The 121,896-nt window shown below is 45.9% G+C and overlaps 1 protein-coding gene across 1 annotated transcript; it reads left to right on the forward strand.

The window, feature by feature from the left end:
- The first annotated feature begins 24,153 nt into the window (after nucleotides 1–24,153).
- LOC1277225 (uncharacterized) lies at nucleotides 24,154–119,269 on the forward strand. The gene is made up of 6 exons (XM_061641568.1): nucleotides 24,154–25,443; nucleotides 71,149–71,773; nucleotides 107,860–108,069; nucleotides 108,324–108,553; nucleotides 113,205–114,739; nucleotides 114,858–119,269. Exons 1-6 carry the CDS (start codon nucleotides 25,366–25,368, stop codon nucleotides 115,072–115,074), a joined length of 2,895 nt encoding a protein of 964 aa, XP_061497552.1. The 5' UTR covers nucleotides 24,154–25,365; the 3' UTR covers nucleotides 115,075–119,269.
- Nucleotides 119,270–121,896: the final 2,627 nt, after the last annotated feature.

A 121,896-nucleotide genomic window follows, 5' to 3' on the forward strand; every position in this document is an offset into this window, starting at 1 on the left:
ATTAGCTGCCATGAAATTGAGTTAACCCCTTTTTTCGGCAATATCGGCTGTACTGCTGGCTGTTCCCTTTGAAGTAGGCAAAGAGTGGAAATTCGATTGAAACGCATAATTAACTTTACGCGAGGGAGCAGCTCCGTGGGTCGGGAAAGTGTTTTCAAGCGGTTTGTTTTAAGGCAAAAGACGGCACACGGGTGAAGATTATTCGGAAGAAAATGACATTTATCATGCATATCGCTTCTGCTTGTGGAAATTTGATTAATAGATGCGAAATTGGAGCGATGCTCGCATCCAAGATAAATCATAACTTATTTTACACAGTTCACACACTGATTAATCTAACAGTCAAAGATCGGACTTTCGGTCGATTGTTGACGCACCGTTTCTAATCCTGCCGGAAAGTGCGCGCTCTTCCGCAAAGAGTCTCACACAGCGTCGATTATTAATGGACTCTAAAGTCCCTTGTCATTGGTACGCTCAAGTATGATTGCCTTTTTTATTCACGCAACTACACTTCCTCCCGGTTTGGCCTGCTCGACCTCTTCGCAGCGCTGATCCTGTCCGCGCGTGCTTTGTTCTGCATCCAACTGCTCTAGCCTGGACTGGAGCTCAAGCGAGTGTCCTCGCGGCGTCCACAATCCACCGAGCGGGCGAAGGATTAAAATTGTTTACATAATTTTAACAACCATCAAACCAAAGCGGACCATCCACTTCGCGTCCTAGTCTTTGCGTTCCCTTCGCATTCATCATCGTCCACGCCGGGTGGAACCCGTCTTAAGAAGAAACCATTTCTTTGTACCACGCGCTGAACCGTCTCAAATGCACCCAACCTCATTACCCTGCTGATCCTTGTAACCATCCTTACCACGCTGGCCATTGTTCTGCCAACCGTCTAACGCGTTGGACTAGCACAAGGAAACGATGATACTCGGTCGGCTTTATGAATTGTGTGAATCAATAATTCAAATGATTTTGCAATGCCCCCGATGATGGCCGGGAAAGAGCGCCGCCTCCACCACGGTATCGTAGCGCCTCTGTGGAAGTGAACCGAAACCTTGGCATTCACAATAAGCTACTTTGGCGCAAAACCTGGTGACAAGGGCGCACGCACGGCTGAAACGCAGCCAGGGTTTGGGAAAATTATGAGAAAAGTTCCATTCAACAGTGATAAGACGAGGATAATAAGGCTGGAGCTACCATTCGACATCGACTCTCAACATTTGCATTACTGTATAAGAGCGGCATTTGTGGAAGGGAGAGTATTTTTGTAGAGAAAAATAATTAATACCTTTTAAATGCGGCTTTTACTCCTGCTTCCTATGCCAATTTTCAAAACGTTTTGGAGCGTTTAAAAAATCATCAAAAATGTTACAATACCTCATCGTTTTGTTTAGTATGTATCGAACTTAATGCACGGCTTTTTATTGTAGATTTGGCTCAACAAGTCGTTTAGCTGTCCAATTTATCTTTTTACTCATTGAGGTGCAGCACTCAAACTTGCAGCAAGGTGATATTTCGTTCTTATTTGTTTCTGGTAAAAAATATTGAAGCCCAACTGACTTGTCATAGATTATGCCGTATTATACAACAAAGTTTGGTTCATTTTTGGATAGAACAGCTCCAATTCTTCCTCTTTACTACCAAGTGTTTTGTTTTGTACGATTCCTACATCTAAAGTGCTGCAAACTGTGTCAATAAGAGTAACCCATAGCGTAAGAAAACGAAAGAGTTTGATCTCTGATAAAGCAACACCGCACTACACAGCAGCTCGATTGATCGGCAAACAGATCGGATCAAGTGTTGTTGTTTTAATAAATCAAAGAAAATCATGAGCATGCGATTGCTTCTCTTTCCGTGCCGCGCACTGATTGCCTTTGCAGTACGCACCCGCTGTACTTGAGCCCGTTTCGCACCCTGTTCCGCTGTAAGCAATGGTCTAATTTTAAAAATCGACAACGCCTTACTATCCTACCTGTTCAGTACGGAGTGACGCTAGCAAACAATCTGTCAAGTATCCCAGGCAGCGCGTGTCCAGCGCCGTCCCCCACCAGCCGACAAGTGTCTGTGAAAAAACGCTGACCACGATCGCGCTTATCGCTTATTCGAGAGCTACGCCACATTTTTACCGCCACAAGCTCTACCGTTGAAAGGGACGGGGAAGAGGGGGGGGGGGGAGGAGGGTTGGAATTAAAAGCGATAGATAATGCAGTTATCACTGGCTGCAAGAGATTACAATTATTCTTCCAATTGCGAATTGAAGCTCGAGTCGATTAAAGGCCGCAACGATAACACGTCAGCAATCAATCAATGACAGCGTAAGGTAATCCAATGACACAATTCATGCGTAGAAAGAACTTATTTTGTGTACATGAACAACGTACACAAACATATAGTTTTGTAAGATTCAATGGTTAATATACGATTTTAGGCGAGTTTTTTATGGACAGAAGCATCTGTTTCATCGTTAGTTTGCCTAATCCTAGAACCTAGAAGCCTGATTAGTGACTGTGTCGTATATTTTTTGATTGAGAACGTGACCAAATATCAAAGACCATCTTGCCTCTAATGACTACCACGCTTGAAACGAAAAGAGGCCAGAAAAATGGCTCTAAATAATGAAAAAAAATCGTCAAGAACAAACCAAACCTCCTACCATGGCACGAGCCTACAGCGGGCAATGGATTAATCCGGGCTTAAGTGAGCATGAAAAGAAAAATTAAGATTCGCCCACCTTACCTACCCTCTTCGATCGTCTTACGTGTGTCACCAAGCGCCAGTTAATAAAGGGACGGAGAGAGCCGCGAAGCAAAAAAAAAGCAAGGCAAACCCGGCCCAATCTCAGGAGTTCAATTAAAAATTTCTGATCTTATTCATTAAAAAATATCCTTTTCCCGTTCGTGCTCTTATCGGCCGTGCGTGTCGTCGCGGGGCTGTGTATCAAAAGATGGGATAATGTTATTTTTTCCCCTCTTCGCCCCACCGTTGTACGTGTTTGATACGGTAAAGATGTTCTTTTTTAAAAAGAAGACAGGATTCGTATTAAAAAAAAGGAAAAATCTGTCCACAACCAAACGTTAAACAAAGCGAGCTCTTCTTTTCCTCTTCCGCTCGCAGGATTGCTCTAGTTTGAACAGTTTAAGAGGACATTAATTTCCGCTGGAGCAGAATTCGGTTGAGAGGTGAAATCACCATTTCGGGTGGCGAAGCAGATGGGCCGAAATTAACCGTGCTGGCGTGAGGTGGAAACCGTAGCGGTTTTGGTTGTATGAAAAAAAAGCGTTCTAAAAACTCTTAGGTCAGCTGAACAGAGGAAAATTGAGGTAAAAAAAGTTTAAAGAAAAAAAAACACAATAAACCTTTAAAAAGAATATTACGGAAACCTCACCGATGACACCGAACGTGGGAAGTTAAAGAATAAATATCACATTTTCTTAATTTTTACAGCGCACCGTATCGATGGTACAGTCCCCTCTTTCACCCGGTGCCTTACCGCACCTTTTATGAGCGTGAAAAGCGTTCTTTTTATGTTCCATTCTTTCTTTTTTATCCTTTCTTTGTTCTGTTCACAATTTTAGGGCTAAAATTGCATTGATTATTTTTATTTGCTTTTCTCTGTCTAAGTATACTTTTTCTCTATCAGGTGTTTTGTCTGCAATTTACATATATTTCTAGATAGCGATATAGAAAAACTATATTACTTAAGAAAGCCTGTAAAGTATATAATTAGCCGAGCTGCCCAAAACCTATAAATTTAAATTCAAGTAAAATTTTAAATAGAAAATTGTTTTTGGAGCGCTGTTTCAAATGATCTTAGCTTCCAAAACTATAACATACAAGATAAATCCTTTATTCTATTAACCTCGTCCAGAATAGCACAATATAAACAGGTAATTCAAACATCAGCGGCTCGTAACTCATCTTGTATATTTCGTTTCAACCTTTTGGTGCAATCTCTCACTGAAACAAAAACAAAAAGCACAAACCCCAAACCGCAGGAGAAAGCGAAGAAAAAAATAACGAAACGCTTTGCTAAACTCATTAAAATAAATATGATATCTAATCCAACCATTCAGCATCGGGAGAAAAGTGAGTGTAAGGTTTTAATTCCTTTTCCCCTTTTACTCGCTTTGTTTTTGTACACTAGCAACACCCAAAACAATCGCTCTTTCAGTGCTTTCATGCTAAATAAGGATTCTGCTCGCACAAAACCGCCCAGTCCGCTCCGTTCTTGTGGATGAGTTTTGCATTGAAGCAAATGAAAAAAAAAGTATGACCCGCTTTATACCACTTCTAACCTCCAGCACAAAATAAAAACCTCCGCTGGAAAAGAAAGACAAGCGAGGTAGCGACGTCATGGTATGAGTTTTCCGCTGCAATAAAGTGTAAACCCTTTTTCGTTTTGAAGGCTTCCCTTTTTTTTTGTTCAAGGTTTGACCTCGCCAGTTGACTGATGGACGAACGTTGCGTGATGCGGTTTCAAGGAAACAATTTATTTCTGCGTCTGCTATTTTTTCTTTTAATTCCTCCCACTAAACATTCCTGATGGGTTTCATTGTTTCAGTCTCAGTTCAGCACGGGACTGTGCACAAGTGCATTGTTGTTTTAAAACCCAAAGCTTTCCAACTTTATCCTATCCTTTCCGGGGCTGAAGCGGTCCATTTTCTTACCCGTGTTGCTGGTCGGAGTGTTTATTCGTCCATTTATTTTGGAATTTATTTTTAATGCTTCTTAAATTAGGTTTTGTTTCGTAAATAGCGACGCTTCATCATGGTATTTGCTTTTGCTAACTATCGTTGCAAAGTAAATCATTGTCTTAGCTCATCTTGGACGATGGATTTTTATGATGAAGTGTTTTATTTTTGCTGTTTACAATTCAACGTAAATTACAGCTTTTTGGCGTTCATTAATCATTTGCACACTTCAATTCGTTTTCGTTCACAAAACCTAATATTTGATTTGTCTTAAATTTGGATTAAACACATAAACTAGAAGTCATTTAGATTCACAGCTTGCCTATGAAACTATTAACAGCTATGCACTTACTCAGAATATGTTTCATATAGTGGACATTGACAAGCTACAAAGAAAGAACATTTCTGAATGTTTTAACTTGCTTGGACATCCCGATTAAAAACACAAAAAACACTTAATATTTTGCTGAAAATAACATGTTTCTATGACAAAATATGAGTTCTTAGTTTACATCGATATTAAGCATACTTTAATTAAGATCGAAATTTTTCCATTCCCATTTTTCTCCATTCAACCAATCTGTACCACGACTAATGATAAGCTTGGACATAACATCTTCCTCAAATCCTATCATAATGTTTGTCTTTTATGCGCCCAGTGACTAAGAAGAAAAAAAAAACGACGCCTATCCGCATAACACGTAAAGTCCCCTTGTTTCCAATTTGTCAACCACACCAAGCACCACCGTGCAGCCTATTTTCCACCAGCTTGGCATGGTGGTCTTTTTCCTGTTTTTCCCTCTGTTCATCCCATTTCCCTCCGCACCGCGAAAGGGAAGCGGAAGGTAGGGCGCACAACAAAAAAAAAACCCCAGCAACACACCACATCCACAACGCTAAGCCCGATAACAAGCATAATATAGCTATAAATTATACATCATAAAGTCATCTGTCATATATCCGGTGAGTTATTTGCTGCCGGGATGCTCCTTAGCCTCTTATATCGTATTCATTGCCATTTTCCTTGGCGATTTTTCCCTGAGAACGTAGCCAGAGACTGAAGACACTGCTCCAATTCCTCGAGGATGATGTCCGTTTTCTGCTCGCGGTTCGCTTTTTGTTGCCTGCTACGTGTAGGATTGTTGTTTTCTTTTTTATTTCTTTTTCTACGAAAGACATGTTCGGAGCAGCTTCCAGTGCTTAAGACGCTGGGCTGTGTCCTCTGGCTGGCTTCAATGCTTCCCACTGGCTCGACGGACAATCAGCTCAGCTCAGATCAACTCGACGACCCGGTTATTTATCGTTTGCTAATAGAAAATAAATCGAAAGATAAAAAATAAATACCAAACTCACTTACCACGTGGCTTCCTATCTTGATCGACGAAATGTGACATCGCTTCTTAGCCCCGCTGCCCAGCGGACGCGACCGGTGGGCAAATAAGATTGTTTCCAAAAATACGGACAAATAATGGGTGTACAAGCAAAGGGGGCCAGTGTCCAGCAGCCGGCTTCTTTCGGCTCAGTATCCACTTGTACTGGTTCATATGCGCGGGGGATCATGCCTGTAGAAGAAAATAGACGGTACCACCATCACGGTTCATGCCAATGGTTCATGCTACCTTTTTTGATTCTTTTTTTTCTTGTTCTGCTCTTCTGCCCTGCTGGGATATTAGTTCCACTTTTCATCGTTTCTGTAACGGTTGCAATTTTGTTTATCGTCATACGAACTGGACAGGGCGGGAAGCAATTGGCCATCCGATGATCGGATAAAGACAGCACGGTAAGGTCCGCTAGGTTCATTCTTGTAAGCCGATTTGCTTAAACTGACCCGTGCATGGGAAGGAAAAGCGAAAGACATTTTAAGTGGACAAGGGTTTAGGAATAAGAGGGAAAAACACGTTTAAAGACCGAGTGTTTCTTTTTAGCATGGTGGGTAAGTGTGTTCGGGTTGAGATACCGACAATGCATTTAATTTTTGTTTCAAATGGACCTCTTATAGAACTAACATTTTGTACATTAATTTACGTAAATATTTTACGGTAGGCAATATCAAAGGAATTAAAATAACGCAGTTGATATTTTAACTAAAATTTTAGCTTAACTCAACGTCCTTCACAATCATCTCTCCTAACTGCTGTTCGCAATTCTCTGATCTCTGATGGAATATAGAAAACGGAAATCCAACGCCTTAACTACACACTCGTCAATTGAACAGTCTGAAGTGCTTCTAAATATTTGTCCAACTGTCCAGACTACCAAAAAAGGGCTACCGTGCTGAGCAACCGAAACGATGCATGAAATTCGACTAACGGGGGATCAAGTTTACCCATCACCACGGATCGTTTTGAGCCCTTACAAATTGGAGTTTCCTCACCAAGAGCAACGCACAAAAAATCTCCTACCATAGCTTTAATCACCCTTATTGAAAGTCAAACTCAACCTCCGGACCACCTCCAGGTCAAAACACATCCTTGCGTCGAAGTGCAAGGTAAATCCCACCGACGTCCACTCGACTTGCCGGTAGCACTCCGGTCCGGGAAACCAAAACAAACACCGTCCTCCGTCCGGCAGGTAGCGTAAACATAAACGCTCATCGCTTCGTTTACGGATTTAGGATCGTTTTCTGGATGTCCGATCAACGCTGGATGCATTTTTGACACTCGCTCGCATGAGGCTGGGCCTGATCCCACAAGCCTTCCGGAGAGTCAATCTGTACAAATACAGATACCAGCGCGAGTGTCTGTTTGTTTGTGGAAGCTAATGACGCACGGTAGCCCAACTTCGTACGGGCTCCCAGCGGACACTTCCCGCGTGAAGTGCATTCCTTCCGTTGGCTGTTGGTTGTCCGCTTCTTCCTTTGGCTGCTCGGCATATGAATAGGTTCCCCAAACGGCTTTTAAAGTTTAAAAGTAATTTGAAACGGAACAAACAAGCTGCGTTTTGGGGCGTTACCTTTAGGGTCGCTTACTGGCAAGAGTTTTCTGACCGATCGTTGATGGAAGCAAACCCGTTTATGAGAATTACAATGAACCAATATTGATCAGCTAATTGGGTGTTGCTTTTATTCCTTGCAGTCAAAGAGACCCTTATGAGATCTGCAGCAGAAGAGCAGGAAAGGCGTTTTGCAGCTGCACTAAAAACTTTTTAAAGTTATATCTAATGGAAAAGTTTAGTGCAATAAGCAAAATACATCTTAAACATTGATGGAAAATAGAAAAAAGAAAAATCACATGAAACGCTTCAGACACTAGTACTTCATGTACTTAAACGCATGAAAAACGTATTAAAAACATCACCATAAGGAAGCAGTTTTCAAATGAGCTATGTCCTGGAAGGATTATCCTATTATTTTAGATTCTTAACCACGGATAGTCATCGTGTTTAATGTATAGATTAGATAGACTTTAAACGATAATAGATCTTTGATTAATGCATAAGAGGAAGAAGCAATACTGTGCAAAGCTGAATTGCTCAGAAATGACAGTTCATTAGCCAAAGGATAGTTAAACTTAACCTCAGGAAACGGATTAAAAAAGAGATCGCGTGAAATTAAACGAGATTTATTGTTTTTATTCTCATAGATTACCATCGCCATTCAATATGTTTGGCTTCATGGCAGGACGCAAAACATAATGATAATCACTCACATTTTTATGTTTCACTTGATCAAACTTATTCGACCTTCCGAGCATTTCTGAGATCCCACGAATTCGTATAAATTATTCACAAACACGCTTATAAACATAGTTGTATATGTGAAGTCCTTGGCTTGACTTCAGATGCAACATAACATTACTTTCTCAACCTCTGAAATATATTTCCTCGAAATCTTTATTACCACAACACAACCATCGATTCCAATCACACACCCAACCGTTACCTGTGTCCAATGAAGCGATTCCATTTACGATACAGTGCTTCTTCAGAAGTTGCGTCAGGCAGGGCAATCGTCTCTTTTGGAATTGTCTCTCCTCCCCCATCGTAGTACCTCTATCAACCTCTATCAAGTGTTCGATTGTATTTAATCACTCTATCTCGACCATTGAACAGGAACCGGCCCGCCAAAAGAATGCGCCCTCTCAAGCAAACCGCAACACACAACAGCTCGTCGATCCAGCGCTGGAAAACGGTTGGGTAGGGAGAGAGGAGGGGTTATGTCCATCAAAAAGGATAAAAGCGTGCCGCTTTACGCTTTTCATTATCTTCCCTCCGACTCTCTACACTCCACCCCTCCGACCCGCTTAGTACATGACAAACCGGAACCAAGGTTTCTGCTGCACTTTTGCTAACAACCTGCTGGAAAAAGGGTAGGGCATGAGGAGGGTCAAAGAAAAAAGCCAACAACAATAATACGACACCCAGCCCGTGGTGCGTTTTAAGTTTGCGGTTGTGTTGTGGAAAATTTTGATTAATTTCTAAAACATGTTCGACTCTCCAGTGGAATGGGCGTTTTAGCTATGAGCATGGAGCAGCATGGTGACAAGATAAGATTTACAAGGGATGATAAGTGTTGGTGATTTGATTTTCGTTTTAATTTAGCCAAACACCTTATCGCAATCCTCTGTTTTTTGGGTGAGAAGCTAGTGAGACAGCAAGCAGAAGGTGAGGCGAATGGCCTCGTTTGTCTTATCGATTGTCTGGGATCAAAGACGACTGTTTTTGAGTAGGTTTTAGTGTCTTGCTCAATTGGTTTTGAGCACAAATATGAAGCCAGCTGTAGTAGAAGGATATTTAGAAACCAAAAAGCAACTTTAAGTACAAGCAACTTTAGATAAACACGCGTCAAACGATTGCTAAAATAATGAAATGCTTGCAAAAATCCCCCACCGAGTCATCAATAGTTGCAATAGCTCTCGGATGTTTCAAAAAACAAACATACCTTCCATAAGTACATGGAAAACACACCGCAAACGGAATCGAGTTGAAACTAGTAAATGGATCACTTAACACGATAAGCAGTGCGCCATCGTGACGCAGATAGGGCCTGGCGATGCGCCTCGTCAAAAACACTTTGCCGTCCCCAAAAAGCCGCCGTTTGTGATTTCTCGTCAAGTGATAATGTTAACACGCAGCCCCAAACCCTTGCTCCGTTCATTCATTCTTCACCCCTGTGTTCGCCCTGCTGAGACCGTCACTCGTGTTTTGTTGTTTTAGTTTTTTTCTCCCCTCTTATTCGATCTACAGAAACAGTTACTAATTTCTATTACCCCTTTCCAGCCCCGTCTAACTACTGTAGCAGTTCCGTTAAAATCGCACCTTGCTTAGTAAACCACTTAAAGAGGAAAAACAAAGCGGCAAAAGGAAAACAACAGCTAGATAAAAGTAGCAGATCACTATCGGGGTTGAATTCCTACCTTTTGGCAGGCGGCACGGAGTGTCTATTTTCTGTGTGAAGCTCTATCAACATCGTCTTTTATCAGTACAACGGACTGCGAAGTAGATATCTCTGCTGCGTAAGTAGATTGAGCTCGTGTGGGAACCTATCGTCGGTCGAAAACGATCCTAAAGAATCACTTTTCAGCTAACCTTGCACTAAACGATCAGATGAAAGGCGCAGCGTACTAAGAATACGTCTTTTTGAAGATGAAACTCATGCATAATCACACAAATAAGTTTTTTTTTTAATTTCATCTGCTTGAATCCAAACGACAATCAAGCTTTTTCAAACTATCTAAATTTTGATGCTCGGGACTGACCTTCCTACTAAGGATACTAATGTTAGACACCTCAAACTTGCATGTATTTTCTGACATTGAGGATTCCTGAACTGTTACTTAGACTAGTTATCGGAACAATATCTCCACGTGTCGCTGAGGACACACTTTAAATATGCTCCTACAAAAAATCAGGCCATTTTCTTGAAAATCGAAGTCGAAAAAGGCATGAGATCTATGAGTTCCATTGAGAGGCAAAACATGTCATTTCCTTAGCAAAATGACCAGGTAACTTACCAATGTTTACCAATATGGTACTGAAAATGAATTACGAGAATTAGTAGTCATTAGACATAAACCTGCGTTGGTATTTCATGTGCGTATTAAATAACCTAAGTATAGAACATCAGTTCCTAAAAATTAAAAATTTTGCAAATGTTTGATGATTTTTATAGGCGGTACTTCAGAACGCAGTTTAAATAACTGTCCAAAAGCCTCAAAGATAGCACCTAAGCAAATTAGCATACGAAATATTAGGTTTTTTTTTAAAGTAACCACAAAAAAAAAATACATCGCCTTTATCAACAAAGTACAGTAGAAGTGATACGTTGAAGCCTTAATTTATTTCTTGTGATTTGATCTTTTTTGAAGAGTGATTTTATTTTGAAAAAGAGACGTGTATCCTTAAAACTGAAATAAGAATAAGTATTATTCGCCATTCAAGGTTCAACGTCTAAGAAAACCTTTTTGTATTCTATTACAAAATTTCTCTATCGAAATTAACATGAGCTGAGGTTTCATCATCCAACGCCATGAGGATCTGCACCGATTTAAACAACATTTGCAACATTATTTCTCATATAAAATTTACTGACGTCTTTGCAAAGCCATCGACGCCACAAACCTGAAGCAACCTCTTCATCGCAACTTGAGCTAAAAATATGCCCAGCTCCAGGACACCCGCCGATGAGCGGGCAGACGGCTCTGCATGCCAACGACTTCAATACAAACATCATTCAGTGCGGGAGGCATATGAACGGTCCCTATTCTAAGGATGCAGCACCGGGGCATGGGGTCTATTTCGGGTCACCGCTGAACCCAATTCGTACCAATGTGCGAACGCTGGTTGTCCTTCAACTTGTGTATCGGGATGTCACAAACGCAAAGGACACCGTTTGCCCTCCGTGCCGGAGGTAAATCGATATTGCGGACGCAATTCAAAGGACACAACATCAGCATCACACCGTCCATTTGTCCATCAGCTCGGAAAATCAATAATACAGACACTACCAAACGTCGTTGAATGGGTCTTACTTTAATGGCAAACAGCCTGATTTGAGGGCTGCTGGTTTCGGTGCGCGCGATCCTGCAAGACCGTTTCACCGTTTGTGCCAGTTCATTGGCTGTTGCAACCCTCCAACCAAGATCGAAGTTCGAACAGCAAACGGCGTAGTGTTTGGCTGGGTCGGGTCGAGCAACGATTTATCCCGGCAGATCGGGGCGAGCTTCGGGATCGGGAAAATCTAACCCAAAAGCAAATTCCAATCGGGTTTTGCACCAGAATTCAGGGCGGTGCCTAAAAACGCTCCAGCGCCTTTTCTTCGCGCCTCTAACTCCAAATGGTGTAGGGGAGGGGGGGCGTAGAGGGGTTAAGGGTGAGCGTAAGGGTGTGTGTGTGTGGGTGGCACTCGACTCGAATACGGCAAATGCTGCTATGTGCCACGTGCCCACGTTCCGTTCCGTGTGTTGGTATTTTTCGGTCATTTCCCCAGACCAAATCCGCGCATGCTCCCCGGGACCGGGCGAAGGAACAGGCATGCCTTAGCAGCGCAACCCGAAGACAAGGAGATATGCAAGCAGATAAACGGGCTAGCAAGAGATGATAGCGTTCGAGGCAGCTCAGCACTGGGTTTGTCTCTTATGTACTACCGGGTCCTCTATGTTCCAGCCCGTCAACGGTAGCGATGAATCTACAGGAGCAGCGTGGAGACAGAGAGTGAAAGAAAAAAAATGAACTGTGTTCCGTTTTTATTTTCCACGTCTTACAGCTCCATCCGCAGGGGCTTATGCTTTCCCAGCCCGAGTTTCGTACTTCCATTACCTATTCCGTGGCGCGCATTTTCTCTTTTCGCTTCAATTTCTCATCTACACGATCCGGGTGTGGATCATTCTTTCTCCTTCGCGTGTGCTTATAAACGTCCCCGATCGAGCTGCTCGCTCATTATGTACACTCGTAAACCTCCTCACACCGAAAAGGAGGAACAACGTTAAACATAAGGATGGCTTTATGAAGAAACAACGAAAAAAAATCTCCCCTTCTATCCTTCCAACTCATTGGAGAAGCGAACGAACGAAAAAACAGACAGCTCGACGGGCAGCTTCAAATGCAGTCGTTTTTTCGTTGCAAGCGAAAGCCCTTTCTTTTCCTTTCTCTCTGTTTCTGTCTCATTTTCGCTTTCAGGGGATGCTTTTACTCTTTCGATATTCTTTCGGATTTTTTTTTTTTGTTGCTTTTATTCTTATGCTGCTCGCTAAAACATAAATGCTGCAGCATGGCTTACGGGCTGATGGAAACCACCCACCGCGCACGGGACGGGCGCGGGAAATAAAACAGAATGGCCGCTTTTACCGAAAGCGATTGCTGGCGACTTTGTGCGACAAGGTCCTTTGGCTTGGGTTTTTGCTCTATCCTTCATTGGCAGCTCTGGGGGATTTTTTCACCCGCCCGCTCTGCTCTTGTTCCAGCTTCCAGTGGAACAAGAAAAAAACACTCACACACTACAAACACCCCTACATAGTAGGAAAATGGAAGTAATTTTTCTCCGAGTTTTCCACATTTCGCACACTGCACTGCCTCATTTCGCAGCACGGTTCGTGCAGAGACTCCACCCTAAATCGGGCTCCACTCTAAGCACACTTTTATTCTTTGTAATCTTTCACGGTAAAGCTCTTTGATGGGGCATTTCCTAAAAACGCAACCATTTTTATGTCACTCTCAATCTTTCTTTCCTTTTTCCTGTGTGTGTGTATGTGTGTCTCATTTTTCTTGATGGTGAAGAGTAAGAACGTCTTTTACAGTAGCTTTGTGTGATTCGATATTAACCTTTTTTTATGATATATTCCAGTGGGCTGTGGCCTTTTCTAGAAAGACTGAAAGAAGCTGTTGCCAACGATGTCATTCTTTCTGTCCACTCGTGTTGAAAAGAGCTCAATATTTTGATAGACTTAAACAGTAAATGGATCCTGTTATTGGATCTTTATTAATGGATGACACTGTAGGAATAATCAAACTTAGTTTGTTAAATTTTTGTTTATCATAGTCAATGTCCACTCGTGTTGGAAAGAGCTCAATATTTTGATAGACTTAAACAGTAAATGGATCCTGTTATTGGATCTTTATTAATGGATGACACTGTAGGAATAATCAAACTTAGTTTGTTAAATTTTTGTTTATCATAGTCAATGTCCACTCGTGTTGGAAAGAGCTCAATATTTTGATAGACTTAAACAGTAAATGGATCCTGTTATTGGATCTTTATTAATGGATGACACTGTAGGAATAATCAAACTTAGTTTGTTAAATTTTTGTTTATCATAGTCAAACCAGATTCTACATTTTAATCATGTATGATCAAAAACTTTATTCAAATGAACATTTTACTAAACTTTACGTTTTTTGTTTGTCTTGAAACAAGACCTTGATCATAAAATGTAATACATATAAGATTTAAAAAAAAACAACATTCTCCGTCTTTCACTAGAACTGTATGATTTTTAAACTAACATTATTTGAAGGTAGACTATTTTCACACTATAATACCTGCAAAAACGTAAATTGAAACCATTATGAAAATAATATAAAAAAAAACTATAAGAAAAAAACATAGTTCCATCAACTGATATAGCTTTCATTGTACCTTATGTTAAGCTATTTTTCATTATACTTATATTACCAGATTGCTAAAGAGCCAGGAAATGCACGATTGAATCATGTGACATTCATGGTTTGAATCCACGTATAGATCAAGCTACTCTCTCAAAATACGAAATCCAATCGCACACTGTGGATTGCGTGTCATCATGTCGTAATACTTAGCAACATACACCCGTCATAATCTCAGATCTCGAATAGGTCGAGCGCTTAAAATACGTAGAAGTGACTATCTTGCGCCGGTTTCGTGGTACAGTCGTCAACTCGTATGACTTAATACCATTCCCGTCATAGGTTCAAGACCCGAATACACCGTGCTCCCATACGTAGGGCTGACTATCCTAAGATGGGTAATCAATCAATAAGCCACTGAAAGCCAACTCCACTATTGGGACAAAGCAGCCTTTGACCGACAACGGTTTTTGTGCCAAAGAAGAAGAAAACTATCTTGCGGTCTATCAGTAAGTCAAAGTCGTGTAGTTCTATAAAATACGAATTAATTTCTCTACCAGCTTCAGACTCATGACAACATATGATTATCAGACATCTGTCATTGTTCATTTGTACAAATTACGATGGTTGAGGCTAGCAATTTCCTTTCAGAACGTCAACTTCGCTTACCAGTTCATGGTTTACTTGTAACTTAAACAAAGAATATTCATACAGTAAAGGAGATCTCTTGCCAATCAATTTAAAGCACTCACAATGTACAAAACATGCGTAATTTGTATCTATAATTTACATAAATTTGTTTGACATGTACGCCTTGATTGGAATAGATTATTCTGCTTTTTCAAAAATTGGTTAGTGAGATGCAACACTATACGATATCAACTCTGAAAAAAACAATACAATGAAACATTTTCTCAACAGCATACTTCAATCAATCAATACTGACGTGTATACGTGTGGTTTTCAGTTAGTTTCTTTTTTTTTTATTCAAAACTATTCAAAGCAAACATCCGTTTGTAACATGGTTAGCTAGAAGCGAACGGAAAACCAAACAATGTCCGTCTTAGTGAGGCAATATCCATCGTTGTAGACGTAAGCTTATGCCACAGCAAATGTGTCTCCCGAGCAGATAAGAAGATCCGCCGTGATTTACTTTACCTCCAATCAATTGGGGTTTCGATTGCTTTGATAAGAACGCAGATTGCTTTCAGCGAAGTGGCCAGCTACAAATCCGACACAAAACGGTGTTACGAAACGTGCGATCCCCCTGGTCCCGTTTGAATCTGTATGTTTGACAATCGATTTGTTTAGTTTTCGGTACTTTCTGAAGGTGTCATTCACGCACATTCTACCCCTTAGGTGCTACGGTCGGTGACGCAATTGCGAAGACCATGGTCGTCCCATGGGCGATCGTACAAAAATTAAGTTTCGGTCTAATGTTGACTTGAAGGCGCTTCAGCCCTCATTCGGCTGGTACGTGTTCGTTGTTAATGTGTCGTTTAGCACACGATGATGATAAAGATGCGCGACCGTCCGCACCGTCCCCGCCCCATACGGATATACCACCGGGCTGGGAACATGGATTGACAATTAAACTTATTGAAAAATCGACCACACCCCGTTATTGGATTGAGGCTCTTGGAGGTGCCGCGATTCTACCCGGATGGAACGTGGCAGTGGCAGAGGTACGACAAGACACTTTCCGTCTTTGCTGTACACTCTCTCGCTCTTTCGCTCTCTATTGCTCCACCGCTACTACGCGTCACGTTTCAAAGCCTGCGTCCCGATGGATGATAACAGCTAACAACTCACTTACGCCGCAATACTCCGCTCGGATGTGCTTAGGAATAGGCGACCCGAAAGGCGACGGAAAGGTGTCAAACCGCCCGACACCCGAGCATCAAGATAGACGCACAAGACACTGCCCAGCTTATCAGGACTCATCGCGGTGCCAGGTCACCCGGTATCGGGACATACAGTGCCACTTTTCAAAATTGGTATACCATACCAGGGTAAGTTGCATGTAAGTTGTTATGTTGTTGTTGTTGTTATTTTCTGTTCTTTTTCCTTTAACTTATTTCAACAATTTGGACGATAATCGGCAATTGTGTTGAAAGTTGAAACGACATTAATGTTTGCACACAAGACGATGAATAAGATCTTAGCTGAGCTTCGACAGCCATGCAAAGAAGTTTGTATACATCCAACACGCTTATCCATTGCGGCTTTGTCAACAATCCATGATCCATCGTCGCATAAGGCTCTTATCGGTACGGGAATTGCCTATTCCGATTGCGCCACTTGTTTGCATACATCGTGGCTAGCACCGAGAAGGGTGTGGTAAGCGATGTTTTTAAAAAACGGCACACAAGCCGTGCACGTGACCGTGCAACCAGACATTCCGAGAAATAGCGTCTCGCCGTGAAGCGTTAAGCCAAGTTCGATGATATTCGATGAGAATTCCATCTAAAAACAATCAGTTTCACGGCGAGTATTTTCACACTATGTATGGGCGCGTGAACATTTTGACATTTCATCGAATGTCAACGCCACAGGACAGCCTCAGGATGACAGCTGATTTTGGCATTTTTTCTCGCTTCACGGCGTGAAATTGTATCGATATGTCTGGTTGCACGGTGACGTTTCGTTTCGGCCAACGATTATACAGGGGGAAACACGCGGATGCTTAGTAGCGGCTTGGAATGGCATCAAACCACCATGGGAATTCCTAACTTATTATTTTTTATCACAAAAAACGGCAGACCGTTGTACTTTAGATAACATCTTAATGCAGCACAAAATGTGCAATATCACAAAATTTAAACTTGTCCAGCGTTATTTCCCATGACGCGGTCGGACCTGAGCTCAACAACAACTGTTGTATTGTTCAATCCAGACATTTTGTTAGGGATAATCTGCGCATATAAGGAAGAAAAAGTCCGCTTATTCTACACATGCATGATATTTCATTTGGCCCTAAAACAAATACTGGGCTACTCTAAATAAAGTCCCAAGGTTGCAACATGTGAATGCACTTTCAGTGTCACTGAAATCAACAGTGTATTACGAATCGTTACAACAACTGAACATTTTCGGGGGTTTTTTACTCTGGATTGTGAAAAATTATAAAGTATTCGCTAAGCAACGTCTTAGGTTAATTCAGCATTTTAGCTAATCCTTTTGAATTGAGACTGGCACAAGAAACTAGTTCGTAAACTCAAAATCGTTTCTCATGTACCCATTTTTTTCGCTGTAAGAGCATTCAGCGCATCCTCATCACAATAACACACCTTTACTGACCAATAGATCATTCAAATTCCTGTCCCTAGCCAGCACACGCAAACCACCAAATCAATTGGACCACCCGTTAATGTGATTAAGTTTTCAATGGACTGAGCCTTGATTAAGCGCACATCAATCACTTGCACGCCGGCCTCCCCCAGGGCAATACGTAACCAACCCACCTGAAGCTCATGCGGACAGCTCATGGCAATTGCAGCTCGATAGCTTGCTCGTGATACCACGAAAAATCCGCACGACGCTGTTTGTTGTTACAGTGCACACACAGTGATACAAACACACACACAACGGTACAAAACCCTCCGGGGATGAGGTACCCGATAAGACGCCCTCCACCCGACTGATAACGATTATTGGATGAGGAGCTCATCGTCACTCTAATTTGTAATGGGGCAGCTTCAGCCCGATTGCAGCCTGAAGGTGCTGATTGAATTAACATACGACGCGAGGTAACCGATGGTCCAGATAAGCAGATAGCACACAGCGTGTTGCTCGGCTCCCCAATCTTGACAGTAAGCCCGGCAGTGGCGGTGATTGGGTGATTCCATGACTTAACTACCTGGCCTCGATACAATTGAACCCGTTGCTAATTAAACCATCGATTTACATACCCTCTCCCGTACCCGCCTGGGTGTATGTGAAGAAAAAGGGGTTTCATTTTTAATGCAGATTAGATTAGAAGCCACAACTCCACATTCATTCCGATCAACTCAGACGATCGATCGATTGGTTCGATGAAGCAATATACAGCACGTAACACTATGCTGAAATATCTGTCTGCCGCGGAGCGGACAAATATTTGCTGAACTGATAGTCCACATATCGAAAGGTAAAACCATCCAAACACATCGGCCGGTGTTGATCCATCGCCCCATGGAACGGCGATAGACAACCCCACACGATCAATCAGACCGATGACGTTGGTGGCTGGGGATTGGGACCGTATTTCAGAGGATTACACAAACACAAAAAAGCTCGTTGTTATTTTTTCTAGATGAACACTTTTGACAGCATAGCCACACTCGTCTTCTCTGCCCAAGAACAGCTTACCTTGCGCAGCGCTTCCTACCGTCCAATGATAAAGAGACGCCCCGGGCTGCTTCTTATCGATGACAACTTCTTGTAATAGCTGTTAAATGCCTACTTTCCATCCCCAGCTTCGCCCATCATTGCATCTTCGCAAAGGTTGTCAGAGACTCTATCTATATTACATCTTCCTCCTCGTCCGAGAGCAGTGGAAAAGAATTGTCCAATCGTTCCCCTACCGTCTTTACAGTGCTAGCTAAATCACTCTCCACCAAGGCCCTTTTTTGCCACCACTCATGAAAGGGCCGTTTCAGACCGTTTCTACACTCGCCGAGCACGGTCCCCTTCTTTTCCACACAGGTTAATGGGAAATGATTTGAAAGACCGGAACCCCTTTCCAGCGAAGGATTTTTCATCGTCAAAGGAAACGGCTATGGTATGGGCATCACCTTCACTACGTTGCGGGTACGTTTGGGGATTTCGATGACGTGACATGGCCTTATGCTTTATGATGTGATTGCTCATTTGGAAAAATGGTACGGGTGGCTGTGACGGTTGCAGCACCTTCGGATGGTGCTATTGATTAGGTTGGTTTTGGTGTAGTTGCAAAGAATCCCGCAATCGATGGAATTACTGCTGCAGGGAATCGACGCTTTATCAGGATCGAAAAGTTTCAAACAAAAACTTCAGTTGTATCTAGCAGGCAGATATTAAAGCTAGATGATTTATTTATGTGCTGAGCCAGTCACCCTTTCATAAATTATGCTAGGTTCCTTCAAATTGGAATTTAAGAACTCTTTAGATATTTAGTACATGAAGGTCTTAATTTGGTCTTGTGTTTTATATTGCACGACAGCTATTTGAAGTTAAGCTTTTATCTTATTTCTACAGTAAAGAGCATAACTTGAATATCCAAGTAAATGTTTTTTGTTTATAATCAAATTAAACATAACTTAAAATATTAGACGCTACACCGTTCAGGTTTTCCAGTTCTATTTCTCGTCATACGCTTTTGATTGTTCCATAAATACATTCACAAAACTATCGGAGCAAATTTTAATTGACAGCTTGCAGAACCATCCCCCGGCCAAATCTTTAAACTTATAGATCTTGAAAATTTTTAATAGACATTGCCATTCTGTTCAAACTTTCCCCATTAAGAAAGCGTTGGGAGCGTTTGAAGTTTCCGTGCAGTGCTGCCCCAAACACCCCTGTCGCATCTGCTTTGCACGGGCAAGTGGCAACTATTTTTAATGGATCTTCGGTGCCAATTAGTCCGGATTGCTTTTCTGTATCGAGACATTTGCAAGACGTTCTTGAAGCACATAGAGGTATGGCAAAACTTTATGCTGCACAAAAGAAATCCCTCGTCAGATGGTAAGAGACCAGCTCTAGCAGAACATACTTTGTAACAATTTTCTTAACTACTGCCACTACTACTTGCTACTTAAAACCATTCCCGCACCACCTGCACGACCAACGGAACGCTAACAGTGAACAGGGAGAAATGGGGCTATCGTTCGGACGATCCTGTCGTCCCGGCCGGCTATCATCAAGCTCAGTAGCATCAGCATCATCACCACAGTGATCATTTTCGGTGTAATTTTAATTGAGACAAATACCGTCCATATATCACGCGTTTGTGAGAATTGCGCTCGCTACATCTCTCCCACCACTGAAAGGTCGGGAATTTGTAACTCCGCCGGAGGAAAAGTTTATCGGAAACATTCACGCACTAGACGGCATGGGCGAGTTTCTTGCAACAATTTTCCCACCCGAAAAGATCCTTTAAAACTTGCACCTAGCGCAGGCGAAGCCTATTTCGTTCGTAATGTTTTCTGCCTATTTCTACCAGTAGCAGCGGGAGCACCTGTCTTTCAGCGTGGTACGACTTTTCGTGTAGATGAAGCTGTTTGTACCAACCGGTACCAACGGCTTTCACGCAGTTTTTGCCTTCTGTTTGGACCACGTGTCGGTATCAGTGGATGGTCGGCTTTTGAATGGGTGGGAGTTATTCCCGCCCATAAAGTGTGTTTTTAGTTGAAGGTGTATTTGCTTCCATTTTTGAACAGTTTAATGATGTGGTCTTAGCAAATGGGAAAAATATCGGATACAATAGCCTGTGGGCTACCGATTGACTAAGATCTACTTTTCATTTTAGTTTGTTGGACAGTTGGCACATGGAGTATGTATAGCTTATTTATGTATAGTTATTTTAAACAATGTTACATTCAAAGAAAATCTTTGATATATAAAGCAATATTAGCTGTACGTTAGTTATTTACTAATTTCATCATGAGATTTTGCTTTTGAGTTTTCTGGATTCTATGTTCTTTATTTTATTTCATTAGGCTGCTGAATGTTTATTACACGAACAAATATTGTATTTGTTACCTTCTCACGATTTAGAGACTGATGTTGACTTCAGATTTTGGGATCAAGAATGTTCAGTTCAAAATTGTTTAGCAAACCTTATTCAAAACACACAAAAACTCAATATTCATTCATCATGTTTAAGTAGGGCTATTTCAAGCTTTAACTTTCCTCACAATCTCTTGCGAAGCTTCAGTCACTTCCAGGTTGATACATTTTATACGAACCATCCATAAAAGCGCTGAACTAAAAATCTAATTCTCAGCCGTATAGTTTCCGCCTGTGCTCTGGAAAAGTTGTATCTACCGATCGAGCTCGCTTTTAACAAGCTACCCGCTACACGTGCCACCGTTTTTCTCGATTCATTAGATGAGATCCCAGGGCGTAGGTCACATGGCTCAGTTGCAGTGGCACTGAAGAACCTCAACCGAGCGGCAGCCGTCTGGCACATTAAAGAAGATATGAAAATTTACAATGTCATTATATGCGCTGATATAAAACTTTGATTGTAAATAATTAAATTTTATCCTGCTCTGAATTAGATCGCAACCGTACCACCGAGGCCACTGAGAACGTCGTTGCTTGCAGGAATCGGAGCGTGAGGATGGTTTCTCATACCGCCCAGGAGTTCGGAAGGTAGTAAAGAGGATGTAGGTGCTGTGGTTGAAAAGACCTTTATCCTTTTTGCAAAGCGGTTTGTCGTTCGGAGCCTATGGCATGGTATGACACAGCAACGGGCAGGTGCTTGTAAGTAGTTTTGCTCGTGCATTGAATTTCTTCATACAAAGTGTGGTAATTTTTCGATGGAGCAACGATGACGCAACTATTTGATGCATTTTTTTTTTAATTGCATGGTAATAAGAAAACAAAATAAAGCATTAAAGTTCTTCAACTTGATTATCTAATTGTGAGAGACCCTCATATAAATAATAATTAGATGTTAATATTTTCGTAATTAGATGTATTGATTCAGTTTTCATTATAAAAACAAATTTTGTAAACCAATATTACAAATGTAGTATCACTTAACATATGTTTAATTTCCTTATACATTTTTTTTGGATTTAACAGATGTAAAATAACAATGATATTAGTTACTAGCTTCAGGATAAAAGAATATCAATCACTGTAAATATCATTCCATGAACTGTTCATAACAAATAGGCATTAATTTAAATGTTAACCGTGTAGTTTGTATTATTACTAAAAAAAATATATATGCATTGAACGCATTAATAGCATAGCAACCTCCACAATCATCGACAAAAAAACACATAAAAAAAAAAATATGTACTTGTCCGGATCACCCGAGCAAGCAAAATACATGTAAAACCATTATAAAGAAACGAAACATAGGTACCAGGAATTCTATGTTCTGCTGAAGGGCTCAACTTTGAATGCGAGATAAAAAAAAGGCGGTTTATCAAACCAAGGACACCCACTACTGCCAGATCCTCCGAAGATATTGCGAATAACAGCTTAGCCAAGAAAGCGAACGAAGTCAACCAATTGGGGAGCTGGCAGAGTGAGACAATCGGGATAGCGCCAAGTCTGAGCGGTTCCACCGGAAGAACGCAGCGTATTATCCACGTTGCATTACATGGGGCATCTTTGGGATGCTGCTGAGTCCAGATTCTCTCTTACGTGAACGTAGCTGAGAGGGAGAGCGCATTCGCGAGACCTTCCCAGGAAATAAAAGATAAAGAAGGTGTGTAAACAGAACGGAAAGTCCTGGTAAGTTGAACCAAGAAAGAACTCCCGTACACTTGCTAATGAATGCCTTCAAAGCCAACATTTTTAGATTGCTTTCCATTGCTTTCAATAACAAAAAATAGATCTGAAAGCAGATTCAATATCATAATATTTATAAAGAGGGAAATCATGTCCATATTTCATGCTTATAATTGTATTTTTCTCTCAAAAGTCCTGTGCTAATAACAGTTGCCGACGACCCCTGTAGTGGATAACGAATCGTATGCATGAATGCACCAAGTTCACTCACGCACACTGGCATAGCGCGTTAAACACGCCCACTTTTTCGCTGAGCACATGCGTCAAAACAATATCGCTGTGTGCGTGAGTTCCGCCAAGAAATGCATGTGCCAGCGATGTGCAGTAGAAATGTGCAAATATGCCAAATTATTAAGAACGAATTAACAGGCAAAAGGGAGTAATGAGATGGAGCAAGAAAGGAGTTTACAGCAACTAAGAATCGTATATATAATTTGGTATATTAGATACTAAACCTGATCTTTTTACAATGAAAGCTCACGTTGAAAAAGATTGAAAAAGATAATAAAATAACACTTTATATAATTGTGCCAAATTCAATAGAATCGAGTAAAATCTATTGAATCATTGCCTTATGTTCTACATTCGACCAAACAAACGTAATTTTCCAAAAACCAGTTGTACTAGCTATTACACATTTTAATCACCAACATGGCGCCTGTATTGTTAACAATTTAACAATAACAAATGGCACCGATTATCCTTGCGATTGGAGATCTGCATCCGAAGCGGCATTCAAATTTTTGTCGTGAATTCTCGGTAAAGCGCGCCAACATTTGTCCTTGTCTTCTGCACCGTCTGTCTCGCTCCTGACGACATGTCAAATTGTAGACAGCCACGAAGATATGCGAACTGACTAAACCGGCTTCGTGAGATTATATTCCGTAAATACAGTGACAGACTGAAGAAAATCATCTTGAAGAATATATAGCTATTGAATGCATTCCATTTATTACCACCAAATTTAAGCGCCAAAAATTATTTAAATGTTTTATTTCAATATACTTCATCAGTTTAACATCAATGTTTTGTTTTGAATAGCGAATTTTTAGTCTATTTTCATTTCAAAAGACATTTTATCGGCTTCTACTACTTTTTTATAGTGATTTATTTTTTTTAATATTAAATTAGACAAATTTAAGGCTCGTTTTTGGTATACTTCTTACAACGAAGATTAACAATCTCACGTTTTGAGATAGATTTTTTTTTTTTTGAGATCATAGTTTTCAGAGCAGCATCAACAACTGTCCAGCACTGTTTTTAATCCAACGAAGCCAGTTCGGTTTTGCTGCATCGTGTTCCCTCGCTTGCCGGGCCTGCGCAAGAACGAGCACACACTATGCCGACACAGCGGGCCGACTCACTCACTCCAGCACGTTCTAGCGAGCCCTGCATGCGTGAAATCTTCCGGATCCGGCAACACCGTGCGGGTTGAGCGTACTTTTTTTTAGTCCCTTGTTTTTCCCGGACCAGAGTGGGTCGTTGCGCGATTCTGCTCCGTGTATTCTGTCGTCGCACGACTCGGTCAACGGTGCAAGCACGCACGATGCGTGCATAAGATTTGAATGTGAACGTTCACGAATCCGTAAGGTCGGTTTTTTTGAAATTGTGATCGAAATAATAGTGATTTGCTAGTTTTGTGCGTGAATGTACGAGAAGCATACAATTTAGCGGGTAAAAGCAGTGCATGAGTAATCACGATCAATCATGCAATAACGGTAAGATAAGGAAAATGGACGAAGATATTTGATACAAGTGCTGTTACAAAGTGCTACCGCTGGAAGATCACCGTGCTCGAACAAAGTGTCATTTGTGATAGTGTGATCCAGGATCTTGCGATCGTAAAACTAACTGCCATTTTGATCATCCCTAGAGCAAAAGGTGCACCGGGGGGTGACGATTGCATTCCACCCCCTACCGGTACAGTGAGAGCGAGTGAGTGAGTGTGTGTGAGTGGGAAATCGAACCGAAATAAGGGTTCCCGACACGATACGGGAAGAAGCTGATCCGATTGCCGGAAAGGCGCACAAATCGGTAGCTTCCGGAACGGGGTGGCCCGATTATGTGAAAGTCTCCCCCTCAACAGGCTCTCCATATCCTTCCCCAGTCGTTCTATCGAAAGGTCCCCCTTCCCCCTCACCCTCCCGGACACGATCAAGGAATCGGGAAGCTCACCTCTTCATCGGTTCGGCACAGTCGCCTCGGTTAGCATTTAATCCTTAGCCGTCGAGTCGAACGCAACGCGCAACCGAAGTCGGTCGTGGGAGGTTTTGAGTCAGCGTGTGCCAGGCGATAAGTTTTCCACCATCGACAATGTTACGGACCACCTGTGCCCAGGTGTGATGATTTTTGGGGAAGTTTTCGAGAATTTTAAACCAGTGCCTGCCAAGCGGGATACAGGGCACGGTGTGTGCAGTGTGAATAAACAGTGCGAGTGGAGTCCGTGAGTGGAAACAGTGCATTAAGATCAGCGGTCAGTATCGGTAGTTTCAAATCTGTGTGATGACATTAGTGGTTGAGGCGAGAAAGCAGCAGCCTGGAAAACATTGACTAAGCCCCGACTCTACGATCGAGGGTCAGTGCAGTGTGAGTGTGATCAGTGGCAGCAGAACACGGCAACACCGGCAAGGCTCAGCAAACGGCGTGGTGCATGTTGTTTAGCATGGATTTTCAGAGTGCAATGGAAACCTTCGCTGAAGCTTGGGTCGCCGCCAGCACTGGAGAACAGGTGAGTTGCGGCGTGGTTAATTAGGGGAAGACACCTAAAACCGGAACCGGCTGGGAGGCTCAAGGACGAGGTGATCCTTTTTTTCATTCTTCCATCTCATCGGTGTACCTGTACAAGGTCTTTCCAAGATTGCCTACAAACATTAGCTCAGTCGAATGGGACAGAAAAGCTAACATCGAAAGATCATCCCATTTTGGGTAGGTGACCTTATGTTCGGATGGTAATGAGGCTTCGGAGTACTTGACTTTTTGCAGCTTCTGAGCTTGGGCCGGTGAGCAAAATGCAAGATCCTTAGATGCTTATCTTTTAATCTTGTTAATCCTGGACTTCGGCCGTGATCTTTTGCTCTGTGTGTGTGTCGAGTGTCGGCGGTGGGATAAGCTGCAATTTTATGCATAAGTGGTACGGTAAAACAATGAGATATTTGGTGCTGAACGGAGGATTAGGGAAGTCGGTAGGAAAACATGACACTTGGTGCTGGATTGAAACTTTGACTTCTGGAATGTGAACCTAAATAGACACATCCAAGATCGCCTATGTTTGTTATCGCTTCGTCATGACAGCAGATGACGTTTTTTTGGCTCTTGTTTTTTGGAGAATTGAACGTTTATCACCCAAAGCAAAAATTCAGTCATCGCTTCAACAACAAACTTTCGGGAACCTCCAAGCATGATTCCATGCCAATTCGGCTTAATCTGCAGAGGTTTGAGTTGTGATAAAGAAGAAAACAAAACAAAACAAACCCCCGAACCAAACTCAAACCAGCCCGTCCAGATCAGATTAGCACTTCCGCTCTTGAGAACTACCGCAAAGACCATTTGAGACCCGTCCTCACTCGCATTCACCCCCAGGGCCCGGCGCCTACAACGGGCCTATGCTGCCCGTTATCAAGCGCAACTTTCTCCTACCCGCTATCGGATTCCCGTTCGGAAGCGCTATGCTAAGGATATGTATGTGACCCCGGCAGTGAGAGTAGCGTGTAGTGATAGTGGTTGGCACCAGACGTCGTTTTGGCGGGGACCCTTGCTATCGGCGAACCCGCGCGCGCGCCGATGCTTTCGAGGGCATTATTCATCGGATGCGTCTCGTCTGTCGGAAGCGTCTTCCTATGACTGACCTTCGTTTGCTGGCCTTAGTATGGAATGCGATAAACGATACATACGAGACAAAAAAACGAAACGAACGTTTCCAGAATGGCATTGTCAGGGTTGATGATTCAACGAGTGTAGTCTGACACTAGTTCTACGAAAAATGAAACTTGATTGCAAGCTTACCCTTGTGGCGGTGCCTCGGTTTGCATCACCACTGGTGAAGAAATCTTCCTCATTAGCTAACAATCGATTAATTGTCATAAATCGAATTAATGCTTCCGTCTTTCCCTAATCCCAGTGGACTCCCTAGGCCAACTGAAGATCTCAGCACGGTTGGCAGGTCAGCTTAAGCTGCAGAGATACATAAAAATAGGGAAGTAATCCGTAAGTCGGCCAAGAACGTTTGGGAATGTTTTAATCCAGTTTTATTCCCGCATTGCAAGCGATGTGGCTGCGTGTGGAGTGAACTTTGTGTTTACACCGATGATCTTGCAGCCAAGCTAACCACGGGGTGGCTGGAAGTGAGAGCAACTCCAACAAATAAAAAAAAAACGCCGGCAGCATTCGTTCGACCAAACAAAGACGCTTGGATTATAATCCGTCTTTCGGGGCTCGAATCATCCCCGTTTTCGTAACGGAACGCACGGATGTCCGGAGCTGGATAAACGGGGACGGATTTTTCGACGTCACCGCCAGCCGGAAGAAGCTACCGGCGGGTCGATCGTGGTTCGATCGTGCGTGTCGCGTTAATCGAGATTAATGAACCTTCCACCAATATCCCGGGCAGACGACTTAAGACGATGATTTATGGGGCACAGCGCAGAGCAGAGCAGAGTCCCGGACGAGCTCGATCCTTGTTCGTGTCGGTGATGTGAAACGCAAACAATTTTTGCGTCCTGTGTATGTACACACCGCTCCGGGTCAGGACACTTTTGTTAAGCGGGAAGGTCCTGCCTTTTGGGCTTAGTTGCGGTGTTTGTTATTCCGTCTCTAATTCGTCCCAATTCCTTTCTCCGATGCCTGCTTATCGTGCCTCATACCTCCGCAGGATATGGTTTTCCATTCCAAGGGGTTCCCGAAACGCTATGTTTACACTGATCGTTTTTATCTTGCTGCCATATCCCTGCAGCCTTCGATCCTTGCCGACCGAAGTCGGCGGCAGGGGAACCCGGGCGAACAAGGTGGCAAAGGACGACACCTTTTTCGGATAGAGGGCACGTAACGAATTACGATTTTATTGCACCCGAAAATGAAATGGAACAAAGCAAAAAACATAACACCACTCGTTCGCTCAGTCGTTCCTGCGTAAAGGAATTGTTTTTATCGCTCCGTACGTTTTGCAAGGACTTTCGTTTCGCACCTTTTTTCGGTGTCTTTGTTTTGCATGGATTGCTGTAGCGCTCACCGTTGCAGGCACACCTTAAAGGATCCTGAATGCTCCTAATCCAAAGCAGGCTTGATGCTGTGCGAACGGTTGTGAATGCAGTTCTATCTGTTGCGGAGCCATATAAGACATCCTGTTCGGGGAGGTGCATCGCGTTTTAGGATGCGCTCGTGATCTTTAACTCTCACTCCCTCTGTTTTTATGCCGTTTTTTCCCCATTCACACTTACCAACGAGAAAGATGTGTAAATATATCTCTTCTGCTTTTGTGTTTCTAACCCGTTGTCCTGTTGTAAAAATGGGGTTGCCGTTTTTTTCTACTCTTCCCAAAAACTAAAGACATAAAGGGGTTTTATTTTCATTATTTCCATCTTCCATTTAGCAGCACACTCGCTATTCAACTGCAAACCGGCAGTAGAGGTAAATCTCCCGCAAGGTTCAGTGCACTTTCTATTGATCGTATCGTGTAGATAGGATACGATGGTTTGAAAAATGATCCTCTAATTGATGCTGAAATTATGTATTTTGTAGAGATTTTTGTGACCTGTTTTGTACCTCATTGAATTGTGTAGGCGAATGAGTGGTTGAAAACGAAAAAAAAAGATTAACTGCTGAACTTTTGTGTTGTAATGTTAAATTTAATTTTGTTTAGTATTTAGAAGTAATGATTACAATTTTATAAAATATTGAATACTCTATTAGAACGATTTTTATTAGCTATCACAGTTTTAATCATAATAACAATGCTCAGTAATATATGGAACAACAAAAAAAAACAGTGTGAATAATTTAAAAATAAACCTATGGAATAAACAGGTTGATCTTTATTTGCTTAATTTGCACCAAGTTTTCTCTTAATATTGTTTCAACGGAAATGGTTTAATAGACGCATATTGTTTACTATGTTTTTTGATATACACTATTTAAACTTAGCAAAAAGTTTAAACAAAATACAAGAAAATGTGTTGGACATAATCCATTTAGAACCTTTTCAGTTGATCCTTAACCTTGATATCATAAGAGCATTACATCCCATAATCCTGCTTGCTAATCGTTGGAAGATTATGTCCTATCGATATCATGTCACCTCGCCCGGCGACACATATCACACACGTTATACGGTACCCCATCCTAAAAAAAACCAATCAATTCAACGTTGGCAGGGAAAATGCCCCAAGAACGTGACATCAATTACCCCACAATGTGCGCCACCAGCAGGAAAAAGCGCAAGTGAAAGTCTGGGCAGCGGATAGCAGATTTGTAGTAAATAAAAACGCACTTACTAACATCGTTGACCCGCATTAGCATGTCACACGCGTGTAGGGAGGCGACCGGAGGAAGGCTAAAGGTCGCACCGTGAGGTTACCGCGTGCGTGATGTAATCCGTTTCTCCTCCTCCTCCCAAGCGCGCGAGGGAAAACACTCGAAATCAGTGTGGCACCTCCAAAGCGCAATGCAAGCTGATCCTTCTTTTATTTTCCCAACCCCGCGGCCACAAATCTTAAGAGGATCGCTCACGGTGGTGCTGCGCTAAACAGCGGGCCACTTGATCCTTACCCGCACCACCACCACGTCACGTCGAATTGATTTACGTGACCAGCGCGCGTATCAATTTTCATTCCGTTGTCAGTGAAGAAAGACGGTCCCAAAAACACACACACACACACACACCTACTACTAGCTAGTTTTACTTTTCCTCTAGTGTCTAGCTCTTTGGTTTTGCCAGAATGAACGATTTCTGCCTTCCTGCTTCTCGCGCGTTTGTGGTTGATTCTTGGCCAAGCTGGGCTAGAATTACGAAAACCCTCGGGCGCTGACTCATTTCTCACTCATCTGACTCGCACTAATCCGGCCGGCCGGCTCGTTGCTTGCCGCGCTCGGTAAGTTCGACTGACCCCGGGATTAAGATCGTAAAATTGCGCGCCTCCCCGCGTCCTACGTGGCCCGATGGTTAATCACTTTTGATATTTTTATGTGGCATTTAACATTCGTTTGCACCCTGTTGCACAGCGCGGACAAATCGGAATGCAATCAATTGTCGGGATGGTCGTTTACATATTCTTTCTCTTTAGACACACTCACTCTCTCTCTCTCTTTTCACTGCTCTGGAGTAGCTGTTCGAAAGAAAAAATACACACACCTCAAAGCCGATGCTTGCCCAGATAAGCCGACTGGCTGAGGGGGTTTAGCAGTAGGGCGGAAGAATTCTCCACAAGCTGATTGTGAGACAATGCGGTAGGGAGGCAACAGGGAGAGCGTTGGGTTTTGCAAGATGGAGTGTGATGTATTTTTCACACGTAAATCGTTGCCTCGGTGGCTTAACTCCGTCCGCCCCAGACAGCGGCACTCGAGTGCGCGAACGTGCGCGCCTTTAATCTTCCCTCTAATCCTTTTCCTCACGCCGACGGATCAGCTCACTCACTGTTACATCGCCTTCGAGAGACTCAGCTCACCTTGGTAGTGTGTCCAGCTCTACAGTTTGACTGTGCCAGTGTTTGTGTATGTATGTGTGAGTGTACAGGCGGCTTAACTGTCAAGAGATTTGATCTGCACGGTACGGATTGTTGGCGCGCATTAAGCGACTCCGGTGCGGTCTCCGTTCTTAACACACTGGCCGATTCGTGGCGCGCCATCTGGTACGCTCTGACCTCCGCCCGAAAGGGTGGACCACTGGTGGACTTAAAACCGCCGCATCAAGGGCACAGAAAACAAAAGCTCACTGGCCAACAGTGCAAATTGGCATATGAAGAGCGTTTTTGCTCGTGTGCCGTGCTTTGTCTACTGTTTCTTGCAAATCGCGTATGATTTAGAGAGCAAATCATTGCATCAAAAGATTACTGGACGTATTTACGGCTGCTTCCGAACATGTTTCCTCCAGCAACAAATGCTTGGAACGGTTTTTTTTCTGTTTTAAACCAAGATTGAAATGCATTTTTTTTTGTCTCAACAAGAAAATATAATTCTTCAACGCTTCACCCACGACACGGTAGCCACAAGCGGACGTAAAGATAGCGAGTAAATCTGGCCTGCCGGTGGGTTATGGTGTGGTGGCGGTTTTTTTTTATAATCCTCCACACACTCACTGGCAAGCTTGCTGGACCACCACCGGATCGGGTCGGGTGGTTTGGGATTGGAAGCTTGCCGCGTCGAGGTGAAGATTATTGAATATCTTATTCATTGCCGTTGAAGGAACCGGAACATATGGACACGGTTTGTGACTGTTTGCCGATCCCTCCTCCCACCACTGGAGAATAAAACACAAGATCCCCTCACACACACAGACACACACACACACACACTAACATACGTCTACATGTGTGATAAATTATGCAAAGCAAAAGCAAATGGGGTTCTTGATTTGCTGCCCCCACAACGCCGTAATGAGAAAGGGCGCGCGCGCGAGCGCTTGGCCACCTCACCCTGTACACCTTGGGCGGCCTTGGGACCCATCTTCTTCGCACCTGAAGCTGGTAGTGGTGGTTTGCCGGTGAGGTGAAAAATTAAACCCGGCTGCCGGCTGTGTCGGCTGTGTGAGTGCGCGCTGTAATTACAACGCCCAAGCCAATGAGCGGGTGGGGGGGCGCTTTAATGATGAATGAAATGCATACAGCGATTAGAGGTGCAATCCCGTCCCGGCACAGTGCGAAGAGTAGTAAATTTATGCACCGATTTGGCCTGTACTCGCCACTATGAAATGGCACATGTTTTCTTTTGTATGTGTATGTGTGGTGCTGCCATTATAAGAAGAGAGTGGTGGTAAGGCTTTAGAATTATTGTATTATTAAATTAGCTTGTGCGAGCGTTCCAGTTTGATGTTAAAAAAATGTCACTTGCTTCCAAGCCGTGGTTCACACTGTACACGCACAAATCACAACTATTCACAAATTCCCAAGGACGGTACGAGACATGCCGGTAGCGATACGCCTTGCCGGCTCAAAAGTCCACTGCCGGCACTGGCACTGTTTATTTCAATCGGCCAAAGCTATAGCTCACTCACTGAAAATAAATATAATCCCCGGATTAAGGCATCGAGGTGGCGTGGCGGTTCAGTTCGAGCGGTACGCCGCGTTCCGTTTCGCTTCTTCCCGCACGACCGCTTCACCGTTTGAGGTTGGAATGTTTCTTAGACCCCCCCTCCCCCCTCCCTCCGCCACCTTTTGAGGTTTACTATGTGAAGACACCTTTCGCCTCCAGAAGGTCCTGTGCTACCCTGTCTCTTTTTGAGGAAGTGTAAAGCAGAATAAAAACATTAAAGTAAGCAAACGTAACTTCAAATCCTCCCCTGCGCACGATAGCGCACATCGGTTTAGCTTTTAGTGGGGATGGAATGGGGAGGTTGAAAAGATCGAAATTGTGTCACATTGGGGGTGAAAATAACAACAGCAAGCTTCCCCATTCTTACTCACTCCTCGTTTAAATCCGGCTGTGGTTGTATGTGTACGATGAACGTTACGTTTCTCGTACGAACACGCTGGACATTGAGGTCGCAAGTCATACTCCAAGGGTCGGTCCAAGTAATTAGTGGTACATACCGTTTTACCTGATCCGCTCGTGTCATACTTACCCCCCCCCCTCTCCACTCTCAATCAGCCAGTTTTGGTCCTTCGAGCCGGATCGGAGTCCACTGGAGTGATTTGTGGAGCCGTCACCTACCGGCTGCGATACAGATTTGCTGGAGAAATCTTCCTTAAGGTAACCAGTGGAGTGCGATTTATCCGCTCCACTGTGTCGTGCTCCACCATCCACCATCTAGCTTACTCGCGCAGATGCACCAACCAGCAACCAGGCAAAGATGAGGAAATAAATAATATACGAAATAAATTAATTATTTAAATCCGATTGGATTATTTTAATTTATTGTATGATTAATATATGTGGGATTAAAATTTTCACGGTTTGCCGGTTTGCGTTCCCCATGGTCTTGGCGCTGTGTGACACACACACACACACACACACATAAGGAAGGTTGGGTAGTGTGCGGGAGCGGTTGAAGTCTTAACTTTTATCCGGCATGGGCCCTCCGGGACAGAAAAAGGCCGGCAGTCGCGACATTACGCGCGCGCTTACAGTTGTTCGCGCTACTTGCTTACCCTTGTGTGTGTGTGTTTTTGCGTGTGCGTGCTCGAGTTGCGACACTTTCTTACGATTGCACGCAAGGTTTCTTCACCCTACCACAGGAACCCAGTGGGGACACACACATAAAGGAACCTCACACGCGAAAAGGGAACGCCAGTGCGGGCAGATTATCCGTCCGTCAACATTAGTCTTGGCAGGAAACTGTAGGGCGGGCGGAGAAGACTCGAAGCGGGAAGTAAGCAAACGGGATAAGATTATTTCCTTACCTCCCCCCATACACATAAGAAATACTGAGTTTTGAGCGAATTATTTATAGGACAAGTCGCAAGCGAAAACTTTAGAACGCTCTCGGCAGGATTAAAACTCGCTCAATCATACTAATCGTACGCAAAATAAAAACGAGGGTTTGTAGAGTTTTGAAGTTGTTTGATGTGCGCAATTGCCGTACTTAGTAGTACAGTGACATGCTATGTACCTATCGCTCGTTGGATTGTAACAAACAGTGAGCATCTATTAGGTACTTGATTTACAAAAAAACTGGAACCAAAACAACATCCAAACTCTTACTAGACTAGACGTTGTTGTTAGTGCCAAGTGCCAACGAAACTCTGGAAGAATTATGATGCTCTGCTTTAATCCAAGATTATTCAAAACACACCGGCCCCGTTTCTCATCGCGCGCGCGCGTTCGGTTGTGTGTTGCTGTTGGATTAATTTCGGCTCCAACTTTGCAGCCTGCTCGTGAAGAAAACAACCACCCAACACACACAAACAAAAACTCGATCTTCGTAAAATAAAAATCCCCACAAACACGCACACACGCTAGAAACGGCGGCGATCGCCCTACCGAGCCCCCGCCCGTCGAGCTCATTCGCACAGGTCGGCGGATTTGGGGTGATTAGTGAAAACGCTAAATCTTTTGACGGATTTTCATACATTAACTGGTCCCAAAACACGGGCTGCGCGTTGTTCGTGCCCGTACCCTGCTAATACCTTCGCTATCTCCGTTTCTCGTACTGTCTCGCTCTCTCGGCTACGTTTCATCTTAAAATGCACGCGTAAAGTAAAGCCGGAATGTGACCATAACAACATCGTTTCGTATCCTTCCGTTTCGCGTTTCGTTTCGCAAGCACGTTCAATAAAAAAAAGACACACATAACTTAAAACACACAAAACGCACCAAATCTCGAAACAGGCACACACACACACACACACACACCACTGACTCATCTGTGCCCGATCGTTTCGCGAATTTGTGCGTGAAGATGTTACAGATTAAATGTGCGGCACTCTGATTTTGTAGCAAATGCTTTCTCGCTCCGCAAGATGCGCCAACCAGAAGGGAGCAGAGAAACAAACTGGACACGATCGTGTCTTTCGAACCTAGCTGGGGGTTGGCTAATATTTATTACGATATTAAATACCTCCATCAAACTGGCCCGGTAGAGCAAACGGGAGAATGGGGACGAAGAGGAGAAGGAAAAACGCACATGTACAAAGCAGGGAGCGAATAAATACAGCTTCGCGAGATTATAACGTGCGCTCGAGGAACTCCGCGACTCCGCGCCGTGCACCTTTATGTCCAGCGGTGAGCTACTGTGGTTGTCTCCGGGCGTGTTAGGTTCGCTTCTTTTCTTTTTGCGCTCAAAGGAAATCGGTAATATATGCGATCGGATCAAGCCTCCGACCTCGCCACACTCGCCACAACCAAATCCAACCCGACGGGCGTATGAAATTAGGTGAGAATTTAAATCCATCCCAAAAGCCCCAATGTCCTGCTGATTGCTACGGCGACGTTCTTTGAGCCGCAGCCACTTCGGCTTCAAATCGGATCCAAATCGGTCTTGAGCTTGAGCTCGAAACTCCGGTTGGAAGCTTCGCTGGATGTGTGTGTGTGTACGCGGGTATTAACTTTACGATCGTGTTTCGCCTTAATGCTCCTGGTTGCTGTTTTTTTGTGTTATCTGTCCGTTTTTTTTTCTTTTCTTGTTTGCACAAAAGTCATCCACCGTTCGACTCAATCATCATCCTCATCATCGGTGGTGCGTGGAGGCTACCGAAACACTTTCCGCGCAAAAGGTTGCGATCGTTGATTGGGTGATTTCGATGAGCTTAATGGAACTGGACGCCGTTCCACAAAGCTCCCGCGCTCACTGCGGTTTTGGGAAAGAATCCCCTTCCACCCGCCGCGATAAGCAAACCGTGCTGGTGGGGGGGGGGGGGGGCAAGGGATACTTTCTTCCTCCGATTAAGCGGGAACTCACCGCTCGAACGTTCGGGCCACCGAGACTAAAATGCTAATCCCACATTTTGGCCGAACTGTAAGCGGTAGGGTGCAGGGGATGCGGAGCAGTTTTTGAAGGATTAGCAAAAACCTCGCACAGCACGATCGTAACTGTGGCCAGGCAACTCTTTCTTGCTGCTCGGCGAAGGTGGGCCGTTTTGATCATGTACCGGTGAATGATTTAATCCAGCCATCGCATTCCGCTGTCTTAAGCCGCATCTGTCACTTTGCGGACCGAATGCTTGTGCCGAAGTTCGTTCCGTTCCGCTGGTGGGCGGCATGGCCTGTAGATTGAAAGGGAAGGGCAGAAAAGAAACGAACAGCCACTGGCATATAAAATAAAATACATTTTAATAATAAAACTCTATCTCCAATCCTTCTGTTCTGAATGTGTCTATGTGCGTGCTTGTGTGTGTGTGCGTTTTATGACTGATAACACAGGGCTATAGAGCGCAGAAAAAACAGCTACGGCTGTGTTAATGATTAAGATTTGCGATTGAATTTATGTTAATTCTACCAACTCCCAGCCCCGAAAGTGTGCGTGAGTGTGAGGCATATGAACTGAGAGCACTAGTGAAATGAATTGGTAAAGCGAAAACAAAAAAAAAAACGTCGGCAAACTACACAGACAATCCCGGGCGATGAGGAGATGAGTAGGGGGTATCGTAAATCGTATCATCGGGGAGCTGCTGCTGTGTCCAACGCTTAAAAGCGCGCTCGCCTCACCGGCCGAGCTAATCCATCGCGAAGGTTAAAGGACTCTTCGTGCGCACCAGATTCGGTTGACAGAAGCGTACCAGAAATCAATGTAAGGAGTGTAGAAGGGGGATATGTTGGACCGCCACCACCACCACCAGCTACTACTACTATGTGCCATTTCCCGATTGATTCCAGGTGAGGCTGACTTGCACCCCGGGGGAGTTATGATTTGTGGCATCGAGCAGCCGGGTGTGCGCCCATTTGTCAGCACTTAGTGTCGCGAAACCGCCGAGGCTTTAATTTGCTCCACCGAGTGCGGAGTTTGTCGGTGGAGGGGGAAAATATGCACTCGTGTTGCATCGCGACTTTTTTCGTTCTTTTGTTTGCTGCTCCATCGCATCGTTTCGAATGAACGTGAACCATTTGTGTCCCCTTTGCGTTAAGAGCTTTCTCCATCGGCCGTACATTACAACAACGTTGCAACAATAGCGTCCGGGGGGGGGGGCAAATGGCATCGATGGATGTAAAAGCGAGAGTGCGAAAGCAAAAACGGGCAGGGCAGTAGTGATTGGAGGAGAACAAAAATCCTTCATCCTAGCAAACACCGGGAGCCGTATGGAGTTGGAGAGCAATGGAACCAGCGAAAAACAACACAAAAAACTAGACGAAGGCCCACACAAACTAACCGTGCCGCCATCGCGCGCCGAGTGGCAGGTCCGTATTTTCCGCGGATTAGCTTCCGTTCTTTGCAATGCCTCGCGATGGTCGCGGTTCGGAGGTTCGGTTCCGTTTCTCTGTGTGTGTGTGTTTGTGTGTCCGTTTGTTCGCTATAGGCCATCGGGTGGACCCATTTATCCATTGAACTAACTGTGCTAAGCCTCTAAAAACCTCAGCACGCGAAGGTGGCAAATGCGTACGGTGCCCGGGTGTTATTCGAAGCACACACACACAAAAAAAGCAAGCAAGTAGATTCCAACTCTGGAGCAAATAGTGTGATAGTATTAGCGCGACTGAATCATAACCGGCAAAAGTTGACTTCATGTAAGGATGTCACAAGAAACAGCTTAATATTTGGAACACACCGTTTGCCACCGGTTTAAACAGAGGGGATTTTATGGCAGCACATGTTTGACTATCCAGCAATCAGGTTCAGATTTGGGAGGTTGTTAAACTATCTCAATCTTTTAAATTTCTCTATTTTGTTTTTGTGTTTTATTCTTTAACAATAATTATTCGAACGAATCTTGAATGGTGGCTCGTTTGATTCCTCATCAAGTTAAAAAACTGTTGAATTGCTTCTGATTCAATTTTTCATTAATTAAAAACCTAATCTACAATAAAATCCACAAATTTTCAATATTGGTATATTGGAATATTGTATACAAAGTTTCAAAAGATTACGGCAGCTAAATTTTAGAAATGTTTTCAGTATTGTACGCACTTTCATGTAACATTTAACGCATGTTTTAAATGTCTTACCAAGAGACTTAGCCCCGAAACCGTTGAACAATGTGAACCTCCATCGTGTTGGGCTTTGTATTTCGAACGAGGGTCGACAGCGAGTCAACCAGGTGTAGCTGACGCTTAGTTTCCCACCCGTTCAATCCGATCGGGAACGGTCGCTGCATGTAAAACCATTTCCAATCCTAACATACAACACCATCACACACACACACACTCATTCAAACATCCGTTCCGGTGCTCGATGTACCACTGATGCATAATCCTTTAATACATAGAAACGCGGATTTTATCAGTTTTGGGATTTTAATTTATGACCCTATCGACTAGCGGGGGTTTTTCGGGTGCGGATCGGTGTGTTTGCTAGCATCGATCCGATGTACGGTGGTCCTCTCACCATCACCGCTACCTCCCAATGTTCTACTGCTAAACTGTGTGAGTGTTGCATGGCGAAACCGTTTGTACTTGTGCTAGCACGCGCGGTGTAATGTTTGGGCTTGTGATTAACAGTAACCGACTCCACTTTATTGCCGCTCGGCAAACCGTTCCGCGCTCAACCCGATCGGGGGATGAGCACTGTCGACGCGTGGTGATCTTGACCGGAAGTCCTTGTGCCGTCCCGCCCTCGGCTTTGCCCGCAACCGAAACAAAACAACAATGCCAGGAAGCTAAATTGACAGATGTCACTTTCGCTGATGAGCCATGCAACCATGGGGCTACGGTTCCGTGGTGCCAGTGCGTCGATTCCGCACCACCACTCTGATCCGCTTTAGTTAGTCAGGGGCTGGTCGTGGGAGGGGAGTGCCCACTACAAAGGCAAAAAGCCATTAGCTCATCCTGTTTCTAGAAGAGTGCATGCGTGCGTGCACCTGGGGGTAGGATCTTCTGTTGCTCTTCCGTTGACCCGTACCGGCTTCACTTTCCCACCGGCGCGTATGCATTGCAATTTCTGGGCCAGCGCAACCCCTCGTTCTTACGATTACGACAACGACATCCAAAGAATTGCGTTTTGCGCCGGGGCGATAGGGGACAACCAGGAGACAACCTTAAAGGAAGGACTTTCTACTAGCAAATAAAAAACAAGGGGGTTTGAAGGAGCGGGCTGCGATGTAGTCTTGTAGTCAGGCTAATGTGCGCGGCCCCCACCCTAGAAGAGTCATTATCTTCGAAGCGTCACCACGCACCGGGTACAGTGGGACTGCGCTCCCATATAAGATGTGCAACAGTTTGCTCTACACACACACAGATACACCGAGAGAGCGATAGAGAGAGGAAAGGGAAGAAGAAGCGGAGGGAAAAAAAGCGGTTGGAAACTAACTTCCTGTGATGGGTTTCTTTTTTTGCTTTTCAATTTTACTCGGGATAAAACAATCGCTTCGGATGGCAGGATTCACCCGTGTACATCGTTCCGTCACATTCGATTAAGCAACCGATGGGTGAAGCGCATCAGCCATTCCTCCGCCATTACGTCGCTTGATAGATCTATTGAATGTTTTGGGAAGGGAAGCTTCCCGTAATTTGTAAATTTATTTCCCAAACTTACACATCGCTTTTTCCAAAAAGCCAAAGAATCGATCAAAAAGGTGCGTCGTACGAAGGAGCTCCTTGCAGGGAACGACCTTCCCCCCCGAAACCCCTGAGTAACGATTTATGGCGATATGCAAACGTGAGAAGCGCTCCTGACACGCCGGTGCGTATTATGCAACTGTCGGATTTGCCGGGTGTCGTTCATCCAGCCGAACCAAACAACAACATCAAGCATACAACAAAAACCATCCCATTAAGGTTCGATGCGTGGGCAACGAACCGTGGCCAGAGAGAGATAGTTATGTAGAACTGCAGGATGATCAATTGGTAATTAAGGTCAGGAAGTATGGAAAAAGGCTAATTTTTTTAACCAAATGACTTTGGAGCTGAGTTATGAGGGGAGCGAGAATCGAGCCGAGGCTTTCCGGTTGATGAGGTTCCGGTGAGGTTCAATCAGAAGTTGTAGAATCCCACGACCCACCCAACGGCTGTAAATCATTATTGAGCTGCTAGAACGTCGGTAAGGAGTAAGTTGTAAGTCCTGCAGAGCATCCGTTTTGAATTATACTCCAAGATCTAGATGAATGTTTACAAAGGTTTCTAAGGTCATCCCAATGAAATTTCTTGAATCTTGTCTATCTAAAACCATGCAAAAACATACTGAATCAACAAGCTAAAGCAAGCTGTCATTCATCAGTCTCCTCCTATCCGATTACCATCGCCTCACACATTCCCACAGGGCCCCTCGCATAAGATTTCCTCCCAGCCCAGCCCAGTTGCGCTGCTGATGCTTCCGTCTTTCGAATTAGCCAAACAGTGTAATCACTCACTCCGCTCGCCGAAAGGTCAGTGAACGGGGCCTGGGCGCAGGATTCATTTTTACAACTTCCGACTTAAATTAGTCACCGTCAGCAACTGACCCATCCCATAAGGAATGGTTAATTCTTTATACGCCTCTCTAAGCCATTGATTTAACTGAGTGGCAAAAAAGAAGGCAGCACAAAAGCAGGTCAAAGCGAACGACTCAAGACGCGAAGTATTTCATTTTGCTGCTGCTACTGCTCTGTGTGTGTGTGTGTGTTTTGTTTTGTATGCAAAAGCTGGCCGATTCCGTTTGAGGGCGCAATGAGACAAGCAAACTATTTATAGTGCGCAATATATAATCATAACGATAATCACCATCATCAGCGTCCTGGGAGCGTCTGCGCTACCTTGCAATTAACATAATCTATTTCGATATCTATTTAACTGCATCTACCCCTTTTTTTCCTCGGGTTATGGAACTGTGCCGGGTGTCCCGGGCGATGCAGTTCTCGCGCAGTAGTTTTTGGTGGAAAAGAACTTGCCTCGCCAGCTTCGAACTGCATTCGGACTGCAATTTGTAGCACTGCAATGCAGACCAGCGGTCACCGTAGCTCTGTTGGCTTTAGTTCTAGGCTTTGATGAGTTTTTGTCTCCTGTCTCTTTTAATGCGTGGAGAGCTGCCGTTGCTTATAGGGGCGGTGCCCGCTCAGGATATAGAGGTCCACGCTGTGCCCGGACACAAACCATGCGTGAAAAGCGTCTTCCTGTAGAACAAAAAAACACAAACACAGACACACAAGCGCTCATCTAGGTTGGACCCAGGATTGTGGCTGTATTTCCGACAGCGTGCCTGTGTGCCCAGTGAGATGGAACCAAACGAAAGAACTTTCTGCTGGCATTTCCCCCTTTTCTGTGGCTAGTCCACCACAGCAATCAGTAGGGGCAGCATATGTATTTTCTTTTTTTTCCTGTATTCCTCGCCGAACTCCGAGGGACATTTCTACAATTAAACTGGGGAAGTGCAATTAAAACAGTTTTACATGAGCATTATCTCGGGCGGGGTCGGAGGAGATCGGACCGACCAGCTAAGAAAGAAAGTAAAACCCAGAGCTGTTTGTTAATTGTCGTCCAAGACGAAGCACAACCAGTCCCCAAACCGTTCACGTTTCTTCCGACGGATAATCTATGCCCAGCAGTTATCCGAAGTGAGGATCACTTTTTCTTTCGTGTGTGACAGTAAAACCACAGCAGACCGCCCTCTGGCAGCGATGACGGTGAGTAATGTAATGGCAATAATTATTAGGTGAGCGATGGTTCACCTACTGCGGCTGTACCCGCTCGCTGCCAGCTCTCTACGGTCGCGCTGCAGCGTTAAATGCAGGGCGCGTCACTATCTACCCCAAACGGCCAAAAGGGGCAGCGGCGTGGTACGTGGCGCAGTACGTACGGCATGGTTTGTTTACATTTTTTAAGTGCTTTCCCACCCATTACGCATACGCAGGGTGGGTACGACATTGATAAGCGAGCGAGTGTGTGGATGACGCGAGACCGTGCCGTGCCACCTTTACGGCAAAAAGGCGCAATCCGACGAGCCAGAAATTAACTTATATCCGACATTCGAGAACTGATTCGTTAGATTTTTCTTATCAAAATCGATCGTTTTATGACCGCGTTAGGATTAACCGGGACTGGGTGGATTGTGTTGTGGATAATCTTGCCGGTGGTTTGATTTTTTCTGTGTTTGAATGTAGATGTAATGCATCAAATGACGATGCAACATTTTGTCTGTCGGCAGGCAGGGACAACTAAGCGAAACGATCGTGATGGATGAACGTTTCCTGATGTGGCTAAACAATTAATTTAAAATAATATAAAAGAGCTCTTGAAATCGATATGAATGTTTTCTATGGCTAAAGCTAATTTTAGACCTATTACAAACCGAATTTCGGAACTCCAAACTGTGTCAACCGAACAGGTAATCGATTGGCTCGTAGAAAACCGCGGGTTTGCTTAAAGCGGCACCGCTGATTATGTCCCGATTAGCGCTTATCAGCAACGGCAAGCTTATTCGATTTCGCTGTCGCGGTCTCTACAAACACCCAACCCAAACACACACACACCGGTGGAACTGGCCTTACTCGCCTTTCCCTCGCACCTTTCAGAACCTTTCGGTGGACTTGATTTCGATAAGCACGGTACCTTTACTTTTTCTATACTTGCTGTGCGGAAGTGCACACTGTAGATACGCAAATAGAACACCCAGTCAACGAGGGGGGAAAATGGGCAAAAATGCACTCATACTTCCTACTCTCCCACACTCTTTCCCCATCACCCGCCAATAAAAAAAACAGCACGCATGAAAGTGAAACTACCTTTTACTGTGCCCCGTCTCCACCTCGCTGGAGTTTTGTTTCGTTCATACGGCGCACCTACAGTAGGGGCGGAACACACAGGAACAACAAACGATAGAAGTAGAAGAAGTAGCAAAAGAAGTGGTAAAAGAAGAAGAAGAAAAAACGAAGCCGTCAATCGAATCGATCGTCTGTCCGTTAGCGTTTGGTTTTTTTTTTAATGTTCACGCTTGAACAGAGCCGATAACGAAAATCCATTACCCAATCAACCCTGACAGCGTGGGTAAGCGAGAACCCAAAGTGTTTGTGCGCGGCCACCCTCTCGCATAGCCGAGCCGAGCAAGCGTCATCACCTGGGAGCCTTCGGGGCCCTCACACATATGGGTACACGATTAATCGATCCTCCGAAACCAACCCCCTGTCTTCCCCGGCACCGGTACCGGCAAACGAAGGAACAACCGTCACCGTCGTTTGCATCGGAGAATGTCCCGAAAAGTGAAATAAGGTTGCCTGCAAACTGCAACGAACGAATGAAAAGTCTTGTCAACTGTGAAAAAAAACGGCGCCACTGACAGGTTTAGCATGCAAAACGGGGGTTACTGGTCCTGTTTTGTTTTTGTGCTGTTCAAATAATTAACAAACAATTAACAGTTCAGCACCTCGGTAACGGAAGGTTTTTCAGTTACAGGCAACGTTACTGCGAATTGAGCGTTAGAACCGTTCGGGACACTGGCAGGCACAACCTACAGGCAACGATCCTGTCAAACGGTGACGTTACTGGAGCTTGTGCAGTAACTACGCTGGGCACGTGTTTCGCAATCGCTCTCCACAACTCCCCCTCTTTCAAGTGGTGGTGTGTAACGTTGCAAACTCAAACACCTAAAATGTGTTCCCGCTTTGATAGCAAAAATCCATAACCCCTTTTAAACAAGCTATTAATAAAGACGGTACTCACAGGCTCCCGCCGTTCCCAAAACTCTTTAATTGCATAAATAATAACCTCCCCAACTTCGGCACGACTCTGCAACCCCAGACAGCCGACTGACGCTATCACAGTTAAGACATCGCGCCGCTGAAGACTACGCGCACGGGGCCACGGGTTTTTTGCCTTCACCCGTACCTGCGGGCGAGCCTAAATGCCCGAATCAACGATCTTCTAATCGGGCGCCATCGCAACTGACGCTATCACAGTTAAGACATCGCGCCGCTGAAGACTACGCGCACGGGGCCACGGGTTTTTTGCCTTCACCCGTACCTGCGGGCGAGCCTAAATGCCCGAATCAACGATCTTCTAATCGGGCGATGGTACCGCGGACTCTCCGGCTGACTAATTTATACTCAAATCACATCTAATAAATTTATTAACCTATAAATCAATCCACCCGATATTACTGAGGATGCCGCTAGCCGGCTTGTCGCGCTTAATCACCACGGCGGAGCAGTTTGCAGGCGAACCAAGGGGTTGGAGATGAAGGTGCAAAACGACGTGCCTTTTATGAGTGATTATCTCTGTGAGGCTTTGGGGCCTTTGGTTTGGTGGATTGGCTTTGGATGCAGGGTGGTTTGGATTTTGTAGCACGATTGGCTCCAGAAACCTGTGAGGTTAGGTTTAGTGTATGTGGAACGACCACGCTTTGTAAATTACCACTCATACAGAGAAGAGAGAAAGAGAGAGAGACAAAAAATGGTGACAATTGTTTGCTTCTGATAAAAATTGTGACAGTCACTTTTGATGAGCAAAAGCTGAGGCATTTCTAGGCCATTCTTTCTTTGAAGTCAGGTCCAAAAACTGTCCATAAAAAACCCCCGAGTCGGCGCATCGGAGCGCACGAGCGCTTTGCCACAACCCATTCAAGCACGGTTCGGTAAATAGTGCTCAAATCCACTTCTCCCCGCTTGCCCCTTCCAGAGCGCTGGGCTGTCCACCCAGCACCTCAGCCGGGCTGATGATCACACACAAGCCCGGATCACTTTGCCTTGATGCGATGCGGCAGTGGTTTCGCTAATCTGGCTGACAATAATTATTGTGCGCGGTTTATTGTACCCGCACTGAGCACTGTGGTTACTAAACGATGGGGTAAAGCGACGACGGATATGACGAAGGCTCACGGATCCATCCAGCCCTTCCTAACCCCAGCTACAGATTCGGACCGCTTATCTTTATCACGCGTTAGTGTGTATTAAGGCAAATAAACACGTTTAAAACCCTCAATATCGCGCTGCCTTTTCCCGCGTTGCGTTTGATGTTAATTCGCGCTTGCAGACAGCGCAGGCCCCGGTTTATCTGTGCACTGAGTGTGGCACTGAGGTTATACGACAGGCCTTTCCAGCCGTATCTTCTGCTTCAACTGCTTTGGTGCGCCCCATCGCATGTCAAAACACGGCCGGAACCATTTCCAGCCCGATGGCGGCTTGTATTGCGCACTCGCATACGCGCAAGAAGACGCAACACCAAAACATCACCAGGTGCGTCCGTTTTTAATCGCAAGCTAGCCCCGCGGCGGCGCCCGTTTTGGACGGCTCCGCTTTATCCTACCGAATGATGGTATCCCGTCGCGCTTTTGCAAATGGCCGCGCTCGCGCTACGGATGAGTGAAAGCTGCTTCCTGTCACCCGCGGTGCAGACATTCTTTGCTGGGAGCTGCGGCTGGCGAATCGTGGCGCAGCTCGAATGGCGGTTTCGGTGCGCTGGGCGCCAACCCACTGGGACAGTGCTGTTGCTGCGTCGCGAGACGAGCAGGGCCTTTGCGTGCTGAAGGCGCTAAGGCGGTAGGGATGGGCTCAAGGGGAGGAGGAACTTGCTCACTGTTGGCTTGTGGTAATGCTGTTTCGCACGCAGCCAGCTGCGTACGGCTGTAATCCTTGGGTGTGGTTTTGCGCGTTTCGCGAAAAACGGTACTCTGCCATCGCTGTCTTAAGCAGAGGGATCGGTTACCGGAATGAGAAGAATAGATTTGGTGTTTTTTTTGTTTTGTATCTTTAATTCTTCAATATCCTCTTGAGAGTAGGGGTAGAATGGTAGATGCGACGTAGGTTTTGACAGTTTTGTCGTTATTATTTACTTGAAATCGTCGTGTTAAGCCAGTTAGGGGTTGTTATGCAACAACAACACTATCTAAAACGTAAGAAGTCTAGGTTTGTGGGAAATTATTAAAACAATAGCCATTTATTTTGGTAAGGTGGTTCTTTTTTCAACCCACTTCAATAACCATAAAAATCAAAGAAATTTAATTCTTGCGAATAATTATAAGCTCCCCTCAAGGATCCATCACTGAGAAATTTGACTTAAACGAGCTTGATTTTTGATCAAACAAACAACTCAAAATAAACTATAATAATTCTTACATAGCATCAATATTGCAGATTTATTTCAAATTAAATTAGACCTATGCGTTTTCTACACCATTTTTAAACAATTCTTCCCCCAGCCACAATTAGTGGAAAGCGGCCTAAAGCGTGCTTCAGTTGCCCATAAATATAAGACACCGACATTTAATTCAAATGCTGATCGCATGGATTTGATATCAGGCTTCGTTTGATAAACCTCTTGCGAACGCAAACCTTCTCCAGCTCCTCATCAGCGTGCGATGCTGCGACATTATCGTATGAGGTGTGAAATTTTTTCGCTCCCTTAAAACGCACCCAGCACACACTTATGCCGTTCTTCTTTTCTTTTTTGCCACGAAAATTTATTACACGAACAATAAATAACCCAAAACCGTAGGTAGGTGTAGGGCGCCGCCGGTATACTTATGCAAAACTTGCTAACGCGATGAGTTTTGAGGGCTCGGGTTTTGCTTTTCTGCGCCGCGGCCCCACACAGTAAAAGACACATGCCCCTAATGGGGTGTGAAATGTGTGGTGCCCGTTCGGCAAGCAGCAGTTGCAAAATGAGCGGCTCTTAAGCAGCTCATTTTTCTCGTTTATTAATAAGCCGATGGAGCCAAAGTGTGCCACAGAATAAAACGGAACCCCAGATAACCGACCCGGCTTTGATTATGACGATTATAAACTAATCAACTCACACAACAGCCGAACCTGCGGAGTTCCAATTCGCCAAAAATCGCAAAGTGAGAGAGAGAGATAGAGAGAGACATGCAGACAGGGCTAAAAAATTGGGGTCGCCCGCACCAGATAGGGCTTCCCGATATACGACCCACAGATAGGACGGCATTTATAACGCATCATTATGTCTCGGAGGCGCGCGCGTGCACGCTCTCTCTCTCTTTCTTGGAGATGTTAGCAATATATTTCCCCCCTGCTAAATCACTGCCAGGCATTATCTGACAGAGAAGAACTTCAGTTTTTTTGGCCCCTTCTTTCTCTCTGTTTGATTAAAAGTTCAGCCCAAAAGTTCAAGCCCAGTAATGCACAAAAAGGTGGGGGTTTTTGGAAGTATGATGCACCGTTATCGAACAAGAAGTCGTCGATTCGTCCAAACTGTCAGCATTTGGTGATGTTTTGGTTGACGTTTGCTACCCTGTTTTTTGTTCTCCCAACCCCGCTCCAAGTGCTGTCCAAATTCCCAGTCGCAATTCCACCAGCACCAGCGAGCAGTGCAGAGATTTCGCCCAGACGGCCTTCGTGCAGTTGGCGATCGAGATTGGCAATCGAAATTTGTGCAAATTGAATTCATAAATCGTCGTGGCCCCTCGGCAAAAGAGCAGCCATCGATCTCCCGCACGGGCGATCCAAAAGAAGTCATGAAGATCGTATCGGGGAACCTCCTGGAAATTGTAACGAGTTGTCGTCGACCGGGCTTCTGGAGCATATGTTTCCTTCTCCAGAGGGGGGAAAAATCGACCTCTAAAACAACAAAAACACCAAAATGCAAACACCCGAAATTCCCCCAATACCATTTCGATTCGTACGAATACGGATCCTCTCACTCGACGACGAACAGGGGGGCGATGAGGACGAGGAGTAGGAACTGTCTGCTCAAAATTCAACAAAACAACGCTCAAAAAGCCTCTTTCGCTCATCGCCCCTCATCGCGCTCGCTCATATCCCTAATGTGACATTTTAACAAGATTTACACAACAAGCACGACCAGCGAATGACACAACAGTGTCATCGTGTTTTAAATCTTCTTCAAACCCGATCGTTCGTCCGTTTGGCAGGGCCCAGCCAGCTTACGGCTGCCGAAACAGTGACAACCCCGGGTGCAGTGAGACACACCGCACGGAGCGAAGGGAAACATGGTACAAAAAAGCCCTCCCAAAAGTCCGGCGGAACCCTGGTGAAGGGGAAAAGATGATGTGTGCTTGTTGGTTTCGTGTACACCGTGTTTCCATCATCATCCTCATCTGTAGCAGCAGTAGCCGCAGCAGCAGCAGCCGCAGCATCGCCATAATCAGCCAACGCAGCAAGCAAACGGGGGATTGTTGCGGATAACATAATGATCTTCTCCCGATTGCCACTCATTCGGTTGATCATTTAAGCACAACCACGCGCTTTGCAGGCACACAAACAACAAGCATCAAAAGCGAAAAGAAGCAGACACACACGCACACACCAATGTTGCAATAATTTATCGTACGACATTTCGTCGCAGCAAGTGCATTTTGACCGCAGCGAGGAGGGCCGCGGTAAGAATGTTGCCCAAAAACCCCGCGATCCGCTTGTGGCGAAAAATGTGGCAGAATGACGAAAAACCGATTTCCAATCAAGCCCGCTGGGAGAGGAGATTCTTTCGCCTCGGGGAGGTTTGCGGCGAAGCACAACAGCAGCAACCTGTACCGGCAGCAACAAAAAACGGTCAAGCCGAACTGTTCTTCTGTTGATACACGCTAGTGGGAGAGGGAAAAGGGAGGGAGGGGGGGGGCGAAGCAGCGAGCCTCTTGAGAATGCAGTAGCTGAAAAATATTTTCGCCCAAGATCAATGATCGATTAAATATACACTTTGCCACCGTTTGTTATCCCTTTTCCGTGGCTGCTCTCCATCGAGCTCTCTACCCCTTTTTCCTGTTGGTGTGTGTGTGTGTATGTGTACATGTGATGAAGTCTCTGCTGCTGTTTCTACCTTTCCCTTTGAGCCCTTTTTCTGATCGACCCGGGGCCCCCCGGAGCTCCCCGCGTCTCCGCCACGGACGACGACGAAAAGCGCGAAAAGAGGATAAGATCATGTATCAAACGTCAAATTATATCTAATTATTTTCGGTCCCTCCGCGCGGTCCCTTCACCCGTGTTTGTGTCGCGGTGCAAGTTCGGGCTGCGCGACAGATTCCTTGGCGCGAAGGGTGGCCAACGAAGGGATGGAAGGAGCGGGACGATCTAAAACAACGGGTAAGCCAACGCACTCGCCCAACGGCCCAACTCGCCGGAGTGTGCGGGAATGATCGCATCAAGTGGGCTGGCCGCGTGTTGATGGAATATGGGAGGAAGATCGATGTATGTTTTGCCCAGTCTGTGTGTGTGTGTGTGCAATGATTTTTTTTTTTGTTGTATTACACTCCACTCTGGACCTCTTTTTCCTGTCTGCTGGCTTGACGCACCGTGCCAAAGGGGGTGCTCTATTTTGTTGGTATGTGTCTGGTAAGGTGCGTGCGCGCGCGTGTGTGTGTGTGTCTACTGTGAGATTTTGTTGTTTTTATCCCCTCCCCATCAACCCCCTGCTGCAACGCAAGCAGGAAAGTGTTTTTGCTAACGAATTATTATGTTGATGCGCGCACCGGCCTGATGTAGTGCTTATAATAATACGTATCATTGTAAAGTAAAATCGAATTAAACAATCGTTTTTCCCCCCTGATGAGAGACCGATGGAGCGGCGGAGAGGGTAATGCGTGGAACGCACGCAAAGGGTACAATTTGCGGGATATAGAGACATTCTGGTCGGAGAGCGTGGAGAGCGGTTTCGTTCTTGCTCTTTCTATTGGGAGCAAGGCGGGGAGGGGGGTTGCTTTGTGAACAACATATAAAATTATGTCGCATTAATGTAAGAGCTCCCATTTTTTGTTGGGCTTATTAACTGCTTAATACACTTCCTGAGGTTAGTAGCACCGGAATGATTTGTTGGTGAATGCAGTTCAAAGCAGTATTTATACAATTAAGAATATTGCTTCCCGTTAGGTGTAGCTTATACTTTTGATTCCAATTAATTTGCTAAACTTCTTTTTAATTTTAAGAGTGCCACCGTCCCTGAAATTATTTTTTTAACTCTTTTTTTACTTAAATGATTTACAAAAAGAATCATACTGTTTCCAAGCAATTCTAAATTTTGGCAATGAATTATAGCAAAACTTTAAACATATTTAGGAAAAGTCCTCTACAGCATATAAACAAAGTTGATTCTTTCAATCAATCCATAAAATCAATCATTTCTACGAATTTTAATGATGAAATATTCTTGTCAATAACTCAATTGTTACATAAAACGGTCATAACCCTATATTCTTCTGTTTTGCTCTTGATAAGTCACTTTAGTGCAGTTTTTGCATAACTTTAGGCGTAAATATATTTTTTTAATTACTCTAATTTTTGTTTACATTTTATTTCCAAACTCCCATTTGCTCTGCTTCGACCCCAAGAATCGTTAAAACAAATAGTTGGTTTCCAAAAACCCCGAAAAATAAAGCATTAGAATGCTTCGTGCGCCTCGTTAGAACACCACCTGACACCGTCCGTCGGTGATGGGCCGTCCTCACTGTCATGTTGTACAAATGTTACGACATTCGTCGTCATCGTAACGCTCATCACCACACCACCGATCGCGCCCGGCACACCACGACGGTGGTTCGTGGTACGCGCATCCCTGGGACAAGGTCTGAGAATGTGGCATTCGAAACGGCCGCTGCGCGGCTAAAAGGTCTGCGCGAAGCCAGTGCAGCCCGACGGTGAGCAAAGATTTGCTAGCCGAAATTATTCGAAAGACATTTTGTTTTCATTTAGCTGGAATTATGCTCGCAAGCAATTTCATCCGGCCAGGCTCCACCACTGCCACCACGCCAGGATCGCTTCTTAATGTTTTTTTTTTTTGTGGGGGAAACGATCACGGGCAATTCGTGCCGTTTTTCCACCGATTGACGATAATCTGTTTTTCCAATCCTGTGCTGTCGAAGGCAGAGCAAAATTCCTTTCAAACGGCGCTGCGGGGAACTGTTCGCTGGCCAAGCGCTACTTGCTAGCGTTCCATTAGCAACGAACTGCGCGCTCTCTCTCTCTCTACCTCTCACTCTCTCGTTCGCTTTGTTATCTCCCTCGAGGGCTGGTGACGATGGCTGACGGTGATCGTAAAACTTGGACTCCCTTTTGATGGACGGTACGACGAAAATGGCGAAAATACAGAAGCGATCAGCAGCGCATCAACTGCAACCCTTCATCTCTTCCACGGCTGCCTGCACGGTATTTGTCCTGCTGCTGCTGCATATATGTTGTACGTCTCTCGTTTTTTTACTATCACTCACCTCATACGTGTGTGTGTGTGTGCGTTGATCGAACATTTGCGATTCCGCAAAACCGCGGGGCATTAGCCAAAGCGACAGAGGTGAATGATAATGATGATAAAAGATGCGATGCCTGTCTTGGGGCCGTGATTGCAAGCGCGGTCCCCTCGTTCGCCTGTCGTTCGCTGCCGTTCTTTTGCTTCGCGTTCGCGGTTGCGGTTTGCGGACAGATGAGATCTTGGCTTTACATACAACAGCGCGTGCAGATCGGTCCCCCGGAGGTCCTGAATACAATGGTGGAGGGGAGCCTCGGTATCGGTTCGGTTTTGGAAAGCTCCGGTGGAATGTCGCAAAGAATGACGGCCGGACCGCGGGTCGGTGAGCAGGTTGTGTCGATGGGCTGTCGATATGCGCTCGGGACATACATGCGTTGAGTGATCCTGGCTACTGTGTGTGTATATGAGTGTGTGTGTGTGTGTCTTGGTTTTTTTACATTAAACTGGAATGGGCTAAAAAATGTAAAAAGTGTAACAGAGGTGATGCTGGTGATAGGAGTCTGGTTTTGTACAGGAATTCTAGGACTCGTACCTATGATATGTGTATGTTTCTTCTGGAGCTGCCGATTCTATTTTACTGGATTTCTTAACGAACTTCAAAGAATTTTGAAGTTACTAATATTTTGACGTTAAATTTAACAAAAGATCAAAATCATTTGTACATTGCAGAACCTCAAAAACTCCCAAAGTCCATCCATCTGTAATCTGAAACAAACCATCGTGTTACAACGAACGTAAAATACTGTCAATCTTCTCACCGGACAACCATTTCTGCACTGCTCCCGTGTACAATAATGGACATTTTTATCGGAAACTTCAAATATTTCCATCCATACCGCACGCTGCGTAGCTCCGCCGCTTTCCCACCCGTCCCGTGACGTCCACCCGTCCCATTTGCAATCCGTCGGGGGTCGCAAAATCTTCCCTGTACGCACTTGTAAACGCGTTCCAATCGGGGGGGGGGGGAGGCAGGACATAGCGTCCTCACACACACCGAACAAGGCAAAATTACTTCGCACCTTCGCAACTATGCGCCCGGTGGCCCGGTTGCTGCAAGCTGCGGAACTTCCCGCGACCATCGAGCAGCACGTCGCCCTGCGGTAGATAATTGCCCACCGCGTACCCGCGCGCAGTTTAATTGGGCCCCGCCGCCGAATCGATCGGCACTCGGCATTGCTCATTGCTCGCACGGGTACCGCAAATTCCACAAATCTGTGAAATTTAATCACAGCACATATTTCGGCGCGTCGGAGGACACACACACACACACAGGGGCTGCACGGGATTGCCAACTGACGCACGCGGGTGACTGCGGGATCGATTGGTTCCTGGCGGCGGCGGCAGAGTTTCTGAATGCGCTACGCATCCACTCGCACGGATACGCAATAGCGTGCGCGCGCGTGAAATGCGCATAGCTGTGACCAAATATTGTGAACCGTACGGACCCTTGCCGCGGTAACCAATCATCCCTTAAGTAGCAAATAGGGGTAGTGTCTTTGCGCCAGCGGGTCCTAGCTTGCACCAAAGGTGACGGACGGATTACTGCTTTTGTGAAGCGGAGGCAAAGGTGCGTTGCCGTAAAGCCTCTTGACATTTTTGGGTTAATACACCTACCGACTATTCCCATCGGGAGATGTTTCAGCTTGAGTAATAATAATCATTCCTTTTATCATTATTCTTTTAAATAATAAAACTAATAATGAGGAAATCTTCATGTACCACATTTTTAACGTCTTTTTTTCTTGTTTATTTCTTCTCCAGGTATGAGCCAAACAAAGGATTAATAAGCACAAGAGAAACATCAATTTAGCGTCACTAAACACTGATTTTTAGAGCATTTACTAAGGTAAAAGATTAACAAAAGTACAATAGTCAAACAACTTCAAGCACTCTTAACAACTTCTTCAATGATTATTTTGGAAAGGATTAGTCCTAACTTAATAAACAGCATTTTAGATGAAGTCTTAGTTATTTGGTACATCGTGGAGCAACAAATAATAATAAATATAGAAGTAGAAACTTTTCAACGTTGTGATCGGATTGATGAACAATTAAAAAAAGGCTTTAAAGTCATGTTAAATATAACTGACATCGAATTAAATTAAGCAAAACCTCAAACTTTGTTCCATAGTTTGCTTAGTTTCCAATTGCAACACGTTAAGAAATGCTGGTGAAAATTTTAACCAAGCAAACCATTTTATAGCTTTAACGTAAACGGAAAAAAATAACGCTACACGCTTTGACACTTCGACCACAAAACCACAATCAGTTCAAAGCAGAAATTAAAACGATGTCAGTTGATAAAAATCTAGTGAAGAAAAACAATCATACTTGAAAGATGATAGAATTGATTGTGTAATTAGCAATAATACTGATGATTAATAATGTTTCTGGAAGTGTGATTTAAGAAGTAAGTCAGTAAACCAGCCAGTCAAGGCGCGAATATTAATATTTTGTTTCATTTTTTTCTCTCCATGGTCAAACCCAAAATTCATAACAGAACATTCAAGTTAAGCTTGGCGAGATACCGCGAAAAAACCCACTTCCACTTTGCCTTAAATCTCAAACTGATTATCTATGGTACGCAATATAATTAAACGCGCGTCAAGCCTTTACCCCAAACCCGTCGTAAGTTTGTCTTTCGTATGCAACCGCAACTGCACCGAGCAGATGCACTTGATGCATTGTAGCTGGTGCGTCTTCAGAAGTTGCTGCGCGCGAGCAAACCGCATACAATTTATCCACACAATCATTTATCAATGCCGGTTCATCAGCTTTTCTCCGAAAAAGGGCACAAAGAGTTAAGAGGGGAAGCGCAAAAAAAAAACACACACACACACAACGCAACCAAGAACCGGGGAGGCATGAAAATAATCAACACAAAAAGTTTGCTCCAGACACCAGGCGCAGAAACCAGCTCCAAAAAGCCAATGTTCCTTTTTAAAAACACAACGTGTTGGGGGGAGTGAAAGGGGCTAAGGGGATGGGGCAGAATGGCTTGTAGCGCTTCCAGCACACCTTACGCACTCGCACAGTAGCTACCAAAAATTGACAGTTGACGAGATTGATTTATAAAGAGTTGTCCATCTCATTTTGGCCTCGGCCCCTCGGCTGGACGGCAACGGTTTTTGGGCAACAATTTTTCTTGTCCCTGGTGCCCAAAACCACGGGCTGAAAAATGATGCTTTCCCGTTTGGCTTGCTGTGTTTTGTGTTTTCCTCGCCTCCCTTTGCGCCTCCGCTTCGGAAAACCAGAAAGCTGTATTGAAATGAGAAAGAGTTGGATGTGCTGATAATAATTCTACCCCGTTTTGCCTGGCGTTGTTGCCCTGCGCTCCCGTGGCGCGACAGGTTGGCTTCGTCTCCATGAAAATCAATGCACCTGAGCAAACGTGTGGGGTTGTTGTCCTGGAGCCGTGTGTTAACGCCGTGTGTACACACGGAGCCTAGCATTCCTCCTTCGACATCCGAAACGGGCAATCAGGTAGCTGTAGTTTGATCCGGCAGTTTCGTAGATGTTCGCATTTCAATTAAAAATGCACCACGCACCGAAATCAAACACTGTTCGGAGGAAAGGCTTGCAATGGTACGGAAAGGAAGGCGCCCGCTCCCTTTTTTTATTCAAAAAAAAAATGCCTGCACTGGGAGGGAGGCTGGAAAAATTAAACGTTCATTAAGCTGCACCCGTGATCAAACGCACTTAAACAACAATTGGGCAAAGCCCGACGCGGCCAAGCAAAATGGTTAGAGCACATGCACACCGGGACCCATGGGGCTGATGCTACGGTGACGATCGAATCTAATTCTGATGCCTCGCGGCAAATCTCGCTCTCTCTCGCACTGTGTCTTACGACCTGATCGCCGTGGCACCCGAACCACAACGGCGGACACATAATGATGCCCGGAAGCGCTTCAGGAAGCTCGATCAGCGGGCTCGATTCCGCGTCAGCAGTTCGTCAGCAGGTCCGATCGATGAGCGGAGCACCCCTATAATCATCGTGATTCCCGACGACCCGGCGAGAAAGGACAGCAGGACAAAATTAACCCCCACCCCGTCCCCGTTCCATGCCCGGTCCTTCCTGTTCGCATCCCGGCAGCAGGGCGCAAGTTGCAATTGCTCGCCCCGTTGCACTCGAAGGGATAATAGAAATTTGAATTGAGAATGAATTAAAATTCTCCTTTTTTAATGGCCTTTTCTACCCCCCCCCCCTCCCGCTACCGTGCTACCGTACCTGCTTGGTTAAGCCTCAGCACAGTTCTCGGACACTCTCGGCCCTGAAGGTTTTCAAATCAAACCGCGCAGGTTGGTGCAGTTTTCGCTTGTTGTTGCCCCGTTTTTTTTTTTGGTTCGCGATCGCCCGCCCCTAAGGCGATCCTGGTCGCGACGAATCCATCACGCAATCCCAAAAGGAGGCTAAGGAAGGAGCAGGGTGGTGCGGATCGATGGCGGTACAACGTTTTTTAATGGATTTTTCGGATGCAACGCCTGCGAGTGTGTGTTTGTGTGCGTGGATGCACCGACGAACGATGAACCATTTGAATGAAGCTGTTGCTTGATGTGAAGGCTGAAATTCAAAGACGAATTGACGATAACGATGATATGAAAACGGGATATGACGGGGTTTGCCCGAGCCCTGCGTCTGGATGTTTCGGTCGCCTGCGTCCCAGCACCCTCACGCCCTTCCGTCGCGGTAGCCGCGATAATCGTCCCGAGGGCTTAAATCGCGCGCAAGCACAAGAATGCGCGACTCTGCGCGGCGTTGCACATCTTCCTCGCGCACTCGGTGTGCGATTTTGGTTTTCTTCTTTCTCCGATCGATCGAAAAGTGCGCACAGCGGTCCACTTGGGAATGGTAATCATAGAGGGACCCCTTCGTTTTTTTAATGCAAAGTCGCCCCAAAACTTGCCCTGATGCTGACGAACAAAATTTAATAATATGATTAATTTCTTTGCCCCCGTTCTAGCATCTCCCAGCTTTTCATGCTTTTGCTTTTCATTCTTGCCCTCGAAATAGAGTGTTTCGTTGATGTGGTTTCATGGTGTTTGTGTGTGTTTTGTTCTTCGTGGTATGGCTCCATTCCATTAATACACCATCGCTTTAATGAATCTTCAAACAAATGCAGCTGATGATCCCGTCACGATTATCGCCCGTTGCAAGGTTACGATGTGTGTGTGTGCATCGGGAATGGATTAAGGATCTGATGCAAACCGTTCATTTGGGTAACGAGCTTACGCATCGATGGTTGTAGATTGTACGGTAAAGGGACTATAAAAAAAACCACACAAACACACGTGCAGACATCTGCCAGTGAAAATAAATTCGATTAACTGTTTGGCTCACACTTCATATTTCAAACTTTGGCCGATGCTTATGCGGATGAAGGCCTCTCTGAGCGGGGTGTTTAATTTACTTGCACACCTTGTTTTTTCTCGCTCTCTCTTTTGCGGGAGACAGGTTAATCTTAACCCCCATTTAGAGTGTTAATGCAGCAGCACTTGCTGTGAGGTTGAAGGTTCATTTTATTGATCATCATTAATCTTTTACGATGCTTTTGGTGGTTGAGAAACTGGCTGTAATGATTCTGTTTCACACTTTCAAATATTTGGCACTGCAACAATGTCTTTTTTGCTTCGAATTAACTCATTTTACATTTGATTTTTAAATTTTACATTGTTAGAAAAACACGGCAAGAAAATAAGCTTTGGAGCAAAATACAAAATAAAAGATGTAAAATAAACTTTAATTTTTTTTTCAAATTTTTGGCTTAAAACCAATGACAAATTTAAATCAGGAGAATAGTTTGCTACGCATCAACTTCATTTAACTAAAACCCTTGTTAAATCATTAAGGATATGCTCAAATTGAAGATTTCTCTTAAATTTTAATTTTATTCCTGTAACGAGATTTAATTCAATGATAAATTGACCTTAACGTTCTTTTAGGTAAGCGTTTAGCTGAGTATCGCTTTAGCAAGATGTTGAATAATCTCAGAGAGTTGAATTTTTGCTCACTTTATTCAGCCGTACATTCAATTCATTTATCTAGACAGGAAGAAGTCTAATCTTGCTCAAAACAGCGTTGCATGAATTCGCACATCCTTCACATTACATCCACTGGACGATTGCCCACAGCTTTCTGGCGCGATCCCTTCTGTATCATGCAAAACTGCACCACGCGGCAACAGAATCATACTCTACCCATTATTTTCCACGACCCACGAGTGTCTCCACAACACGTCCCCTGGCTGCATCAGCGCAGCGAGCTGTTAATTAATACCGGTAGCTGCAAAAGAACAAACACCGATTGCCCACCGCACCGATCCGATCGCTCGCGCGAAAGATGGCGGATGTCCGCGGGCTGTCAGTCAGTAGCAAAGCTGTCACTCAAAACCCGACCCGCGCGGCCGAACCACTTAAACCGATCCGCAAACTGACATTCTGCTGCCGGCTAGCTACGCTACTGGTTGAAAAGCTAGCCCACAATCCTGCTGCTTGCTCGAACGTGCAGCTTTAAAGTCGTGGGCCCACCACCGTCGACGGTGCCACCAATGGAAGAACGCAAAGCCACGCGGCTCACACTCGCGCGCATTTAATTTAACGAAATCCAGTTAATAGTCGCTCGTATTTGTAATTATTTTCTGCTGAACACGCTGCACAGTTGGCTGTATGCTGCCCCCCCTTTGCTTAATCTTGCCTCCCGTTTGAACCCCTTCGCCGCATAGCTGGGTCGGTTTGCGATTGCTTGTCCTGCTCGCGACCGTCCCGTGATACGCACTATCGCTGACACAAGGGCAAGGTTTGCCGTCACCCCAAAAGGCACCCCCGTCCTCCCCACCTCCCCCACCCGTTCTACGCGATAAACAAAGTCGCCGGGCGGATGGCAGCGGGCGAGAACCGGCCCGCGTCCTGGGTGGTGCAAAGTGGGAATGAAACCGGGAAGCCATTCCGCTCACCGAAGCCGTCGATCGAAGTCTTTTGTGCGAAATTCAAGTGACGAACCCCTGACGAAAAACTTCCACCATACGCAAGAATGATGCAGCGGGCAAAGGAATGGCCGGTGGTGGCAGCCGATGCCCGGCGGAGGAAGAATGGAATGAACGAACATGTGTAAATTGGGAACACTTACCCGGGCAGGGCGCTGGAAAAAAAGAAGCAAAATAAACCTGAAAGGGAATGCAGCAGGGAGGCAACGACAACAACAACAACAACAAAAAAACGCTACAAAATGTAAAAAGGCAGACAAGAACGTACGCGCCAGATAAGAAAAGGGCTTGACGATGGCATTCGGCCTGGCTTGATGGTACGCTGAGCAACACGGGGAGCAAGATTGATAGTACTAAAGGCGGCCGTTTTGCCAGCCCCCGTCGGACGGCCTCGGCCCTCGATCACCCAGTTTCGTCCCTCGTCGTTGTGCAAATGCGCAATGGGACATGATGGATAAGGAAAGCAGGGATAAAGGCTGTACGCATGTGATACAAGTGGCAAGGAACGGGAGAGAGAAAACAAGAATTTCAGAGAGGGAGAGATAGGCAGCGAATAAGGAACAGAGCGAAAGAACGAACGAGATCATGTGTGTGAGCGATCCTACAACGATCGCCACTCGATTGAACGTCTGCCCTTACCTGCCCTTACGAAAGCAGTTTTGATGGATGAAAAGGACAAACTGTGCTCGGTGGCAGGCCAGGAGAATGCTGGCGGGAAAAGCGGGCGCTCAGCAGAAAAAAAACTTGTTGTGTGTATTTAGAATGCATTAAAAATTGCATACACTCTCGATTTGTCTGCCGGAGCTTGTCCCGCGCTCCTGCGCCCTGGGATCATACACATTTCGTCACCGTCATTTGTGAGATGACTCCGTACTGCAGCACTCACACAACCGCACCAAACACACATTCAGACATGCTGCGCGGCTTATAACGCGTTCGAGAAGAACTCCGCAGCCACAGCCCTGTGCTTTTGACAGTGATGAAGATGACGAAGCTGACGACGGTACCTGTTCTTCGTACCGTTCACGCGCTCCTCCGTGCTCCTGTGTTTTGCAATCGAATCGGTAGAAAAATATCAAACAAATAAAAATATTTCCCCGCGCCCTTTCAACAACAACGGCCGCGGAGCGAGAACAAAACGAAACATCACTGCACTGCATCGGCGGAGGCTGGGGCCGGGCTCCTATGCAACCGCTCGTACGGTACAGTAAAATGTGGAGAAATAAATTTCAGTAGCAATCACCTTTTACGTACTCGTACACACACATGTACACGAGGCCAGAGTGATTATGTTCGAAGTGGAAGTATTTTATTTTATGGTGATCTTTCGGTTTTGCGCCTTTCTGTCTCATTGGGATTTTTCGGGGCTCGCTGAATAGGAGGGGCAAAGGGCGACAGCACAAACGGGAACATGTTTGAGGGTTTTTTTTTTGTGAAGAGGTTATGTTCTTTGGTGGTCATAATTTCTACCACAGTCCAGAGAGATAAGTTTCGTTGAACTTTGAATATTATTTAATACATTTCTTATCTTAAACATCAAACTTTCGTGTAATTAATTGTTTACCTAAAATCTTTATAGCGATATTCTGGATACATAGTTTTGGTTTTGCATTTGAATATGTGTTCCTTGTAAAATTATTTGTCTGATTGTTTCGGAGATGTCCATGTTTAGTGTCTCTAGAGTTGATGAAAATCAACACTAACGTTTAATTGAATGTATCAATTACATCAAAGAACGAGAATATAAATCAATTCATAGGCGTATCTGTTCTTTAACATCAAACACAGATATCTTGCAACTTATCTTAATGGAATAAGCTTGCATCTTATAGTTGGTGGATGAAAATAACGCAATCAATGATGGCAAATGTGGATTACAACATGAAAGTAATAAAACAAAACAACAAAATCTAAACTAAATAATTATCTGGAAACCTCTGCCATAATGCCATAATATGTCTTTGTCCAACTATGAGACATAACGGTTCTGAGTGTTTTGTATCTGAATAAGTTCTCTAGATCTGAATTAGTTCTCTGGATCTGGATCTGAATTGGTCCTCTGGATAATATAAGCAATAGAGATCATCTTTGTAGTGATTCTTCTTATTTCTTCCGTGTCACGTGTTCCAAGACCAAATTCAGTATCTTATTCAGTACCAAATTCAGAAGATTTGGGTGAATTCGATCAATTCCATGTCTTTGCTTGTTTGCTGATATTTTTATCAGAATTTTTCACAGTTGCAATAAGGCAGTCATGTGATTGATTCACGTGTTAACAAAAAGAGTTGTTAGCCTTAAAATTTGTATAGAAAACTTCCTAGAAAATGTGTTGCTGTTGTTGTACTTTCTGCGAATCCATTTTGAATTGAAGACAATCCGCTCTTAGTGCATCTTCTCAATGCCTCTTAAAAACTCATGTAACTTTCTAATTGGTTTAGGCAAACTTGATTGGAAATTCCAAAGTTCTGATTGCATGACGTCTCCCCCGTGTTCTTGCAGTCATACTGGTGCAGTAAAAATAAATGAAATGAATTCCTCTCCAATGACATTGATTGTGACAGAGAACTTATATCCGCCACTTAACCGTGAATTGCTACAAACAAATGTTCTTGAAACCCCATACTGCTGTATCGTGTCATCACTCGATCCTAGCCCAACAGTATGCTACCGGGAACGCATTGCACTGATGCAGCGGTTTTGTGGCCCTCCCTCGTCAGCGGAACCGAATCCGATAAGCTTAACCGGAACGAACGTTTTACGTCGGTTCATCTATGCTGCCCGCTTTATCGTATGCAGCATGCAAATTTCCTTGAACCTCACTGAAGCCGGGGTGCCATATCTTAAGAAATTCGAACCGAAGCATGGATGAGACGAAGCTTCCGTTTCCGCGATAAGCAAACAGACGCGACACACACTAAACAGCAACCGTGCAGTGCGGTGCGGTACGGAACCCGCATTTGCCACACACACTCACTCACACACTCAGGAAAGTTCCCCCGGGAACAGTTGCAAACTTTTGGGCCTGCCAGAGCCGGCCGATGTGCAGTTTGGTGCAGCGAGAAACGTTCAAAACTAGGCCGAAAATGATAAGAGTGGTTGGGTGCGCTAGCAGCGGCGGTGGTTCGTGCACAAAAGAAGGTAAAGCAAATGGTTTCTACGCTCTTGGTCAGCAAGACGCTCCCACGCCACCCCAAGCGGATAGCGGCGGCGAAAATCTACCACCGACGAGATAGTGCTAAAAACCTCTTGAGAGAAAAAAAGTAAAACACACGAGAGGGGGGCTTTCGGTTCACTGTTTATCGTCCCAGCCCCCTAGTGACAAGTAGTTCCGGTATTCCGGGTATTGTTCTTTCTTGCCGCGTCCGTTCGGCCTGTCGGTGGTTGCTTCGAACATTTCGATTGCTCGGCGATGCATGCCCGCTAACTGGCAGCAGCATAACCAGCATAACCCGCAGGAGCGAAGGGCAGGCATGAGCGGGCAACATCGGCACGGATCGGTTCCCTGTGTGCATTGGCGGTGGGCACCAGCGGCTGCTGATACAACGTGGTTTGGCGGCAAGGAAGTGGCCATGCAGAGTGTGCATACGATAAACAAAAACGAGCAAAAGCATTAACAACACACCACTACCACCACTCTAACGTATCGCCCGAAACCACTATCGTTGCTTTACTAGATCATCAAGAAGAGAAGGGCAGAAGAAGCAACAGAACAGGAAGAAACGGACGAAATGTGATCAGCCGATCAAAACATGAAGGGTGCTGCTGTTCGTAGCGAAAGTTCTACGAAGGGGAAGGAATATTCAGCAATCGTGTAGCAACCAATGTGACAGCGCTGTTCAACAATGCTCAAGAACGAAAGCAATCAGCAGAGTTACAAATGAACTCGCTCGCTCTCTGTGAAAAAAACAACCAAACACACACAACACACACCAAATACTTACACCCTCCAACGAAATGCAGTGCTTCAACTGTTTTGGAAATACAAAAAAGACGAAAAAACCAACACCGGCGAAGGACAAAAAATGCAGGAAAAAAATTAAATGATTATGTGTTGGTGTGTGTATGTTCTGTGGGGGTTAACATTTTTTTTTATTTGCTCAGGTTTCTCCAGGTTTTTGCTGCCACTTGATGCCCATTACGTGTACAAGGGATACGTTACAGTGAGAAGAGAACAAGAGCAAAAAACGCTTTTTTGTGCAAATCGCTTGATACGAAATGCACCTGTAGGGGTGGATTGGGTCGGGTGCTGGAAAACACAACAAAACATAAAAAAAAACAGAATGCAATTTGACGAGAATACACAATCGAGTAAGGGAAGAAAAAAAAGTCAAACCGTTTGTTTGAACGTTTAACGTGTTTAACAGTCAATCAAAGCGGGAGTTGGTTGAAGAACTCATCCAGAGAGAAGACAGATTGGCAATAAATGTCACATTTTATTGTTCTTTCAGCTCCTTGCCCCTTGGCATGAGAGGGCGGTATTGCTGACATGTTCGGTATTGCAATGGTTTATTTAATAAGAAAGTATGCCAAATTCATGCCTTCTAAGGACATTATTTGGAGATAAAACGAACTACTTAATATTAATACATTAACTACAAAATACGTTAATTTACCAGTATTCAAATGGGTTTGTCTTTGAATAATCAATTATAATATAAATTTACTTCAAGTCAACTGATTTCTAGCTCTTAACAAATGCTTACACTTGTCTGCACAGCCTCCTAACACGACACGACAAGTATTTCTCAATCACACATTCTGCACAGTGCGTGAGTTCCCGATCCGTTCCACAAATCGTTTAATTAGCGACCAACGACCAGTGTAACGCCTCAGATTACCAGCTCGCTTACAAGACAATCGCAAGGGCGAGACCCACACCAAACGCGGCGCAGAAGGGTTAGCAGTGGGGTTCAAAATAAATCACTCGTCCACTTAAGCGATCACAGCCCAGGTCCTGTGCTCGGCACTATTTGCGCAATGTGCAACCCGGCTGCGCGATGCACGATGATTCCACGCGTTCTATTGCTGGAAACGGTCGGGCGGTTACGGTTTTAGAATGATGATTGCCCAGCACGGGCCTACTAATTCTTGCGTCAGTCCGCGTTTACTACCGATTTCCCCCGAGCCGGAGCGCACACAGCAGTACGCTTCGGCAGTCGGCATTGGCGAGTCGGATTCGAGATTGGTTTTGATTAAAATTGATATCAATCGATTGATAAATTTCAATTGAAGCCAATGGCGATCGCACCCTGCGGATCGGCGATCCACGTCCCCGCGGGTAAAGGAAGGAGCGTTCGACACGGGACACTCGTACAAGGCGCTGAGCATGTTGCAATGTGCAAGCGAAGCGTTCTTGCTAGACGCAGCTAGAGCTGCGCAGCACCCGTAAATAGATTGAAGCAGTTTGAGTGAAGTTTGTCCCCAGCTTCCAATCACCGATACCGTGGCGCTTCCGTGTGCAGTGCGATGCTACACGCGCACTTGCATTTTATTTTATTTTGTTTTTCTTCCAAGCCCTTCCCCAACGGTTGGGGTGGGCTGATGAAAATGCGCCCCAGTGTCAAGTGCATACCAGTGCAGTGGCTCAATAAATCACGGATCGAACTGTTCCCGCGAAGCTTGTCACGGTGACGTTGCACAAAAAACAAAAAAAACAAGTACTCGCCCCAGCAGGGACTCTCGCTGGAGCAAACGGACTCCTTATCAAAACTGCTGATCTCGCTCACATGCTCTTGCCAAGCGAACCCATCATTGGAAGCTTACTGACACTTACGCCTATCACACACACACACACACACACTGCTAGTGGAACAGGTACAAGGGGTTCGCAATGCTTGAGAAACTACCGACACACTTGGCACAAAAACGAAGCATTCCAAACTTTTGCCTTACAGTGCAGTGCGGTGGAGTGTCTCTGGAACTCGCCCGCGGAACACCAAACTACCAACCACCAAGGGCCCGGTGAACGCTGGAGCGCGCGGGAACGGCTGTGTTGGTGCGCAGGGCAAAACTTTTATTATTATTCATTACAATAAATCATTTGTCATTAAGATGTTGCTCCTGGTTTTAATTTTTTCCCCCCTCTTATCATGCTGTTCCCCATCTCCGCGGTGCTCCGATTTGGCAGCAGCGAGGTCTTGGGCGCAGCTCTGTCCCGAGACGTGCCGTGTCGTCCCGTCAAACAAACTTCTTCCCTTTAGCCGTAACAACAGGCAGGTGGGGAGGGGAAAGAGTTTTTGGGGAAAGGCGACCACCGGCTTCCATCACCCAATCGCCCAAATGTCTATCTCATAATAATGGGGACAAAAGGATGCGATAGCGGCGAACGTCGGGACGGCAAACTCCACCGCGGAACGCAACGCTTCATTAGGAGGACGAATTGAAGGCGCGCGGAAGCTCGCAAACAGCTTCGCAATCCCGCGTAGGAAGCAACTTGTTCCATAAAAAAAAACGCAGCACACGGTGGAAGGGGCCAAAGATTGCGAAGGAAGCGACGGCGACGACGACGACGATACGGATAAAAAAGTATGATTATTCATAATTTCATCTGCCCATGCATCGTTCTCGGCTCCGTGGGGTTTTTGCGCCCGCAGTTCGCCCGTCTTCGCGCTGTTGTTAACACAGAAATTTTCATAATATTTTAACAAAGATTAGCCTTCAAGGTGTTCTTCCCCTCTGTCTGCCCCCCTCCCCCACCCAAGTGCGGCTTCTCAGCATGGTTCATTAATTAAGCGCATAATAATAATGGCGACTCTTCTGTCCGTGCGGTGCGCTTCTGTTCGGTAGCCGAGTATGCCAATTTTTGTGGCTGCTGTAATGCCTTTCAGTGTCGGGTTTATGTGATTTTGCTTCTTCTTATTGGAGCGATGGGGTGTTTGTTTTTTTTTTTGTGTGTTGCATTTCTTTTCTCAAGAGGACACGTTGCATTTTTTCGGCCAATTGTTGTGTGGTGGCCATACAAAAATGCGCCTCATTTCACAATTTGAAGAAGAGCACACACGAAAAGAAATCGCACACAGGCACACGCAGATACAAACGCACACCGATCATTTGGAGGATTATATTGTGTAAATTAGTTTCAAGGCGATTGGGAGGTTTTGATCTCGCTCGGGCGAATCAAAGGATGTGCAGTTCAATAAAGGTTAGATGACGGAATGGTGGGACAAAGGCAACTGAAAAAAACTGATCGGAGAATCGGTCGAATGCATAAAACTAATGATCAATTGGTTGGAGCGGATTAGCAAAAAAGACAGAGGCAGCACATACACAAGCGTGTTTCCAATTGGATTAACAATGCTTTGAAGATATGGAACAGCAATAAATCTTGTTTGGGTTGCTACACAAACGGGCTGTAGATTGAGAAATATAAGCTAAATGCAAAACGTTTGCGAAAATGGTATTAGATACTTTGTAGATATATCTCTTCGATACAATTTGATCTTTGCTACTTACTAGGAGATACTATGAGTATGAAATATCAAATATTAGCAAATTGTCTTTCCCAGCTACTGAAAATCGCTCAAAAGTGTGTTACCTATTATTTAGAATTATTAATGAACAGTTAATTTATAATCAAATCGCGGAAGCAAAGTTGTTTCATTCCCCAAGATAATACACACGAGGAAGAGCATAAAACAAAACACTTCTGCTCATCCTTGCTTTCAGAAAAACCCCATGCAAAGGTAATTCGTTCCGCCACTCCAATCCAACCGACAGTTAACACCTTATTTGTGCGATTAAAATTACAGCACAAGCAGACGGCGTGCGTATACGCTTTGCTGGGGCAGGAAACGGATAATGATCCACACAGGGTAAGAACAAGAATTGCATCCAGAAAACACAGAAACACACACGGGTTGCACAAAAAAAAACAACAAAAACAGAATGATCCGCACACATAATCAATCCTCAACGGCTGCGCTGCAACGGGTCGATGTTGGCACCCAATAAATGGCGCGCGCCTGTGAGGTTTCCGCAGCGCTTATGATTCCGCAACGCTTGCCCAATACGGAAGCCCCACAAAAACGTGCTGAATTGAACCTCGGAATGCATAAGCAACAGGAGGATGAAAGAAAAAAACCACCCGAACAGAAGTGAACACAGCGAGACCGAGAAGGAGAGTAGACAGTGACCCTCGAAACCTGTGCCACTTGACTGTATTTATTCCATTTCGCGGGATGTGGCAAAAAGTGTAAGCGTTTTTTTTTTTATGGAAAAGGTTTTACAAAAAAAAAAACAAAACTATATGATGGTAACAAAACAAATGCTTTTTGCCCTTTCTTTTTAACTCACCCACTGCTTTGGCGACAGTTCGTTCAGTGGCAATTGGAGGAAGAAATGGAATTTTGGAGAAATAAACAAACAATTCTCCCACCCGCAAGCTGCACACCTTCACACTGGGCAGTGCAAAAAAGGGCATAAAAAAGAGCAAACAAACCATGCAACGCACTCTTTCTCCAGCTGAGCTTGTCCCATTCGGGGTACTGCCCCGAGGAGGCGCCACCCGAACAAAACTCGCGCCCCACTCGAACACCCAGCACAAAGCAAGCAGGGCCAAACAACTGCGAAGCGAAGAGTGGGATAAAAAAAAACGCGATCACTTCATCCCCACACACACACACACACACACACACACACACACACACACAACCCCCACAGCTCCACAGCACGGCACAGCGGTTGACGACGAATTTATGATGCCACTTTTATGCTTCAGCGCCCCAACCAGCTACGGGGTGTGGGGACCGTCATCACCGCCATGCTTTGGCGATCTTTGCCCGCCAACCAGGGAGGAGGGGGCAGAGAGATGCGCTCTGTGTTACGAATTGCCAGTCGCTTATATTTAAATTAAATAAAATGTTAACCGACTGTTGCTACCGCGGCACGCACCCAATGTCATCGCGGTTGGTTTGGTTCTTTTTTTTTTCGCTTTGTTTTATTTTCGGCAGCACGGTGAGCGAATTGGTCCTTCTGCTCACACCCAGAGGTAACACACCTTACCAAAAAGGTTGCCTTTTTTGTTGTTCCTTTAGGCTGGGTGGTAGTTTTTTTTTAGTTTTTTTGTTACAAGCGCACACGTTGTCTACTTGCCTGTTGCATTCTCGCGGCTTTTCTGTTCCGACCCTGCAGATGAAGAAGATGCAATTATGCTGCCGATTCTGCAGCGGGTGGAGCCGAGTTCCGGCCGCGGTGATGATGTTTATCATTTTCACACCCAATCATTCGCGGGGTGTGGCGGGAATTCCGGAACGCTTCGACTGCTGGGTGGTTTGTTTGGTTGTTTTTTTTTGTGGATGCTCGGATCGGATGGTGGAATTAAGCGGAAATGATCAGCGGTTTAGTGCAAGCATCTTGAATGTATTAAGCGGTGTTTGAACTCTAGAATGCAGAATCGTTGAGCGGATTCGTAAGTGCAATTTTAGAACAGAAGTATCTCCAACATGTTCATTTGATGTGTTTATTTCTTATGGAGGAGGCATTTATGCTCTTGTCATCCGGAGATACTTTAAGGAAGTCTTTGATACATCAAGAAATCATTTATGATACTTCAGTATGTAAAGAATTGCAATAATTTTAATTCTATCGCTTATTTTGGCTGCTAAATCTATTTTACAGCTGCAATGAACCTCTAGAACCTACAAAAATGCCTTTGATTGCCTTCAAACTAGGAGAGTTGAATGTATGCGCTTGTTTTTGCCATTTGTTCTTGCCAATAATGCTTCAAATTCAAACATTGGCTCTAAAAACATACATCTTTTACATACTGTCTTCCGTAATTGTGTATGTTTTGCAACGATATCGTCAAAACCTGTCACCACCAATATCAAGAACACTTAATAGTTGAGGAAGCACAGACCAAAAAAAAAACTCACTACAATATTAACCACTTAATGTTCATCTTTTGTTTAATTTAGCAATGGTTCATTAAATATTCACCATTAAACATGCACTTACACCCGGCTCGTTAAAGCCTGTACCCGGTGGTAGTTATCGGCAAGCCGCTGTTGCCACTCACTGTACCCCTTCCACAGCACCCAGCAAATCTTCCCATCCTCTCTTGTGCCCGTCATAATTTGGGGGGCCAAGTGGTTGGCCGGTGTTGAAAGTTTAATGTGTTCATCGGCGGAAATGGACAGATCGCGCTGCCGGCGGCTGTCTTTTCACTAACACTGCTGCACGAGCTGCAACTTGTGCAACAATTTACCCTTCTAGTTTACGATTCCCGGCACTTCTTTAGCTCCACCGCCTCTATCATCACACCTTCCGACCTGCTCGTGCAAGTGTCGTGCAAAGATATGCTGCCCCAGAAGCAAAGCCCCCCGCTTGTCTAATTAATCCTACATTAACCGACAGACATAAAACCAAAGGTAAACTCAAAGCTTTGCCACTGCTAGTATTCTTTTTCGTATGTCGTCCCTTTTTTTTTCAAAACGAATCATAAAAATTGCCACCACGGCAAACACGACGTTGACACACAAAAAAGTGGCAAAACTGTCTAGAACATCTTGCCCAAAAGGCTCGCCGTAAGCGATGCAACAGGTTGCAACGGAATGTCTACGGCGTGTATTTGTGCGGTCGAAAACTACAGCCAAAGCGTGTGGAGGACTGTTTTTTTTTTGTCGTTACTCTCCTTCTGCTTCCCTACTGCATTGTTCTGGGCCCAGCAGCAAACCACCCCTTTTTGCTTTAGGTAATAAAACCCACCAATTTGGTAGGTCCTTTCACTAGCACCCCGTCGTCGGTTGATCCCTTGGTTCGGGGTGAGATTGTCATTGCATTTGAATGTGTCCTTTTTATCGTTTGGCTGGTTGTTTTTTTTTTCTCTATTGCTTTTTTCTTCACTCTCTTTCCCCCACTTTTGCATAGCACTCTGATCCTTTTACCGATGACCCTTCTGCGCGGCGAGTTTACTCTCTGTAAGCGTCCCCAAGCGATATCTTCTCGGGCCCAGTGTCCTGAGATGCGTTTTTTATTGCGGCACAATTTGGTCGTTATTAAACCGTTCCCCCTTCGCTGTGTGTGCTGCGGGAAAAGGAAGTGCCACATAATTGTCCCTCATGTTCGTGCCCAAAAGCTCCCCTCCGTTCTACCATCCATTGTGGCGTTCCCTCCGCCGTTTGATGATGTTTTTGAGTGTTGTTGTTTTTTTTCTCTCTCTCCAAGAGACCAGTGCATTCCCGCATTATGTTGCAACACTAGCCACCTAGCACAGTTTTAGAACGGGTGCGGCGTGTGGCGTGCGAAGATGATGCTGAAAACGGAACAGCAAAAGGATGCATCAGGATGACTCGGGACCCAGGGGAGAGGAGACGACCAAATGTACATTGTGTCACCCTTACTCGATGCACTCTGTAGCACCCTGTTGCGGTCGTTGCACATCCAAAACCACCTCAATGAGGGTTTAGCCCTTTTTAACCTTCCGGTGTTTCCGTTTTGCTTGTCTCTCCTTTTCTGGCGCATTCTTTCGACCCTCTCGCTCACACACACACAGCATTCCGTGCGGACGGAGCATGGCAGGGAACATATGTTTAACCTGTGCGTCCTGCTGCACGGTCGCTGTTCGTTTTCGGACAGGCGGGGTAAAATTATTCAAATAATTGTCCTTCAATTAATTGCTACTTTGCTGCTAGTGCCCTCTAGCGACGAGGGACTGCAGCAAACAACAGAAGGAAAAAGGGGATGGATGGAAGAAAAAAAAAACACAACCAGCGCTTCCAAAACAGTAGCCAGAAACGATAAATTTATCACACAAAAGAGAGTGCGTACGATGTAAACACAGCAAACACATCGGCAAAGCTCGGGGCCGGGAAGGGGTGTGATCTTCCAGGAGGTTAACCGACAAGCATGGTGATAATAGCTACAATTAGCTAGACAAAGACCTAGGAACCGCAGAGTCTGCCGATGAACGGGGTAGAGAACACAGATGGTTGACCGTGGAGCACCATCATCGTACGCTTCATTTACGCAAACGTCTTCCTCGAACCGGACGGCGGTTGGTGAAGGCTCTTAATCTTAATCTTAACCCGCACCGTCCGACCAGTTTCACCGCCCGCAGGAAGACAGACGCCACGCGGTCGTCCGTGGGGACGGATTCGATCTCAGGGGGCGGAGAATGCGAACTGTCGTCGGTGGCCGACAGCCGTCCCAGCGGCCGGGTCTAATGGCCGGTTGACATTGATGCGATCGTGCCGTTTGCGAGAAGTTGATCCCAATTGAAGGCAAATAAAGTCGGTCAGCCTCGGTGAGCTTGATACGACGATGATGTAATGACTTAGAAATGTACAAGATTTAATGGCTAAGATAGTGCCGATGGACGTTTTGCCAGAAATTATACATTTAAGCAACGAGCTTTAGTGTTTAGTGTAGAGACAATAGCAATTCTAATGTTTTAATCAACGGTAAGTTCAGGCAAACATTGATCAGTGCACTTGAAATGGCATTCCACTCGCCAGCTATCTTCCGCCCGATCTGCTGATCTTTCACAGAATCCACACCTCAATCACACGACGTCTTCTCCAGCTTTACCCCACCCGGTTCAATTATTATGGTCAAAGCCGTCTTGCTTCGCGACCACTACTTAACATCGATTGACCCGATGAGCCGTGAGTCCGATAGTATACGACTGCTCTGCCAGGGATAGAGTGCGAGAGAATGCGCGCCCTTGCGACGACGATAGAACGTAGTTAGAATAAAGAGAACGGTTTTTATACATTGGGCGGGAATGCTGTTCATTATGTTTAAAGGGAAAGGATTTAGGTGATTTAGGTGTTGTTTTTCTAGAACAAGGTCATGCAAACAAGAACATTCTCTCTCGAAAAACATTGAGTCATTACAGTCTTTTTAAGACTAATTTTTGTGTCTGTAAAGGGCTAAGATATTGAGTACAAATTGTGTACTTCGCTAAAAAGTTGAGCTTGTTTACTTTGGAGGGGATTTTCTTAGAAAGTTGTCAAGCTTGAAAATGTTAATCAAAATATCATTGAAGTGAAATTCTACCTTCACATTGAACTCAAATCCTGAGTAAATTATAAAAGTCCTAGAAAGGTACAAAATTCCTGTCATTACAATTCTGGAATATATGATGGGAACGTCATGGGTAATTCCAACCACAGCCAAAAACAGCATCATAACTCCCAAGTGACTCTAATCGAACGGTCAATTTATCAACTCCAAAGGCCGCTCCGTCTACGCCGGTCTCCGATTAAACTTAATTCGGTTCGCGTTCGGCCAACAAAAACTAGTCCAACAATCAATCCGACCCAGAAAACATCTTTGCGTGCTTAGAGGCAACGGGCAGAAGTTCCAGTGACGCACTCTCGCTATCTCTTTCGCTTGACGTATCGGAATTTTGTCTCGAATGTCTTGCCATCAACGGTCGTACGTAGGGAAGGGAAGCGAGACGCGAGGTGTCAGTTAACTTAATTGAAACTGATTTCGTCCGACGCCACATTAAACAAATCGATCTGGTATGTGGTAGTGCGCTAGGCGTTCCGGGTTGCGCTGTTGTAGCGCTTTAAAGAAGATTTAAAAACAATGACAAAAATCTGTACTTAAAACATTATTAATTGAATCATTTCTTCTTTTCATCTTCTCGCCCCTCAATTCCACAGACACAAGCGCTCGCCCTAACACGCTCAAAGTCCCCGAAAAAGGACGGCTCGATGCCGGTGTCCCCGTCGCAGCCCACCGAGCGGGACGCGGAAATGACCAGCCCGAAAGCCATCGCCGGCTCGGCCGTCGCTTCCTCCGGCTCCAGCAGCAGCAGCAGCAACAGCAGCAGCAACAGCTGCTCCGCCGAACCACCAACCACCGCCACCGATCGCATCCAGCTGCCGGAAGTGAACGGTGCATCGAACCACCATCTGCCGACCGCCAGCAACGGTGGCTCCAGTTCCACCACCAATCCACCGTCCACCTCCGGTCCGCCGCGGTCGGAGCTCGGTCCCAGCCTACATCCAGCGATCAGCGTGTCGCAGTCGCTGCTGGCCGCAGCCGCCACCGTTAATCGGTCCGGTACGCCACGCATCAGCGTTTCCAGCTCGCTGACGGCGCCCGAAAACAACGGCCCCGGACAAACGGGACCGTCCGGGCGGGATAGCCACCCGCCGAATGGGCCGCCGCCGCCGCCGCCCCACGTCGATCGAACCATCCTACAGTCACCGGTGGCCGCCGTTGCTGCAGCCGCCGCCGCCATGCAGGACCGGAAGCAGGAGTTTGACTTCAGCAAAGTGAATGGTAGGTATGCGGGATGTTTTTCTGCTTTTCGACCCAGCGTTTGATGTTTCAAGTAGCCTCGAGGGAGAGCATGCAAACTCCATTTAAAATATTAACAGTCCGGTGGTGCGGTGGGCCATTTTAATTTCACTCACCAGCTCGAGTGGCAATTGGGTCGCACGAGTGGGGCTGCCCACACAAATCGGTGGTTAAGCGAGAGCGCGTCCTGCTTTAGGAGCAAACGTTTTTTTTATGAATTTTGTGAAGTGGATTTACTCCAAGCAAGTCCTTTCGCGTATCATCTCGGCCACAAACGAGTGTGGTGAGATTTTCATTGGAAAATTAATTTATTTTACTGCCCTTTTTTACCTCAGCCTTTAATATTTTGCGTTCCTATCTAATATAGGAATTATATGCGTGTTGGTGAGTGTTTTTTTTAATTTGCTCTTGCACTATCACTACCGCTTAGAGCTCTTTACAGCAATAATGTAGTTTTAAATTAGATGAGAGCTTACCCCGTAGGCTGGCTTCCATTTAATTACGAAATGTTCCCATTTGATCGATGAAGTGTTGCATTACGCGACGCATAATTTCTCTGCCCGCTTTGGTGTCCTGTCCCGCCGGAAATGCTCGCGCGTCCATCGCGCACACGAATGCTACTGCTTTAAATTAATCTTCTTACGATTTTATTCATCCTTTATTCCCGTCCACTCTTCCCGCTGCGTCAAACTGCGACCTACCTCCCTTCCCTTGCCCCATTTCGCTTTGGTGGATTACATCGATGCGTGATCTTTTAAATTATGACCCATCCCATCCCAAATCCCAAACACCGTGCCTGCAACAACGCGCCTGCAAAGTTTCGACAATAGCGACACCGACCTGCATTTCCCATGCGCTTTTCAAACCCCCGTTCCAACGCCCCCCTCCCCCCCCTCACCCCCCACATACACGCGCTCTTCGGGAACAAATTTTTGCTCGGGACAACAACAATGTACACCAATGTGTGTGTGTGTGTGTGTGTGTGTGTGTGTGTGTGTGTGTGTTGGGGACGCCTATGCTGGCTTCCATGTAGCGCATAATCCGTTAAATACATATAAAACACCAAATGCGCTAAGCAGCGCGGTGCCTCCAGCGAGGCCAGATTAAAGTCTCGCTTTTGGGTGGGGGAGAGGGGGAGGGTAAGAACGAGACTGGAAAGCGGGGGGGGGGAGGGGGGTTGGAAAAATCAAGCATCATGGGCCTATTACCCCTCGGACTATGGGGAGGTAATTGTGGAGTTTCCAGGCCGTCGCTTTTCACTAACCCACGCGCCAAGCTCAGAGTTTGTCCACGAGCGTGTGCGTGTGTGTGTGTGTGTCGGGGTATGTGTAGAGATTTTCACCCCTTTGGGCCACCCTTTTGGCGAGTGTTTCGAGGTCGTGAAAAGTGGAGAGGTCAGTCCACGCAAAACTGTTGAACTAACTAATTCCCGTATAGAATAGTTTAATGGATTGAGCTGAAAAGAAGGAGCGAGAGAGAGAGAGAGACGGTGCTGACTTCGCCCCTGCGTTGTTGGGATTTAAAGGGTGGCCACGTGTTAGAGCGTCATGAAATGAATAATGTTTGTTCTTTCCAGCGAGTCACGGTAGGCCTCTTTAGAAAGATTTTTTATAAATATTTTTGAATTAATTAAAATAATGCATCTTTATCCCTTAAACAAGCTTTCTCTTAAAGAGGCTACATTTAACAATTTATAAAAAAAGGTTTCAGATTTGTTCTAGGTCGAATACTGAGCACAACGCAAATATCGTTCCACCAGTGTAATGGCGCCAGTCTCGCTCTCTATCACTCCCTCTCTTTCTCCGCAAACCTCCAACAGGGCTTTGCGCTAAACCGTTTCTTTATCCGTTGCGTTTTACCCTCAAAGCCTCCCGTTCCGTTCCGTTCCGTTTTACCCTCAAAGCGTTCCGCTATTTTGATTAATTGAATCGGCTGAATCGAAAATTTCAATCCACAATTTATATATTTTAGAAGGATTTGTTTATTGTCATCCGCTTCTGCCCGTCGTGGTTATTTCCAGGGGTTGAGGTTATGCTGCACTCTGCACTAGTGCTGGAATACATACGCACAATGCATCAGTGTTCATTTGCAACGGTAAAGTGCAGAGAGCGGATTCATTTCGTACCTTCCCGCACATTGGTGAAGTGCGAATTGATTTGGGTTTTGCGATTTAACAAATACGATGTTTGGTTTATTTTATTCACTGATGGTTGTGTGTTGGGAAATTTTGCACGATTAGTTGTAAAATATTGTGTATATTTTAGTAAAATCCTTAAATTATACAGGATAAAGGATAAAGAAGATACCATTAATCCATTTGAAACCCTCTTTCATTCTACAAAAATCAGACACTGCAAAAAACGCAATAAAAATGCAGTAAATTAAACCCCTCCGAGCGAACATCACCACTGAAAGCATGATTAAGATAAATCACAGTGGAAAAAGGATTAAAAACGGATGGAGCGATTGCATCAGGCACAACCCAAATCGCTTACATCGTAACAATTCTTTCATCCCCATCTTCTGGCGCAGCATGCAGCATTAGAACACATAATTTCATACCGATCAACAGTCGAAGCTTCCGGCGTTTGCCGGACCATTGGTGATCATCATTATCGTCATCATCAGCATGTTCGGGAGCAATACCCCTTTGGTCCGGATCCTGAATCCCGAAAAACGGCGACCGATATGCGACCGGTAACTGGCAAATCAAAAATGCGTGATGTGATATGCCACCCGGGCTCGAGTGCACCGGCAGGTTTGCGTGCGTGCTCGGCTGCCGCCGGTTTGAAAGCAAAGGGAATTATCCTTCGATAAACAAGGGCCGTATGTACAGCTACAGCACTAAAATCAAATGCATGTGCTTCCAGCAACGGGCTGAATTGCAGCCGAAACAGTTTTTGGGGCTTTGAAACGAACGGGTACAAGATCGGGGAGGACACAAGTGCTTTGTAATCGGTACCAAACTACCATGCTACGTGCCCTTCGGGCACTCGATGGTTGGCCTTATCCATCGATGCATGCGGATGAAGATCCCTTAAATCCATCGACCAAAAAAGTGGATGGAAGCTCTTAAGCACGGTACACCAGTACTAGTATCATAAATCGTTCACTTAGCAACCGGGCTCCGGCCAAAACAGAAAACCCTAAAATTAACAACCAAAAAATAATAATAAAGCATCAACAGCTCAACGAACTCTTCCTTGCCACAGGAGCGCAATTCTAATGCCATTGGTGCTTCCATCAGTGTGTTAAATCTGCATATTCTTCACCGGGGGTTTCCTGGCCCCTTTCCTTGGCGATAAGTTGTCCCAGCTCGTGCTCGGTGCACAAATCGCGTTCTATCCCAGGATATCAATTTACTAGCAGTGTGCCACACTGTGTACCGTTGTTGTGGCATACCATGCCAGGGCCAGATCAAACGAGCACGAACTGAGCAGATGAACACGTGCTGGAGCTCAACGGTCCCGGTCACGTACGATGCAGAAAGAATGCATGAGGTTACTGTGAGCGCGTGGATGGTAAAGGAGCTGAGCGGTTCCGATGCTAATGTGATGCATTGGAAGTTTCATAATAACGTTTATCACATCTCAATCTTTGCCTCATCGCTCAATTAGCTACCAAACGTGGTGAGAATTTTTGTTTGTAATCGTTTTTTTTTTCACTCAATTCATACACCGGTGGCATCATGTCAATTGCGTTAATTGAGCGTAATCCCATTGGATATTAGGTACAATCGAATGGTACAGCTGCTCAGTTCTTTTAACCTTTTAATAATAATCCACAGTGAGAGGAGATTGTTTAAAAATCCCGTTCGCTAATCTTTTCGGCGGGGGCTTCGCTCAAACAAAAGCAAATAAATCAAAAGTTCTGAAATGGATAGGTTGCTAAGGAGAGTTGATTGAAAAGACTCTGAGCATCTGCCTAATGCTATTGACCGTTAAACCGATTATTGCCTCGGTAACTTGCCTCATTTATGTTCCATTTTGGTCATTAAATGTCTCTTACTAAGAGCACATTATTACAATGACCTTCAGTACGGTAATGAACAGGCCTGGACTTGGCAAACAACCTAGAGAATTCAAACAAACATAAACATTGAACCAATCGAGATGATCTGCTAGTATACATTCTTACGCTTCATTCTAACGCTGCACTTCGAACAACACAAAAAGCACAAATCCTTCAATCCCATCGTTGCACCGTTCCAGGAAGTGATTTAATCCTTGCATCAATACCGGGCACGCAAACTGGCCCTTCGACTCGCTATCGTACGCTGTGCGCGGCGTATGCGACCGGTCCGGTATCCCTATGGCCGCGAGAAAAGAGCCGGATTTTAGGAGGATTTAGAAAAATGGAGTTCCATCCTCAGCTCCCGGTGCGTCCGCGCGTGAACGTGTACGGCGAAAAAGCTACCGTTCGATCCGACTTCAATAGTATTCGGAACGCGAAATCACAAGAATCTACCGGAATGGAATGGCACTAGTACATGATACGGCACGCGGGCTTTGGCATGGGCACGGGGGTTTTAATCGATTGACCAACGGCTGCCGCCAAAAGGGGTTTTGGGATCGTTGCGATGGTCTTTTGATCGCCGGATTCTGTCGACTGGTTGGTAGCGAACTGCTGGAGAGTTGGCAGATCGGACGATGGTACGCGGATGTACGAGATTTAGATCCTGTATCATTATTCGCGAAATTCTCCCATACCACTTGCTTGATTATTTGAAACCGTTTGTGCAACTTGCCGGTACGCGGAATGATAACAAACTACACTGTCCAGAGGGATAACGCTGGTTGGATTGGACAGTACGTGAGGTACGGGTGTAGGGATACCCCTTAGTTTCGGAAGGATTTTATTTGTCCATCTACCATGTCTATACATTTTTGAAACTCTTATCACACTTGGTAGGATATTCGATGTACGCCCCGATACGAACGACACGCAAGAACACGCTTTATTATTGACGAGAGTCACGTTTTAGAAATCGTTAAAAATCTGTTACAAAACTACAGCGTCAAAACATTGTATCAATCTTACCGGCTGTCCGGACCCGCCAGGTCCTGGTGAACGTTGGAAAGCAGTCGAGAAACAGAAAGCCCCGATACGTGGATCCCTTTTCCAACCCGGCGGGGCCATTCGTGAACAGCACACGGCCCATAATGGGTACCAATCCGGCCCACTCGACGGGAAATCCTCGTCGCAAATCCAACTCTGCAACAGCGGCAACGCGCTCACGCTGCTGCGTCCATGCTGCGTCGTTGTCATTTGCGGACAACTTGCCGGCAAAACTCCAAAACTGACCAACGGGATGGAACACAACACTCCTACCGCATGCCTACCAGTCTACCGCACACATACACACCAAAAAAAGAAATTGGGCCCAAGAGTACCAAACTGCTAGTGCTTAATCCTCTTGGATTTCAAAAAACAGGTCGTCGAATTGGGATTATGCCTCTCGGCCGTTGGGAACGCGAGCGCTTTCGAAAACGTTCGGCCCCAGAAGTCCGGTCCTCGCCGGTGGACGGTAACCTCCGGGAGAAGGTTACACTTTTTTCTTGTTTTTTTTTTTTTTTTGTTGCGCTCGGTTTTAGCGGCGATTAGAGCCGCGACCGTTAAACTGGTTGCTCTGCACGGTGGACCATTTTAGCGCCAGCGCCAAACCCATCGTGCTGTTGCGCTCATGGAGATGACGGCCGCGTCCACTTTCGCGCATCGTTTTACGAGCGCGAATAGAACCTTAAAACGCATCCTCGTACGCCATCAACCTGAAGCAGGTGTTTGTTTGTGTGTGTGTGCGTGTATGGGTACCGCATCCCGTAAGGATTTATGGGAATCGATGAAGAATGTGCCGAACGCCTGCATGCCGAACCATGATCAGGCGTAACCGGGCCGTGCGGGAACGATCGGTTACGATCGGCTACCGGTGGGATGTTTAACAACCATTTCGACATTTCAATAGAACAATAAAGCGCTCAAAAAAGCACCTCATCCAAAACAAACAAGGATACAAGAAACAAAACTTCGCGTGCGAAGCGCAATGTTCGAAATTCGCGAACCCGCAACGATGGATGGTTGGATGGATGGATGGGTGACCTCAGCCGGTTACGGGAAGAGAACCGTTTTCACGTCCCCAGCGCCCATCGGAGAAATGGATGAAAAGGGGATTTAGACTTTATTTATGTATAACCGTCTCTCTAACCTATAAAACCTGCCGGCACCGTATGACCATGAGGTTTCGAGGTTGTACCTATCGCCTAGTTGGCGTAGTATCGTTCGCGGTAGTACCGCGGTAGTAGAAGCACACAACTGACCTGGCGGGATAGAGATTTTTTTCACACATTCTCTTTCCAAGCGAACGGGAAAAGTGTCCGGGCACTAACCCGCACAAAAAATACCAATCCTTCGCACTGCTACCGTGTGGTGTCCAGCGGGCAGCAAAAGGATACAAATTTGTGCCCCGGGACTTTGGCAGGCCGGTGGCGCCTGTATTGGAACAAACCCCGGGACAAACACTTAATCCCCGATAGCTGCCAGCGGCAGGTGCATCTGGTTGATGTGCGCGGTGACTGAGAAGCGTTGCCGTGTCGGGGGCGTCCTCTCCGGCAAGCGCGAACGTGTGGGGAAGACGGTTGATCTTCACCGGAGATCCCGGATGGCGTGTGTGTGAGATTTTTGTTTTGTTTTTTTTTGTTGTTGTTGTTTACTCTGCTTCGCGATGGATTTGCAGCCTGTCTGGTGCAGTCTGCCTTGCTCAATAATGGAGATATTCCGTGGTATTCAAGAGATAATAGAAAGAGAGAGAAAAAATTGCAGACCAGGAACCTTTAATCCTCTAGATTGCACCAAATCTAGCAAGTGTTTTGAGGAGAAAAAGAGAGAGAGATAGAGAGAAGGAAGCAAAAAGCAAACACCTCAACTAGCCCCGGGACACATGAGCGTGATGAATAATTTCTTTTCGCGCGGTTTTTGTATCATCACACACTACACACTAGCTGGCAGATAAGAGCAGATACGTTACCGATGTCCTCCTCCCGGGCTGCTTCAACCAGAATCAAATGGTATCGATTTTACCTTTTCCAAAATCCCGACCTTCACCATGAACAAAATGGTGTGGAGCTGAGGGAAGCTGGCTGCGAGCGGGAAAGCAAATCCAAACCGGCTCTGCAATATCGCCTTCCTTAGCTCACTCGCATCGCTACCGTCTCTGCAACCGCAAACCGACGCCTTCCACGAAGCTGCCACAGTTGGCTTCCGCTTTTGCCAAGCGCCATCCCGAAGCGAAGGATCCGCCCATTCAAGGATTTGCTTAATCCGAACATACATAAACTCGACAAGACGCCGGCAACAACGACGACGTTCTTACGATTTACTGGCCCCGGTGCGAACGGCAAACCTGTCGCTCCTCGAGCCACGCCACTCCGCCACGCTCACCCCGCGGGTACTTCCGATGCGACGTCTCGCAAGGATATTGTTCTCCTCGAGCTTTCTTCAACTCACCAGCGGAGCCCGGTTTGCCCAGTGTTTGGCGTCTGGAGTATCTCTTGCTCTATCTCTCTCTCTCTCTCTCCTTCTTTCAATCCCACTCTGTGTTAGTTCAATGGCTTTCGGCTTTCGGGGGAGAGTGGAGCCATGAGGGAGCGTCTCCCTCCCGCACGGGTTTGCTGCCCGGGATGAGGCTAAATCCTTCCTCAAACACTACCGGCAGGCATGCATGCAAACATACGCCTCACAGACCTACACTCACAAACACACACCTTAACATAGGAAGGATGGATTCAAAACACCGTCCCGTGTGCTGGGTAGGGAGGACGCGAGAGGGGGAAATCTTTCCGTCTTAGCTCATCTCGCTGGCTGCTACCGGTGGCCGCCGCCGCCACCGCCATACAAAGGCGCAGGCAAAGTTGGTCGCTTCCACCACGCAGCACAAACATCTCGATAAGGCTCTTTATAACCTTGCCTCGGAAATAGAAACGCACACACACATGATCGACTTAATCCATCCTTCATCCTTTTTGCAAGTGGGGGTTTTCTTCCTACGCCCGGGCACTCGCATACCGCCGGAACGTTCCTAACAAACGGTAGCAGCGGCAATAGCAGTGTCGACGACATTCGTTTCTCTCTTTTATCGGATTCATCCGAGCCGTTGCGCGGTGTTGGTGAGTTTGTTGCTCCTTCGGCGTCCTTTGTGTTGAGAGTTTGTACTTTATAGGCGAAGGAATGATTACATTTAAATATATAAGTACAAACATTTTATAATGAAAAGTTTATTACATCGTTAAATGTGGGTAAGACATTTATTTTAAAAATCTATTTTTCCATTCTAAATTAATTAAAAGATTAGCTTTTATCACTGTTACTATTATTTGTTTCTGTTTTCGACATTTCCGTGTTTGTTACAAATTTGCGTCAACAATTTATTTATTTTTTTATGTTTTACTTTTATTTTCACGTTTTTTACAGAATACGTAAATAAACAAAACTGTTTTGAATTTCACTAGTTCTTTTGTTTGTTTGCATTGTTTATTTTTAATTTTTTGATCTATTTTTTATTTAAAGTGTTTTTCAGTCATTTCTCTACTTTATACAGAATTATTATTTTATTTCTATGATTTCTTCAAAAGTCACTACTTATTTTCTCACTTTTGAATAATTTTACACAATTTTCACCATTCCGTTTCGCTTGCTAAATGTTAATCACCACCGTAAGGATTATTCGTTCCAACGCTTCAACCTTTCCCATCGTTGGGTCGTCGTATCGATTAAAAATAAAGCCCAAGCTCGTTTTGCTCACCCTCGAAAAAAACTCGCCAAACTACTGGTGGCAGGTGCAAAAAAGGGAGGAACTAGCGCGACGTGAAGGACGAAATCCACAAATCCATTCGCTTTTCCATCGTCTCAGCTAAATCCGTACCAGCAGCGGAGTAGCGAGCATACCCGAACGAGAAAAGAAATAGAGCCTGCATTTTTTGGCGAAATTCGAGACACATTACTCCCTGGCAGCGGATGATCGCCTGCCAGCCAGGCGGGCTTTAAGCGGGCGCGGAGAGGTAGCGAAATCCCGCCCCGGGGGGACAGCCTGCCCTTCGTGCTGCTAGCTGTCGGGCGCAAGATAAGATTTATTGTGAGTAAATCCTTAGCCGGCTAGCGGGTCCGGGAGAGCGGGAATAAATCCCACCGCGTTCGCATTTTCGCATTTCACCAAGCAACCGGTTCGGTGGTGCGATGGATTTCGTCCTGAGGATTCCGTTTTTTCTTTCTTTCTCTTCCCTAACTTGTATGGTGCACATGCCAAGCTGCGGGGAGGCCAGGGTGGAGACACGATGGATCAGTGAAACTTTTCCTTCTCCAGCGACACCGGGAAATGGGGCTCGAACCAAAAAAAAAAACCTCTACGAGCTCCAACAAAGATCTCACACATCATCATACCGGAAGGAGAAGACGGTTTTAGGAGTTGGTCCTGGGATAGAACCTGCAAATATATCCCTGCACATGTGTGTGTGTATGAGTGTGTGAGCGTGTGTGGGACTAGGCAGGACTGGGAGCGGAAAGGGATCGAGTGTTACAGGAAACGAGGACACATTCCCTCTTGCGAGCAAAGAATAATGCTTTATCCTTTTATCTGGATTTACTCCTAATCCCATCAAGTCGGAATGGAAGCATACCGAACCGTGGCTGGCATGGAATTCTCTCTCCCTTTTGCTCCTGCACGTCTGTGTGTGCGTGCGTGCGGCTTCCAATGCACACTGCTCTCCTACACATACCCACCGCCGTTCGCCGACGGTTCGCCCATTCCATTACCAAATCCGCGCGTTATAGCGAATCGACGAGCGACGTAAAAGGAAGGCAGCAAAAAAAATCCCCACTCACACACGTACGTATATAACACGGGCCCCTACAACACTGAAAGGGATAAAGAATTAGGGATAAAGGATTTATATTATTTCCATCTTCTCCCATACCCTTAGCCTTTTGTGAATGTGTGTGTGTCTGTGTTGGTGCGCGTGTCTGTATGGATTTTTGGGCGAGAGCTAGAGAGAGAGAGAGAGAAAGAGAGAGAGAGAGAGAGAGAGAGAGAGAAAGAGAGAGACTGTGTGTGTGTTTGCCGGATTTGGAAAGCGGATCGAAAGGCGTCCACGCCATCTCCCCGGCTCCTGCAGGAGCGCCTGATCCGCGGCTTTATTATCCCTTTTCCACAATGTGTATGTGCGCGTGCTTGCTTGTGTGAGTGTGCCCATTCACATAGTCTACAGCGCGGGATAGGCAGTGGGTTCGCGCGCGCGTCCGGATAGAGATAATGATAGGGCCGGATATTCGGCCAACCAAACCGGCCCCGTTCGGCGACCCTCGCCCGACAACTTTCCCCCTGTTTATCGTCTTTTCCCGGCCCAAAATCGGTTCGTCTCGACATTCATGCTTAAGGATTTGGTCTCAAACCTTGCCACACACACACACACATGCGCGGCACTCCTCAATTTCTACCCTTCAGCTCCCTCATTCTCCCACGACCAATCCTTTTTATCCTCGGTGGCCCCGGGAATCACGAGCATCTCGAGCCGAGTTTGTGCAAGGAGTTGCGTCTTAAGCCGATAGCAAACAGTAAGGGCCCCGGCAAGTCGCAGCAGCGCGGCGGTGATGGTGGTGGTGCTTGCGGTCTTTTGTGCCCAGGCTTCTGTGTTTCTTCCTTGTGCTACCTTCTTCAGGGGATTAGAGCGGCAGGCATCGCATGTACGCTCGCCTCGGCTTAGCAATAATGGGAATCGGTATCGGAAGCGGTGCCCGCACCAGGCTCCTTAGTGCGGACCGAGCCCGATGAGAATACGGTACTGCCTGTGTGTGTGTTTGCGAGATTGATTAATTAAGGCCCAACAAATGGTAGATTAATGATTTTATGCAAAAAATATATATTTTTTTAAACAATGGTTTGATTACTATTTTTTTTATTAACATGAAAATAACCTCATTTTTAAATGTTTCTCTATTTGCAGGTAATTATCAAACCTTTTTGCTATTTGATGTCACCAAAACGCGTGCTTGCAGTTTGTAAGTCAACTAATTATATTTACGTAATTTTTGCATCATTTTCTGGATTCTAATCGCTGCTAAAAAGATATCGGTTTTTACTGAAAAATTTTAAAGTAAAGGAGTTACTAGAATACATATTACCTGTCCCGTTAGCTGTGAAAAGCTATTTTTATAACTCTTTCGACAACTATTTTAGATATATTCTACTATCTATAAAAAGGTATGAGTTCAAACGCATTTCTATTTTAAAATAAAAAATATTCTTCATTCAAGTGATTTTAAATGACTTTTTTTTTTCATTTAAAATTTCCACTTATTTGTTAAAATTATCAAAACAAGTTGTTGATTAATGTTTTGGTATGACAAATTGATCAGATTGTCCCTGAACGGTTTGTTAAAAATGACACATCATGGCTTTGTATATCATTGTTTTTCGACACCTGTCAAAATTTTCCCATACGCTCATAAACGATTCTTTTGTGTCCCACAAACCGTAAGCAAAAGTCCATCAATAACCCACAAACGATCGAAAACTTATTTATATCTACACCAAAACCAAAACCTTCCCGGTACATCGCATCATTCGGGTCACATTTAATCCCTAATCCATATATCCCTCGCGCAAGCGAAAGGAAAGCCCCGGGCGCGCGGTATCGCATCCCTTTTCTCCCACCGCTACTCGAACGCATCTTGACGCAAAAGCCGGCAGTGCCCCGGCTCCTTCCCTTGCCGTGCCCTTCCCAGGCTAATGTGAGTCACGCAAACAATCACCGGCTAGATTGTACCAACGCTGGCAAAAGCAAAAGTGCCGAAAAATCCACACACACAAACACATAGGCGAATGTGAGCGTAAAGAACGTGCTGGGAGGGGCAGAAGAATATCCCAGCCCAAGGGCGGAATCGAAATCTGAACTGTTGATGCGTGATTTTAGCGCCCCTGCCACAGAATGGGCTTGCGTGATTCTTGGCTCAATGGGGATGCGGTAAACAATGGTTTTGTACAGTGATGAATAATTGTTTATTTTATTTAACATACATGTTTTGTGAAATCAATCAGATATAAGCATATTATGTTTGCTAGAAGAAGAAATGTATTTTATTACTTACAAAATTTCACCGTCAAAAGGCCGAATAGTGAGTGCAGCTCTTTATACGCCCAGCACTGTAATCGCGTTGATCCACGGAGCATGGCCATGGCTACCCATTTATCCCGTCCACTGATAGTTGGTGAGCGTGCCCCCCCCCCCCTACACATCACGACAGGATAAACTCGCGCCTCGCTTTCACGTGTATGTGTGTAGATGCAAACGATGGTGGTGTGTGTGTGTGTATGTGTGTGGACGCTCGAAAACGCTGAATTTCCGATTCTGTTGCGAGATTTATGGGGTGTGCGTTTCTGACGGATGGTTGACGTTGAACGAAGTGATAGATAAACACAGGCCGACGTCACCTTTCCGCCTCATGCAGTGCCCCTCTTGAATATCACGAGCCGAAACCCAAACCCGGCGAATCCCGGCTCTAAGCCGGGCGAAGGATTAGAGAGCAGTCGCGCTGAGGAAATGAAGGAAAACGGTATTCGGCAAGCGACAGCAAGCAGAAAAAGGGATCATCCGATACGGCACACGGTTTCCCGTTCGGGCCGGTTCCCGCTGCTGCACGCGATTCCACACGGATCGAGTGCTCGCCCCGATAGGATGAGCAGGGGGAAATGAACACTAACACTGCTGCTGCTGCTGCTGCTGCTGCTGCTGCTGCTGCTTCTTTATCCCAAATCGGTTGAATGGTGTGTTTCTAACAAGGGTTCTTGTCTCTCCCCTCTAGTTTGAGCCGTACCACTTAATTAATAGTAAACGATAACAATTTATTTTTCCAGCCCTCGATCATCCCGTCCCCGCGGAGGGAGAGAGGGAGGGAAAACTCGCTCCTTGAGCCATGGATAAGCGTGCTCAAATGAGTGATGGAAGCAGGCAGAGAGAAAGAGTGCGACAGAGAGGATGCGAAAAGGCACGGTTTTGCGCTCTTTCTTCGTTTTTCTTTCGCCCTTCGCACCGTGCAGGGGGCGGGAGGCTTTCCATTACAAACAAATTAAGTTGTGCGTATTGCTCGTCTGTTCGTGGCTCGTGCCGGGGTAGGGAATTGTTTGCCGTTTGCCTCCCACCCACCACGCGTGGGGGCGAGGGATTATTATTATTATTATCATTCCGTTCCCGAATCGAGAAATACGCCACTAATCTGCGCGGTAGTAAAGTTTTGATTCAAGGTTTGCTTTCCAGCCAACCGTCCCAATCAGTGCGCTGTAGAGATGCAGGAAAAATTCACTGCGGGGGAAACGGAAACGATTTCTTCGTTGCTTTACTTCTTGCCAAGAAGTTCCATTTAGGCTGCAGGGCAAAGAAAGGGTACCGAGATACCGAGCGGTAATAGAGTAGTGAGCTTATAATTTATGATTTATCGTCACCCAATTAGGAAGCAATGCTACCGTTCGTTTGGCAGAGGCAATGCTCCGCCGATGCAAGATGGTTGCTAACGGTGGTAAAGAAAAATCGGTCCCCATTGTAACCCTGTTCCGTCCCATTCCGCAGCGAAAACTACGAGCCAAGTGGAGCGATCCATTTCGCACGTAGACGAAGTGCGAATGGATTGCGAGTCGTGATTTATTCCGGTTTATGTTTATCTGCTACGACACACCCGACCCAACACCAGCGTAACACCCCATCTTGTGGAATGTGCTTTTCTTTAAACTGTCATTCCTCTACCCAGGCCTCCAGGCTGCTTGGAGAAGTGGTTTTGTTTCTTTTTGTTTCTCCAGCAAAAGAAAGAAACGGGCACAGTAAAGCAATCGTACAAACGCCCTCTCGAAAGTCCTCCACCTTCGTTTGGATTTCCCAAGTTGCCCAAGGTCGGCGAAATGTGGTCGAAATCCTCTTCCTCGGGGAAGCGAGATATCAAACACCGCACAAATCCAAACCAAAGGGAGCCCCGGTAGGGTGGGAAGTTAAATCCCTTTTTTCGGTGCTCCTCTCCGATTCACTTGCTTTCGTTTTATCCCTTTTTTAGCAAAAAAAAGTAAGAGAAAAAATACCCACCCGTCTTAAGACATCCGGCCAACGAGATCCATCCACCGGTAGACGGGTACGGAAGCAAAAAAAAGAAGCAAGAATCCTTAAGAAGCTTTATCTCTATCCTAACACTGATACTGAACCGACGCTCCCTGCCGTCTCCCTGCAAATCCCGCACACACGCGCGCGCTCACAGCTGTTGGGGAAGATTTCGGAATACGCTCGCTCGCCTTCCTCTACGTTCGCTTTATCCGACCCATCCGACGCTGGTTGTCTTCTAACGCGCGCACACATGCACACATACAAACTCTCGTTCACAAATCTCTTCCATATATCGTACACAAGGCTACATACACAAACACATCCAAGCGCTTGATGGTGGGAAGGATGGATTCTCGTACACATGCTCTGGTAGACGTACTCACACGCCGCCGGTGTAGACAGGACGACCCGAGCAGGCAGGGTAATCCTTATCCTTTTGCCATTCATACGACGGTGAATAAGTAGAGGGTAAAGATTTTTCAACACTACCACCATCAGCTCCCCACGTGATAGCACGCTCTTCTTATGTAGCAAGCTTTCGCCTCCAATGAATGGGTAGTACACCAGCAGCTCCTGAAGAAGCTGTGAACATGGTTTTCGTGGGTGGGCACAAGACTATCCTCAAGCAGGTAGCGATTGTTGCACGGGAAGCTGACGCTTCCGGGACGGCCGGAAGTCGAGGACAAGAAGTGGACCATTTGTGGTCGTCAACGGAGTGTGTGTTTGTGTGTGTGTGTGGGAGGATTTTTTTTTTGAAAACGATCTTGAAGACGGAGCCTTCGCCCTGGAGCTCCAGAAGTGGTTTCCAAACGGTGCGGGAATGGCAGGCAAGGGTACGATAGGATTAAGTCGAAAATTCTATAGAATTTATAGATTTTGGATTTAAGAAAAGTCGAAGAAATGGATTTCCAACCTCCCAGTAGTACCTTCCTTCTCCCAATGCTGGACTTTAAAACCAAAGCGCAGCGAGGAAGTAAGCAAGGAGCTTCCTCAGCAACTGCAGAGAAAGAGAGAACGAGAGAGCGTTTGTTTTTTTTATATGCTCCACCACCATCTACTTTGGTCTGGCCAAGGCCAACACAGCCGACAGACGATAAAGCTACCGGAAGGAGCTGATGCTTGAGAAAACTATAAAACGTCACCCAGATCCTGAGACGACGCGTCCCAACCCCCCAGCCCCAACCCCCCTCTGAGAGCGCTCTTGGTTGCAAAAGGATTATGCAAGGAAACTGATCCGAATGGAAAGCCCGGATCCGCCTTTATATATGTGTTTGTGTATGTGGGTGTGTGGGTATGTGTGAAGATATTTTTGTTATCAAAAATGGCACAGGGGAGAGTCTTAAGACTATCCTTGTGCTTCTGAGGCTGGCCGAGGTTTATAAAGAAGGATTAAAGCTTCTTCCCTTTACTTCTTTGCCTGGGAATGTGAAAAGGGATCATGAATAAGTAGGTTCACTTTGTCTTTGACACATCGATTAGAATATCAGGATTATGGAACCAAGTTATTGCCATTTGCCTCGGATCAGCTCCGAGAACTCTAAATGGTAGGATTTCAAATCTTCCTGTCTGGGAAATGTTCTATCTTAATTTGTGCTCTTAGCAACGATTAGAACATTAGAACTCTTTTAATTATCGCTTGCTTTTAACGGTATACTTATTAATCTTTCATAATACTTGTTGGAGTGGATAAATGATCGTCTTGAGTATTTCCAGATAATATTGCAGAAAAAAAACAAGAAAATCACTTCCATATTCTAACAATTCGATGTCTTCGAACTATTCCTATTCCGCTTCCTCGAAAAATCAAATACCCTAATCTCTTTTCGACACTCACGTCACTCACATCTGCGTAACAACTTCCTGTTTTGCAAAAGGAAGCAAGTGTGTGTGTGCCTTTCGTAAACCTTCCGCATTTCCGGTGCACCCGTACGTTCGCTAGCACAATCCGAGCCGAACGTAATCCCGGCAAACTCACCAGCTAATGCTCTAATTCTTAGTATGTGTTAATCCCTTTCGCCTAGCCCAGTTTGCGCGCCAACCGAACGAAAGTGAGATTGGGCGCGCCGACGAACGGAGCGTGCCTACGGTCGCCCGCCCACCCTTATAGTAGAAGGCCTGGGCGGCAAGAACCGCACCACTTCTCGCTCTTCTGTGGCGGATATGAGCCGGATGTTGCGCTTTATTATCCGCCACCGAGAGGTTTTTTTTTTGTCGAAGCGAAATGCCGCCTAATGGTATGTCGGTGTGTGTGTGAGTTTTGTCGAGTGAGTATAGCAAGCATACATTCAAACAAACCGTACTGCGTGCTGCACGTGTACATTGCCGGCCCTTTGCCGATTTGTTTTGTATACTCGCGAACGAGCGCGTGGTACACCGAGCGGGCCCGTTGTACATAACGCGCGAAAGTTCTAACTCTTTTCCGCGCAGCACCGGCACTCTCACTCTCTTTCGCGCTCTCTGTCTCTTTCTCTCTGTCTGCCACTCCCGCTGCGAGAGATGAGATCTCGCTGTAGCTCTCCGGTGAGCTGAGATTAATCAAGTGAGTGCCGTAAGCGAACCTTCAACCTCTACGTCTGTCTGGGGTACGATGCTGAGGGTTAATCGGTTGCCGTGTGTGTGTGTGTTGAGCGCACAGTAAAGACGTTTTGTGCTCACGGGGAACACTCGGTAATGCTAATTACACACACGGCTGCGGATCCAATCCGGTCTCCGGTAGCCTCGCCATACCGAGGTTGGAGGAGGTTGTTGCGCATTAATCCGGCCGGTCCATAAACAAACGTCACGGTAAGGGATTAGCATCCCGCGATGCAATCTTGAGCAGCGCCGAGCTGACGGCCGTTGGTGCAGCTGCAAATCCAACAATCACGCTCCACACCCCCCCCAGACCCCACCGAAAAGGCCACCAGTGTGTGGAGGTGGTATGCGAGAGCGAGAGTGAGTGTGCGAACGAAACAGTACAGGCAGGATTAGAGGCGACTTTACGTCCCGTTTTCACCGATGTACCGGCCCGGTTCGAAACTCGTATAAATCCACCAACTCACCCAAGGCGCCGTCATTGACCGATCATTTCTGCGTCGCCAACGCAGCAGTGCTCTTTGCTGCAGCGGAATGCCACCTCACGTGTCTCCGCGCTTCCTTCTTCACCCCTCATCCCACTCGCATGCCCTCGCAAAAGACGCGGGACGTGACAAAGTTGAGTCGCACCGCTCGTCCACTGCAAATTGCACTCACCGCGCTCACCCCTTAAGTGGACGGGTGTTGGCAACGAGGCAACCAGGAGGCAACGTGGGTGTAAATATGAATATGGTTTTTGCGCCGTCGGCAACGCCGACGTCGACGGTACCGGCGTGTAAACCTGGAGCCCGAGCACGAAACACCCGGGACCGAAAAAGGGAATACGTTTCTGCCATAACAAGATAAAGTAGGATTAGAGATTAAGGAAAATATGATATTTGTGCTCTCTCTCTCTCTCTTTTACTCTATCACTCTTCCACTCCACGCCGTGTTGTGGGAGTGGGGGGGAATGGGGGGCTGGAACTAGTAAACCTAACCAGTGTCTGTGATGTGCCCTTGATTGTTCTGGCCCTATATCCGCAAAGCAGACGCGGCAGCGGCGGCGCAAGTCTTTCGACCGGACCGGATGGAGTTTCGACTTCCAGTAGTTGGCGTGAAGGCACGGATTCCGTACGCTTGACTTCGTCGGTCTTCTTCATGGCGGGTATCGATGCGTAAGTGTGAGGATATCGATGCTATCACTGCCACTGGCATCGACTGCCCACCTATAAAGCTGCGGACGAGGAGAGTTTTGCTAGAGCTAATCCAACCAGTTGCTAGTGCCAGCCGGTTTCTGTCCGTGCGAAGAAGATGGTGCGCAATTTTGCACGATGATAATTGTTCACGTTGTCTTTAGCTGAACGTGGTTGTAATACTAAGCATGATAGCATCACTCTTGAGCTTACTGGTCAGTGATGGCTGTAACAAGGTGTAAATTGCAGTTTTATTACTGCTTTTGGAATTGTTTGTGAATTAGTGTGTTTGTCAGTTATATAGGTTTTGTTGGGATTTATTTACTACAAAGCTTTATATGACTTAAATGTTAATGCAGAGGATATATGAAGGTAGAAAAACTTTCATACCTTTTTTTTAACATTGATATTGATATTCTATATTTAAATTGTTTCCCTCGAGGGTTCTAAACGGGATCTAAACGTAATGCCTTTAGTTTTCTATCTATATACTTTCAAAGGAAAAGTTATAACTTAGCTAGCAAACAACTTGTCTACAACCGTTGACACAAAAAAATATAACTGTAATTATGCATCAATAATTTAAAATCCTTTTAATAATAGATGTAAATGAATGCACAAGTAATACAATAGATAGTTCCATCCATCCATCTTTTAATAATAATGTCCTGTCCATCCTTCAACTTATATTACTACACAGTAAGTTTATATTGATAATATCTCACTATCATCAAACTAATCAATCGAAATACAAACAAATCGCTCAATTATTGTTTTTCATTGAAATAAACTGCCTTATAGCATAACCCGGCGGTAAAAAGGAAAACATTCGCTCATAAACAAACAACCAAACTCAACACAAATCCAATTCCAGCCTGATTCCAGCGTGCTCCTTCCCTTCCCGGACATTATTGGCCGATACCGAGTACAGCATAATAATAGCTAATAAATATTTACACTCCAAAAACTTCTACCAATATTCCGCCCGTTCTTTGCAAACAAGTGGCATTTTGTAGTGAAATAAAAACCACGCTGCTGACCGTGTGTACAGCTGATCAGTCACACCAACACACCAACACACACACACACACACACACACACACACACACACACACACACACAATTGGAAGCTAATCGTTCAGAAGCTTTGAAGCAATGCTAATACTGCCGCCGGCCGTTCAATGAAACGGCAAGAACGTCCGATCCCGGGGTTGAGTTAATTAATTTCACAAACTTTCGCAAACAATGCCGTAAACAGTTTTGTGCTCAAGTTTCGACTATCTAGTTTGGGGAGTGGGGAGTTTGAGAAAACCGAAAACGGAAGAAGACACTGGGCCGGGAAAGAAATCGTCCACCGTCCGAGTTGTCTTAAGACATTGGAAGCTGAAGACTTGAACAGTAGAAGCTTGAAACGGATTGGCATACACACACACACATACACACATCCTTCCACTATGATGCATCGACCTGACACCGACCAGTCTTCGACAGTCTTTGAAAAGCCACAGCCGAACCGTTGTCGGTTTACGCAGTCCGGGTCCAGAGACGATCGGATCCGGGCAAAACCTGCACACGGAGTGATGTTGTCGTCTGCCCTGTACGCCTAAAAGGATTAAGGCATCGAGGACGGATTTGTCGGAAAATCCTTCGATACACGTTCCCGATTCGGTGCGTCTCTATGTACTGTGCCGGTAAGGACAAAACCTTGCACTGGAGGGCTAGGGCAGCTCGTCTGCGGCTATGTGTCTTGTGACTAGCGTATCACCTGCTTAGGGCGGTAGACCCCGGTTCTGCTTCATTTGGGTTCGCTTTATTTCGCAGACGGACGTGTTTATACGTACGACGATGATGGTGAAGACGACTGCATTGCCGCTGCTGCTGTCTTAAGATCTGAGCGTCGATGAACGGAACACGCTGTGGGGCTCGTATGATGAGTCTTCGCCAACGCAAGCATCTCCTTCCCAAGGTTCCTCCAGCTCGAAGGCTTAAGCTTGCATCGGAAAGAAGGCTGGGGCGGAGAGAACACAAACCGGGAGGCAAATGGAACGGCCGGCAGAGGAAATTATAAAGATCTTTTCCTTCCTATAAAGTATTAAACGAATATATATCATACTTAGCATCTACTGTGGCTGTTGCTGGAACTTTCCTGCAGCGTCCTCTCCGGGGCAAATTCTCCTTGCCCTCCCAGCGCCTTCACTCGAAGGCGTATTTGCAAATGTGGCGCACCTGTCAAATCGCAAGCCACCGTGATTCTGCCCGATGTGGTTCCTTTCCCTCCTCCAACAAACTTCTCGAGCTCTCGGCAGCGTTGCCTGCCCGTTGCGACCACAAAACCCAACAAGAAGTTGACCGGGACCGGGAATAGTCCACCGACGGCGGTGACACAAAACCTCTGACAGATAATTTCCTTACGTTTTCGCTAGGGTGGATCGCCGCTCTTGATTGAATCTTGAATAAATCTTATCTCGGGCGCCTGTCTTGGGCGCCACCGTCGAATGACTGTAGAGCGGTGTCCCGCAGGGCGACTTATGCTATCGGCCAGCAGTATCGAACGTCTCGGCGATACGGACAATAAGAAGATCATTTTTATTCCTTGCCCTGTGTTTGGAGCAGCGACGATTCGATGCACGGAACCATCATCCAATCATCGGCTCGGACACTCGGTGCTTAGTGCTTCTGTGCCCAGTTTTCCAGAGACAACTGGTAAGACTTAAGGCATCTCACTCTATATCGAGAAACAGATCGGAGTGGGTGAGCATGTACTTCTTTGATGCAATTGTGATGCTTTTGCATTGAATTGCTGAGTGCAGCTCATAGACCATTCGATGAGCGTTCGAACCTACTCCCAATGCTCAAATTGATGCACTGCTTCCGGCATCCGGATATTCTTATCAGAATGTCTCCTTCTTTATTGAATCATTGAGAAAGTGTCTCTTTGTGAGGTGCTATTACAAATTAATAAACCAAGAAAATGATACACGCCACAATTGTACTCTTCAAGTTTTTCGCCTCATGTTGCTCAACGGTGTTTTTGGGTTTTATTTTTGTTATGCACGCCCCACTCCGCCATGATAACAGGCTCAACCCGTTCCAAGCGCTGGCAATCTTATTTGTTTAAACAGATTTACAGCAGAACCCAACCACAGCAGAACAGGCGGTAGGGGGATGTCTTAGGCTCAGTTGCAAAACTTCACCTAATCACATTACACACAGCGGGTTCGTGCTTTCCCCTCCTTTGCTTCCACCTTATCCTGAAGCCGGCGGTACAGCGGATCATTCCACCCGTTCGACACCTTGCCATCTACTTTACTTGTGAGAAGAGGAGAAAAAAAACCACCCCCGCCCTAAAACTATGGAGCAAATGCATGCAAGGGAATCTGATTTACAACGCGCCGCGACCTGCAGCTAACATAACTTAAGCCATTTGCCTAGCGGCAGCTCAACGTGAAACGGGGGCTGTGTGACGGTGGCAACCCTTTTCCTGCTCGGACTAAGGAGCTCTTCGGTTTTTGGGATCGATAATAAGAGGCCTCGGTGGTCAATTGTTGGACTACAAGGAGCGGCAGCAGCAAAAACAAAAAACCTTGAATAGAATGCTAGTCCTCTGCTCAAATCTTGACCGTCCCGCTAGCTGTATGGCAGAAGGTGTGCGAATGGAGGAGTGATGGGGGGTGGTGGGGGGGAGGGGTTGGCAAACCCCCCGGTCAGTGGGTATTAAAATTTATAATCTCCTTCTTCGCGTGGCCTTTCGTTCTTTCTTTCCTTCCCTTTCTGTTTCGTGTCATGTTCTCTTAACGCTATTGATTTTTTAAGCAGACACAACCCCGTAAGGCAGCATTGCTTTGGGTGCAAGCCCGGTGTGTATGGATACTGGCGGGCGCTTTTAGCTAACTGGTAAAGCGAGCGGGGGAAGGCGATGGTTGATGCCAACTGCAACATAGTAGACTAGCTGGGCATAATATCGGTTGGACATTACCATATGTTATTCCAATACCTATCCACGAAGAACATTACGTGAGATTTAGATGCAGATTTCATTGCACAAATTATACTGCGTATGAACATTCAATATGCAAGAAATGTTTTTCAAAACATGACTTTTTTTTGCAAGACTTAAGGTCCAATTTGATTTTGACTTGAAAAAGTATCTAAATTAACTTAAAACCCCATTTTTACTTAAAACTTGTAAGAGGCTAGGCGTCTCCACCATTGAGCAAAAATGCGAACACCACACTTTTTCATCTGTAAAACACATTCCAATTCAATTGCACCTACCACACATCGTTCGAGAACTAAATATTTAATTATTTTAAACTGCATCCTCCCTTCCACAGTGGCGGTGGTCATGGATTTGTTGTTTTTTTTTTAAAATCCCCATTCATCCCCATCAAACGGCCACCTGCGTAATTATAGAATCGAATCGTCATCATCATCATCATCATCATTCATTCCACTCCGGCTCATCAATTGGCCACAAATCCCTTGCGTAATCGGAGGGAAGTATCGAGTGAAAAAGCTTATAAGATTAATCTCCCCGCACGAACCGATGGGCGGATGATGATTGGTTTCGCGAATTATGGTGGGGATTTTTTGGTTTTTTTATATTTTTTTCATTTTTTTTTTGTTCTATTTTGTGTGACCGATTGTGGGTGAGTATTTTTGCCAGTGTTGCCCCGTTCCGTTTCAATTCAATTATTGACACCCTGCAACTCATTAGTACCTTCTACCTGCCAGCAAACGGGGGCAGGGTGGCCACTGCAGCAGGGGCTCAGCTCAGAGCAATGCAGTCTGTCTGCTTTTCAGTCGCTTTTTCACTCATCCGCTTGCTCATGGTTTGATTCATCGATGGCAACTAATTGATCGGGTTATGGTAATTATACCTCACCCACTCGCGTGAAGCGATAAGGCCGAGAGGTTTCCGCGTGCACCGAGCGCACGAAGGATTATGGAAAGGATTTATAGCGTATGCAAGGTGTCCTGTTTTACACAACACAACTGTTGTGTGTGTGTGTGTGTGTCCTTTTTTTCCTGTTGAATGGAGTACACAACAATAGTTTTAAATTTGTTGTGTTTTTGTCAATTGATGAAAAAAAACCACTTGAGACCGAAGTTAAAAATGATACTGAATTTCGATGTGAAGCTAGCTCAATGTTTATTTAATCAGTATTTGATACATCAGAATATTTATGTTTTGCCTCATTTGCCATTTCCGACACGATTCAATCAATGCGCAACTCAAGTAATCTCTGACCGCCTCCGCAAGCCAGTTTATCCGACCAGCCTTACCACACCTTACCTTACATCAAAACGATGCATTTGATCAATTGTCAGCACGGAGAACGCAGAGAACGCAAAAATTAAAAGCTTGTGTTGGCGGTACAGTCCCAGGGCGGGAAAGAGAGATGGATAAAAAAGTGCCACCAAACGCCACCACCACAAGCCCAGTAAAATGTATCCCAAAATGACGCAAACGCCAACGAACGCCACGGTTACGCAGCAAGTTATCCGCTTATTATGGAATTAAATTTATATTATTGAACGCGGCAATAAGCAGCAAATGGTAATGCCACTAATATGCATGGTTGCAGCCCAGCCTGAGCAGGTGAAATGAGAGCAATGGTGGTGCAGAGGACATCCCGGAGCTAAGGGGGGGAAAGGGGGGGGGAGGAGAACTGTTGCTGATGATCGGTCGCGCTCAAACTCCTCCGCACCCTTGCCAACTGTGCCTTGATTGACTGTTTCGATTATAAAATCGCATCCTATCGTACCGGCGGAGGGTAAAACGAACCGCGAAAGAAAAGCCAACATAATCACCACCCACTTACGCGGGTATCACCGAGCTAGCGTGCCCCCGAGGTTGCGAACGCATTACGCGACTGAGCCGATGATGAACTCGCTCGCCCTTGGGCTTGGGGTTTTCCCGGCCATCTTTCCATCGCATTAAGCGCAAAAGCGCATTGGAGAGACGGCAGGAAGCGAGCTTTTCACTGCAGCAGCATCGATCGATCCTTGCCGTTTTTGTACCGGAAACGTGAAGAAAGTGAGGACAGTGAGGGTGTTATTTTTTTAAGTCAATCCAAAGCAAGCGCTTACAGTTTTGCGCGCATACAAAATGTTGGCCCAACCGACAAGACCGCTCTCTGTTTGGTGCTCTTTTCTTCCAAGGGTTCCTCCCTTTTAACAGTAATAGGAAACAATAATCATTATGATAAAATGAACGATATTGTCAATAATCCGCACGATTGGCATTATTAGCGAAGGGGGGGGGGGGGGGGGGGGAACGCGCGTAAGCGTGGGAGAAGATTTTGCGACGATCGTTCATCGCTCGTCGGCGAATTATACTTCTCCTTTTCTCACGATTTATCCCCACGGAGGCTCTCGTTCGGGATGTTGCTTGATTCGTCGTCACCCTTGATGGTTGAAGATATCATCCACGGCACAGACTACCGTGATGACTTTCCCCTGTGCTGTGGCACGGTTTTGGCGCAAGCAGCAGAAGAAGAAGACAGAAGAAAAAATCAATTGACTGGAAAAATCCATAACAGATTAGAGGATTTGTTTGCGCTTGGTGACATTTTTCGACTCGTCGTTTTGACTTAGTTTTTCCGGGGTTTCAAACACAGCAGATTTTTCTAACCGTTTTTGTTTTATTTCTTTTGAAAATTGGAATTTATTTAGCAAAATTAGGTACATAAATAAATTTTTAAATAAATATTACATTAAGATTTTGTTTGCGGCATTATAAAGTAAACTTAATAAAATGTGTCATTTTAAACTTTTAATTAACCACACTTGAGTTCTTCTGAAAAATCATCCGCAAATATTAAAATGTGAATGAATTTAATTTTGTTTAATAAGTTCTACCAAACCAAGCTCAAATTAGGCACAAGATTTAAACTCCATTAGCTTAAATCGCTCCCCTCATTATTGAGAAGGGAACCTTCTATGCTCAACAAATCTAATTTTAACCCTATGATCGATGTTTTTTTTCTCTTTCTTTCTGCTTTTGTTAACATTTTTATCCCCAAAAATGATACTCAGCAGATAAAGAATGCCTTTAGCAAAACACTTGGCAAAAGTCTGCTTGAACTTCCCACAAGGGAGGAAAAAAACTGGGCCACACAAAATCCTCACCCATCAGACTACACATCAGCAGACCTTGCCACGGTTTGAGGCAGCGTCTGAAAAGGAGAGCGCGGTTTTGTTTTTCTTAACTCTTATCTTGAATTAATTTTAATGAAGGATTTAATCCTTATCCCAACCCAGGCCACGGGAAAAGGCCGTCCCGGGTGACACTCAGGCACAGTCTTTCAATAGATGATAGTCCGCAACAGTAGCAAAAAAAACCTCCCCCAAAATGAAGAAGTCTTCAGACTTCCTGACTAAAACCGTTCGGCCACTCACCGCCTGAATACGTTGACTTGTTGGATCCGCGCAGTTTTAGGACGAGGAATTATGTGGCAAAGGCGGAACGCAGAATTAGCTGAGACGAAATCAATCGAGTCGGATTATGTTTTGTTCCACTTAAAGTTCCCCTGCAGTGAAGGGGGAAACGGTGCTGAAACGAGCGGGCGCACAGGCTTATTAACGATTCCTGAGGAAGCATGATAAAGCGAAGATATACATTTAATACCGGCTATTGAGGGACAGCGGTGACGGTGGGATAAGATGTGATGTCCTTTTTTACCTCCTCCCAAAACGAGACAAGAGCAATGGGCGGCTAATCACAAGTCCATAGAGATGAGTAGATGGCTTTTCTTTATAAGGTGCTGCTCTCGTTTATTTTTTGTTAAGATTTGAGGGCAATTATAATGAATCATTCATTTTATAGTTGCACGAGCTTCCTCCACTTCCACGAAAACGTCAGAAGTTTCGTCAGCCGTGGCTTGGCTGGGAACTGGGGGCATGAACTGTAATCTCAACCAATACCTACTATCAACCGTACTTCGGGCTGTTACCGTCTCCGATTGATTCACCGGAACGGTAAGCAGTGCGTGTACTGCTGCTGCCATCACTGCTGCTCTGGCTTTACTCAAGGCATAATTCCATCTTCGAAAACCTCCCACAAGCAGGTCCGTTCGAGACAGTAGCGCGAGCCCGCCATTATTATCCTCCTGCTCCTTATAATTTTCCATAAATCGCTCCTGAAGTCTCTAATCCCTATTTCCCCGAGAACACTCGCTCGGGCACACTCACTCACGCTCTGAAAGCCTCGCCCAGTCAGCCAGCTAGCCCACTCCACCTTCTTCCAGCTGGTTAAATCTCCCTCTTCAAATAGTTCACACAAAATTAGAGCCACGGGCTGCGACGGGTGTAAGTGAGGAGAGCCAGCACCCAGAACCACCACTACCAGCGTAGCCAAAAGCGAGCGCCCAAGTCCGAGTGTGTGGAGACGCTCGTCGAAAGGATTTGAGAACCTCGTTCAAGAACCCCGGAATGCTCCGGAACGTCTTCGTCGTCGACATTAACTCATCTCGGCTGTCCGTGGGCTCGAGACGGCCCGCCCTGACTGTCTCACTGCCTTGCCACCCTCCACGCTGTGTCTCTAAATCAACCGCTTTCGGTAGGCTGCCGCTATAGATCCATTGGCAGTGAGTGCGCACTCTGTGTGTCGTGTGCACGTTCTTAGAGCCGTTTCGAGAAGGAGGACCGAGCCTTTCGCAATCCCAACCCCCAAAGCCGAGAGCCTAAGTGGCTGGGGAGCTGGGGGTAGGGAAAGAGTTAAAAGGTATTATTAATCAAATAAATATATTCTTAAACATCTTCTTAAACATCCCGATCCGAGCGGTTGTGTCTGTGCCGCTACCGCTACAAATGAAGTCGTTGAAGGCACAGGTGCACGACCACGTGGCAGGCTTTGGAGGGGGGGGGGGGTGAGAGAGAAGGAAGGGCGAGGACTACGGGGCAGCAGTTCGGCACCAGCACGATAAACATATCGTAAAACCCATCCGCATCGTGCCCATCGCCGTCGCCGTTTGTGCCATTTTCTGCTTCCTTATTTCTTATCAAACGGAAAGGAAAGCTATCGCCACGCCACAAGTACGCTTGAAAATCGAAAAGCGTTCGGAAATGTGCGCACACATGTACGCACACACTTACACACACATACATACCGGCATCGGGTACCGACAAATTGCTTAATCCTTTCCGTTTGCCAGATTTGCCAAAGGGCTCGCCGCAGCTGTGCCACTGTACGGCATGGAAAGGGAAGGCGAACTACCGTTCGCCTTAACCGAGCGTCTTAATAAGATCCTCTTCGGAACGATAGTGTACGGGGGAATGGGGTGGGGCAGGGATTCTCAAGGCTTCTTGATCCATCCAATCGGTGAAGTCGTCGTCCTCCTTGCCGTCGCCGTTATCGGGTGCCGGCTTTACTAGTAGTTTTACTATTGTTATCATTATTCATCGCACACTGGAACCAGTATGAATGTATATGTGCGGGTGTATGTATTTGTGGCACTTAATACCTACCGCGCCTTTCACTGGGTACCTCCCACACTCACCTATTGTGGGTATAGCTCGACAGGATCTCCACCGTACCTCATTCCAATGTTTGAGAGGAACGCGTAAGAGCGAAGCATTAAATGGAAGAAATAATTCCTCCCTTAACCAACGACAAAGTGCTCTCCTCCGCCAACCGTCCGACCCCGTCTCGTGCACCGTGAGCCATCGGCTTATCCCATTCTAATTAGTTGAGATTTTCTCCCGGGCCACCCGAGCCGCTGCTCTGCCAGATATCTTAAGACGTTCTTCCGTACTTCCTAGTGCTCCAAGCTTACGATGCGGAGACGGGCACTACTCCTGATGGGAGCTTTACCCATCCCAGAATGGAACCGGCTCCGTTGTGGTACGGAGCTGGCCTCTCTCACACATGTTGCGCCCAGATCACGGTGAATGAGCACACGCAACGTTGAAAAAGCCGCCGCCAAACCGAACCGTTGGGAGCTGGGTAGTGATTTGTGAGCACCTTATTAGTTGGCAATATCCAAATGTAAATAGTTGCGGGATGTGCCCCCTTCGGTAGTCGGTAGTGGGTGGTTGGAACCAGGACCAGGGGTTCGCGTTTGGAGTTCTAATACACCAAGGCTCTCACAGTCATGGGAGAGGCTACACGTTTGACAAAGTTTAATCCACCACCACGATGGCCCATCTATTCATCCATCCATCCCGTATCATCGACAGGGACCAACGGGATGGACAGAAATCCGGTTTAGATTCACTCCCATACCCGTGCGCGCGTGTGTGTGTGTGCGTGGCTGTCTGTGTGTTATAGCGGAAGATAGAAACAGCGGGCGTCGCAAACTCGGGCGAAATGCGGTCGGTTGGTTTGGGTTACTTTTCTATAAAGGGATTTACCCGAAGGATTAAACCATCGATGAAGCCTGGAAGGATGTTGCTGCAACGGGTTTGATAGAGTCGCAGCCCGAGCGACGGACCTCCCAGCCAGCCTTTTCCCCTCGCTCGCTGTGAGGTGCTGGGAGGGGGTGGATCAAGATCCAAAGGATTAGAGAAAAGTTTTATCTCGACGCCAGGCGCTTGTCTCAGCTGTTTTGGAATTATTTTAATTGACTTTCATGAACTGTGCTCGCTCGGCGATAGTTAGCGAACTGGTGTATGTGTGTGAAGCCTTAAGTTGTGGTGAAAGTATCACTGTCGGGGACAGTTAGTTTTAGAAGAGCTTGGTTTAGTTTTGAAAATAATTTAAATTAACATTAAAATTGTTAAATATTTCTTCTATTTCATATCTAAACGGAACTTCATTTGCTAGTAATATTTGAAATGGATATGTCAACAAGATATTAAATAACTATAAAAACGGCTTAAATACGACCACATAGATAAAGCTCTCTGGGTGGATACACTCAAACAGCTCCGAACAGAAACCAAATGGAAGCTGCTCCATCGCTGGACGTCGATGCCAATCGGTTTGTCCCCGATATCGTTAATCCGCATCCGTTCGCACGCGGATCCCATTCGGCGCTGTATCCGATCTGGCACCTACACCGACACCCGCCCTGAGTTAGTGTGTGTCCAGCGGGCTAAGCCGCTATTCTGTTCCTTTTTTCTTCTTGTTCTTCTTTCTCCTTTGCTCCAAGCTGACCCGGACTGGACTGGACTGGAACCGAGCGAAAGCAGCGATACGGATGAGGATGGGACGAGAAATCCGTTCCACTATTGTTGTGCCCCACTGGCCTGTTTGGCTGTTCGCTTGGCGGTCGGGCAATTGAGTGATGAGATTAACTTCCCCGTCGCGTTTGCGTCCCAAACCCGCAACCGAACCGATCACAATCCATCCGATTCGATCCCCGAATGGATCCCCGGGTGAGGTCAACAGTGAGGTTCCGGAAGGATGCGAACGTCTAACTTTGGCCCAAACGCTTCCTTTCCACCGTGCGGGGTTTTAGCAAAGGACGCTTCCAAAGTGGCTTTCGTTATCCTCCCGTTTCGGGCGATGCTTTCCGATTTTCCGTCGAGCGCTTCTGCCCCCGAGGCCATTGTAGGATTTGTATCAATCTGTATCCATTCCACCTTGCAAGGGTGGTTGTTCAAAGTGGGGCGCCGGTCCTGGGGATCTGGAGGTGACAAATCTCGAAACCGAAACTCTGATACGACACTCCCAGTTCCTCTTCCCGGTGTCTGCGGTGTTTGTCAGGGATGTCAGGCAAGTCCGCTTCGAGTTGACAGATTTCCGCCACCGTGAATATATACACCGAAATGGATTAGTCCGTTTCAGTTGGTTTATTTTGCGAAATCTAATCGGTACGCTCTTCGGGGCGTACCAAAAGCAGCATTGTTTGCCTTTGACCCGATCTGCCGCACCCACAGACACACTCGCACACTCGTAACCCTACCAAGACCTCACTACCCCTTGATGGCACGGCTTCAACGCTGCAAACGAGGATTTGTGTCCACCGTCACCGAAAACTGCTCCATCTCCCGTCACTGTGCCCAAGGTTCCGAATCGATACGAGCTACTGATGGAAAAAGGATTTTGTTCGCACAAATCCGCATCCCTCTAAGGCTTCGAGGTTTTGTGCCCCTCGCGCCATCCATCCACACAAACACACACACACACTTATTCGTCCTGTCCTTTTTCTCCCCTTCCGTTTTGTGCAACATTTTGGACATAAGAAAACAAAAACCTCCCGACACACGTACAAGATGGTCCTAGGTCTAAGGTGGTACATACACATCACGGGGCTCAAGACGAGTGCGCCAAGACATTCGATTCCATTCGGTGCGGTGCGGGGGACAGCTTCGGTGGTGCTGAGCGGTGTTTGTTTTGTCCGGCGAACCGGAGACGATTATGTAGCATTATGTTGGTCCACCTAAAACGGTTCACACCGTCAGCCGAGATGACCGGCAAGTAGACAGAGAGGAACAACACAAACAGAAGAAGAGGAGACATACATTCGGCGGAACTTACACCGTCCACCAGCATCCAGCACCAACTCGAAAGTGACAAATTCAACTCCTTCGCAACCGGAGGTTTCCGGCTTCCGCTAAGGATTAAGAAGGGTAAGACGGTATCTTTAGCAGTTTCGGGGGTTTTTGAAGGCGAGATAGGCGAGCTTGCGCCCCAAGATGGAGGATTGTTTTAAGTTGAAGCAAGAACACCTGTGCCCGCTTAAGCATACATTCCGATAAATCCTGAAAGGAATGTAAACCACCCGGGGCAATCGCAAACGCTCAGCAGATAAGTCAACCCTTTTTGGGGGCGACCCTATAAGACGTTACGAAAACTGTTTCCAGAAGGAAGGATATATTGAAATCCTCTGCAAGATTCTTAACGCAACCGTTACGGCTTGGTGGGGATCAATCTGAAATGTTTATTAAAATGGTAGTTTGAATTGAATTTCTGTTGCACTCGAAGAAACGAACTACACATTAATCATCTTAATTTAAATAAAAATATCCATACGAATAAAAAAGGACTATCCAACTCTCAGGTCGTACAATCTAAATCCTCCGGCTGGACATTGTACTTAGCTCAAGCAAGACCTGTTAGAGCCGAGGTTGACGATATCTCGGTCCCAGAGACATACGTTTGTGTCGTTCTCATCCCTGTTCCCGGTTGTGCAAGATCTTCCGTTTGTTGGAGTTGACCAACGAACGACACCACCGCACAGACATTGGAACACCAGAACCGTACTAGGGCACACACTCACCCACACATACGGTTAAGCTAACACATGTCGACAATCAGCAAGAATCAGAATCCCAGTTTGTTGTGGCCTGGGATTTAAGCTTTGTTCGCTGTCCGTACCGCCGTCGACCTGGCCCTAACTTTCGACTTTTGCCCAACGGTGATTTTCCCAAGGACACTGCTCCAATCCACAGTGAAGTTACCTTGTGAGGGGTATAACGCATCACACCACCGCACAACGGAGATGGGAGAGAGAACACCACACCGCTCTGCACTGAGCCTGCAAGGTGGGCTGAGTTATCGAGGTCAGCACACGGGGGTTAGAGCTAATAGTTTTAAATTTTTGTGTGCGACGACCACCCTCTGCTTGCATCAGTGGGATGGGAAAGATGACCAAGACCAGAGCATGGTCATCGGATTCAAAAGACACACCGGAGCTCAAACGGAGAGAGAGAGAGAGGGATGCGCAACCCTCTGGAAACCGTCCCCACATGGCTAAAGAGGTATTATCGAGTTAACATAGAGGATTACACTTCATATTTCATATCATTTAGAAGCAAGAGTACTGTGCTGAAAAGGCCGAACTGACCGGCACAAGAGCTTCGGGGAGGGGAGGTTGACCCGTCCTACGTACAGGTTCCGCCGACGGAAGCCTCTTGGCAAAGTTCTCACACTGGAAACTAGCGGGAGGAGATGAAGGTGCATATGGGTGTCTGAAACCGAGATAGCGCCCGCCAGAAGGTAAGGGTCTGCTCGGTGAGGGAGCTGGTGGTCAGTATCAGTGCTTACACATTCGTAAATACTTTAATCTCTCACAAAAAGGGGTTAATTAAAATATTCTCTCACACACCCACATCCGCACCAATGACTTGGTTCCACGCAGTTTAGGGATGATGAATTTTTACCTTCCCCATGTGGCGATTCATGGGGACGTTTTGAGTGTGTCTGTATGTGAAGAACGGAAAACGGAAACATTTAATAATGCAATGACCTTTTTCCATTCGCTATCGCTTTGTGGGTTTTCCTTGGCGGCCTGTGCCGATGCATATTCCTTGTACCGTGCAAGGTGCACAGAAACCATTTCCTTGGACCACTTTAAGAAACGCCTTTGCACATCTTGCACCTCGAGACAGGGAACAATAGCTCCGGGAGATTCGATGTATTGTAACTGTGCATTTTCCACTCACTAACTTTCAAACCCTTTCTTTGATGGCATGTGAAGGGGGGAGATATTCGGTACTCAAAGGCACTGGTTTGTGTGTTACTTAAAGCTTCTCCTAATTCCGCCACACGAGCAGGACGGAAGCGCAATGCGGAGTGCAATGGAAACTGCGCCACAAGTCAAGCGAAACTGAAGGGTTTTACGATTTTCCTTCCACTTTTCCCCCCTAATTTGCCCCCTTTTTTGGTGTGTGCAGTTTCTGCCACAAAAATGCAAACTTCTGTGCTGCTGTGCCCGTTGCCCGTTGTACATAATGCTGTTACAATTATTTTCCGAAAAGCGTGTTATGCAAATTAAAACGCTTCTGTGCTCTCTGTGTTCGCTTTTGGCAAACTGCATACAAAGCGCGCAGGACGGGTTGAGGTTGTGTGCAATCCTGATGCTTCTTAACTAGGGACTTAGCACACAAGCGCTTCTTACTCACTTGTACAGAGACGCACACACACTCACTCACCCACACGTACAGCTTCGCTTCTCGATTCGATGGGAATAAATTTGCCCAAAACCCGTGCAAGACACCGGTGGGGGCAAGGATTTTTGGGGCAAAGTAGCGAAAAACTTCCTATTTAATCATAATAACACTTGCCACCCCTCAGTCGCATTCCCGGCACCACTCCCGGACCCGTTGATTACCCATCATCATCGCCACAACGCCGCCATCATCGTTTGAAGCGTTTGCACTCGATGCACTGGTGAGAGCGTGTCTTGCCGTATCCGTCTTTTTAGCACCATGTCAGATCTGCTCATCGTCAGCGGGCATCGTTTAAGCGCCCGAACAACGGGGACCGCTTCTCACTTCCGTCGAGAGGAAAACTCGAGGTCTGTGTGTGTGTGTGTGCACTAAAAACTATCAAATCCGCTTCAGAAAGGTTTTGCACTCTGCTCATGTCGAGTTTTGCCACGCCGAAGATGAGTTAACACCTTCATGCAGCAGCGTCTTAGCAACATGGCAGCATGTCCTGAGGGGGCGGGTCGGATGAGTGAAGGTCTGTTGTTTTGAAGGAAGAATCAAAAAAGAAACTCTCGTGCATAGCACCAAACGATCGGCTGCAACGTTTTTTTTTTATGAAAAGCGTGTCTGAGAGTCCTTTGAATGTTAAGACGTAGGATAATTTTGGCGGACTTTTTGGGCAACTTTAGTGGCGATGTAATGCATTTGCAAGATCTTGTATACTATAAGAGTGAATGATTTTGTTACAAAATTAAGAGAAAGGGTAACATATGTCTTAGGAAAATAAAAGAAGTGTCTATTAACTTATTGCTTATTAACTTATATATTGTCGCAGTTAATAGAGTCACATTTTCTTGCTATTAGCATTGAATAGTAGTTTTTCATAAACCTTTTTTAATCATTATAAAGAAGTTTGATATATTAAACGGCAAGTGTTTAGTACTAAAAATGAACTCATTATTTATAATGTTTTTTTATCACCAAACATTACGCTCATCAGTGCAGCTGCAAACATTGTGCTTTTTCTTCTACTTTTCAATTTGAACCCATCACACGGGATGGATGTAGACGCGAACACAACACTCTTCACACAAACTCTCGCCACCCCATGGTGCCGAGGTTCAACGCACGGATAGACGGATATCCTTTTAACAAAAGCCAAAGTAGGTGGTTTAGTTTTCATCCACCTCGCCGGTGGATACAGCGTCTCGGGCGAGACGTTGCAAAGTACCCCAACCCTCCGTACCGAGCGCCGTCGTCCTGTGCCGCCAGGGTGCCACAACACGTATGTGTTACCGTGCCGCGCGGGACCAAAAGGAGACGACGCTAATCCGAATACCCAAAGACTCGAACCCTCTTAAGTTGGATGAGTGGAAATCTTTCATCCTTTATTTATAATACATTGTCTGCGGGTGTATGTGTGTCTAGGATCGAGGATTTTCTTCGGCTTACGTGGCGGGGAGATCCTGGGTACACGTACACGGATTCTGGTTTCGCACAAACAACCCAGCGTTGTCTTGCTTCACCTTTTTTCCCAATGTTCCCTCTTTTACTCTCTTTATCCCTTTCTTGTTTCGCGTTTTTTTTTCGTTCATCGCACGCACGCAAAACAGCCGCGATCATGCACTGTGCGGTTTTGGGCAGGACAATGACGGGGGGGACAGGATGAATCTTGAGCGCCAATCCCTGTCCCTGTGCGCCCGTAACAACAGAATCACTCAACGGGCCTAGTCCTAGACAAAACCTGGTCACACAAGAAAAAGGGGCAAAGGTGAGCTGGGATGAATATCGGATTTTTAAGAGTGTTTTTCCCGGCCACCATTTTTCCACCGTGCAGCCGGAGAGGTCACCGTGTGTTTTCCCGCATTAAACGGACAGGCTTAGTCCGTTTTTCCATCTTATCCTTGTCCCGGGCAAGTGGTAAGGAAAGATTTGCCTTGTTGGAAAATGGGGGAAAAGGCAGCCATTGGGTTAAAGAATGAAATAATCTCTCTCGAAGGATTATGGCCTGCGTTTGGAAGGTACACACCTGTATTTGGAGACCTTTGCCAGAGTGGAGGCGCTTTTGGTTTTTTGGAGAGAGGTTTGAGGTTGAATTGAGAAGTTTATCCTAAATTTTGGGTAACGTCAAAGCGGAAAACAAATTGTAGAGACGACTTTTTGATTGAACCTTCTATTTTGTTTGAATTACTCTCTAAAAATGAGTTTTTTTCCGCAGGAAGCTCTGATATTTTTAGAAAGCAAATTTTTAAAATCCTTATCAACTAAATCGTGTTCATGATTTTATGCTTACGTTTACAAATGTATGTCATGACTGTCTCTTCGAAAGGTAAATTGAGTGTTTTTTCCCCTATTCCTAAAAGCTCTCCGATTTTCTGCACCATCAGCTTCGATTTCGTGGCATCCTGTCGACGCTAGCTTTAAAAAATGATTCCCATCACACTGCGGCACTGCAACACATTGCTCTTTGCCCCGTGCATTTAGGAAATTTCACTCGCACCCCGTAAAATTGCCCTCCTGCTCCATCAGATAGTGCGATCGGCAGAGGAGGGGTGTGAGCAAAGTCCACCCATTTCATACCTGTCGGCGCCACGGTTGTCAAACACGCGCGAAAGCGGATTGACTGCCGTTCGACTTGTTTGACACCGGTGACGCTAAAAGGCGTCATCTTACCCGGCAAAGGGGATTTTCCGGCCTGCCAATTTTTAACACCATCCACTAGTACCATTTCCACCCACCGAGGGCGAAGGATCTTATCGCTCGCCGGAAGGATAAGAACGATTCTTTGGCTCTGTGTGTCTCAATCGAACGCCGAACGGGAAGCCACCAAAGGGAATCAAATTTAATGAAGAGATAATTTTTGCTCCCCCACTCCTCGACCGACCGTACGTCCCAAAATTCTTCCCCCGGGTTGGTTGGTATGTTGTATTGGCAAAATTCCTGTTAAAGTGATTTGCCCCCGCTTCGACAGACTTGCCGTGAAGGGCGGGGACGGTCGTGATGAAACGGTTTTAAAATGTTGACTTTATGATTTTTGAAATGGAATTAGCAAGCACCAGGGTGCCCCCGGTCGGAAAGCTGCTCTCGGTGGAAAACGGTTGATGGAATTTTCTCAATGAGGGATTAAAATTTCGCCCCCTTCCTGCTTGGCAAAAATCCCCCAAACTCTTTTCGATTGACGTTTCGGCCATCTTTGAGATTGAAGCCGCTTCACCGCCCAAACACCGTGAAGAAGGATGATTTCAACGGGAAGGCGAAAGATTATTGAAAGATTTTATCGACACGTCGCTGAGTGACATTCGTTGCGGCTCACCCGGAAATGGAAAGTTGCAAGTGAAAGTCTAATGGTTTTTTTTTCTTGGTTCTCTTCTTTCAGCTAAATCCTTACCGCTCCATTGCGTGGTTGAGTCCGTCAGTTCACTGCAGGCGACGCTCAACTTTGACACCCGCAGCCCCTGGAAGCGGCGGCCAAACATCGAAACCGACAGCTACGTCATCATACCAGCCGCGACGCCATTTTGTGATATCGTTACGACCGCGCTCCAGCGGCTCGGCTACTCCACTGAGATCTCCAATGCAGCCCGAGGTAAGTGTGGTGCCGAATTAAGTGGCAAGCAAATCGTTATCCGCACTGTGAGAGCATTCAAGATCTTGAGCGTTTTATTTCACAAACAGATAAGAAGTGATTCCTTTAGGAGATTGTTAAATTGTGTATTTTATGTTTAGAAAATAGATTTACTGATTGAACTTCATTTCTAATAGAAGATCTTCAATTCTTTGTTTTTTAAAAATATTATCTTTTCATCCTACAACAAATCTTTTATTTCCACCCTCGTGCAGGTTCCATCTCGATCAAAAACTGGAAGTCCCTCTCGCTCGATGCCATCTCGGACAATCCGCTCGTGTCGGTCAGCGACATACTCGGCGAGCTGACCTCGGTCGTGACGCTGAAGATAACGATCCTGCGCAACAAACCGTCCCAGCTGGCCGAAATCAAGGATAAACTGTTGAAGCTGCTGATTCTCCAGTCGCACGCACTGCTCCGATCGACCGGCTGTCCACTGGATGAGGTAAGCGGTTTTAACCACCCTTCCCCCGTATCATAAAGTTCCCTAGCGGAAGAAAATGATTCCCAAAACCACAGCAAACGATGGCCACCCACGGTTGGCATTCCTTGAGGGTAAATTCCTTGAGCAAATATTTATTCTACAACAGCTGAATGCCATCTCAGAAAGAAGTGGTTCACTTTCACTTGCCATTGTAGAGGGCTGCAGGGCTGAATAACATTTGACATGGTTTTTATCCCCTTTCCCTTCCACTGGTTGCGAAGAACAGCGCTCAGTTGAGCTCACCGTAAAGCATGGGGAATTTTAAACGTAAAGGTTAATTCTAATTAAATTATTCCTTTTTTGAAACACTTGCTCTTTCCATCGCAGGCGCTTAGACGTTAAGAAGTAGTCAGAATACGATTTCTATTTGCTATAAGGTGTCCCAGGATTGATGCTGCCACCTTCGGGCGCTAGTTGAAAGATGTTAAACAGTGGCTAAAGTCACACAAATGCTTTTAACTGCCGCTCACTGTGGTATTCGTATTTTCATTCCATCTGCATAGCAGCTAATGAATTTTGATTAAAATTGATGCGAATGTAACTCACATCACTTCTACCATCAGAATCATTCAAGTGCGCTATACAGAGTACATCATTAATACGTTGCTGTTTACATAAAGCAGTTCGGTTTCGAGGGGAAAGCATTAATTGCTACTTTAAAACAGCTTTGCTTAACCAAACTCCAAATCACTAGCATCGTGTTTTTTGCATTAACTAGAATAACAATTCTGACTCAGTTTTCAGCCACGAATGACAGATTTTCAAGCAAATCATCGGTACTGTTCAGTTCAATAGACTGTGTCAAAGACTTTCAATATTTGGAAAAAATTGATCTGTTTTGACATAGCTACAAAATAATGATCATTATATTTCATAATAAAAAGATTTTGTCAGTAAGCAATCCATATAATTTAATGAATTGTATTTTTTAAATAAGTCGGTTGTTTACTGGTTTAATTAATATTTTTAAAGAGTATTTAAGCTCATACATCCTATGAAGTCAAATTTGTTATGCTTATTGCATACTTATAGGCGTATTGTTCAAGCATCTTTTGAAGCCTAATTGTTAAGAGTTGTAGTCAATCTTTTATAGAACTCGTTTTAAAGTTTTAAAAATTACTAAACATCTGACAACGAATCGTCCAAAGATATTTAATTTTCCATCTTTTATAACGTGACACGTAATAAAGGCTTATCGCGAGAAAATTGTCTATCCATTTTTCCTCGACAATGACCAGATTTGCCGATCTTATCTCGTTTATCAAACCATTAATTAACTCCCCAAGTTGACGCCCTATCAGTGGGCAGATAAAACATACATTTCGTAGCATTCTACCATCAGCCGTCCAACTGCGAGCCTATCAGACGCGCTGTCCAAAAACATTATCTGCCCAACATACAACAACAACGACCTCAAGGGGGTACGTAACCTCTTCCACCCATCCTCGCACGATTGTTCGCACAGCAATCTCTACACATAAAAACCTAGCGATTGAAGTACCTGTCATAAAAAAACAACCCGTTGCGTTGTGCTTGAGGAAATCAATCAGAGGGCACGATTGGCCCGGTTACTGCTACCGGCACTCACACACCGTGATTTGTTGCTCTGATTTTTACGCACACACACACACACGCGCGGGATTTTATGTTTTATTGGGGTAATTGAAATCAATCATAAGCCACCGAACGAAATGGGGAGGGCTCCTTTACTATCCTCGCGTAAGGGAAGAATACCCTCACAGTGATCGATTTTATGATACTACTACTGCCATGCGAACCAGTCTTCTCGACTGTGCTGTTTGTTGACGGTGCTTCACTTTTTTATGGTACCTAACGAGTGTCTTAATCATAAGTTTTCCGGATTTTCCAATGCGGCACAACCGGATGCAGAGTTCCCGATTGGCAGCAGGCACCGCACCGCTTGTTTGACTGAGTCGTCTGCCTGGCGAGCGCCAAGAGACGATTTATCCACATCCGTCTTAAAACAGCTCGGAGCGAGAGTAGCCGAAGACTGAGGCGAACGATAAGTCTTGATCCGATTTGATACTGACGACCGATTTCAAACACACGCACACACATACACACACACACACACTCAAGCAACTGGAGGTCGCACGGGTTCAAGATATGTTTCACAGAATTAAGATTGAATTCCGAACGATTATAAGTTTGCACGTAATCTCTTACTGAGGGGTGGGTGAAATTAAAATTAATATCGTTTCTTAATGATAATGGTTACTGAAGCACACACATACACACACTCTCACATGTACACCATGCTTAACATTTGCATACCGATACCCCGGCTTAAAAGGCGTAGGGCGGTGTGCTTCGTTCTTCCCCCCCAGAAAAGGTCGCAAGCAACGCTCTGCGCTGCCGTGTTCGTGCAGCACACTTACAAGCATGAGAACATGGCCCACCGTCGTGAGCTTGAAAATAGCGGATTTGCAGAAAATGGCGCAAATACGTATTATAGAGCTGAAGCAGGAGTGGGCAGGGTAGGAAAGGCAAGCAAAAGGACGAAGGATCTCGTCTCGGCGGGTTTTCTATCAGACAAACAAATAAGAAGTATTAAGTATAAGAATTTATCCCAATCGCTACACATGGGATGAGGCCGCCGTCCAAGTGTGTCTTGAAGAAGTACAGTGATGGACATAGTTGTGGCGCTATGTTGAATTCAATGGCATGAGCTATTTAGGAAGTTCGAATTATTTTGAAATAATGAAATATTTATATCAAAAAACTTTTGCTTTCCTAATTTATTAAGGAAACATATTTATAGAATTGTTGGAAATTGAAGGTTTCAAATCTCTATAACAACCCTGCGTAACGTTTGTACCGTACTGTATTGCCGACATTCTCTAGCGGAGAGGCTTTTAACAGCGGATCAGGCCCACTTGCCTCTACAGTTGCTTCTCCTCCTCCTCCACAGCTTCAACACCCAACACGATATCCCAACAGATAAACACATCTTCAGCGCCATGGACAAAAGCAGCAGCAACCGTTCTTGATATCCAGCTCGCCCGGGTGTTTGTTTGTCCGCGCACGTGTGTGTGTGTTGTAGGTGAATCCTTGCGTGTTGTGTTCAGAAATTTCTTAAGCGCAAACCGGAATTGGCAAGCGATCCTTAATACCGACCTGCTTGCCCTCGTTTCGTCGCTAAACAGCCCCTGGTCCTTCTCCGCCGGATCTTCTGGATGGCTTATAATACATCAGACACTTGAAATCTTCCTGCCACCGGTTAAGCCTTTCCAGCTTGCCAGTGCCGTTCGCGCCAACTTCGCCCAGCCCGAAGCAAAAACGGGGCGAGGGGAGGGCGGGGGGGGGGAGGGCTGAGGGGCAAATTCAGATCCCGAATCCACCAGGATCACCGCCCGAGCAAGCGTTGTGTGGGCATGTGCACGGCGAACGTCTTTAAGATATCGCAAACGATGGCGATGATGGTGTCGAGGGGATTGCGGAGCAGAGTCCCATTCGAACCGGCATTGTGGCCATGGGCAGGGGAAGGGGGAGAGGGAGTGAAAGCTTTTCATGAAAAACAAATCTATTTATTATGAGCGACCCGGCGAGTGGCTGGCGGGAAGGATGAACGGCGAGTCAAGCGAGCACGAGAAGGTGAATAGATTTAGGATTTAACTCTTCCAATAGGTGCTTGAACTTTTCAAACATTGTACGGCGAAACTCGAGTATCTTTGGGCGAAACTTTAGACTCGCAATACAGAAATAGAGATCTGATTATCTTATTAAAATAACAAATGCTTATATTGAGCCATAATCACTTACGAAACGTTCCACTTTTAGAGGAGACGCATATCTTGTCCAAGACATTTGAAAGCATCCTCACGAGTGCGTCTATTGGAAATGCTTCGTGCTTTGAGGTTAAGGCTTTCTTGGAAAGGTATAAAAACTAACAAGACGATAGCGCAAGAAACTCACACAAAGGTTTGATACCAAACAACTGAGCTTTGAGGTAACGCATTCTACGCTAGATTCCATATTGACCTACCCCAGTGCATTTGGTTGCATTGCTGGCCCGCTTGAAGCGATCACGGCCACAGAGCCATTGAGAGCGGTAATTGTCGGCATGATAAGATAATTTTAAAATCAGTCCTTCTCCCCCCACACTCGGCTCTCACCGCCTTTCTTCGCTAGTTTTACGATTTAGCAAAAATACGACCCTTTTTACGCGGGGTTGAAGAGTACTCGTTTGTACCGATTAGGCACTCGAGCGTTGTGTTGATACAGTAATGCGGATATGGAATCGCTGCGTGTCGGTACCGCTCGATGCCGCCGATGTTTATGGCTCAAGATCAGCGTAAATATTATCCAACGCTTACAATCGGCACACCAGGCGGTGCGTTACGGTTGAAAAAGGTGGAAATAGAAGGCGCAAAGTCATACAAACAGCTATTTTTACACCTTACACCTACGCCATACGTGCCACTAGTGAAGCCGCTGAACACACCTGAACACCCCAACTACACCAACCGGGTCGGCTAATCCTAGCAAGTGGCACAGATTAGCACACGCCAGCTAATCCCTTGTCCCGCAAAACTAATCTACTGTGAACTCACACTCACTCTCTCTCTCTCTCCCTTCGTTTGCTTTGCAGATAACGCTATCGCAAATATGCCGCAGCCCGCTGCAGAACACGTTCCCGTTCACGCCCGAGATCACGGACGAGACGCGGCGCAACTTCGACCAGTGGTGGAGCAACCAGCTGGCGCCGCAGCCGAACCCGATCGCCCACAAGATACTGCCGTTCGCGAACCCGCAGCCGAGCGATCATCTCGACTTCTCCGCCCACGGCTTTCCGAGCCTGCACGGGGTGAAGCGGGACGCGGCCGGCTCGCTGCTGGCCGGCGACGGCGGGGCAGCGGCAGCAGCGGCGGCAGCGGCCGCCGCCGCCGCCGTCGCCCACCACACCAACCAGCACCACAACCTGGTGGTGCATCCGGCCCTCCAGACCGTCCACTCGCAGTACCCGAACCAGAAGACGCGCATGCGCACCAGCTTCGATCCGGAGATGGAGCTGCCGAAGCTGCAGCGCTGGTTCCAGGAGAACCCGCACCCCTCCCGCCAGCAGATCCAGTCGTACGTGGTGCAGCTGAACTCGCTCGAGTCGCGCCGCGGCCGCAAGCCGCTCGACGTCAACAACGTGGTGTACTGGTTTAAGAATGCGCGGGCGGCCCAGAAGCGGGCCGAGATGCGCCAGGGCATGACGAACGGGTTCGGCACGCCGGGCATGATGCTGTCCCAGGCGGACTACATGAAAAGCTCGCCCAGCGCACCGTCCGAGGACATTGACAACCTGTCGCAGGACGAGATGGACGACGAGCTGGACCGGGCGATGTCGCCGCAGCTGCCGCTGTCGCTGACGATCCACGAGCGCAACCATCCGCTAACGCCGTCCGACACCCATCCGACACCGATCAAGCAGGAGCAGCACGGGGGATCGGCAAGTCCGCCGCCGTCACCCTCGCCCAATCACGAGCACAGCGCGGGCAACTCGAACGCAGCAGCTGGTGGTGCGGGTGGCAGCAGTAGCAGCAACGGTAACAGCGGAGTAGGTCTCAACGCGAGTGGTATCAGTCTCAACAACAACAACAACAACAACAGCAGTACGAACAACAACAACAACAACAACAATGGGAACAACGAATCGTCCGTCAACGATTCGACGCTAAACGATGAGCCGAAATCGAACTACTCGAACGAGCGCAGCAACTCGCCGCAGCGCTCGTCCCGTTCGCCCGCCTCCGAGGATCTCGACATGGACGAGCCGGACGTGAGCAACATGGACGACTATCGGTCGCCTTCGCCCGACTCCAAGCGCCAACTGCCCTTCCCGATGAACAACCCGATGCTGTCCCACTCGATCATGTACATGTCGCACTACATCCCGGCGATGCAGGGCGCGGCCGGGATGCATCTGAAGAGCGAGTTCGCCCCGGGCGGGCACGGTCCGCTCGGGCAGGGCGGCCTCAACCTGTCCTTCAACAGTGACGAGCGGCGGAAGCGCAATCGCACGTTCATCGATCCGGTTACCGAGGTGCCGAAGCTGGAGCAGTGGTTCTCGATGAACACGCACCCATCGCACAACCTGATCCTGAAGTACACCGAGGATCTGAACCGAATGCCTTACCGGTAAGTTGACTACCACTGAACTACTGAACCAAGTCAAGGCTTGATCATTTTATTTACTAGCTGCATTTACATTAATCTTTTTTTCCCTGTTCCCTTTCCCCTGTTCTCTACCCCACAGCCAAAAGTTCCCCCGGCTGGAGAGCAAAAACGTGCAGTTCTGGTTCAAGAACCGGCGGGCCAAGTGCAAGCGGCTCAAGATGTCGCTGTACGATCCGGCCCAGCTAGCGAACCTGGGCGAGCAGGCGCATCTGGCCGCGCTGCACGATGCGCCACACCTGTCCGGGCTGCACGAAGCGTCGCAGATGCATCCGTTCCATCACGGCGATCGGGATTAAGTTGTGAGATTAAGGACGAGATCGTACACGAACCAAAGACGGAGCAAGATGTTTTGTTTGTTTGTTTTGGTGTAGGGAGTAGGTGGAAAAGTCAAAAGCCATTCCAGCGCTGCAGTGAAGCAACTGGTTGTACAGCAGCAACTAAGCAAAACGCAGTTCGTTTCCTAATCGTTAGACGTAAATAGCAACCCTTGTCGCTCGGACCGTGTCCGGGGTGGGTTTGGTAAAGTAGTACAAGCCATGCCAGTAGGTGTTAGATTTAATAATCAACGAATCAAAACGAATGCTAGAATGAATGGGATCACATTCCACTTCTATTTAATATGATTTCCCCCCCCCCCCCCTTCTTTTTACGGTTTCAACTGTTTCAGTTCCTTCGGGCAGTATGGAAGCGCTGGCCCATGCCGGCGAACACGCCTCACAAGCGTTTGAAATGTTTCGATGAAATATTTCAAACCAATGCACGCTGAGTTCACTGCGGGATTATTTCATTATGGGCTCATATTTCTAAGTCAAAGCGTGGGTTTCTTGGGACATACCCCAAAAGCCTCCCAAAACACAACTCCAACCACTATCGCGGGGTAAAAAGGTAATCGCGCAATAATTAACACAATAATGAATTCCCACTTCATGAAAAATTCACATCCCGCCACACGTGTTCGGCCACAGCGTTAAGCTCTTTTTCACCATCATCAGAATCTTGCGCCGCATTCAGTGCGTGCGTTCGGTGCTGCGCTGAGCCTACCTACTTGATCATTTTTATTCGCCCAGGCTGGGACAATTCCAACCCAACATTCATAATGCAAGCGGCGGTGGGGTTTTGTAATCGGGTTTGTAAGTGCAGGCAAAAATTACCACCGCCCGTCCGATACTGCCCCCGATCGCCTTTCATCCTACCGATCACCCGGGGTAAAGCTTTTTCTTTCCTGCTCCTGCTGCTGCTGCTGCTGGGAATTTTGTAATATTTTATGCTTCCAGCAGCTCCTTCCCTGTGTGCGTGTGAGAGTCTCTTTGTTGTGGTACCGAGTTGTTGAGTACCGAGTGGTGCATTTATGATCGGGTGTCCGAACAATTTGTGCGCTATTATCACGAGCTGGGTGCCGAATTGGGTGGGTCGACGTGGCATGGCAAGGAAGGGGCTGTGCATTACGCTCCTAATTATATAATTAAACCCAAAAACGGAATTGGCACATAACGCACGGTGCGCACACATTTTTGCACCGCGTGTAGCGAAAAGTGCAGCCCAAATGAAGGCGGGCAGCCCCACCATCCTAGACGCCCGCGCGCTCGCTTGTTTGACAATTTCATGAAAGAGCCCACCCAACAAAACAGGGGGAACAAGGGTGATACTTTCTGCTGCTGATTGATTTAATGATGGAAAGCAACACCAATCGACACACACGATGGTGGTGGTGGTGGTGGTGGGGAAATTATCCCATCGAAAACCTCCCCCGAATGGAGGCGCATGGTTGCGCTTGCACGAGCGGAGAGATTTTCCAGTTCAACAACAAAGCAACCGGGCTGCCGCTTTGGTTTTGTTGGCCGAACCGATTTCCCGCCCGTTTTTCGAAAGGGAGAGAAGGCGGCTTACAACATTCAACTCGTTGTTCGGCCGTTTCCCCCACGTTTGGACTGTGCGTTATGGGGCGTAAGTTGTGTACAATCCTTTCCATTTTTTTTTTAAATTATTTTCATTATTTTAACACACCACCACACCCACCCAAACTCCGCGCATTTGGTACGACCCCGTGTCGGGGGTTGCTTCACGCGAAAAAGCAACGCGCATCGTCTCCACTCGACACGAGGCTTTCAAAGCTCGCTCCAACGGCATCGCCACCCCCGTTTCCATCCCGTGGCATTATATTTATGATTATTTATTAATTAATAGGCGGAAAATAAACTCCCATTTTCGAACACGCCCCCCTCTCCCCCTCCCAATCTGCACCTCTTTTCCCCTAGCACGTGGAGCTACCACTTTGCCCGCAGGATATTGTGGCAGCTCTGGGTTCTATCAATCAGTGCGGATAATTTTGCGGTGCATTTCATTTTGATGATGCGGCCTACCAGCCCACCCGCTGGCAGAGTAAAACGGGGGTATAAACGTTTCCCCCCCCCCCCCCCCCATCCCGGGGTGGCTTATTATTTTCGACTGGAAGCACCAATCAATCAGCATTCGGGTATGAGAAGCGCTCGCTCGCACACACACACAGATGCGCTTAAAAACCGCGCGCTTATTACATTACAGCGGGTTATAATAATTTTAGCGATCACGAGCTCGTACGAGCCACCTGTTGTGGGGCTCGATGGGCCAACCACGACTTTTTTATTGAGTATATTTGTTGGTTGGGAAAAGGGCATTGAACACTAAATGATTTCATTCCATGGTGGTGGACTAGGTGGATGTTTGTTTTTGCTAAAAATTGTGTTACCAAATTGCAGCGACAGAGTATTCAGGACAACTAAACAAAAAAGCAAAAAAAAAACGATCTCCCATACCTTATCAAACGCTCAAATCGAGCTAACAAGCATGGTTTTATGTGTCTTTCATACCCTCCCTTTGCTTGTGGTATCCCCCTTTACCGCACCGCTTTGACGCGGTCACGCGGTGGCTCCCTTGGGTTTTGGGAGCAAATCCTCATCACATCAAAATAGGCTTACGCGGTTATTTCCCACCGGCATCACGCGGTGGTATCACGCTAATTGGAAAATTTGCTAATGTGAGAGTAATGGCTCCACGCGAAGGGGGGGGGGGTTGTCCAAATGGGGTGATAATGCAGCTTGCCCAGGGCCTTCCAGCCAATGGCGAGATCATGGCTCCCCAATTTAAGACTTTCCCAAAAGTAGTTGAACTCTATTTATTTCTTAGCTCATTGTGTAGTAAGTGCTCTTCGGTTTGCTGATTGCCAGTATGTTTAGAGAAAGAAACACTTTGGGAGCAACGAACGTATGTAAAACGCACGGTATTAAATACCTTTCACGTTAATTAATTCTTAAATTGTTTCCTACTTTCCCCTTTTCTGTTTGTTCGCACTCTCTTCTTCGTTGAAATGGCTTTTAGCAAATGTGTTTTATTTTTCTTTGTCTTTAGTTTGTGATTTATTTTATTCCTTGTTTTGACCCTTCTCTTCACACCGGTGTATAGTAGCGGTACGAACGGACGAAAATCAAATAATAGACAACCCTCTCGCCCGCCAAGCTGCGTGACGGCCGGGGAAGTGAGAGCGATAAATGTTTAGGTTAAGGGTACAACTGATACACGAAAAACAACATGCTAGTGATGATAGTGATGATCAAACACATTTCTGTAAATAGTACACTTAGTGGTAGGAAGGAAGGAAGTAAAAGCTGTTAAAGCATAAGCAAACAAGCAAGTAAAGAAAGACAAACCGAATAGGCTCAATTCAGATACGAAGCAACGTAGTTGTTAAGATTTAGCGCAAGTTTAATAAAATAAAAAAAGTATCACCAGAGACACCACCACCAGCACACACACACACACACTGTAAAATTGGGAAACGTTTTTTCTCACCTTCTCACCACACACACATAAGCACGTAAATTTTACACAGCAAAATGCACACACATACACACCTTACACTAAGGACACAAAATTCACTACTTAGCTTGTAGGGAGAGAAGTTAAAACATAAATAAACAAGCCCCTAAAAACATGCAAAAACATTGTTCCACTGCTGCCAGTGCCAGTATCTCAAAGTAACTTTACTATCAAAAACCATTCGTAAGCATAATAAGGGCCACGTGGGGCCACTCGGGGCCCGTGTAGTACGATACTAATACAATTGATAGCAACTCGATTATCGCATCTCGTAAGCAGATCAAAACACAGAGCGGAGCAAAAGCACATTTTAAGCATATATTCTAATAAAATAAAACCCAAAAGCCCCCAAAACAGTTCCACTAAACGTTTAGCAAGCATTAAGATGACGATGAATGAGGCCATAGACGAGGAGGAGCGGATGCTTTGCAACTGGGTAAGGCGATCGCTTGGAGACAGTTTAAAGCAAGGGAAGGCGGAAGAAAAAGAATACATAATTTAAACAAACTCATTCCAACGCGTTGTAAAGAATCGAACCGAATAGAACAAGAAATTAAATACGTAAAACCTTTACTTCAAACAAACAGCTGTATGAATGCAAGAAATATAAAAACCATACATGAATTACATCAAAACAAATCGAAATAATCTCTTATAAAATGATGACAACTTCATGAAGATATGTTTTTTTGGTTGTGTACATCTTTTCCTTACCTGAAACATTAACAACATCTCCATTACCCCGTATCTATCCCCTGTTGCCTTTTCATTGTACGGGTGAAAAAAAACGCCCCACGAGAACAACAGTCTAGCGATTGTTATTTGGAAAAGATTATAAATTTCTGCACTGATTGCAACCGCTTGAATGTGAGGATAATTTTCATTGTTCAGCATTTTTCTAACAGTCCCTGTCTAATAAGGGAGATAGGGGGAAAAAAGGTCACCGGATTTTAACCCTCAGTGTGTATGAGTGTGTGAGTGTGTGCGTTTTTTTTTTTTGGTCTTCCTCGGGCTGAGTGACTAAGAATAGAGGGGCCTCTCTAATCTCTTCTCTATTCCATCTTTGCTCTCGCCGGTGAGCGCTCGTCGTAGACATTTCCGTTGCCTTGACGCTCCGTATCCCCTCGAAAGTGCGTGCATACTGTTGCTACGGTAACGCGTACATGCAAAATACACCCCGAAAAAGAATCACCCTCATGCTGAAATGACCCGCCGAGAAAACGAGGGAAAGTATGCAACACAACAGTTTAAGGCCGGTTTAACATTCCACCGAGTACAGAAATTGGATTGACTTGTTTTGTGAGTGTGGTAAAAGATCGGAAAGGAAAAAACGCATCTCTCCTTTCCCGACCCCAAAAGGTAAACACGGCTTTCTAGCACACGTTCAATTGCGCCCCATGGAAGGGAGTTTTGAACAATGATAATAAAAACATTCACACCGCAGTTAATTACAATTACACGTAATTCTTCCTTCGGACGTGATTCAACCATAAGCCCAGGGAAAGAAGATATAAGATTGTATTCTTAGTATGTTTGTGTATATGTGTGTGTGTGTGTGTGTGTATAAAAAGGATTCATCTTGTATGTGAATACCGGGGGGGGCGTCGCTAGAAAATCATACCGATTTTCCACCACCAACTCCGTCCAACGAAGGGTAGGTGTAAAAATAACGGAACAATAAATCTTAAAACTTTCCATACATCCACCGAGCCGAGGGAAATTTCTTCCTCTGCCTCCTTTCCCTCCCTGTCATGCGCTTTCATTTTGGTAATCGGAGGTCGGCGGGTGGAGAAAGCAGGATTTTTGCCGCACGCCGAAAGTGTGAAAGAAAATAGAATTAAATTATTATTATCTCCAAACGATTATGTGCATGATTTATTGTTCTCATAAGATCTCGTCGCCGGCGTCTTAAACGGGGAGAGGGCCACACCAAACACCGTCGCCTGTAGCAGGCCGAAGGATAAGAGAAAACGATTCTCATTTCACCGTTTCAAGGGTAGGGTGAAGTGGAAGTGAAAAGAAAAATTCACCTCCATCGTTACCTGGGCCTGGGCTTTCAGGAAGAATTTGTCGCTTCACTCACCGGGTACGCGCTTCACTATAACGGGGCCCTCGGGCCCATGCGGGTCCTACGGGTGCAGATTGATACGGGCATGGGGCAGCACATCGAGACACATTAAGGTTGCAGGATGAGTTTTCCTCAACTTTCCAAGCTTATCTTACCGTGGAGGTGGTACGCGGAAGGCGAGCAGACACCGCTAGCTAGGAAAAATGGATGGCGTACTTCTGCAAGCTTCACTCTCGGCTTCGCGGCTGCCACTGCTGCTCGCCTCGTTTGCAAGTCGTTTAATCTCACCGGTAGCTTTTGCGGAGTAATTTATGAGTCTTATGGAGTCTCGGTTTGCCAACACCCGTTTGGGGAGGGGAGGGAGGCTTGCCGACGGTGGCGCAGCGGAACTGAGTAAAAGTGGTCGATGCAATGGGGTCTTTTTTTTTGCTTGCTCCACTCACTTCTGTTTGATATTCTAATACGCTGAAATGCTGTCGAGAGAGAAAACTCATTCCTGCGTCCCATTAGGCAATCTCGCCCGATTTACAGATGATTAATCTGCTTCATCTAGACGAGCGGTCGCAATGGAACTTGACAAATGCATCCAGAATGTGTTCATGGTTTGCAAAGAGTAAACACTTGAAATGTTCCGATTTTTGTGCTAAAAAGAGCAATTTTAAAAGATGCATCTTTGATATACATTCATTATCAAAGCATTAAAATCTTGTAATTTAAATTACCTCAATTTAAATTTACTCACAGTGGATTAAGAGCCAATTATAATTTTCATTTCAAACTTTAAACCCTTAATGGTTTTAATAAAATATCTTAGCTGTTCTAAGTAATAATAACAAACTATAACTAAGCCTTTTTTATATGTTTTTTATTCAGCAGGACCTTTATTAGTTTTAAAGAGGCTTTTGGGCCTTTTGGCTGACATTCGCCTCTCAGAAGGAACGGCGTCAGCCGTATCGCGAACCAAGTCTTGTTATATACAGGCGTCCCCCGAGTTACGACTCCCTCGAGTTACGACGATTCGCAGATACGACAATTTTGATTTTGACAATTTAAAGTTGTCATTGAGAAGAAATTGATATATTTTATTTGAATTTCTGGGATGATAACCGTTACACTCACATTTCCAAAGCTTCCATAACTACCCGATCTTGAATGTCTGTATAGTGTATACGGCTTTTGGAATACAATTAATACATTA

The sequence above is a fragment of the Anopheles gambiae genome, chromosome 2, assembly GCF_943734735.2.
Source record: "Anopheles gambiae chromosome 2, idAnoGambNW_F1_1, whole genome shotgun sequence".
Taxonomy (NCBI): Eukaryota; Metazoa; Arthropoda; class Insecta; order Diptera; family Culicidae; genus Anopheles; species Anopheles gambiae.

Coding starts and splice junctions, on each gene's coding strand:
- LOC1277225 (XM_061641568.1), top strand. CDS start 25,366: ATGTTGTTTAGCATGGATTTTCAGAGTGCAATGGAAACCTTCGCTGAA. Junction 25,444..71,148: donor CCGCCAGCACTGGAGAACAG/GTGAGTTGCGGC, acceptor TCAATTCCACAG/ACACAAGCGCTCGCCCTAAC. Junction 108,554..113,204: donor CCGGCTGTCCACTGGATGAG/GTAAGCGGTTTT, acceptor TTTGCTTTGCAG/ATAACGCTATCGCAAATATG.